This window comes from Oncorhynchus gorbuscha, linkage group LG04, assembly GCF_021184085.1.
Source record: "Oncorhynchus gorbuscha isolate QuinsamMale2020 ecotype Even-year linkage group LG04, OgorEven_v1.0, whole genome shotgun sequence".
NCBI lineage: Eukaryota > Metazoa > Chordata > Actinopteri > Salmoniformes > Salmonidae > Oncorhynchus > Oncorhynchus gorbuscha.
The window spans coordinates 17362089-17483984 of NC_060176.1; the positions used below are offsets into that span (position 1 = coordinate 17362089).

A 121896-nucleotide genomic window follows, 5' to 3' on the forward strand; every position below is an offset into this window, starting at 1 on the left:
CAATTTCCTTGAGTGGCCCAGTCAGAGCCCAGACTTGAACGTGATCGAACATTTCTGGAGACACCTGAAAATAGCTGTGCAGTGACGCTCCCCATCCATCCTGACAGAGCTGGACAGGATCTGCAGAGAAGGAATTTGAGAAACTCCTCAAATACAGGTGGGTCAAGCTTTTAGCGTCCCCAAGAAGACTATGTGGAAGACTATGTGGAAAATGATGTGGATATATTGAAGCAACATCTCAAGACATCAGTCAGGAAGTTAAAACTCGGTTGCAAATGTGTCTTCCAAGTGGACAATGACCCCAAGTGTACTTCCAAAGTTGTGGCAGAATGGCTTAAGGACAACAAAGTCAAGGTATTGGAGTGGCCATCACAAAGCCCTGACCTCAATCCTATAGAATATTTGTGGGTAAAACTGAAAAGCGTGTGCGAGCAACGAGGCCTACAAACCTGACTCAGTTGCACCAGCTCTGTCAGGAGGAATCGGCATATCTATTTATTATTGCCATCGAAATGTTAGCTGTTAAAATTAGATCCAACAATAATATTAAGAGATTGGCTTAAAAACAAAGGTGTCATTGTACGCTGATGATTCATGTTTTCTTTTAAAACCACAATTAGAATCCCTCCATGGCCTCATAGAGGATCTAGATACTTTTGCTAACCTCTCTGGATTAAAACCAAATTAAAACCAAATGTACTATATTACGTATTGGATCACAAAAAAATGCCAATTTTACATTAGTTTACCAATAAAATGGTCTGACGGGGATGTGAACAAAAATATATATGATCTTGCTACCATGGAAAGGAAAATACCTGTCAATTTGGGGAAAAATCATCCTGATTAACTCTTTAGTCATATCACGGTTTACCTATTTGGTTATGGTTTTGCCTACACCTGGTGACCTGATTTTTAAATTATATGAACAAAAAATATTCAATTTATTTGGAATGGCAAGCCATACAAAATTAAATGAGCCTATTTATATAAATGGGCTATTTATATTTATATAAAATTTATATGAATTTGGAGGGCAGAAATGATTAAATATTAAAGCATTAGACCTCTCACTAAAGGCATCAGTCATACAAAAGTTATACTTAAATCCAAACTGGTTCTCTAGTAAATTGGAATGTCTAATGTGGAATGTCTCACCCCATGTTCAAGATGAGCTTTTTTCCCTTTATTCAGATTACAACTGCTCACTTTTGGTTTTTTGAAAAGGAAATCATCTCCATATTATCGTTCTTTTTAAACAAGCCTTAGAAAGTTGGTTACAATTTCAGTTTAATCCCCCTAAAAAGACAGAACAAATAATACAACAAATATTGTGGTTAAACTAACGCTGCAGATAGGATTACTAGGTGATTTGAAAAGCCATAGTCAATCAATCAATAATATAATAATTATTTTAGCAAACATTTTTATCTTTAATTTACTATCTGTAGAAACTATGAGAATAGAAAGGTTCAACACTTTTGTGCATTATCACAGCACAGTTGAAAAATATATGACAAATAGAAATCCAAAATGGATGCTGTTAAGAGATAGATGGAAGGGGTTGAATGGAGCTGAAGGGTGGGACTAATAACAACATAACTAATGTACAACATACGGGGTCTGTAAAATGTATACAGGCTCAGAAATGTTGTGAAATAGCACAGTTACAAATTGAAATCTAACATCAGAAATAGAAGGACTAAAACCCAACAAAATATAACTATTATAAAATAGATTGTGTCTGTAAAATGTCTATAATATGTATAAACTGAAGGTAGAAGCCTCAGTGTTATTGTTTATTAGTTTAATCAATTGGAGGAGGGGAGGTAGGGTTTGCTGGGAATAATAAAGGTGTATTCTAAAAAAGTATGAAAATGTATGTATATATGTATGTATGTTTATGTATGCATATGTATATATATGTGTATGTACGTGTATGTACAGTGGGGCAAAAAAGTATTTAGTCAGCCGCCAATTGTGCAAGTTCTCCCACTTAAAAAGATGAGAGAGGCCTGTAATTTTCATCATAGGTACACTTAAACTATGACAGACAAAATGAGAGAAAAAAATCCAGAAAATCACATTGTAGGATTTTTAATGAATTTATTTGCAAATTATGGTGGAAAATAAGTATTTGGTCACCTACAAACAAGCAAGATTTCTGGCTCTCACAGACCTGTAACTTCTTCTTAAAGAGGCTCTTCTGTCCTCCACTCATTACCTTTATTAATGGCACCTGTTTGAACTTGTTATCAGTATAAAAGACACCTGTCCACAACCTCAAACAGTCACACTCCAAACTCCATTATGGCCAAGACCAAAGAGCTGTCAAAGGACACCAGAAACAAAATTGTAGACCTGCACCAGACTAGGAAGACTGAATCTGCAATAGGTAAGCAGCTTGGTTTGAAGAAATCAACTGTGGGAGCAATTATTAGGAAATGGAAGACATACAAGACCACTGATAATCTCCCTCGATCTGGGGCTCCACGCAAGATCTCACCCCGTGGGATTAAAATGATCACAAGAACGGTGAGCAAAAATCTCAGAACCACACGGGGGACCTAGTGAATGACCTGCAGAGAGCAGGACTCAAATCCTGCAGTGCCAGACATGTCCCCCTGCTTAAGCCAGTACATGTCCAGGCCCGTCTGAAGTTTGCTAGAGAGCATTTGGATGATCCAGAAGAAGATTGGGAGAATGTCATATGGTCAGATGAAACCAAAATATAACTTTTGGTAAAAACTCAACTCGTCGTGTTTGGAGGACAAAGAATGCTGACTTGCATCCAAAGAACACCATACCTACTGTGAAGTTTGGAGATTTGAAACATCATGCTTTGGGGCTGTTTTTCTTCAAAGGGACCAGGACGACTGATCCGTGTAAAGGAAAGAATGAATGGGGCCATGTATCGTGACATTTTGAGTGAAAACTTCCTTCCATCAGCAAGGGCATTGAAGATGAAATGTGGCTGGGTCTTTCAGCATGACAATGATCCCAAACACACCGCCCGGGCAACGAAGGAGTGGCTTCGTAAAAAGCATTTCAAGGTCCTGGAGTGGCCTAGCCAGTCTCCAGATCTCAACCCCATAGAAAATCTTTGGAGGGAGTTGAAAGTCTGTGTTGCCCAGCAACAGCCCCAAAACATCACTGCTCTAGAGGCGATCTGCATGGAGGAATGGGACAAAATACCAGCAACAGTGTGTGAAAACCTTGTGAAGACTTACAGAAAACATTTGATCTCTGTCATTGCCAACAAAGGGTATATAACAAAGTATTGAGACAAACTTTTGTTATTGACCAAATACTTATTTTCCACCATAATTTGCAAATAAATTCATTAAAAAATCATACAATGTGATTTTCTGGATTTTTTCCCCTAATTTTGTCTGTCATAGTTGAAGTGTACCTATGATGAAAATTACATGCCTCTCTCATCTTTTTAAGTGGGAGAACTTGCACAATTGGTGGCTGACTAAATACTTACTTTTTTGCCCCACTGTATATGCACTCCCCTTTCTCTAATCACCATTACTATTTTTTTTACTGTTATTGTTGTCATTATCTCACTTCGCTATAGCAACAGTGGCCTTGTCATTCATGCTTATAAAGCTTCTCGGAATCTGAGAGAGAGCGAGAGAACAGGAGAGACAGACAAAGAGAGAGGAAACAAGGACCATTGATGAATCTCTGAACGTCATTGGACTCTATGAACACTCTTGCTCTGCCTTACAAACTGCTCTGAATGACATGTCTAATGGAAGCTGTTGTAATGTTCAGCAGACAAAATGTCCCTACTAGAACTGTGAGGGTAATTACTCAGCTCTTGCTCAGCAAGATAGGAAGCACTGCCATTGCCTAGCCCCTTCAATATAGATGGGATTTTGTATACCAAACATATTTATCACTGTTTCTCCCTGCAATGCTTGATGGCAGTATGCAACAAAATACATTTTGGGTTAATGGCTGCTCATTTGGTTTCTGTCACAAGCCGGGGTTCCATGACATGGAAACTACATCATAGAATCAGTCTCTGGCACAGTAAGCCTAACAGATTGCCTATGAAAAATACAATTTCCTGCTTACGGATTTCACGTCCACATTTCACATAAATCTATAGTGGCCACTTATCATTCATGAAAGAGAAGGTTTGAACATGAGATTAAATGTGTTATCTGAACCCCAAACAACACAAAAGAAAAAGTGTGGTCAACAAAACCAATATGTTTGACTTTTTGCAGGTATCCACTTTCTGTAGATGTATGAAACATTTACGTATGTCTCAGTCAATGGAGGGGTGTTTAAGCTGTAGAAGCTACTGACCTGTCCATCAGTGGATGAGATCGTGTGTTTCAGTCATTGACTGAAGCAGTAGAGGTAATATCAACTTCCAACGTGCAGAGCCTGGCTCTTGTCCTTTCTATTTTCTGAAGGAGAGTATTTCCATGGGAAAGATAAGTACACTGAACAAAAATAGAAACACAACTTAAATTGTTGGTCCAATGTTTCATGAGCTGAAATAAAAGATCCCAGAAATGTTCCATACCCACAAAAAAATGTATTTCTCTAAAATGTTGTGCACAAATTTGTTTTGGAATATCAACAAGATGATTAAACAGCATGATCAATACACAGGTGCACCTTGTGCTGGAGACAATGAAAGTCCACTCTAAAATCTGCACTTTTGTCACACAACACAATGTCACAGATGTCTCATGTTTTGGGGGGGTGTGCAATGGGTATGCTGACTGCAGGGATGTCCACCAGAGCTGTTGTTAGATCATTTAATATTAATTTCTCTACCATAGGCCGCCTCCAATGTCATTTTAGAGAGTTTGGTAGTACGTCCAACTGGCCTCACAACCGCAGACCGAGAGTAACCACACCAGCCCAAGACCTCCACATCTCCATATACTTGTAGGATCATCTGAGACCAACCACCTGGACAGCTGATGAAACTGTGGATTTGCACAACTAAATAATTTCTGCACAAACTGTCAGAACCAGTCTCGGGGAAGCTCATCTGCATGCTCGTTGTCCTCACCAGGGTCTTGACATGACAGCAATATGGCCTTGTAACCGTCATCAGTGGGCAAATGCTCACCTTCCATGTCCACTGGCACGCTGGAGAAGTGTGCACTTCACGGATGTCAACGTTGTGAACAGAGCGCCCCATGGTGGTGGTGGGGTTATGGTATGGGCAGGCAAAAGCTATGGAAAGTGAACCAATTGCATTTTATTGATGGTAATTTGAATGCACAGAGATACCGTGATGAGATCCTGAGCCCATTGTCGTGCCATTCATCAGCCGCCATCACCTCATGTTTCAGCATGATAATGCAAGGTCCCATGTTGCAAGGATCTGTGCACAATTCCTGGATGCTGAAATTGTCCAAGTTCCATGGCCTGTATACTCACCAGACATGTCACCCACTGAGTATGTTTGGGATTCTTTGGATCGACGTGAACAACAGCATGTTCCAGTTCCCGCCAATATCCAGCAACTTCGTACAGCCATTGAAGAGGAGTGGGACAACATTCCACAGGCCACAATCAACAGCCTCATCAACTGATGTTTCGAGCTGCATGAGGCAAATGGTGGGCACACCAGATATTGACTGGTTTCCTGATCCACACCCCTAGTTATTTGTTTTCAGATATCTGTGACCAACAGATGCATGACTTTACTCCCAGTCATGTGTGAAGTCCATAGATTAGGGCCAAATGTATTTATTTCAATTGACTGATTTCCTTTTATGAAGTGTAACTCAGTAAAATCTTTGAAATTGTTGCATGTTGCGCTTATATGATATTTCAGTGTAGATTCTCAGCAATTGCAGTTGAAGTCGGAAGATTAGATACACCTTAGCCAAATACATTTAAACTCAGTTTTTCACAATTCATGACATTTAATCCTAGTAAAAAGATCAGTTAGGATCACCACTTTACTTTAAGAATGTGAAATGTCAGAATAATAGTAGTGAGAATGATTTATTTCAACTTTTCTTTCTTTCATCACATTCCCAGTGGGTCAGAAGTTTACATACACTCAATTAGTATTTGGTAGCATTGCCTTTAAATTGTTTGGATCAAGCATTTTGGGTAGCCTTCCACAAGCTTCCCACAATAAGTTGGGTGAATTTTGGCCCACTCCTCCTGACAGAGCTGGTGTAACTGAGCCAGGTTTGTAGGCCTTCTTGCTCGCACACACTTTTTCAGTACTGCCCACAAATACTCTATAGGATTGAGGTCAGGGCTTTGTGATGGCCACTCCAATACCTTGACTTTGCTGTCCTTAAGCCATTTTGCCACAACTTTGGAAGTATGCTTGGTGTCATTGTCCATTTGGAAGACCCATTTGCAACCAAGCTTTAACTTCCTGACTGATGTCTTGAGATGTTACTTCAATATATCCACATGATTTTCCTCCATCATGATGCCATCTATTTTGTGAAGTGCACTAGTCCCTCCTGCAGCAAACCACCCCCGTGCTTCATATTTGGAATGGTGTTCTTCGGCTTGTAAGCCTCCCCCTTTTTCCTCCAAACATAACAATGGTCATTATGGCCAAACAGTTCTATTTTTGTTTCATCAGACCAGAGCACATTTCTCCAAAAAGTACAATCTTTGACCCTTTTACTTTTGTACCTGTTTCTACCAGCATCTTCAAGGTCCTTTGCTGTTGTTCTCGGATTGATTTGCACTTTCGCACCAAAGTACGTTCATCTCTACGAGACAGAACGCGTCTCCTTTCTAAGCGGTATGACAGCTGCATGGTCCCATGGTGTATATACTTGCGTGCTATTGATTGTACAGATGAATGTGGTACCTTCAGGCATTTGGAAATTGCTTCCAACGATGAACCAGACTTGTGGAGGTCTACAATTTTTTTCTGAGGTCTTGGATGATGTCTTTAGATTTTCCCATAATGTCAAGCAAAGAGGCACTGAGTTTGAAGGTATGCCTTGAAATACATCCACGGGTACACCTCCAATTGACTGAAATTACGTCAATTAGCCTATCAGAAGCTTCTAAAGCTGATGCCCGGGTGGGCACTCACCTGGGCCACGGTGGTGTGGGAGCAACATTCCGCCGTCTGCCTCAGTTTGGAGGTGTTCGTGGAGGAAGTTTGGAAGGTGTTTTATCCTCATTTGTCCAGCCGAGTGGCCGCTCGCAAGCTGCTCCAGCTACGCCAAGACTCCCGTAGTGTGGTAGACTACGCGGTGGATTTCTGCACTTCAGCAGCTGAGAGTGCTTGGAACCTGGAGGCGCTGTATGACACGTTCCTACACGGAGTATCAGAGGAAGTTAAAGACAAGCTTGCAGCCCAGGAACTACCGATGGATTTCAACTCGCTCATCGCCTTGACCACTCAGATCGATGGACGACTACGGGAAGGAAGAAAGGAGAGGAGAGTTGATTCCACTACCCCCCGGGGTATCCCGGAAGTTCCTGATGGCTCCATGGTGAGAGAACACGAGGCTACCCGAGTTCTCAGGAGAGCCTCTGAAGACTGACGAGGCACCTCTTCCGGAGCCCATGCAACCAGGCAGAGCTAGACTGTCTCCTCTGAACGGCTATACAGGCTTCACACTAAGAGTTTCCTGTATTGCTGGACTACTGGTCATTTGGTCTCTACCTGTCCATCAAAAGACCAGGGTCACCAGTAGGAGCGAGTAGTCTGTTGGGCCATACGGATAACTTTTCCTCTCCCCTTACTCACATTCCATGTTGCTGTGGGGGAACCAGTCAAAATCTCTCCAGGTATTCGTCGACTCTGGGGCTGATGAGAGCTTTATGGACGCTACCCTGGCTTCTGATCTGGATATCCCCACTCAGCCCCTCTCCATTCCCATGGATGTTAGAGCACTGGACGGGCACTCTATTGGCCGGGTCACCCACAATACCATCCCCATCAACCTACTTGTGTCAGGGAACCCCAGTGAGATGATCCAGTTCCTGCTCATTAAGTCTCCTCAGGTTCCCGTGTTTCTCCTGGCTCCAGTGACACAATCGCCTCATTGACTGGTCTGCCAGTGCCATCATGGGCTGGAGCCTGTTATGCCACGCCCACTGCCCGAAGTCAGCGCAGCCTGTTCCAGGACGTCGCAGCAAAGAAAAGTTTAAGATGGGCAAATGGACACAGACACTGGACAGAGGAAGATTGGAAAAAAGTGTTATGGACAGACAAATCTAAGTTTGAGGTGTTCAGATCACAAAGAAGAACATTTGTGAGACACAGAAAAAAGTGAAAAGATGCTGGAGGAATGTTTGAAGCCATCTGTCAAGCATGGTGGAGGCATTATGATGGTCTGGGGGTGCTTTGGTGGTGGTAAAGTGGGAGATTTGTACAAGGTAAAATGGATGTTAAAGAAGGAAGGCTGTTACTCCATTTTGCAACACCGTGCCATACCCTGTGGACGGCCCTTAATTGGAGACAATGTCTTCCTACAACAGGACAACGACCCAAAGCACAGCTCCAAACTATGCAATTACTATTTAGGGAAGAAGAAGTCAGCTGGTATTCTGCCTATAATGGAGTGGCCAGCACAGTCACCGGATCTCAACCCTATTGGGCTGTTGTGGGAGCAGCTTGACCTTATGGTACATTAAAAGTGCCCATCAAGCCAATCCAACTTGTGGGAGGTTCTTCAGGAAGAATGGGTAGAAATTGCTTCAGATTACCTAAACAAATTGACAACTAGAATGCCAAAGGTCTGCAAGGCTGTAATTGCTGCAAATGGAGGATTCTTTGACGAAAGCTAAGTTTAAAGGACACAATTATTATTTCAATTAAAAATAATTATTTATAACCTTGTCAACATCTTGACTATATTTCCTTTTCATTTTGCAACTCATTTCATACATGTTTCTTGGAAAACAAGGACATTTCTAAGTGACCCCAAACTTTTGAACTGTTGTGTACATCCGTCCTTCTGCCTCTCTCGCCTGCGCAGGGTCATCTTTGTGGAGAAGAAGGACAAATCTGGACCTACGGAACACCTGCCACATGGTGCTGATACAGGAGGGGACGAGTGGCAGACAGCCTTCAACATGGCCAGCGGCCACTATGAGTACCTGGTCATGCCCTTTGTCCTTACCAACACCCCTGGTGTGTTCCAGGCTCTAGTTAATGATGTTCTCCGTGACATGTTCAACCGGTTTGTCTTCGTCTACCTCGATGACATCCTTATCTTCTCCCGCTCCACCCAAGAACACATACTCTACATCCGACAGATTGATCCTGGAAGTGTGAAGGTGGGGAGCGTACAGATGGATCCTGGGAAGGTGGGAGAGGTGGTGGATTGGCCCCAGCCCACGTCCAGAATCCAGCTGCAGCGGTTCCTGGGCTTTGCCAACTTTTATCGCCGCTTTATTCTGAGCTACAGCACCCTGGCTCCCCCCTGTCTGCACTCACCTCTCCCACCTTCCGTTCACATGGTCTCCAGCTGCTGATCAGTCGTTCCGGGATCTCAAACACCGCTTCACCACAGCTCCCATCTTGATTCATCCTGACCCGTCCCGCCAGTTTGTGGTGGAGGCCAATGCTTCTGATGTTGGAGTGGGGACTGTCCTGTCCCAGCGGTCTGCCCTGGACCTCAAGTCGCATGACTGCTCCTTCTCCCATCGCCTCAACGCCACAGAGAGGAACTACGATGTGGGGAACCGTGAGATGCTCGCGGTGAAGATGGTGTTGGAGGATTGGAGGCACTGGCTGGGGGGGGTGGAACATCCATTCGTCGCATGGAGTGATCACAAGAACTTGGAATATCTCTGTACCGTCAAGTGCCTCAATTCCAGGCAGGTCAGATGGGCCTTACCGTCCTACCAGCCAGGATCCAAGAACATCAAGCCAGATGCACTGTCACACTGCTATAGCCCCACGACAACCTCCCCAGAACCTGAGACCATTCTTCCCACCTCATGCCTGGCGACGACACTCAGCTAGAGAGTGGAGAAGCAGGTTTGAGAGGCACAGCGTTTCCAGCCGAACCTTGGGGGGTTCAGATAACCGGATGTCCATGCCTGGCGTGGTCCGCTCCGCTGTCCTGGAGTAGGCTCACTCCTTCAGACTTGCCTGTCTCCCAGGCTCCCGTCAGACCCTGGATTTTGTGTGAAAATGCTTTTGGTGGCCTACCATGGTCCCTGACGTCTCCCCATTCATCGCCATTTGCACAGTTTGTGCAACTCCAGCTGGTCTCCTCCAACCTCTCCGACCATACCTGGTCTCACATTTCCCTGGACTTTATCACGGGACTTCCCCCAGTCTGATGGCAACACCGCCATCCTGACTGTGGTGGATCGCTTTTCCAAAGCCGCCCACTTCATTCCTCTCCCCAAGCTACCCACTGCCAAGGAGACGGCCAGGCTCATGGTGCAGCACGTCTTCCAGATCCATGGACTGCCCGTGGACATGGTCTCCAACCGGGGTCCTCAGTTCTCAAAGGCGATCTGCACCCTCATTGGGTCATCAGCCAGCCTTTCCTCCAGGTTCCACCCCCAGTCCAACGGCCAGTCAGAGTGAGTCAACCAGGACCTCGAGACTACTCTGCGCTGCCTGGTCTCCACCAACCCCACCACCTGAAGCCAGCAGCTTGTGTGGGTGGAATACGCCCGCAACACCCTTCCCTGCTCTGCCACGGCATGTCGCCATTTGAGTGTTCCCTGGGGTATCAGCCCTTGCTCTTCCTCGAGCAGAAAGAAGAGGTCGGCATACCTTCTGCCCAGATACCCGTTTGACCGCTGCCGTTGTCGTCCCTGGAGGTATCGATGACAAGCAGATCATCAGTGGACCCCAGCTCCCCGGTATTGTCTCAGGCAAAAGGCATGGCTATCCACCCAGGATCTGCCCCTCCGAGTGGAATCCCGCAAACTCTTCCCCTGGTTTATCGGTCTGTTTCCCATCTCCTAAATTATTAGCCCCTCTGCTGGTCGTCTTCTGTTGCCCTGTACCTTTCGTATACATCCCACCTTTCATGTGTCCAGAGTCAAACCCATGTCTCACAGCCCTTTGTCTCCTGTTTCCACACTGATCTGTTTCACCTGTCTTTGTGATTGTCTCCACCCCACTCCAGGTGTCATCCTTCTTCCCCATTATCCCCTGTGTATTTATACCTGTGTTCTTCGTGTGTCTGTTGCCAGTTCCTTTTGTTTGTATAACCTACCAACGTTTGTTTCCCTGCTCCTGTCTGTTTTCCTGTTTTCTAGTCTTTCCCGGTTTTGACTGTTCTGCCAGCCCTGACTCTGAGCCTGCCTGCCTTTTTTGTACCTTACCCCACCTAAACTGGATTATTGACCCCTGCCTGTCCTTACCCTGAGACTGCCTGCCGTTCTGTTCTCTTTATGCCCTCACCTGCCTTGACCTGTTGTTTGCCTGTCCCTGTTGTTAGGAATAAACTTTTGTTTCTTCAACTCTGTCTGTATCTGGGTCATACCTCAAATGTGATAGAGCCATTTACTTTCCAACCTGTGTTTTCCCATGATTGTATTTGAAATATTGCGAAAGTGTAAGGATTGACGGTGGAGATGAGAACCAGGTACAGGGAGTGAACATTTAATAAACAATGGACATGAAACAGAACAGGAACAGCCTGGACAGGGGAAAAATAACAACATCAATGCTGACAGAGGGAACACACTGAGGAGCAAGCCTGACGGGCCGGCCAAGGCATGGGTGCTGGACAAGCTGGCTGAGGTGTAAAAGCCCAATGAGCCGGCTGAGGCTTGAAAACCTGATGATCCCGCTGAGGCGTGCGAGCCTGACGAACAAGCTGAGGCGTGGGAGCCTGATGGGCCGGTTGAAGCATGACGCGGGGTGGGTGCCTGCTGAGCTTATCGAGGCAAGAAGACCTCTCGAGCCAGCTAAGGTGTGGAAGCCCAATGAACTAGCTGAGGCACCCGCTGTTCCATCGGCGACAGCACCCGGACCTGATGTCACCAACCAAAACAAAACACCAAAACTCCCTGATGCTTCCTTTAGTGGTTGTCAGCATTCCGTGAGGTTTGACACTGGAGACGAGAAGCAAGTACACATTTAATCAACAACGGACATGAAACAGAACAGGAACAGCGTCTGGACAGGGGAAAATAATGATATCATTGCTGACACAGGGAACAAACTGAGGAGCAGACAAATAGAGGGGGTAATGGAGTCCAAAGTAATGGAGTCCAGGTGAGTCCAATATTGCTCAGCTGCGCGTAATGATGGTGGCAGGTGTGCGTAATGAAGGGCAGCCTGCCATCCTCGAGCTTCAGAGAGGAGAGCGGGAGCAGGTGTGACAGAAAGGCCTGTTTAGGCTGCATGCTGTTCACTGACAGATTGCCACGCGTTCCCGACTGTAGGCTGTACCTTGTGATTAGGCTACAATTTTTTTTTAAATATAAACTATTGATCCTCTGGAGCTAAATTATAGGCCTACTCGATGGTGTAGCATTCTGAATGATGTACTGTAATTTCAGTGAATCTCACTCTAGTTATGTGAAAGATTCAGGTGCTCTTTTCTCTCTCACCACCGCAATTGCCACACATTGGTCTCTAGGCTACAATGTTGTGCAAATTATAAACCCGGGCCGGCCCAACACAAATAATTTCTTACAATATTGGGCACATTTTCACATTATGTTTTTTAGGGGGCAGGAGGTTTACAGAGGAGGCAACTCAAATGAACATTGATCGCTTTTATTGGCATTTTTACATTGCAAACAGTGAACATTTTGCTTCATGCAAGGAGATTAATCAGATCTGGGAAAATAGGTTCCAGAACAAAACAGTCCTAAACTGAGAGGTTCTGGATCCTGTTCCAGCACTGGTGTTCCAGCTGAGTTCTGTGTGTCATGTAATAGATTTGGTCTGATTACAGGCCTGTAATTCCCAATCTCCCCATCAGCCCTGGGCACTCTGTATTGTTTACTTTACTGTTTGTTTCCGTTTCACTTGAGACTGTGATTCAATATCTCTGTCATCCACGCATCTGCCTGTCTACACTGCTCATCGCTAAGTCCCCCTGGCCATTTGATTTACTAACATTTTCAACTTATGCTTGTTTTACAAATAGGAAATGATGCCCTTGATTTTATGAGGAAAATGTCATTTTAATGACAGTTTTAACCTCACTAATGGAGCGAGAACGCAATATGCTGTGCGCTGGATAACAATACTACTTTCTCATTACCTCTTTGTGATGGAGTGTGCAATGAATCTTGATTTATAATTATTATCGTTGTGCTGTTGCCACAAGGGGTGTGTCAGTCTGGTCAGGAGGGAACACACAAACGCACAAACACAAACACGCTCATTTGCGCACACGCACGCACAAACACAAACGCGTGTACACACAAACACACACACACACATTGTCTGAGCTGACAATAGGACCTGTGAGAGCATCTGTTTTTTTTGACCACAGTGAAAACTATAAACTCCAGACCAAAAACTGCCCATATAGTCAGAGACAGCAGTATTGCATAGGCCTACTCAGAGAGAGTACTGAATGGGCCAGGGAGGTAGTCCATAGGGATAGCTAAGAGACTGGGGAACCAGGGGAGACAGATTTGACCAGGCGGGGATTGTTGGCAGGGAAAGGAGAACTAGTCTAATCTGTGTACAAACACCTGGTGTACAAACACCTGGCAGATGTTGATAGGGGTTCTGCCATCCAAACTGTTTTAATCAAAATCCTATGAGCACATTATAGCCAGCAGTCTTCCAGCTACTCTCACTTAAGCCTACTTCCCCTATGGTCTGTTCCAAATGTTTCTTAATCTTTCACACTCTCACATGTTTTAAACAGGAAATAATTAGCCGCACACTGAATTAAATACAGGATGGTTTGAATTATTACTTGTCAATGTGGTGTTGCTGCGGACTGTTGCATCTGCAGCACATTACTCACGTTGACTAATATATATGACAACTGCTGTCTATCAGGGTTGGGGTGTAACGGATTACGTGTAATGTAAGGGATTACAAAAAACGGTCACTGTAATCAGTTACATTACCAGCAAAAATATTGTGATCAGATTACAGATACTTTTGATAAACTAGATGATTACTGACTTTTAAATTCAGAAAGGATGTTTGTGAGAGAAAAAATTGTGGACACTTTTCACAATGCCATTCAAATCAGCATTGAAAAGGGCGCAAATTTAAGTTTGTTCCACCTGAGCGAGTCTGACCAAAAGTCAGAGACAACTATGATGACACACCAAATGGGTTTGATGGATCACGGGATAAGAGCAGGAATAGGCCTTTGTAGGCTGCAGTCCAAGCTATTTCTTCCAATGGTGCGGAAGGCACACCTGTTAATTGAAATGCATTCCAGGTGGCTAACTCATGAAGCTGGTTGAGAGAATGCCAAGAGTGTGCAAAGCTGTCATCAAGGCAAAGGGTGGCTACTTTAAAGAATGTAAAATATATTTTTATTTGTTTAACACTTTTTTCGTTACTACATGATTCCATATGTGTTATTTCATAGTTTTGATGACTTCACTATTATTCTACAATGTAGAAAACAATAAATATATAGAAAAACTATTGAATGAGTATGTGTCCAAACTTTTGACTGGTACTGTATATCCATTGATTCTTGAAGAATATAACTTATAAATGCCTCATGAGATAAATGCCTCACACTCCATGAGAACCTAAAATATAAGCTTGTTATTCCCCAATGTTTGTAAATGTAAACACACACTGTATAGCCTCATAACATTTACATTTTTTTTACATTTAAGTCATTTAGCAGACGCTCTTATCCAGAGCGACTTACAAATTGGTGCATTCACCTTATGACATCCAGTGGGACAGTCACTTAACAATAGTGCATCTAAAACTTAGGGGGGGTGGGGTGAGAGGGATTACTTAACCTATCCTAGGTATTCCTCATAACATGGTTAAAATAATCATTTGGATATCATGGATGGTAAGTCCTTGCATCCATAGCTCTGTCTATTAATCTGAGAGTGGTTATATTTCTCCAGGCCCATCCCTCAGCTTTTTACCGAAACAAAGGCTGGGCGGCCGTTTTGTTATTGTTTCATCTGTGGATTTAACCCTTTAAACAGCTACATATTGTCAAGATATCAAAGTGTCACCAACAAAAAGATAAACAATAGGCCGATAGCAAATGCAGCATATGGCATTCATTTTTTACATGTAAATAGCACTTTTCAGTAGTGATCAAAGCAAGCCATTCCATGAGCGCAGCATTTATTTTTCAAATCAATGAGCCCAATCAGTCCTCCAGTCCTCCATGCCACAGTGTTCAATTCTCGGGCCGACTCTTTTCTCTGTATATATCAATGATGTTGCTCTTGCTGCGGGCGATTCCCTGATCCACCTCTACGCAGATGACACCATTCTGTATACTTCTGGCCCTTCCTTGGACACTGTGCTATCTAACCTCCAAACAAGCTTCAATGCCATACAACACTCCTTCCGTGGCCTCCAACTGCTCTTAAACGCTAGTAAAACCAAATGCATGCTTTTCAACCGTTCGCTGCCTGCACCCGCACGCCCGATTGCATCACCACCCTGGATGGTTCCGACCTAGAATATGTGGACACCTATAAGTACCTAGGTGTCTGGCTAGACTGTAAACCCTCCTTCCAGATTCATATCAAACATCTCCAATCTAAAATCAAATCTCGAGTCGGCTTTCTATTCCACAACAAAGCCTCCTTCACTCACGCTGCCAAACTTACCCTAGTAAAACTGACTATCCTACCGATCCTCGACTTCGGCGATGTCATCTACAAAATAGCTTCCAATACTCTACTCAGCAAACTGGATGCAGTTTATCACAGTGCCGTCCGTTTTGTTACTAAAGCACCTTATACCACCCACCACTGCGACCTGTATGCTCTAGTCGGCTGGCCCTCGCTACATATTCATCGTCAGACCCACTGGCTCCAGGTCATCTACAAGTCCATGCTAGGTAAAGCTCCGCTTTATCTCAGTTCACTGGTCACGATGGCAACACCCATCCGTAGCACGCGCTCCAGCAGGTGTATCTCACTGATCATCCCTAAAGCCAACACCTCATTTGGCCGCCTTTCGTTCCAGTTCTCTGCTGCCTGTGACTGGAACGAATTGCAAAAATCGCTGAAGTTGGAGACTTTTATCTCCCTCACCAACTTCAAACATCTGCTATCTCAGCAGCTAACCGATCACTGCAGCTGTACATAGTCTATCGGTAAATAGCCCACCCAATTTACCTACCTCATCCCCATACTGTTTATATTTATTTACTTTTCTGCTCTTTTGCACACCAGTATCTCTACCTGTACATGACCATCTGATCATTTATCACTCCAGTGTTAATCTGCAAAATTGTAATTATTCGCCTACCTCCTCATGTCTTTTGCACACAATGTATATAGACTCTTTTTTTTCTACTGTGTTATTGACTTGTTAATTGTTTACTCCATGTGTAACTCGATGTTGTTGTCTGTTCACACTGCTATGCTTTATCTTGGCCAGGTCGCAGTTGTAAATGAGAACTTGTTCTCAACTAGCCTACCTGGTTAAATACAGGTGAAATAAAAAATACATTAAAAAATGACAACAAAATCATAAACAACTGAGCAGGTCTGGCGAATGGGGTTATGCTCATGTTAAACAAGTTGGCTAATCTATACTTCCATATTTCCAAGTCCTATTCTTCAAGATCAACGGGTATAACATTTATTGGAATGACTGGAATACTGATAGACTTTGGTTTTTAATGTAAAGCTGGGGCGGCAGGTAGCCTAGTGGTTAGAGCGCTGGGCCAGTTTCTGAAAATGTGCTGGATCGAATCCCTGAGCTGACAAGGATCAAGTCTGTCGTTTTGCCCTTGATTAAGTCAGTTAGCCCACTTGTCCCCGGGCACCGAAGATATGGATGTCGACTATGGCAGACCGCCGCACCTCTCTGATTCAGAGGGGTTGGGTTACATGCGGAAAACAAATTTCCGTTGAATGCATTCAGTTGTACAACTGACTAGGTATCCCCCTTTCCCTTTCCCCAAAGATATAATTTAATCGTATTATTATATGTAGTAGAAAGTGATGGGTTAGAAGTAGCCTACATAACCAACCCATAGAGTAAAATTTAACATCCATATATGGCCAGCTATGTAAACTTTAACATTGATTTATCCTGCAATAGATGTCGTTCAATTGGTAACATACATTTTTGTCTTCTAATGCTTCTTAAGGGGAAAGTAATCTAAATGTAATCTGTAATCAGATTAGGTTACTGAGTTTGAGTAATCCAAAAGTTACATTACTGTTTACAATTTTGGACAGGTAACTAGTAACTGAAATGGATTACATTTATAAAGTAACCCACCCAACCCTGCTGTCTGAATATCAAATGAGGGAATTAAAGTTGGGTGAGAGTATTACCGCTGACACTGCAGCTCTAGTGTAATGCAACCTCAGCTCATGGACCAGGGCCATATGCTGTCATGGGAGGGAAGCTTTCACATAAACTATACAGAGGAGTCTTACTCCAGGGAAGCTTAAGAAGCGAACAAACATAAATAAGAACAAGTGTTCCTGTCATTTTATAGATCTTCTGGTGGAACTGCAGTGGGACGGAGGTTGACTCGGATGCAGATCTTCAGACTGTAGTAATCTGAGGTCTCAGTTAGTAATCATTACTTTCTGATTTTGGCCGGAGGACAGAGAAATACGTCACGACAGGCTGTCTACACCATTGAGATACGTATGTCTACACCTTGTGTGACTAGTCTGATACAGTCTGATACAGAATCTTAAGATATTTTCGGTTATGGTATTAACATCGATAAACTCCATAACCCTGCAAAGGTACCACCCATCACAGTGAACACTAAGGACAGCCCACTACTGGAAATGAAGAGCCATGTTGAGCCGAAGTGGCATGCCGATGATGTTTTTTAATGTCCTTGAAAAAAACGAACAAAAACTGTCATTATAGCTACTGAAGAGTAAAATACCTCAGTTTCTTGCCATTCCATTAATTGGATGATGCTCCATTGTTGACGCCCATCCAGAATCTATTGTCTATACTACAATGTAGGCTGTAATTAATAACCTATCAGGACCCAGTTACGAACCCGGGTCTCCAGAGTGAGAAACAGTCACTTAACCAACTGAGCCACGAATAGTCGGCAGAACCCAGAAGATGAGGCAGACACAGCAGTACTTGAGACAGTGTATTTAATGAAGTAAAAAAGTGAAGTCCTTCAGGAAAACATGTAACTCCACAACCTCAAAAGGAATTCCACAAGAACAAAGGTAATCCTCCAAGACAAAAAGGTAAATCCACAAGGTGGAAGGTAAAGCATAAAAAGCCTCAAAAGATACTCAAAAATAAATATACAAGAACAAAAAACAGAATTCCACAAGAGAGTCCATCGGGATCAACAAGAGTACACAGAATACTAGGGCTGGGTGCTAACATACAAACACAGAGCAAATAACTGAGGAAAACTAAGGGTTTAAATACAATCAGGGGAAACGAGGCACAGGTGCAAATAATAATGGGGATCAAGGGAAAACAAAAGGTCAAAAAGCACAATGGGGGCATCTAGTGACCAAAAACCGGAACAACCCTGGCCAAATCCTGACATAACCATTGATTCTCTACAGGTCCACTGTGGTGTGGAGGAGATCAGATGTGGACCCGGCTCTAACGCCTCTTCCTGCGTCATCACTGGTGTCCCTATCGGCCTGCTACATAGACCACAGGCCTGCAGATTGTTTCAAGGTTAGTGGACAAACAGCCTTGAAATTCCTGGCTCCTGTGAAAGTGAGGCAAAACCACAGCCAAATGGAGTTGTCTGGTAAGATATTGTACCATACATTCAGTCAGCTTTGTAATATTGTTCAAACATGCAAACATGTCAACATTAGTCTGAAACACAAAATCACAGAATGGGGAGGGGAGCAATTGTCAATGAGCAACACTTGGGAAGCAAAGCATTTACCTTTATTTTAGACACACACAAACACGTCCGTGCGCACATACCCACACGTGCATACATAGATACACAGGCAGAAAATTAGAGCGAATTATGGCTTTCATCATTGGTCATTGGATGGCTTTTCTACACTGTCAGTCTCTAAGTACCTTCTGGGCTGCTGGGGGAATATTCAGCGCAGGGGTAAAGCCAATGATTGTGACTCCAGTGGACCGGCCTGCAGGTCATACAGCTTCACCACGGTAACAAGACAAAACAAGTGATTTGGAGCAGGAGCATTGTGATTGCTCTGGCAGGAGAACATGATTTCTATGCCAGTGCTTATGTAGCCCAGTTACCTCCACGGTCTCAGTGAGTCAATTGCCTCCCTCCACAGCTCACTGCCTGGGGTCATTTTTGAAAACAAGGGCCAGCTTGGGAGTACGTTCTACACATAGCTTGGGCTTGAAGCCACTTCGTCACGCAGAACACAACATAATAGCAGTGTTAATTGTTTTGCAGGGTCAAATTGACTCCTGAATAGTCTGCTTGTGTCCCAGTACCCGAGGGTATGTCTGCCGTTTGACAGCAACCACTTGAGGACAATGTAATGATGCGTTAAAGGTGAATCCTGAATCTGACCTGTGTGTATAAGTGTCTGGGGTGAGTCATGAATACTGAACACAAGATAAAGGACAACTGTGTCATCAAAAACAACAATGTAGAACAGTGGCAGAAATACAGCATTTGAATAAACAACTAAAGAAATAAAACATTTATGCAATCAGTACTGTAAGTAACTCTGGATAAGAGCGTCTGCTTAATGACAACCAGAAAAGAAACAAACCTGACCCAAGCATTAGAACGTAGTTCTGTTTAGTAGGCAAAGTGGTTAAAACAAGACAGGAAAAAGAGGAGTGGTTCAGGGGTAACAGGAGAAGACAGTGTCATAACAGGAAAATAAGTCTTATTTGGGACATGAAGCCAGCAGGACCTATTATCTTGTATGCTCGATTGTATACCTCTGTGCAGTTTGTGTTCTGACAGGTAGCCTGTCTGGAGGTCAAGGAAGGGGTCATGTCAGGTGTGACATGGAGGCAGCCAGCTGGGGACTGTTGGGCGATTGTCAAGATATCACAAAACGCTCACACTGTTGTTACCTCTCTCTGTGAATAATAAGGCTTTTCACTTTGGGAAGTTTCTCAAAGACTTTCTTTTTAGACAAAGAGATTTAAAGATCTTTAGAACTGTTTTAAATGACATAAGAAAGTAAATAGATGTAATATTACTTGATGTAATATTATTCATAACTCCTGTCAGGTGACAATTGAAAGACATATTGAACACGTCAAGTGTACAGTAGGCACACAAAAGGTGTCCTTGCCTACTGCATGTTGCTATTTATTTGAATCGCTCTACTACTCATAAAAATCAATAAAGGCCATGCAGAATGATACCACACATCATTTGAATGTAAACCATCATCAGCAGTACAGACGGTAATGGGATTTGTGGAGAATGAATATAACACTTGAAAATGGTCTCAATATCAAACAATACAGGAATTGTAACTCCTACAGCATATCCCTCTGAAATGCTAAGGAATAATAACCCCCTCGTTTCTGAGTGACGTTCTTGCCGTTTACTAAATTCTAATTGTACCTCTCTCCAGTCCACTCGGTCTCCTTTTATGAGAAGCCAGGCCAAGCCTGAGTGTTAAAAGGCAGTTTGATGTCCCTCACAGTAGTGAGAATGGCAGCCCCTCAGGCTTACCGCAGCAAGGCTGCCTCCCTCTGGTTCCAACAGACCTCCACCCACGCGTCTCGTGATGTGCCTGACATTTTGGGATATTCGCCTGACGCTTTATCACTACCACAGGATCTGTTTGCTGTAATAACCATGACTATTCCCCACTTCTTCCCTTTGCCACAAAACACATTTGACCATGAGAAAAATATCACATTGAATGCTGTCATGTGGACACAATGGATTCTGGGACTACCTACATTTGCTCAATACTCTCATCAGTTGATTATGATAAGATTGAGGATTATTCAACAAAAAATATGTAATACCTCTTCCCAACTAAGCATAGTGAAACTGTGGCTTTTTCTGGGATGCATTACTACACATACTGCAGCATATAGTAACCAACCAGAAATGCTAATTTAATGTGAGTGCAGTACCTTCATTTAAAATTCTGTCACAGATCAGGATTGGCCTTCATTTAGGTCACAGTAAGAGCTGATGTAGGGGGATGAGGCTAGTCTAAGGGCAGAGGTGAGACTATAATTGGTTATATGGTCATTGATTAATGTTGTCTCTTCAGGGAAGGATCTACTACTGGTCAGGGCTTTTCTGCAATCCAAGGGAGATGCACACTGACAATACTGGTCTACACATCACATGTAGCCTTCCACAGCATACTGTAAATGAACCAATTCCAGTAGGACTATAACCATGCGCTGTATACTCAGCAGATAGAATGCATAATCATTGTTAATCATTTAAATGTATGTAGTTCTGTCCTTGAGCTGTTCTTGTCAATTGATTTCTTTATTATGCCATATTTCATGTTTTGTGTGGACCCCAGGCAGAGTAGCTGCTGTACTGCAGCGCCAGCTGTGCCACCAGAGACTCTGGGTTCCCGCCCAGGCTCTGTCGTAACCGGCAGCGACCGGGAGGTCCGTGGGGCGACGCACAATTGGCCTAGTGTTGTCCGGGTTAGGGAGGGCTTGGTCGGTAGGGATGTCCTTGTCTCATCGCGCACCAGCGACTCCTGTGGCGGGCCGGGCGCAGTGCGTGCTAGCCAAGGTTGCCAGGTGCACGGTGTTTCCTCCGACACATTGGTGCAGCTGGCTTCCGGGTTGGATGTGCGCTGTGTTAAGAAGCAGTGCGGCTTGGTTGGGTTGTGTATCGGAGAACGCATGACTTTCAACCTTCATCTCTCCCGAGCCCGTACGGGAGTTGTAGCGATGAGACAAGCTAGTAGCTACTAAACAATTGGATACCACGAAATTGGGGAGAAAACGGGGTAAAATTCAACAACAAAAAAACACACACAAAAAAAGACAAGGTGAACATCCATGTATTGAAAACAGGGAGCATTGTGCTGCAGTTGCAAATCAATGAATATCAGAGGCATGTTGTGAGTCAACTGAGAGAAAGATGTATCCTATATGTCCATCACACAAGTCAAGGCCCAATTACTATAGTTCTAAAAATCAGATCAGTCCAATCATACATACAACAAGCCTACATGCATACTCTACATACAGTTACTGTAGACTATAAATCCTATGTAACAAACCTACAGCAGCAGCAACCTTGAATTACATTCATTTATTTGATTGAAAGGTGAGTTTTTCTCCTACTATTTACAACACTATGACAACTATCTGTGCTGAGGGACCAACAAGAAGCTCAGAACATTGGTTCTCAAGTTACCTATGGGAATACTATTGTTTATTGTTGATTACAACAAATCATTTCTCCAATGCCTGCCCACGTTATGCACCCAGTAGTGTTAGTCATCTGGTGAGAGAATAGGACCAGGACAGACAAAATTAAACCCATTTATAAGCAACAGAGACAGAAAACCATTGGAGGTGAATCTCATTTGGTACCTCAATTAGAATATTTATTCACAAAAAGACAGAATGGTTGCGTTACAACACATTAGTACTTTCTTGTGACCGGTTCATCTCTCTCCCTTATGCACTGTCTGCTGTGGGAAAAGTATTACCCTCCATTTTTCTTCTCAATATCCACTATTTACAGCCACACGAATGCAATAGCTGTAATGACTAGCCCAAAAAGTCCCTCTGTCTAACCCACGACCAGCCCTCAATCCCACCTAACTGCAGAACACAGAAAGGTCTATATTTGCTTCTGAACAAATATACTGAACAAACATATAAATCCAACGTGCAACAATTTCAACCATTTCTACTGAGTTACAGTTCATATAAAGAAATAATTCAATTAAAATAAATAAATGAGGCCCTAATCTATGGATTTTACATGACTGGGCAGAGGTGCAGCCATGAGTGGGCCTGGGAGGGCATAGGCCCACTCATTAGGGAGCCAGACCCACCCGCTGGGGAGCCAGGCCCAGCCAATCAGAATGAGTTTTTCCCCACTAAAGGGCTTTATTACAGACAGAAATACTCCTCAGTTTCATCAGCTGTCTAGGTGGCTGGTCTCAGACGGTCCCATAGGGGAAGAAGCTGGATGTGGAGATTCTGGGCTGGCATAGTTACACGTGGTCTGCAGTTGTGAGTTGGACGTACTTCCAAATTCTCTAAAACAACACTGGAGGCGGTTTATGGTAGAGAAATGAACATTCAATTATCTGGCAACAGCTCTGGTGGACAGTCCTGCAGTCAGCATGCCAATTGCATGCTTTTTCAAAACTTGAGACATCTGTGGCATTGTGCTTTGTGACAAAACTTCACATTTTAGAGTGACCTTGTATTGTCTCCAGCACAAGGTCCACCTGTGTAATGATCATTCTGTTTAATCATCTTCTTGATATGCCACATCTGTCAGGTAGATGGATTATCTTGGCAAAGGAGAAATGCTCACTAACAGGGATGTAAACAAATTGTGCATTAAATGAAACATTTCAGAGATATTTTATTCAGCTCATGAAACATGGGACCAGCACTTTACATGTTGCGTTTATATTTCTGTTCAGTACATAATGATTGCCAGTATTGAGCTGCCAACAGGAAAGAGATCGATGGAAAGAGTTCAGACAAGTGTACTGTATTTACAACATTATGAATTCAGGTTGTGCTTTACTTATTGGAATAGAGCCAGTCTTTCTCTCTTTGAACACTGCTATCTAGTGATGGTCTAATAACCAACCTCCACGGCACTGTAGTAATTTCTATTGAAGCCATAGCTGGTTGGCTTGGTTAATAGAGCTAATTATATGTCCCGGGATTCAGCCCCCTGATTAAGAAATGAATACCCTGAACTTTTAAGATGGGAAAGAAAATGAACCTTTCAAAGCGCTTATCTAAGACCCCACACTAATATGTCTTTCTATCTTGTCCATGGCTGATTGCTGCTCTGGCATTTGAAAGGGAAGGTTAAGTCAGTTCAGAAGATGAAGCAACAAAGATGCGCCACCATTTTATTTTTTTATGGTCAAATACACCTGCTCCTGAAATGTCAAATGAGGTTTGTCTTTCAAATATGAATTTAAATTGGTTTTAATATTGGGAGTTTATCAGACCTTATCAGATTTTTTTTGTAAAACATCCCCAATGACGCAATAGCCAACAGAATACCATTTTGTGAAAAGACAACCCACATTAGTGAAACATGATCCATATGTGAATAATTCTCCAACACATCAGAGATTACAGGAGGGGAATGAGTACACCCTCTTGAGGGGCCCCCTTGTTGGGCAGCATGGAGGATGTGTTGTTGCCTACCCTCAACGCCTGGGCGGCCCGTCAGGAAGTCTAGGATCCAGAGGGAGGTGTTCAGTCCCAGGGTCTATGCTGTTGGATGCTGAGCTATAGTCAATGAACAGTGTTCTTACATACAGAGCATTTGAAAGTTTTCAGACTGCTTGACTTTTTCCACATTTTGTTACGTTACAGCCTTACTCTAAAATGAATTGAATAGGTTTTTCCCTCATCAATTTACACACAATAACCCATAATGAACTAATCAAAAACAGTTTTTTATAAATATATATACATTATCACAAGAGTACACCCCTCACATTTTTGTAAATATTTGAGTACATATTTTATAATATATAATAATATATGCCATTTAGCAGACGCTTTTATCCAAAGCGACTTTCAGTCATGTGTGCATACATTCTACGTATGGGTGGTCCCGGGGATCGAACCCACTACCCTGGCGTTACAAGCGCCATGCTCTACCAACTGAGCTACACAGGACAACACTAAAGAAATGTAAAGTAGTGAGTGTATAGTTTGTATAGTTTGTATAACAGTGTAAATTTGCTGTCCCCTCAAAATAGCTCAACACACAGCCATAAATGTCTAAACCGCTGGCAACAAAAGTGAGTAAACCCCTAAATGAAAATGTCCAATTTGGGCCCAAAGTGTCAATATTTAGTGTGGCCACCATAATTTTCCAGCACTGCCTTAACCCTCTTGGGCATGGAGTTCACCAGAGCTTCACAGGTTGCCACTGGAGTCCTCTTCCACTCCTCCATGACGACATCACGGAGCTGGTGGATGTTAGAGACCTTGCACTCCTCCACCTTCCGTTTGAGGATGCCCCACAGATGCTCAATAGGGTTTAGGTCTGGAGACATGCTTGGCCAGTCCATCACCTTTATCCTCAGCTTCTTAACCAAGGCAGTGGTCGTCTTGGAGGTGAGTTTGAGGTCGTTATCATGTTGGAATACTGCCCTGCGGCCCAGTCTCCGAAGGGAGGGGATCATGCTCTGCTTCAGTATGTCACAGTACATGTTGGTATTCATGGTTCCCTCAATGAACTGTCGCTCCCCAGTGCCGGCAGCACTCATGCAGCCCCAGACCATGACACTCCCACCACCATGCTTGACTGTAGGCAAGACACACTTGTCTTTGTACTCCTCACCTGGTTGCCGCCACACACGCTTGACACCATCTGAACCAAATAAGTTTATCTTGGTCTCATCAGACCACAGGACATGGTTCCAGTAATCCATGTCCTAAGTCTGCTTGTCTTCAGCAAACTGTTTGCAGGCTTTCTTGTGCATCATCTTCAGAAGAGGCTTCCTTCTGGGACGACAGCCATGCAGACCAATTTGATGCAGTGTACGGCATATGGTCTAAGCACTGACAGGCTGACCCCCCAACCCTTCAACCTCTGCAGCAATGCTGGCAGCACTCATACGTCTATTTTCCAAAGACAACCTCTGGATATGACGCTGAGCACGTGCACTCAACTTCTTCGGTTGACCATGGCGAGGCCTGTTCTGAGTGGAACCTGTCCAGTTAAACCGCTGTATGGTCTTGGCCACCGTGCTGCAGCTCAGTTTCAGGGTCTTGGTCTTCTTATAGCCCAGGCCATCCTTATGTAGCAGGTCCTGCCGTGTAGTTCTGGGCTGATCCCTCACCTTCCTCATGATCATTGATGCCCCACGAGGTGAGATCTTGCATGGAGCCCAAGACCGAGGGTGATTGACCGTCATCTTGAACTTCTTCCATTTTCAAATAATTGCACCAACAGTTGTTGCCTTCTCACCAAGCTGCTTGCCTATTGTCCTGTAGCCCATCCCAGCCTTGTGCAGATCTACAATTTTATCCCCGATGTCCTTACACAGCTCTCTGGTCTTGGCCATTGTGGAGAGGTTGGAGTCTGTTTGATTGAGTGTGTGGACAGGGGTCTTTTATACAGGTAACGAGTTCAAACAGGTGCAGTTAATACAGGTAATGAGTGGAGAACAAAGAAAATCTAACAGGTCTGTGAGAGCTGGAATTCTTACTGATTGGGAGGTGATCAAATACTTATGTCATTCAATAAAATGAAAATGAATTACTTAAAAATCATACAATTTTTTCTGGATTTTTGTTTTAGATTCCATCTTTCACAGTTGAAGTGTACCTATGATAAAAATTACAGACCTCTACATGCTTTGTAAGTAGGAAAACCTGCAAAATCGGCAAAATCGGCAGTGTATCAAATACTTGTTCTCCCCACTGTGTGTATATATATATATATATATATATAAACAATGGAAATATTACATGTACATAAGTATTCAGACCCTTTACTCAGTACTTTGTTGAAGCACCTTTGGCAGCGATTACAACCTCAAGTGTTCTTGGGTATGATGCTACAAGCTTGGCACTCCCATATTTGGGGAGTTTCTCTCATTCTTCTCTGCAGATCCTCTGAAGCTCTGTCAGGTTGGATGAGGAGTGTTGCTGCACAGCTATTTTCAGGTCTCTCCAGAGATGTTTAATCAGGTTCAAGTGCAGGCTCTGGCTGAGCCATTCAAGGACATTCAGAGACTTGTCCCAAAGCCACTTCTGCGTTGTCTTGGCTGTGTGCTTAGGGTTGTTTTCCTGTTGGAAGGTGAACCTTCGTATCAGTCTGAGGTTCTGAGCGCTCTGGAGCAGATTTTCATCAATGATCTCTTGGTCACCTCCCAAGGCCCTTCTCCCCCGATTGCTCAGCTTGTCTGAGCGGCCAGCTATAGGAAGAGTCTTGGTGGTTCCAAACTTCTTCCATTTAAGAATGATGGAGGCCAATGTGTTCTTGGTGACCTTCAATGCTACAGAAATGTTTTGGTACCCTTCCCTAGATCTGAGCCTCAACACTATCCTGTCTCTGAGCTCTACGCACAATTCCTTTGACCTCATGACTGTTTTTGCTCTGACATGCACTGTCAACTGTGGGACCTTATATAGACAGGTGTGTGCCTTTCCAAATCACATCCAATAAATTGAATTTTAAGCTATAAAAATAAAGAGAGTCGCACACTCCATATATAAACTCCCAGTAATTTACTGGGTAAACGTTTAGGCATCCTTCTGCCTCCTTCAGGGTAGCATCACAGGTGGATTCCAATCAAGTTGTAGAAATGGAAACAGGACGCACCTGAGCTCAATTTCGAGTCTCATAGCAAAGGGTCTGAATACTTATGTAAATAAGGTATTTCTGTTTTTGATTTTAATAAATTAGCAAACAGTTCTAAAACCCTGTTTACGCTTAGTCATTATGGGGTATTGTGTGTAGATTGCTGAGGAAAATGTTCTATTTTATCAATTTTAGAATAAGCCTGAAACGTAACAAAATGTGGAAAAAGTCAAGGGGTCTTACTTTCAGAAGGCACTGAGGTATTCCTTTTGTCCAGATGGTTGAGGGAGGTGTCTAGTGCAATAGAGATTGCATCATCTGTAGATCTGGTATTCTAATTGGAGTGGGTCCAGAATGATATAATATTTGCCGTTATGCAGACACTTTTATACAAAGCGACTTACGTCATGCGTCCGAACATTTTACTTATTGGTGCTCCCAGGAATCAAACACACTATCCTGGCGTTACAAGCGCCACGCTCTACCAACTGAGCTGCAAATGATATGAGCCATGACCAGCCTTTCAAAGCCTTTTATGGCTATAGATGTGAGTGCATCAGGGCCATAGTCATTTTGGCAGGTTTCCTTGGAAATCTTGGGCACGGGTCGTGGACTATGGTGTTCTGCTTGAAAATAGAGTGAGTGAGAGAGGGAGATAGGGAGAGGATTCAGACAGTATACAGTGCCTTGCGAAAGTATTCGGCCCCCTTGAACTTTGCAACCTTTTGCCACATTTCAGGCTTCAAACATAAAGATATAAAACTGTATTTTTTTGTGAAGAATCAACAACAAGTGGGACACAATCATGAAGTGGAACGACATTTATTGGATATTTCAAACTTTTTTAACAAATCAAAAACTGAAAAATTGGGCGTGCAAAATTATTCAGCCCCCTTAAGTTAATACTTTGTAGCGCCACCTTTTGCTGTGATTACAGCTGTAAGTCGCTTGGGGTATGTCTCTATCAGTTTTGCACATCGAGAGAATGCATTTTTTTCCCATTCCTCCTTGCAAAACAGCTCGAGCTCAGTGAGGTTGGATGGAGAGCATTTGTGAACAGCAGTTTTCAGTTCTTTACACAGATTCTCAATTGGATTCAGGTCTGGACTTTGACTTGGCCATTCTAACACCTGGATATGTTTATTTTTGAACCATTCCATTGTAGATTTTGCTTTATGTTTTGGATCATTGTCTTGTTGGAAGACAAATCTTCATCCCAGTCTCAGGTCTTTTGCAGACTCCATCAGGTTTTCTTCCAGAATGGTCCTGTATTTGGCTCCATCCATCTTCCCATCAATTTGAACCATCTTCCCTGTCCCTGCTGAAGAAAAGCAGGCCCAAACCATGATGCTGCCACCACCATGTTTGACAGTGGGGATGGTGTGTTCAGGGTGATGCGCTGTGTTGCTTTTACGCCAAACATAACATTTTGCATTGTTGACAAAAAGTTCAATTTTGGTTTCATCTGACCAGAGCACCTTCTTCCACATGTTTGGTGTGTCTCCCAGGTGGCTTGTGGCAAACTTTAAACAACACTTTTTATGGATATCTTTAAGAAATGGCTTTCTTCTTGCCACTCTTCCATAAAGGCCAGATTTGCGCAATATACGACTGATTGTTGTCCTATGGACAGTGTCCCACCTCAGCTGTAGATCTCTGCAGTTCATCCAGAGTGATCATGGGCCTCTTGGCTGCATCTCTGATTAGTCTTCTCCTTGTATGAGCTGAAAGTTTAGAGGGACAGCCAGGTCTTGGTAGATTTCTAGTGGTCTGATACTCCTTCCATTTCAATATTATCGCTTGCACAGTGCTCCTTGGGATGTTTAAAGCTTGGGAAATCTTTTTGTATCCAAATCCGGCTTTGAACTTCTTCACAACAGTATCTCGGACCTGCCTGGTGTGTTCCTTGTTCTTCATGATGCTCTCTGCGCTTTTAACGGACCTCTGAGACTATCACAGTGCAGGTGCATTTATACGGAGACTTGATTACACACAGGTGGATTGTATTTATCATCATTAGTCATTTAGGTCAACATTGGATCATTCAGAGATCCTCACTGAACTTCTGGAGAGGGTTTGCTGCACTGAAAGTAAAGGGGCTGAATAATTTTGCACGCCCAATTTTTCAGTTTTTGATTTGTTAAAAAAGTTTGAAATATCCAATAAATGTCGTTCCACTCCATGATTGTGTCCCACTTGTTGATGATTCTTCACAAAAAAATACAGTTTTATATCTTTATGTTTGAAGCCTGAAATGTGTCAAAAGGTCGCAAATTTCAAGGGGGCCGAATACTTTCGCAAAGCACTGTATGTTGATAATGCTTTATATTCCTGTGGGTTTATTTGCCTCAAGTAAAAATAAAGATTTCAGACAGTCTATGTTGATTTACATTTACATTTAAGTCATTTAGCAGACGCTCTTATCCAGAGCGACTTACAAATTGGTGCATTCACCTTATGACATCCAGTGGAACAGCCACTTTACAATAGTGCATCTAAATATTTTAAGGGGGGGGTGAGAAGGATTACTTTATCCTATCCTAGGTATTCCTTAAAGAGGTGGGGTTTCAGGTGTCTCCGGAAGGTGGTGATTGACTCCGCTGTCCTGGCGTCGTGAGGGAGTTTGTTCCACCATTGGGGAGCCAGAGCAGCGAACAGTTTTGACTGGGCTGAGCGGGAACTGTACTTCCTCAGTGGTAGGGAGGCGAGCAGGCCAGAGGTGGATGAACGCAGTGCCCTTATTTGGGTGTAGGGCCTGATCAGAGCCTGGAGGTACTGAGGTGCCGTTCCCCTCACAGCTCCGTAGGCAAGCACCATGGTCTTGTAGCGGATGCGAGCTTCAACTGGAAGCCAGTGGAGAGAGCGGAGGAGCGGGGTGACGTGAGAGAACTTGGGAAGGTTGAACACTAGACGGGCTGCGGCGTTCTGGATGAGTTGTAGGGGTTTAATGGCACAGGCAGGGAGCCCAGCCAACAGAGAGTTGCAGTAATCCAGACGGGAGATGACAAGTGCCTGGATTAGGACCTGCGCCGCTTCCTGTGTGAGGCAGGGTCGTACTCTGCGGATGTTGTAGAGCATGAACCTACAGGAACGGGCCACCGCCTTGATGTTAGTTGAGAACGACAGGGTGTTGTCCAGGATCACGCCAAGGTTCTTAGCGCTCTGGGAGGAGGACACAATGGAGTTGTCAACCGTGATGGCGAGATCATGGAACGGGCAGTCCTTCCCCGGGAGGAAGAGCAGCTCCGTCTTGCCGAAGTTCAGCTTGAGGTGGTGATCCGTCATCCACACTGATATGTCTGCCAGACATGCAGAGATGCGATTCGCCACCTGGTCATCAGAAGGGGGGAAAGGAGAAGATTAATTGTGTTTGATAATTGATAATTGATAATGCTTTATATTCCTGTGGGTCTATTTGCCTCAAGTAAAAAGAAAAATTTCAGACAGTATATGTTGATAATGCTTTATATTCCTGTGGGTCTATTTGCCTCAATTAAAAATAAAGATTTCAGAGAGTATATGTTGATAATGCTTTATATTCCTGTGGGTCTATTTGCCTCAAGTAAAAATAAAGATTTCAGACAGTATATGTTGATAATGCTTTATATTCCTGTGGGTCTATTTGCCTCAAGTAAAAAGAAAGATTTCAGACAGTATATGTTGATCATGCTTTATATTCCTGTAGGTCTATTTGCCTCAAGTAAAAATAAACATTTCAGACAGTATATGTTGATAATGCTTTATATTCCTGTGGGTTTATTTGCCTCAACTAAAAGTCTATGCGCCACATAGCCATCCGTTAGATAGGAGACAAACTGATGTCTCCTGTCATCAAGGTTGTTCCCGCGGAGCTGTCTTCGCTCTGTAAACTACAGGGTTGTTCCTGTGGAGCTGTCTTCACTCTGTAAACTACAGGGTTGTTCCCACGGAGCTGTCTTCGCTCTGTAAACTACAGGGTTGTTCCCGCGGAGCTGTCTTCGCTCTGTAAACTACAGGGTTGTTCCCACAGAGCTGTCTTCACTCTGTAAACTACAGGGTTGTTCCTGCGGAGCTGTGTTCGCTCTGTAAACTACAGGGTTGTTCCCACGGAGCTGTCTTCGATCTGTAAACTACAGGGTTGTTCCCACGGAGCTGTCTTCACTCTGTAAACTACAGGGTTGTTCCCGCGGAGCTCTCTTCACTCTGTAAACTACAGGGTTGTTCCCGTGGAGCTGTCTTCACTCTGTAAACTACAGGGTTGTTCCCGTGGAGCTGTCTTCATTCTGTAAACTACAGGGTTGTTCCTGTGGAGCTGTCTTCACTCTGTAAACTACAGGGTTGTTCCTGTGGAGCTGTCTTCGCTCTGTAAACTACAGGGTTGTTCCCACGGAGCTGTCTTCACTCTGTAAACTACAGGGTTGTTCCCACGGAGCTGTATTCACTCTGTAAACTACAGGGTTGTTCCTGCGGAGCTGTGTTCACTCTGTAAACTACAGGGTTGTTCCCACGGAGCTGTCTTCACTCTGTAAACTACAGGGTTGTTCCCGCGGAGCTGTCTTCACTCTGTAAACTACAGGGTTGTTCCCACGGAGCTGTCTTCGCTCTGTAAACTACAGGGTTGTTCCCGCGGAGCTGTCTTCACTCTGTAAACTACAGGGTTGTTCCCGTGGAGTTGTCTTCACTCTGTAAACTACAGGGTTGTTCCCGCGGAGCTGTCTTCACTCTGTAAACTACAGGGTTGTTCCCACGGAGCTGTCTTCACTCTGTAAACTACAGGGTTGTTCCCGTGGAGCTGTCTTCACTCTGTAAACTACAGGGTTGTTCCCATGGAGCTGTCTTCGCTCTGTAAACTACAGGGTTGTTCCCACGGAGCTGTCTTCACTCTGTAAACTACAGGGTTGTTCCCGCAGAGCTGTCTTCACTCTGTAAACTACAGGGTTGTTCCCACGGAGCTGTCTTCACTCTGTAAACTACAGGGTTGTTCCCGCGGAGCTATCTTCACCCTGTAAACTACAGGGTTGTTCCTGTGGAGCTGTCTTCACTCTGTAAACTACAGGGTTGTTGAGCTGTCTTCGCTCTGTAAACTACAGGGTTGTTCCCGCGGAGCTGTCTTCACTCTGTAAACTACAGGGTTGTTCCTGTGGAGCTGTCTTCACTCTGTAAACTACAGGGTTGTTCCCGCGGAGCTGTCTTCGCTCTGTAAACTACAGGGTTGTTCCCACGGAGCTGTGTTCGCTCTGTAAACTATACTCTCTCATCACTCTACTTTGATGACTGCCAACTGACTCTAACAGAAATTGTCTGCCAAAGACTGGTGGCAGTCAAAGTTATATAGCATGCAATTGCTGCTCCTTTCAGATCACGGATAACGTTTTGGAATACTGCCAGGACCATTTGTCACTAGAATATAAAATAACTACAGTATGCATTGGAATGAGAAAATAAAACATAGGGCCTACATTATAGAGATTCTGTATATCTTCACTCCCATCATATTCAAACTACTATATATTTGAGTTGCAATCTCAGCAAGTCTTGATAGCCAAGGGATGCGAGTGGAGGTGTGTGTGTGTGCGTGCGTCTGTGTGTAAGAGATAGGGAGAGAGTGATGTTATAAGTTCTCTGTACGTACAGTGAGCTCCAAAAGTATTGGGACAGTGAAAATGTTGTTGTTTTGACTCTGTACTCTAGCCCTTTAGATTTAAATGATATAATGAGTATAAGGTTAAAGTGCAGACTCTCAGCTTGTCAACTTTAATCTATATCGGCTGGACCATTAATAAATTACTGCACTTTTTGTGCATACTGTAGTCCCCACATTTTAGGGGACCAAAGGTATTGGTACAAATTAATTGATATGTGTATTAAAGTAATCAAAAGTTTAGTATGATTACATCAAGTTTGTGACTCTGCAAACTTGTTGGATGCATTTGCTGTTTGTTTCGGTTGTGAAACAAAATTTTGTGAGTGTTTTTGGTGACAAGCCAAATTTCTTCAGCTTCCTGAGGTTGAAGAGATGCTGCTGCGCCTTGCACAGGGCGGGGTCGAGACCCAAGGTCTCGAGCTAAGTGACGAGTTTGGAGGGTACTATGGTGTTAAATGCTGAGCCGGCAGCCTTACGAGGGTTAACATGTTTAAATGTTTTACTCACATTGGCTGCAGTGAAGGAGAGCCCGAAGGTTTTGGTAGCGGGCCGTGTCAGTGGCACTGTATTGTCCTCAAAGTGAGCAAAGAAGTTGTTTAGTTTGTCTGGGAGCAAGACATCGTGGTCCGCGACGGGGCTGGTTTTCCTTTTGTAGTCCGTGATTTGACTGTAGACCCTGCCACATTCCTCTCGTGTCTGAACCGTTGTATTGCGTCTCTACTTTGCCTCTATACTGACGCTTAGCTTGTTTGATTGCTTTGTGGAGGGAATAGCTACACTGTTTGTATTGGGTCATGTTCTGGTCACCTTGCTTTGATTAAAAGCAGTGGTTCACGCTTTCAGTTTTGCGTGAATGCTGCCATCAATCCACAGATTCTGGTTGGGGAATGTTTTAATAGACGCTGTGGGTAAAACATCACCGATGCACTTGCTAATAAACTCGTTCACCGAATCAGCGTATTAATCAAGGTTATTGTCCAACGCTATAAGGAAAATATCCCAGTCATGTAAACGCAGCAATCTTGAAGTGTGGAATCCGATTGGTCGGACCAGCGTTGAACAGACCTGAGCATGGGCGCTTCCTGTTTTAGTTTCTGTCTATAGGCTGAGAGCAACAAAAGAGTCGTGGTCAGATTTTCATGCGTCGTGGAAGTTAGAATAACAATGATCCAGGGTTTTGCCAGCCCGGGTCACGCATTCGATATGCTGATAAAATTTAGGGAGCCTTGTTTTCAGATTAGCCTTGTTAAAATCCCCAGTTACAATAAATGCAGCCTCAGGATATGTGGTTTCCAGTTTACATAGAGTCAAATTAAGTTCTTTCAGGGCCGTCGATGGGTTTGCTTGGAGGGGGATTTACACGACTGTGATTATGATTGAAGAGAATTCTCTTGGTAGTTAATGCAGTCGGCATTTGATTGTAAGGAATTCTAGGTCAGGTGAACAAAAGGAGTTGAGTTCCTGTATGAGTTCCTGTATGTTGTTTAATCACATCATGTCTCGTTAATCATAATCCATTCACCCTCGTCCGTCTTCTTACCAGAGAGATGTTAGTTTCTGTCGGTGCGATGCGTGAAGAAGCTAGGTGGCTGTAACGAGTCTGATGACATATCCCGAGTGAGCCATGTTTCCGTGAAACAAAGAATGTTACAATCTCTGATGTCTCTTTGGAAGGCAACCCTTGCTCAGATTTCGTCTACCTTGATATTAAGAGACTGGACATTGGCGAGTAGTATGCTCAGCGGTGCGTGATGTGCCCGTCTATGAAGCCTGACCAGAAGACCGCTCCGTCTGCCCCTTCTGCGGTGCCATTGTTTTGGGTCGCCGGCTGGGATCCGATCTATTGTCCTGGGTGGTGGACCAAACAGGGGATCCGCTTCGGGAAAGTCATATTTCTGGTCGTAATGTTGGTGGGTTGACGTTGCTCTTATATCCAATAAAACCAAATATTTCCTGGGTAACAATGTAAGAAATAACACATAAAAAATATAAAAAAATACTGCATAGTTTCCTAGGAACACGAAGCGCAGCGGCCATCTCTGTCGGCGCCGGAATTTCTGATTTCTGAGTGAACTTATCCTCTGCAGCAGAGGTAACTCTGGGTTTTCCTTTCCTGTGGCGGTCCTCATGAGAGAAAGTTTCTTCAATTTGACTTGAAGAAACTTAAAATGTTCTTGACTTTGTTTAAAGTAATGATGGAATGTCATTTCTTTTTGATTATTTGAGCTGTTCTTGCCATAATATGGACTTGATATTTTATCTTCAGTAAACCTACCTTTTCACAACACAACTGATTGGATCGAACACATTAGAAGGAAATAAATTCCTCAAATTAACAAGGCACACCTGTTAATTTAAATGCATTCCAGGTGACTACCTCATGAAGCTGGTTGAGAGAATGCCAAGAGTGTGCAAAGCTGTCATCAAGGCAAAGCCTCAGGGCTCAAAGGGTCTGCAGAGAGAAGAGAGTGTTTCCCCATTACAGAGGAATGGGTCCATTCAGTTTCATTATCCATGCTAATATAGACAGGAGAACAGTAAGAGAGAGTGGGGTAAAGTTGAGCCAAAGGGGTAAGTTCAGCCACCGTTGTTTCTAGGAAGCCATACACAAAATGTATAATTTGACCAGATATTTAGGAAGAGCTCATCATTTCATGGAGTCCGAGACGGTAGAAACCACATGGAAAAAGTGGTAATCAAGTTAGGTATATATATATATATATATAAATTGAAAAAGATTTTAACCAATTCAAATGAATTTATTGTGTTAGAGGTATCATGATGCTTGTATCTAAACCAAATATATAATTTTAAGATTGTTCTATACATAAGGTTGAGTCTTCATAAGCTTCAATATGAGGTCCTAAACTTAGCATGAAAGTATATCCTAGTAGCTGTCTGAGCTAATATAGTCAAATTGTTTGCCTTGGTGTAAGTTGAGCCAATGGCAAGTTGAGCAAATGTAAGTGTTTTCTTACAGCTGTAATGCAAGGCAGTATCGCTGATATATGAGGTAATGTTAAAAGTGTAAAAAAAAGAACAAAGTGTTTGTTAGGTAGGCGGCTCATCTTACCCCATACACTCAGTAACTTTCAATGTGGCACTGTCATAGGATGCCACCTTTCCAACAAGTCAGTTTGTCAAATATCTGCCCTGCTAGAGCTGCCCTGGTCAATTGGAAGTGTTTGGTTTTTGTGTGTAGATTGATGAGGGAAAAAAAGCTTGTAACGTAACAAAATGTGGAAAATATCAAGGGGTCTGAATACTTGCCGAATGCACTGTATTACTTTCTGTATAGGAACACAGGATCCTGAAATATATGTATATATCTTTGTGGGAAAGAATGTTATATTTCCCTTGACGGAGTGATGCAGAATATAAAATATTGCTCAACTTACCCCACTCTTCCCTACAGCCATGCTTGCTGGAGGAATCCAATACCTCTCAAATGGTGGGCAGAGCAGCATCAGGATTGTGGGATATTCGTTTTCCAGGATATCACTTCAACCCCAACATTATGTTTTATCAATGTTACCACTGCTTTGCCCGGCAGTTATGAGGTTTAAAAATAAACTTCTTTACAACCATGTGATGGAAGGAGCAGGGTTTTTACAGTAAGACTTTAAGAAGCATCTTTAGCCAGCAAACCCTTAGCCTCGAGCATAGAGCTCAGCTGGGGTGGCTTGTGGATTCTATCTGGCCTTGTGAGGGCACTGAACAACAGTCAGTCAAGGCTTCTGTTTTAAAAAATAAAAGTCTTTAAAGGAAAACTTCACTCTATTCCGGATCGAGCAGTCGACCCCCCCCCCCCCCTGTCCCTGGTCTTCTCCAAACATAGGTATTCTCACAAATCCCTGTCACCATGGAAACAGCCGCTATGCAGCGCTCTTGCACAATAGCCGTTGAATGAAAGGAACTGTCTGAAGGAGCAGTCTTCACCCCCATTACATGTACTGATGCTATACAGCCTCATCATCGCTGACCCGGCCACGGTGAGCGTGTGCATGGAGTATCCCGTCCAAAGCTTCCGCCCCACCGGGGAAATCATACGAGAGCAGAGATTGCGTCTCTCAAAAGACTGCCGCATTCCTCTCTCAATTGTATTCCTCTTTCCCATTTAAATTGAACCACAAGGCAAAAAAACATGTTATAGGTCACAGAAAATGAACAGGGGATGTCACTCCATCTCTCTGGTGGTTTAAAGGCATCGGTAAGTGCTTTGAGTCAGATGTGGGACTCACAAGGGCCGATGTAATGGAAATCTGTGATAAATTCCTATTGTAGCAACATATTATCCGATATTGTCTTACCACCCCCAAATGGTACGCTGTAATTTCACACAACCTGATAACCTGAATCGAATGAAAGAATAACAATCAAATCAAATGGCAATAAATACTAAAGCTTTATTTTAGTTTTTCCACTTCAAAAACATGGAAGAAGAATAGGGGCGAATATTTCCACTTTTTTTTCACAAGGATGCGACATCACAGACACTATCATGCAGTTGACTGGATTTATTGGCCTAAATGCAAGATAAAGAGAGCATCCACAACATGAACAGAGGTTTGTGCAAATGCAGGCTTGCCTATCAGCATAACGTACTCCAAAGGAATGCACAACACATCTTAACAACAGAGGTAAGCATGCAATGAATTCTCTTTTTAGAAATAAAATATATCTATGACCTCAAAATCATCCAGTGGTTTAGGGAATACACAGCAGGGCAATAGACTAGCCTGTATTACCTTCCACCCATTGTACCGTAGTGTTCAGAGCCCATGTTTGTCAGTGGTGAATGTAAAATAAATACCTCAGATTATGCACTCTTCACAGTGCTCATTTAAAACCAGTCATTCTCCCTGCATAATTACTTTAAAGGAGACATCCACCATTGAAATCAATACCGCTAGATACAGTATGCATCAGGGTTAGCAATACCTGCAACTGACTGTGCATTTGGTCTAAAGGGTTTATTCTGAAAATGAACTAAGCAAAGGATGATTTGAGTTGATGGAGAGTGCTTTGGCTTGTGCCTGAGGACAACATTAAATCATGAGCCATGTTGTCCAGGGCCATGTTGTCCAGGGCCATGTTGTCCAGGGCCATGTTCTCCAGGGCCATGTTGTCCAGGGCCATGTTGTCCAGGGCCATGTTCTCCAGGGCCATGCTGTCCAGGGCCATGTTGTCCAGGGCCATGTTGTCCAGGGCCATGTTGTCCAGGGCCATGCTGTCCAGGGCCATGTTGTCCAGGGCCATGTTGTCCAGGGCCATGCTGTCCAGGGCCATGTTGTCCAGGGCCATGTTGTCCAGGGTGGGAACAAAAGTACAGCACAGGAAAGAAACAACAGGAAGGTGCTGATACTTGTGACTTGAGCATATGGTATTCAAATCCCGTTCCCCCTCAGGAACAGGAATACTGATTCATATCAGCATGATATCACTTGCTGTTGCTCGGAGTGTGTAATGTATGTATGGTCTTAGTGTGAGCATATGTTGGGCTGCACACAAGCCAATTCTATGAAAATGCACACTGTTTTAGCTTGTGCAATAAAGATAAGGACCAAGGGGCTGGAACGGTAACAGTGTACCCCATCATCTTGCCAACGATTCATACATTTCTCAATATAGATCTGATAGATAAGGTTTCCTGCCATTGCACAACAGTAATCCTAAAAATGAGATATCCATTCATGTGATTAATAAATCCATGGCATTATCCCATCTTGAGAAATGGTGTCATCATATTCAAACAAACACATAGTAGATATCCAAACAAAAACAAACAAAAACATGAATTTAATAAATATAAAGTACTTCAATATATTACCATTGATGTCAGAACTCAGTCCAACAGAACATTGGCAAATGTTCTACATCCATTTCCCCATCCTACACGTCCCACTGCAGAGCCCCAGTGTGGAGATGAAAGTCCATCCAGGGTTATTTACATTCAGCTGACCAAGGAGGACTCCAGATCTGGGAGTCCTGAATCAATAGGCCGAAGCTTGTGGTCCTTAGTGACAGATACACACTCACTATTCTTCAAAGGAGCTCAGACCACAGCACACAGGAGCACTGTACCGGGGGAGTTTAGCCACAGTTATGTACATAAGAGCACATGGGCCACCTGGGAGAGATGCAAGCATTGAGGGAGAAGCCAAAGTGAACTTGTTAATTACAAAGTCGCATCAACAAAGGAGACAGAGGCAATGGCACGGACTGGCATCAAAATCTAAAAACCCATATTATGCTAATTGACCATCTATGGCGGGTTCAACTGAATTCCAGCCTACATGTGGTTGTCACTGTCCAGAGAAAGGTATTGATACGAATTAGAGCCAGTTTTACAATATCCCAGACAACTGTGATGTAATCTTCCTCGTATTTATCCATTATGAGCAAACATTTGCAATCTTTATACTGAATGCAACCTGTTTTTAGGTGTTGATCTTAGTGTATGTAAAAATATGGGCAGACAAAATAATACGATTTCAGTGATTCAGGTTACCTCTGTTTGCATCATATCTGACGTAGATCCCTGATGCACCTAAACTTACGTCAGTAGAATTTGTAGCAGAAGATGTTTATGGAACTACGTGCAAGACTTCTTACCCATGAGTTATACAATCAACAAGTCAACGTGTCAACAGAGAGAACAAAATAGTTCCTAGAGGGGAAAATAATGGTCACGGGACATATTCATCATGGAGGGATGTGCATGTAAAGCTGCTTACCATAAGTCAGCAGCATCTCATCCAAACAAGTTCATGTGAATACAAGGCCATGATCCCACTCTCTGGTTTGTCATTACTGTCAGTGTACTCCTGTGACATTTGCACTCGTCAAACAATAGAAATCATATCAATTCCACCGTATTTAGATGCCTTACTAGACAGTGCAGTGAGGTCTTTCACATGAGTGATGTGATGCAGGGTTATCGCATTGGAATAAGATTTTCGGTTTTGAAAGACCTACAATATCGTGACACAAACACCACGAAGAGCCCCATTTGAAATGTTCCTCGTTAATTCAGTTAAGAAAAGTAACTGGCTAAGGCCCCAGATAGGTCAGGTTGAGATAAAGATATATCCCAAAGGTATGCTTCATATGGAGGTAACGGGCATAACAGTTGATAAAGATCTGATTTATCTTCATGTCGAACTGTATCATTCATTTACACTGTACATGTATTTCTTTGTATTTGTTGACTTATTTATCATGTATACACTTCTGTAACATTTCATTTGAATGCTCTGCCATCATGCCTGCATAAGGGCACTATAAACCTGAGATTGACATAACATGTATGTACGTCACATTGCTTCATCTGTAATAAATCACTAAGCTTTAAAAACGTTGTACTGTAAAGTAATATTAGTGTGAGTCATGTTACAAAATGTCAAGTTGGCTTGTACAATACCGGTCAAAACTTTGGACACACCTACTCATTCAAGTGTTTTTCATCAAAACGATGAAATAACACATATGGAATCATGTAGTAACCCAAAAAGTATTTAACAAATCAAAATAGATTTGAGATTTTTCAAAGTAGCCACCCTTTGCCTTGATGACAGCTTTGCTGTCATGAGGAATGATTTTGAAGGAGTTTCCACACATGCGGAGCACTTGTTGGCTGCTTTTGCCTTGACTCTGCAGTCCAACTCATCCCAGACCATCTTAATTAGGTTGAGGTCGGGTGATTGTGGATGCCAGGTCATCTGATGCAGCACTCCATCACTCTCCTTTGTCAAATAGCCCTTACACAACCTGGAGGTGTGTTTTGGGTCATTCTCCGGTTGAAAAACAAATGATAGTCCCCCTAAGCGTAACACAGATAGGATGGCGTATCGCTGCAGAATGCTGTGGTCGCCATGCTGTGGTCGCCACACTGCCAGTGTCAACAGCAAAGCACCCCCACACCGTCACACCTCCTCCTCCATGCTTCATGGTGGGAACCACACATGCAGAGATCATCGGTTCACCTACTCTGCTTCTCACAAATACAGAGCGGTTGGAACCAAAAATCTCAAATGCCAGATTCTGATGTCCATAGCTAGTGTTTCTTGGCCCAAGCAAGTCTCTTCTTCTTATTGGTGTCCTGTTGTAGTGGTTTCTTTACAGCAATTCGACCATGGAAGGCCTGATTTACACCGTCTCCTCTGAACAGTGGTTTTTGAGATGTCTGTTACTTGAACTCAGTGAAGCATTTATTTGGGCTACAATCTGAAGTGCAGTTAACTCTTGATGGTTTTTGCGACTGCAATTTTACCAGATTGACTGACCTTCATGTCTTAAAGTAATGATGGAATGTCATTTCTATTTGATTATTTGAGTTGTTCTTGTAATAATATGCACTTGGTCTTTTACCAAATAGGGCTATCTCCTGTATACCCCCCTACCTTGTCACAACACAACTTATTGACTCAAACGCATTAAGAAGGAAAGAAATTCCACAAATTAACAAGGCACACCTGTTAATTGAAATGCATTCCAGGTGACTACCTCATGAAGCTGGTTGAGATAATGCCAAGAGTGTGCTAAGCTATCATCAAGGCAAAGGGTGGCTACTTTGAACAATATAACATATTAAATATATTTTGATTTGATTTGTTTAACACTTTTTTGGTTATTTCATGATTCCATGTGTTATTTCATAGTTTTGATGTCTTCGCTATTATTCTACAATGTAGAAAATAGTAAAAATAAAGAAAAACCCTTGAATGAGCAGGTGTGTCCAAACTTTTGACCCGTACTGTATATGACTACCGTTTCTGTGCAGGCATCATTTAGGAAAAGTAAAATAAAGTGTTACCTAAATCTCTTTCCTCATAATTGAAAGACTCATGTGGTTTGATATGTTTAGATTCCCCCTCCCCCAATCCTTCAGTTGACAGGCTCTTCAGACAATACCAGTGATGGGCAGTAAGACAGAGAGACACAGCAGAGCAAAATGGACACAGAAGAGAAGCAGACTGAAGCCTTGGAGAGCCTTGAAAGTCATTAAAAAAAATCAGCTGAGGGCCAAGATGCCAGTATCAGGGCAGAAGAGGACAGAGAGCCTGTGACCATAGTTGATCAACTTTGGGAGGGATTCACCTGCATGCATCCTCCAGCATCAGGCTGAACAGGCAGATGGATGCACAGCCAGGCAGAGGGACATGATCCGCACGGAGAGAGAAAACAATCCAAAGGTTTCAGTTTCTAGTCTGTGTGTGAACGCTGTACGAATGAAAAAGAATGATAACAACACTAATATTAATGACCATGGTTCTTGGTCCAGAGCAGCGATCTGCACCTTCTCTCTCTCTGGACTGAGATGTGGTCAGGCCGTGGTCCCCACTGCTGGCAGTGATTCTGTAGGGGTGTTGGCAAGGGAGGTGGGAGAGTCACATGATGGGACGGGCGGCATGGGGCAGATGGCCTTGTGACTGTAGTACTCCACCACCTGGTTGGGCACCTCCGCAAGGACACATTTGGCCAAGGCAGCAGGCGAGGCCTGTGAAAAATAGAACACAGCTTTAGTCTGGACAGTTCTGGCACAAGACCCCAAAGGGTTAAAGCAATCATTTTCAGTGACACCTAAATCCAATGAAACTCTGGGCAAATTGTTTTTTAACCTAACAAAGGAAGAAAGGAAAGAGTGATTTGTGTTTTCCGTTGTTTGGGCAGCGGTCAAAAGGAAAGAGGGCTTTGTGTTTTCCGTTGTTTGTGCAGCGGTCAAAAGGAAAGAGGGCTTTGTGTTTTCCGTTGTTTGGCCAGCGGTCAAAAGGAAAGAGGGCTTTGTGTTTTCCGTTGTTTGTGCAGCGGTCAAAAGGAAAGAGGGCTTTGTGTTTTCCGTTGTTTGGGCAGCGGTCAAAAGGAAAGAGGGCTTTGTGTTTTCCGTTGTTTGGGCAGCGGTCAAAAGGAAAGAGGGCTTTGTGTTTTCCGTTGTTTGTGCAGCGGTCAAAAGGAAAGAGGGCTTTGTGTTTTCCGTTGTTTGGGCAGCGGTCAAAAGGAAAGAGGGCTTTGTGTTTTCCGTTGTTTGTGCAGCGGTCAAAAGGAAAGAGGGCTTTGTGTTTTCCGTTGTTTGGGCAGCGGTCAAAAGGAAAGAGGGCTTTGTGTTTTCCGTTGTTTGGGCAGCGGTCAAAAGGAAAGAGGGCTTTGTGTTTTCCGTTGTTTGGGCCGTTGTTTGGGCAAAAAGGAAAGAGGGCTTTGTGTTTTCGTTGTTTGGGCAGCGGTCAAAAGGAAAGAGGGCTTTGTGTTTTCCGTTGTTTGGCCAGCGGTCAAAAGGAAAGAGGGCTTTGTGTTTTCCGTTGTTTGGGCAGCGGTCAAAAGGAAAGAGGGCTTTGTGTTTTCCGTTGTTTGGGCAGCGGTCAAAAGGAAAGAGGGCTTTGTGTTTTCCGTTGTTTGGGCAGCGGTCAAAAGGAAAGAGGGATTTGTGTTTTCCGTTGTTTGGGCAGCGGTCAAAAGGAAAGAGGGCTTTGTGTTTTCCGTTGTTTGGGCAGCGGTCAAAAGGAAAGAGGGCTTTGTGTTTTCTGTTGTTTGTGCAGCGGTCAAAAGGAAAGAGGGCTTTGTGTTTTCCGTTGTTTGGGCAGCGGTCAAAAGGAAAGAGGGCTTTGTGTTTTCCGTTGTTTGTGCAGCGGTCAAAAGGAAAGAGGGCTTTGTGTTTTCCGTTGTTTGGGCAGCGGTTAAAAGGAAAGAGGGCTTTGTGTTTTCCGTTGTTTGGGCAGCGGTCAAAAGGAAAGAGGGCTTTGTGTTTTCCGTTGTTTGGGCAGCGGTCAAAAGGAAAGAGGGCTTTGTGTTTTCCGTTGTTTGGGCAGCGGTCAAAAGGAAAGAGGGCTTTGTGTTTTCCGTTGTTTGGGCAGCGGTCAAAAGGAAAGAGGGCTTTGTGTTTTCCGTTGTTTGGGCAGCGGTCAAAAGGAAAGAGGGCTTTGTGTTTTCCGTTGTTTGGGCAGCGGTCAAAAGGAAAGAGGGCTTTGTGTTTTCCGTTGTTTGGGCAGCGGTCAAAAGGAAAGAGGGCTTTGTGTTTTCCGGAAAGAGGGCTTTGTGTTTTCCGTTGTTTGGCCAGCGGTCAAAAGGAAAGAGGGCTTTGTGTTTTCCATGTTTGGACAGCGGTCAAAAGGAAAGAGGGCTTTGTGTTTTCCGTTGTTTGGGCAGCGGTCAAAAGGAAAGAGGGCTTTGTGTTTTCCGTTGTTTGGGCAGCGGTCAAAAGGAAAGAGGGCTTTGTGTTTTCCGTTGTTTGTGCAGCGGTCAAAAGGAAAGAGGGCTTTGTGTTTTCCGTTGTTTGGGCAGGGGTCAAAAGGAAAGAGGGCTTTGTGTTTTCTGTTGTTTGGGCAGCGGTCAAAAGGAAAGAGGGCTTTGTGTTTTCCGTTGTTTGGGCAGCGGTCAAAAGGAAAGAGGGCTTTGTGTTTTCCGGTGTTTGGGCAGCGGTCAAAAGGAAAGAGGGCTTTGTGTTTTCCATGTTTGGACAGCGGTCAAAAGGAAAGAGGGATTTGTGTTTTCCATGTTTGGGCAGCGGTCAAAAGGAAAGAGGGCTTTGTGTTTTCCATGTTTGGACAGCGGTCAAAAGGAAAGAGGGCTTTGTGTTTTCCGGTGTTTGGGCAGCGGTCAAAAGGAAAGAGGGCTTTGTGTTTTCCATGTTTGGACAGCGGTCAAAAGGAAAGAGGGATTTGTGTTTTCCATGTTTGGGCAGCGGTCAAAAGGAAAGAGGGCTTTGTGTTTTCCATGTTTGGACAGCGGTCAAAAGGAAAGAGGGCTTTGTGTTTTCCGGTGTTTGGGCAGCGGTCAAAAGGAAAGAGGGCTTTGTGTTTTCCATGTTTGGACAGCGGTCAAAAGGAAAGAGGGATTTGTGTTTTCCGTTGTTTGGGCAGCGGTCAAAAGGAAAGAGGGCTTTGTGTTTTCCATGTTTGGACAGCGGTCAAAAGGAAAGAGGGATTTGTGTTTTCCGTTGTTTGTGCAGCGGTCAAAAGGAAAGAGGGCTTTGTGTTTTCCATGTTTGGACAGCGGTCAAAAGGAAAGAGTGATTTGTGTTTTCCGTTGTTTGGGCAGCGGTCAAAAGGAAAGAGTGATTTGTGTTTTCCTATGTTTGTGCAGCGGTCAAAAGGAAAGAGGGCTTTGTGTTTTCTGTTGTTTGGGCAGCGGTCAAAAGGAAAGAGAGCTTTGTGTTTTCCGTTGTTTGGCCAGCGGTCAAAAGGAAAGAGGGCTTTGTGTTTTCCGTAGGAGGTTTTTCTGAAGCTCCTCCATCTGTAGCACTGGCAAGGCCAGCAGAGGAGAGGCTGCCTGGCTGTTAGCATGTCTTCAAAGCCCCATTGGAGGGTAATGCTATTACTGAAGGGGCTTTGGAGGTCACACTGTGAGACTTAATGGCCGCCAGCATCGCTATTATAAAAAGTACTGCAGTTTCTGAGAACTTGGAGACCCACACCTCTCTGTTCTTATGGCTTGGTTGGAATATGACTGTGGCATAGCAGAGTAGAGGGAGGTAGGGAAGGTGGAGGGATGGAGGTATAGAATGAGGAAGGGAAGGAAGGCAATACTGACCGTTTTGAAGTCTCTGAAGGGCACAAACTGCACAATGTCCCTGAGGACGGGCTCTCCTTTGGGTGAGCGCAGCACCCCGTCATCCCCGTCCAGGATCTGCATGTCTGTGAAGTCTGCATTGCCCACGCCAACGATGATGATGGACAGGGGCTGGTAGGAGGCGCGCACGATGGCCTCGCGTGTGTCTGCCATGTCTGTCACCACGCCATCCGTGAGGATCAGCAGGATGTGGTAACGCTGGAGGAGAGAGGAAAGAGGAGAGGGTTGCGGTTGCGTGTTGACCTTTTGCCTCCACACACTTCAGTGCTCTTGGTTTGTCTGTGTGTAACACGTCATCCTCTGAAATCTGACTGCTCCCACTGAGAAAAGTAATAATGCGTTCATCTCTAGTCCCATCAACACCTCTCTCTCTCCCTGCAGGATATCAATATGAATGAGAAAATCCTCAACATCTACAGATATCCTACATTTGTCTAAGAATTTTACATATGAGGTCTATAAGTGTATTTTTTATTGATTTGTATTTTTTATTTCACCTTTATTTAACCAGGTAGGTCAGTTGAGAACATGTTCTCATTTACAACTGTGACCTGGCCAAGATAAAGCAAAGCAGTGTGACAAAAACAACAACACAGAGTTACAAACAAACGTACAGTCAATAACACAATAGAAAAAAATATTAAAAATCTATGTACAGTGTGTGAAAATGTAGAAGAGTAGGGAGTTAGGCAATAAATAGGTCATAGAGGTGAAATAATTACAATTTAGCATTAATACTGGAGTGATAGATGTGCAGATGATGATGTGCAAGTAGAGATACTGGGGTGCAAAAGAGCAAGAGGGTAAGTAGTAATATGGGGATGAGAAAGTTGGGTGTGCTTTTTACAGATTGGCTGTGTACAGGTACAGTGATTGGTAAGCTGCACTGACAGCTGATACTTAAAGTTAGAGAGGGAGATATAAGACTCCACCTTCAGTGACTTTTGCAATTCGTTCCGGTCACTGGTAGCAGAGAACTGGAAGGAAAGGTGGCCAAAGTAAGTGTTGCCTTTGGGGATGACCAGTGAAATATACCTGCTGGAGCGCGTGCTACGGGTGGGTGTTGCTATGGTGACCAGTGAGCTGAGATAAGGCGGGGCTTCACCTAGCAAAGACTTATAGATGACCTGGAGCCAGTGGGTTTGGCGATAAATATGTAGTGCGGGCCAGCCAACGAGAGCATACAGGTCGAAGTGGTGGGTAGTATATGGGGCTTTGGTGACAAAACGGATGGCACTGTGATAGACTGCAACCAGTTTGCTGAGTAGAGTGTTGGGGGCTATTTTGTAAATTACATTGCCGAAGTCAAGGATCGGTAGGATAGTCAGTTTTACGAGGGTGTGTTTGACAGCATGAGTGAAGGAGGCTTTGTTGCAAAATAGGAAGCCGATTCTAGATTTTATTTTGGATTGTAGATGCTTAATGTGAGTCTGGAAGGAGAGTTTACAGTCTAACCAGACACCTAAGTATTTGTAATTGTCCACATATTCTAAGTCAGAACCGTACAGAGTAGTGATGCTAGTCGGGCGGGCGGTTGCGGGCAGCAATCGGTTGAAGAGCATGCACTTAGTTTTACTAGCATTTAAAAGCAGTTGGAGGCCAAGGAAGGAGTGTTGTATGGCATTGAAGCTCTTTTGAAGGTTTGTTAGCACAGTGTCCAAAGAAGGGCCAGATGTACTCAGAATGGTGTCGTCTGCATAGAGGTGGATCAGAGAATCACCAGCAGGAAGAGCGACATCATTGATATATACAGAGATAAGAGTCAGCCCGAGAATTGAACCCTGTGGCACCCCAATAGAGACAGACAACATGCCATCCGATTTGACACACTGAACTCTGAGAAGTAGTTGGTGAACCAGGTGAGGCAGTCATTTGAGAAGCCAAGGCTATTGAGTCTGCCGATAAAAATGCGGAGTCGAAGGCCTTGGCCAGGTCGATGAAGACGACTGCACAGTACTGTCTTTCATCGATGTCGGTTATGATATCGTTTAGGACCATGAGCGTGTCTGAGGTGCACCTCTGACCAGCTTGGAAACCAGATTGGATAGTGGAGAAGGTACGATGGGATTCTAAATGTTCAGTGATCTGTTTGTTAACTTGGCTTTCGGAGATTTTAGAAAGGCAGGGCAGGATGGATATAGGTCTGTAACAGTTCGGGTCCAGAGTGTCTCCCCTTTGAAGAGGGGGATGACCGTGGCAGCTTTCCAATCTTTGGGGATCTCAGATGATACAAAAGAGAGGTTGAACAGGCTGATAACAGGGGTTGCAGATTGTCTATCTCAGCTGATTTGTAGGGATCCAGATTTTGCAGCAGAAAAATGCTTATTGACATAGTCGATTATCGTAGATTTATCGGTGGTGACAGTGTTTCCTATCCTCAGTGCAGTGGGCAGCTGGGAGGAGGTGCTCCTATTCTCTATGGACTTTACAGTGTCCCAAAACTATCATCATATTCCTATGTATTTATGTATTCTCCTCTCAGATGCCCCATGAGTCCTTAGGCATTAAAGTGCCCCGGCTGCAGTTTTAACTCATGTCCTGAATTATTTTTGCATTGATCCTTTGTTGATCCTTTGTTCTCATTTACTGATCAGAAGAAGAAGGGATGATTGAATAATAAATGAAGATCAGTACAAGGACGAAGGAGAAGAAACGGACAGAATGATTAAAAAGTGTTTCAAATGTAATGGGAATAGCCAGAGGGCAAACTAATGTAGGAACACATTGATATTAAAGGCCTTGGGCATTCTTGTTAACTCAATCCTTACCACGTTTCATTGAGAGATTTTAAAGGTGCTTTTGCAGAACCTCAATAAATTATAACAGATTTATACAATGGGTTGGTCTAATCCTGGATGCTGATTGGTTAAAATCGAGTTCCTGCCGGTGTCCATTTCACAAGTTACCACCGGCTAAAGCTATGAAATGCCTATTTACTGTTCCATCTCACTGCGCAATCCACTGTCTCATCAGCCCAGCCAGACCATTTATAAACTTAATCTCCACTGTAAAAAGCATCTAGACATTATCTCCCATTTCTTTTAGACTAGTATTTGGTTTTCAACAGCAGATATTTGTATAAACCTTGCTGTCTGTGGTCACCAGGGTGCTCGTTATGGAGCACACCTGTCACCAGCATTATGCGCATCTGCGCATAATGACACTCACCTGGACTCCATCACCTCCCTGCTTACCTGCCCTACATATGTCACTCCCTTCACTTTCTTCCCCAGTTGTCATTGATCCTGTTCCATGTCGGTGCGCTGTACTGTCATTTATTAAATGTATTCACTCCCTGAACTTGCTTCCTGACTCTCAGCGTACATCGTTTACATTTCTCTTTCCAGCTTCAGTTTGAAGTAATTGTGCTAGCTGTGTCATTGGCTAGCTCCTCCAAACAGTGTACTGGTGAGAGAGCAAATGTTCTATGCCAGGCCAAATCGCTCATTGGTATGGCTGTATCCAAATGTCACTAGAAAACAGTTTAAATAAACAAATGCAGCTACTTTTGTCATTCTGGCTGCACTGTTTGTGACCGTTAGCCCAAGTTGGCTAGCTAGCAATCAGGGGATAAGAACGTTGCCAGTCAGCATGACAACAGAACATTTAGAACAAATGTCTATAGAATAAAGACTGGGTCGTGTCTCCAGCAACTGAGCCAGCCGGCTTGGGTAGCAATCCTAGATTTGTGTCAGGACTATCTTGTGTAAGGACGAAATAGTATGAATAAATTAACATGTTTAATGGAAATATGTCTCATTATTTGAAATTGCTGGTATCCCATTGCATAAAAGTGATAATTCCCTCAAACACAGTGTTTGGGGGATATATTGGCACCGTTTGCAGGCCCGAGACTAACAGCCGTGCCAATATCCTCCACACACGGCTCCTCGGGCATTGTCACTTAATTAGACAAAAACATTTAATAGTGAATGACATCACTATCATGTTTTTCATTTCCACACAATCATACACCTACATGGTCTGTATTGGCTGACTGGTATTAATTGTGTAAGAGCTGAGCTGAGCCTGGGACAGCTCATCCAAGGAGGCTCAATGGGTGGGATATCAGTTATGGACACTTTTACTTTTCTCCATATCATGCAAGCCTGTAATGTACAGTAGTCCATTACCGCAGTAAAGGGACACTTACAGAGGCATCTTTGATGGTCTCCTCTCCTGCTGACAGCTTGGCTATCCTGCTGATGATGGGAGAGACGTTGGTGGGGCCATACAGCTGGATCTTAGGCAGGCAGTTCTGGTAGGCCTCCACCACCCCCTGAATCTCTGATCACACACACAAACACAGGCGTTCTACTGTGGGTACACGCCTTAAAGTGGCACATTGAGGAAGGAAAGGAGGGAGAGCTGGATAACTAAGGGTGGGCTGGAGCACAATAACTAAGGGACAAAGTATTACTGGAAATGTACATTTGTAGGGCTCTGTGTCCATTAAAGGTGGATTCTGAGAGCGAGGAAAGCACTCTCAAGCTCCACATGCTATCCAGTATGCACATTTTTCATTGTAAAATGTCAGCGGATTTAGATTGATGGAGAGTCGGGCAGAGCTGCTGAGATGTTCAGAAGTATAAAGTACCCAGAGGAGGCTTCATCTCTGTTACCTTCACATTCATCGTCCTCTGGGTTGAAATTGATGGCAAAGTCATGGGACACCTGTTTGTTGGGAAATAAAACAAGGTCAGACACTGTTGTACTGGAAATGAGTGTAGACAAAATCCCTATGTCTCATTCGAAATACAACTGGAGTCTTCAAGGATGTAAGTTGCTCTGGATAAGAGCGTCTGCTAAATGACTTAAATGTAAATGTACTAATTTATTTCAGTCCACATTTTACGATCATTTGAATGTCTGGAGTAGTGGTGGAATAAATGAAAATATAGGACCATAAGTCCACATAAAGATGACTTTGAGTATGAGAATGACCCTGTTCCTGATACAAAGTGGTCCAGTTATCTTATTGAACAAAGCCACAGCCACACAGCCTTTTGAGAACTTTTACTATTTTGGGTAAATACAACAGCTTTGGGCTCTTGGACTATTCTAAGTGACAGCAACAATACAGAATTTACAGAATTGGTTTTATAGCATGTTTGCAGCCTGGGGTTCAGAAAGTGTTCAGACGTGGCATTTTTCTATCCAATCAAAACAACCGTCTTTTTGGTCCAGTGTATGTGCCTTTGACAAGACAGATGTCATTAAGCCATAATGACAGAACTTACAGTAGATAAGACTATTTATAAGCCAATGCACAGCACAGAACAGAAGCAGAGTCTGATAGCCTTATTTGATCTTTTCTCTGTTGACCTGCCAGTACTTCAGTGTGCCTGTGATTCTCCATCTCTGGAAGCAGTCTGTGTGTGTGTGTGTGTGTGTGTGTGTGTGTGTGTGTGTGTGTGTGTGTGTGTGTGTGTGTGTGTGTGTGTGTGTGTGTGTGTGTGTGTGTGTGTGTGTGTGTGTGTGTGTGTGTGTGTGTGTGTGTGTGTGTGTGTGTGTGTGTGTGTGTGTGTGTGTGTGTGTGTGTGTGTGTGTGTGTGTGTGTGTGTGTGTGTGTGTGCATGCGGCACTTCAAACCCTCTCCCCAGGGTGCTAGTTAAAACAACAGCCAGATCTCTGTTCTCCATGCCAAATCTGCTAAAACAACGCCCCTGTCTCGCTCCTGAAACCTTCTGACAAGTGGCCATCAACACCAAGGAGCCATGCTTGCCATTATTCTAATTCCTCAGAACATGTTATTTTCTCGGGGACAGGTTGGTATTTCCAGAGAAGGGGCTTATGAATAAAAATAAACTCAATTATGAATTTGAAATGTGAGATTTTGACAGAGTGACAAATGGTGTCAGGATATAGGGCAATCAGCCCGTTCAATATATAGACTCAGGGCAAATACCAAGAGGAGAGAGGATGGAGGGAAAATAAACAGTGTGGGGAAATATTATAACAACTAAACACGATAATACTCACCTCATAATTGGGTGGAATTCTGGCACCAAATCCCAAGGCGGAAAATCTTTTGTCACTAAAATGTAAAGTAAATCAATCATACAATAATAGTGTTCTCGCTGTTACAGTAGAGTTACACGGTCACTGATCAAATGGAAGATACTTGTTGAGAACATTACTGCAATTTATCTCTTTCACACAGAAAAAACTACACTGCAAATCCCTCATTTTAAGACTTGTTTACAATTTAACCAGTTAGGACACTCAAATGGCAATTTAAGATTTGCTTCTTTGTTCCAGCTGTCAGTTTGCACCTATGGGGTGAGATTATGTTACTCTCCGCCAACAAGTGGTAATTGTGCGGTCACAATGGCTGTATTCCCCACATCATTATCGGTATCATTCTAATATGCTGAGCTGATGTAGTAGAATATGCTCTGCCATATTGAATGCATTACTCTTTGTCAGGAGGGCAGGAGAGCACTGCACTAGAGGAATGAAGGCAGGAACTGTGAGGGAGAATGAGAGTGTAAGACACAGTAGGACAGAAGCAATGCCTGCTGGGAAATACCACTAGACATAGAGTAGATCTGATCACACGGTGAGCTGTGGGGCTCACTGAGCAGTATGCGAGCCGAGACAAGAAACAAAACAGGAGTCCTCCTAGTGCAACGGCAAAAAGAGGGTTGAAGAAAGGATTCAAATATGAGATGGAATGATTAGTGAGTTACAGCTCTCTCTCTCTGACAGGGAATGTGTGTGTCTATCACTCTCCAATCCATGGCACTGTGAACATGTGTGCTGGGCTGTGCTAGCTTCTTTTCCATCACATTAGTAATACTGCCTAAATACATGATTTTATCTCTGCTATCGGGACATTGCTTTCATGCAGAAAAAAAGTGGAGTCTCGAGCACCGTGGCAATCTGAATGAACATCTCCATAATAACATCTTGGTTTCAATCATCAGCATTTGAAAGGAGCTGTTTTAATTTATTTACTGCAGCAGGAAGGGGCGAGAGTGATGACATGGGCTGGGAACACTAAAGCAGGAAGTAATAAGCATTCAATTGAAGATTTGCCTGTAAGCCTTCATTAGAGACAACTAAAGGACTGTACACTTTAATATCCCATCTCTGGCTGATTGATACGTTTTCCAGCACATTACAAAATAATGGAAAAACAGACGATAAAACCCTTCTGGTCTCATCATCCACCCTTGGGAATTAAGAATGATCATCTCTGTGCTAAACATAGTAATCTTCAATTGGGCTTCCTCTGTCTCAGGAGATGGTATACTCTCTCAGGATGCCGCTCTCTCATGAGAAAGAGGGAAGCTGTCCGAACAACCAAGGCCACTACAAAGGCAACTGGTTTCCAAATGTGCAAAGGTTGCTGCCATCCCCGATATTCACAGTTTGCTTACAGCTGCTCATTATTTTCTCTCTAAAGACTGACAGGGGAGCATCTAACAAGCAAGCCAATCAAAAATATAAAAATTGGGCTTGGTGGATGTACAGTACAACACATGTGGAACGTCATCCCCAAAACCATGGTCCTTTGCTCTAGCAGGCCTAGTAATACATGAGGGCACACACAGACACAGGCACAGACACAGGCACAGACAGACAGACACAGACAGACACACACACACAGACACAGACACAGACACACACACAGACACAGACACAGACACAGACACACAGGTACAGGCACAGACACAGACAGACAGACAGACACACACACACGCAGACACAGACACACAGACTCCGTTCTGTCCATTAGAGGAAGATGCTCAGACTGCCCTCTAAGCACAGAAACTCAAGGCCCCATCTCTCTGATTCAGAGGGGTTGGTTTAAATGCAGAAGACACATTTCAGTTGAATGAATTCAATTGTACAACTGACTAGGTATCCCCTTCCCTTTCTATCAACCCAGGGAAAAGAAAGCTGGTAAAACATCTTGGATCAATGAAGGAAAGCAGGAGACATGATTTCTCTCTCTCTGCCCCCAGTCGAGTTATAGAAATGCTCTTTTTGTTCCCTCCATCAACACTTTGGTCCTTAATCTCCTTAATCCTCAACTCCTTAATCCTCAGATGAAGAAAGAGGGGAAAGTGGACCTCCGCTCTCCCTCCACCCTCCGTGGGGAGATTTACGCAGATTCTGTAAATGGCTAATCCTGCGTTTAATGAATCCCACAGGACAGCGCTATCCAGGAGAAAGGACAGGAATAACCTGCAGGAGCAATGGAGGTGTACAAGAACAAAATTGGCTGCAACACAACGTGCCGAAGACACATTTTCTCTGACAGCAAATCATGACAAATTAGTGACTTAACTGCATGCAGGGTCAGGTTGGGTGGGAGGTTTTGTTAATTATTGTCTGTAATGCAAAGGAGATCCATCACAATGGGTGAATGAGAAATGGGCCGACAACATACTCTCTGCTCGGCGGTGGCAAAGCCAGTTTCAAGTTCTATAATACAATTCAAACTACTCAACCACTGATGTCTGATATCGCTGCCTTGAATAGCCATCTGTTGTTGTTTGTCTTGTATCTTTCTATTCTATCTAGTCCGCGGTGTTTTGTCCAAACAGAAAGCTCATTACAATACATCAGACTTGTCATTTTAACATAACGGCGAGATCGACCTGAAACAACTTCTCAAAGTTTCCTCAGCGATTTATCTGACTTTTCTCCTCTGACGCAAATGCAGTCAATATGTTCCAAAGCTCCTGTAGTATCAAGAGAAGACGCTGTACAAATACTTCCACTGGAGCTACTGCTACTTAGTTCTGATGCTTGGTGCTTCCCTGTTCTATCAGTCAGTTTAATACTTTGTGGGAATAGAACCTGGTGTTTGAGAAGATGTAGAGATGCCACAGGTTCCCGAGAGTGAAAGAAACTGGCTTTCAAGTCTGACTATGGTTCCCCCAGATAAAGTAGACATTCTCTGGGAAGTAGCCTTTCTGTGTAGTGGTATACATATTCTCTTTGATTGTGCTCAACGTTTTAGGATTCTTATGCCTTTTTCCAATTGAGCCTGGATTAAACATCACAACCTACAGGTTAGTTCAGTGTGTGTGGAGTAGTAGTCCACCTCTGTGTCTTTTCTTAAGCAGCACATGGCTGTACAAAGTGATAAGTCCCAAGTAGAGAACTAATTATGTCTCACAGACTGCTATGCCGTGGAGGACTACCACCCCGGTACACAGCCATATTTCAACGTGACACCAATAAGAAGAGTGGGAGAGCCAAATGTGAGGCTGTTCACAAGCCTGTTAATGAGGATGGCACCAATGTGTGGGCTCCATGTTGGCACCTCTTTTTCACTTCCACGTGACATGGTGTGAGAGCGGATCTTGCAGGCGGGTGTCTTCACTGAGCCCCGTTCCCCTCTCAGTAGGAGAACCAGCCACTTCCCACTCAGAGCAAAAGGTGCCCGGCTCCTAATCCAGCTCCTACTGTGTAAAAGTGATCAAACATCACCTGATGTTCACCACAAGAGGCCTGCATGCCCACGTTGTGCACCTGAATAACAGCCTGGCGTGGGAGGAGATAACCCACAATATGTAATGTAGGCGCAACACCTAAAGGCATGTTTGTGACACCCAACACCAAACTGAGTTAGGTACCTACACATCTCTTTTCCAGGTAGCTAGAGTCTGTGTCTCTCCAACAGGTCTTCTGCTGTTCTACAGTCATCTCTTGCATTCTTTAATTAGGCAGCCAACGTTCTCCACACATTCAAGAGGAGGAGCCAACACTGGCATGACTCACAGTGTAAATCCTCATTTGGCTCTATGCCGACAGACAAGAGGATCTTTCCTCTAAAATAGACCCCATTTGAAATAATTTGTTTCTAATTAACCAGTGTCTGACAAGACTGTCTCCGATAGCCCTGGTGTATATTGAATAAATATTGAATCTCTCCACTTCTACCTATGGCTCTGCTGTTGCCTCTCCTCTGCCCTCTGCCCTCTGTCCCTCTCTACCCCTGTCTCTGCCCATCATGCTACTGTCCCTCCCTGTCTCTGCCCATCCTGCTACTGTCCCTCCCTGTCTCTGCCCATCCTGCTACTGTCCCTCCCTGGCTCTGCCCATCCTGCTACTGTCCCTCCCTGGCTCTGCCCATCCTGCTACTGTCCCTCCCTGTCTCTGCCCATCCTGCTACTGTCCCTCCCTGTCTCTGCCCAACCTGCTACTGTCCCTCCCTGTCTCTGCCCATCCTGCTACTGTCCCTCCCTGTCTCTGCCCATCTTACTACTGTCCCTCCCTGGCTCTGCCCATCCTGCTACTGTCCTTCCCTGTCTCTGCCCATCCTGCTACTGTCCCTCCCTGTCTCTGCCCATCCTGCTACTGTCCCTCCCTGTCTCTGCCCATCCTGCTACTGTCCCTCCCTGTCTCTGCCCATCCTGCTACTGTCCCTCCCTGGCTCTGCCCATCCTGCTACTGTCCCTCCCTGGCTCTGCCCATCCTGCTACTGTCCCTCCCTGGCTCTGCCCATCCTGCTACTGTCCCTCCCTGGCTCTGCCCATCCTGCTACTGTCCCTCCCTGGCTCTGCCCATCCTGCTACTGTCCCTCCCTGTCTCTGCCCATCCTGCTACTGTCCCTCCCTGGCTCTGCCCATCCTGCTACTGTCCCTCCCTGTCTCTGCCCATCCTGCTACTGTCCCTCCCTGTCTCTGCCCATCCCGCTACTGTCCCTCCCTGTCTCTGCCCATCCTGCTACTGTCCCTCCCTGTCTCTGCCCATCCTGCTACTGTCCCTCCCTGTCTCTGCCCATCCTGCTACTGTCCCTCCCTGGCTCTGCCCATCCTGCTACTGTCCCTCCCTGTCTCTGCCCATCCTGCTACTGTTCCTCCCTGTCTCTGCCCATCCTGCTACTGTCCCTCCCTGTCTCTGCCCATCCTGCTACTGTCCCTCCCTGTCTCTGCCCATCCTGCTACTGTCCCTCCCTGTCTCTGCCCATCCTGCTACTGTCCCTCCCTGGCTCTGCCCATCCTGCTACTGTCCCTCCCTGGCTCTGCCCATCCTGCTACTGTCCCTCCCTGGCTCTGCCCATCCTGCTACTGTCCCTCCCTGGCTCTGCCCATCCTGCTACTGTCCCTCCCTGGCTCTGCCCATCCTGCTACTGTCCCTCCCTGTCTCTGCCCATCCTGCTACTGTCCCTCCCTGGCTCTGCCCATCCTGCTACTGTCCCTCCCTGTCTCTGCCCATCCTGCTACTGTCCCTCCCTGTCTCTGCCCATCCCGCTACTGTCCCTCCCTGTCTCTGCCCATCCTGCTACTGTCCCTCCCTGTCTCTGCCCATCCTGCTACTGTCCCTCCCTGTCTCTGCCCATCCTGCTACTGTCCCTCCCTGGCTCTGCCCATCCTGCTACTGTCCCTCCCTGTCTCTGCCCATCCTGCTACTGTTCCTCCCTGTCTCTGCCCATCCTGCTACTGTCCCTCCCTGTCTCTGCCCATCCTGCTACTGTCCCTCCCTGTCTCTGCCCATCCTGCTACTGTCCCTCCCTGCCTCTGCTAATCCTGCTGTGCCACTGCGCCAGGCTGGGTGTCCTCTCCTCTGGATCGGGGTAATGATCCCTTGCCAGCCATGGAGGGGGATTTGGCCGCTCCGCCAGGCACAGACAGTCTTTGCCAGGCTGAGACAGAATAGGATATCACAGGGTGCAGTGAGCACCACAGGACAGAGGAAATGCTGCATCCGCCACCACGGATGGAACAAGACCTGCTGTCTACAGCAGAGGCAGCAGTAAATCTAAGCAGACTAGCCTCATCTCAAACACTGATTCTGCCTCCAAGCAACTTCATCTGAGATTTCCCCAGAGCCTCTTCATGCATTTGTAATGTCTGTGTAAAGGCAATTTGTTTGCTCTAATTTCCTCCTAGTAAGGTGGAGCTATAGGGATTTAATGAAAGTGTCGGCAGTGGGCATGAGAATTGCAGGTGGACCTTAATTTAATTAATGCATGAAAATTACTGTTTTCTTTGTTTTGGTGGTGTCAAATCCACAAGCGGCTCCTTGCGTTACCTTATCTCGGACACTGCCATTGGATGCAGCAAAACCACACCCACCTTTCTTTGGGACAAATCCCATGCAGCCGTTTTAGAAGTTCATGCAGTCACATTACAAGTTCAGACACTCGAATGTGTGATGTTATATTGTCTACACCTCGATTAGACTGATAGCCTATCCCCATCCAAATTAACATGAAAACATGCACACTTTCTATTGCAGTTTTGAACTTTAATGCGGTAGGGATAATAGGAAGGGAGTGATTTGTAACACACAAGAACAGCCACTCGCCGATTTGCGGGCTCATACCGCTGTTACACCTTCAACACCGGCAAAACAACGTGAGTTATCACTCGATCTGATTGAATCGAGGCCTTATCATTGTAATAATTGTTCAACTCTGTCATTCATTTTCCAACTCATGCTTCAGTGAGTAGTAGAAAGGATCCTCTGAATTCTATTCTATTTCAACATTCCACGAATCCCATTACCTCCTCATAGCTGGGAATTAGATGGAGTAGAACCACTGTCTCGGTTAACGTTACATTTCCCATTGATAGACATACAGAGAGCAGCCCCACAGATAGAGATCAAGATAAGGCTGGGCAGAGAGGCGTGGTGCTGACTGACCTGTCATAATCCTGACAGATCTCCCCCACTGCTATCAAAGCCTTCAGATACTCGTTGGGCTGGTACGGGTTGATGTAGTGTAGGGAGCAGCTGTTCCGTGGGTCTCCGTTGGAGGCTGTGAAGTCAATGGCCACCTAGAGCAATGACAGATTCATAGAAGACTGTAAACAAACCCAACACCATGAACACTAGACCTAGGGTCTACCTGTCCATGCAGATTGTATTGAAGCAGGCTACGCTGAACAGTGCTCTGTTACACTGGTGTTTCTATAGAGGAAGATTATGACAAATCAATTGACTTCCATCGTGTAAGTGTCTGGAGCCTGCGCCATTGAGTGACATTCCAACCTGGGAGCGCCCTCACAAGGTCTTAAATACTGTGATATCATCGCAATCATGTCCTCAAGCATAATTGCATAACTGCTTACGCAAGTGAATCTGTATAATATATGGTGAAAACATAAATATCTAAGATACGTAAATGAACATTGCTGAAGCCGTCTGTTAAATTTCGATTTTTATGTCCAGTCATTGCGCAGATGTTCTCAGAGGAATTTATACGACCAACACATGTGCAGGATGCGTTGAGGGCATGTCAAAAAGGAGTGACAAAGGACAGAGATGTTTCACTGCTTTGACGTCAGCAGTGCTAAAGATACGGGCACAGGGAGAACTGCAGCTTCTCCACAAGGGAAATCATTTTTTAAATCATTAGTGCATTATCAAAGGACTTCTATAGTGTTCTTAATCTGTGGAAGGTGATACCTAAGGCTGTCTATGCTACAATGAAGCAGTGCTCCTAACATAGCCGTTCCCCTAAATGAATATTCTTTATTGCCTCAGCTATCCTTCTAAGGAGCTAGCCTTCAGTGAGAGAATCATCCGGAAACAACGGAAAATGCCAGTCAGCAGGTTAAGGTTTAATTAGTTAAAAAATGCAGAATGTAATGTTTCACACTTAGAGAACGTAGCATTTAATCAAAACACTGGCCTTGATGACAGCACTTAACCTGGAAATGGAACACTGGTTTACATTTCAAAGGCAGGTTAAAATACTACGTCTATTGTCTATTCCAACACCTTAACGAAGGTAAGCAACCATTAACATGTATAGAATGCGCAGGCAGTCAGTGGATCGTACACGTTTTGAAGGTTAGCATAGCGTTGTACCATGCTGCTAAGTGATGATGACCTGCTAATGCACGCATCGGCTACTCAACTTACTGTAAAGTGGATTTGGCATCCTCCCATGATGTAGTCCAGGAAGGAATACACTCTGTGAAGCTGCAGAACAGAGAGGAAGCTTTTAAACTAAACCCCAGAGGTTGGGGGCTCAGACTCGGTAGAGTACTCATCAATGTTTTTAGATGAGTTCCAGTTTTAACCAATGGCTGTTCCATTTACAAAAGAACGAGTATGTATTTTAAAACTATTATTAAACCACTACTCAGTAGCAATCAGTGTTTAGGAAACAAGTATTATGTAGTAAGCATGAACATGGAGAACGGTGATGATTTCATTTAGTCTGAAGGCAGCAGCTCTGTGATGTGCAGTGTGTTCTCTCCGTGCCAGTTAGAGATCACACACCCAGTGGGGGCGGCAGAGGATTCAAACTGAGACACAGCAGCAATCACATGAGCTGAGGCGCAGTAAACTAATTCATCCAAATGAAATCATCCAACTGATAGGCTGCCAAAACAACTATACCCATTTAAAAACGTTTCATTTTTAAAAGATCTGCGAACTAAAAACATAGAGGGGAAAAGCACAGTGACAGCCACCCACAGATGTAGTCATTTACAGATTTGGTTTGTGGGGGTGGACAGTAAACTGAGGATGATCGCATTTCTGAAACGAGCAGTACTAATTCATCAGCACTATGTGTACATGGTCTGAGAGAGTAGAACCGTATAGCAAAGAGACAGGGATGATTCTCTATGTATTCAATAGTGGAGAGTTGCTGAGCAGGAGCTGTAAATGTTGGCTCTAACCTTGAGATCACTGAGGATGACCACCCCAGAGTTCTTGTAGTTCTTTTTCTTTAGTTTGTACTTTGGATTCATGCAATCCCATGTGACCTTCAACACAGGAGGTAGACAACACATACAGAGACACAGTTACGAGTCGTGACGTCTGGTGCAGACCTGCGGTACGACTTGCAGAACATAGAAGAGCAGCGCGACGTTCCTTTCACCTGTTTCTGTCTTTGTCGGAGATAAGTGACACATCCGTGACACACATCAAACATTCAACAGTGACTGACAGCAATCTCTCTCCGTTCGACTGACCTTGCTTCCACCGCCAATTTTCTGCATTTCTCTGAAGGTGGCATAAAACTCTCCGATGAAGTCGTGTTTTCCCCTGGAGTCAGAATCCCAGACTAGGCACTGTGACACAACCAGACAGTGAAAAACAGAACCCTCTGATATTGACTGTTCATTCACCAGTAAGTTACTTCATTCACCAGTTCCGTTCATTCATTCATCAACACCACAGCAGCAACGTTAAACCATCACACTGTGACTTCCTGTGTTTCTTACCTTGAGCTTCCTGTCCTCATCACAGCTACACAGAGAGATGAGAGACACTTTAAAGGGCTCCCACACGGGGTTCAGGTTGTTTTTGATTACCTACAAGAGCACATTAGACATGAGTAACTTTCACCGCACAAGGAGAAGGAGAGGTAGATACAGAAAGAAGGAATGAATGTGTCTATTACCTCAGTTCTGTGAACGAGCTGTTCCGTCCCATCATCGTTGATTCGATATATTTCCAAAAAGGGGTCTGACTTACTGAAGAGATCCTGACAAATATACAAACCAATCAAACATAAAACACTAATTCTAGTTGAGCCATTAATGTACAGTCATTTATCTCAGACAATCAAATAACAAACAGGTTGTTGTAATCACACACACACACACAGATGTCATCATGTTAGCTTGGTCATCCTGGTGCTACATTTGACACAGCTTGTCCCCCTGCCTGTCCATGTGGTGTATTGTTCACTGCTGTAACGAATCAAATCAGGAAAAGGGTGTGAAAGAGTCATTTAACATTGAGTCTCAAGGTAAGGCTGAGAGCAACTACAGCTTGTTTGGGTCAATTGATTGTTCAGGGCTCAGCAGACAGTATTTCTGTACATCATGTAGTGTATGTGTGTGAGAGTGTTAGAGAAAGGAATGGAGGGAGAAAGAACGAGTGTGTGAGAGAGTGAGAGGGGGGCACAAAACAAGATATTTAATGTCCCCATTTCTCGCTGCATTAGCCTGATACAGCTCCACAGGGACAGCCAGGGAGGAAAGAGAGGGAGGTAGCCCCCAATATCGTTGCCACGGCAACCCATTGCTAGTGGCGTCACTGTGGACATGCATTCAACATTTAATCCCTGTCCAGCAATAACTGCTCTCACCACTTATATAATCAGCACCATTAATTAAGTTACCTTTGACCAGCACGGTCTACTGAGTTCCATAATGTTACAAGTTCCATAATGTCCTCCAGCAGTTTGTTCAGTACCTTGGATAGCGTTTCAGGCAGCATTACAGTATTAGAAATAAATGGGGAATATTTCATTGCCTGATCTATGTCGCTCATACTGTGGTTGTCACAGCAACTCTTTCCATCTATAAGTATATATATTTTCTACGTATCTCACTTCTCGAGTACTTTGAAAACAAAAGGTTAAACATTCAAGAAGTTTAAATGCAAACCTTTGAAAGGGTACTTTGTCCGAGCCATCAACCATTGTGCTGGTAAATCAACTACAATACTAAAGTGCCTCATCATCATCTGATCACCACAGGCAGTATTTATAGCTTGAGTGGTATAGATCATGTGCATAGTCTATTGGAGTAATATTTCTCAGTGTAATGGGATCCTCAAAGTCATTGGAACGGACAGATTCCATACAAAGATAGTAGCCTGGCAATTAATCTGCCTGAGCATGTGGCCACCCCCCCCCCCCTCCCTCTCCCACTTTCCATCTCCAGCCTACTGACTATTTTTCTCCCGCCCTAAAAGGGTTATTCGGCTTTCCCCATAGGAGAACCCTTTGAATAACCCTTTTTGGTTCCAGTTAGAATAATTTTTGTTACAAATAGAACTGTTTGGGTTTTCATGTAGAACCCTTTACACAGAGGGTTCTACATAAATACCAAAAATGGTTCCAACAGGAACCAAAAAGTGCTTTTACCTGAAACCTAAAAAGGGTTCTCCTATGGGGACAGCCAAATAGCCTTTTTGGAAGTTAAATCAGTTTGCTGACAGGGTTGGGCAACTGAAATGTAATTATGTCAATAAGAAAAGGAAAGAGAACGTTTTAAAGCACACCATACCACCATTGATACGTTTCCCTGCCTCCAATGTACACTGAAGATTTCATTAGCCTTTATTGTTTGTCTCTAAATCACAAACAGTGCAATTGGAAATCTGTTTTTATTTCCACATGAAATTGCTCATCATGACCCTATTTCCACTGGGTTATAGGTCCAAACAGCCAATCAAAAAGACTGTAACTTGCTAACTCTAATAAATGCCTTACAAAGGAGCTTGGGCTCTGCTCTGATGAATACCCACTAAGCAAAACTTTACCTCCACTCCCTGTTAACTTTCTCCAACACTGCTTAGAGTCAGAGGCCAATTGCACCCTTTGCTTGGTAGCATTCTGAGAGCATAGAGAGGCAGGAAGAAGATTTCTGCTATAATCATTGATGTCAGAGAGTTATTCCAGTCTTGTTGACTGAGATATGAACCTTCTGCCTTGAGCCTTGTGTGGGTGTGCCAGCTCTACTGTAGGTGCCTCAGTGCTCCAGCTCCCAAAATCTGCTGCCAAATATCTTTCGTAGCCCTCCTAAATGCTCTACCGACAACAAACTCCCTCTTACTGAGCTCACCATGCATTTTACATAGCTTTCCTCCATCAAGCCATTTGTTGAAAAACTACTGCTGTCTGTGCTGTCTTTGCACAGAGAGCCCCATGTTGGATTGATTTCCTCATCTTGTGTTAGGGCGCAGGAATTTAGAGTTGAAAAGGACAGGTCGATCATGTCCTTTGGATATTGCAAGGTAGCCTTTCAGAGCCAGGATACTTGAAATGTATAAATTCCTAAATTACAGACAAAAATGGAATGGTAGGAAAAAAGGGGGGGAAACAGTATTTTGCAGATAATCACTAAGAGTATGTTTTAGCCTGAGGCAGAGAAAGTGAGGGAGGAAGACCCTGAGAGATATGCAGAGAAAAGGAGGAATAGAAGGAGAAAGGCGGAGATATTAGTTGAGAGACAAGGAGAGAGAGAGAGGGTAAGTGTGGAGGTGTTCGGGTATGGCTTATTGCTACTATAGGAAAAACAGACACCTGCAGAGCTTCAGGGACAGTGGTCCATTGTGGGATGCTTTGTGTGGAGGAGCTGTTTGCAAACAGAGAACCACACTGTAACATTGCTTTAGCGCTCGCGCACGTGCACAGAGAACCACGCGCGCACAGATCTCACCCTCATCTTCCTCTGGCTATCTGTCAAAGGTCCATGACACACCATTCTCACAATGCTTGTCTCAACGGGGAACCAGCATTTACAGAAAGCCAAGTTCAATTCAGACTTAATAGAACAAACGCTGAAATGTACAGTGGTGAGAACAAGTATTTGATACACTGCCGATTTTGCAGGGTTTCCTACTTACAAAGCATGTAGAGGTCTGTAATTTTTATCATAGGTACACTTCAACTGTGAGAGACGGAATCTAAAACAAAAGTCCAGAAAATCACATTGTATGATTTGTAAGTTATTATTTTGCATTTTATTGCATGACATAAGTATTTGATCACCTACCAAACAGTAAGAATTCCGGCTCTCACAGACCTGTTAGTTTTTCTTTAAGAAGCCCTCCTGTTCTCCATTCATTACCTGTATTAACTGCACCTGTTTGAACTCATTACCTGTATAAAAGACACCTGTCCACACACTCAATCAAACAGACTCCAACCTCTCCACAATGGCCAAGACCAAAGAGCTGTGTAAGGACATCAGGGGATAAATTGTAGACCTGCACAAGGCTGGGATGGGCTACAGGACAATAGGCAAGCAGCTTGATGCGAGGTCAACAACTGTTGGCGCAATTATTAGAAAATGGAAAAAGTTCAAGATGACGGTCAATCACCCTCGGACTGGGGCTCCATGCAAGATCTCACCCTGTGGGGCATCAATGATTATGAGGAAGGTGAGGGATCAGCCCAGAACTACACGGCAGGACCTGGTCAATGACCTTAAGAGAGCTGGGACCACAGTCTCAAAGAAAACCATTAGTAACACACAACGCCGTCATGGATTAAAATCCTGCAACGCATGCAAGGTCCCCCTGCTCAAGCCAGCGCATGTTCAGGCCCGTCGGAAGTTTGCCAATGACCATCTGGATGATCCAGAGGAGAAATTGGAGAAGGATAAAAATGAGACAAAAATAGAGCTTTTTGGTCTAAACTCCACCTGCCGTGTTTGGAGGAAGAAGAAGGATGAGTACAACCCCAAGAACACCATCCCAACTGTGAAGCTTGGAGGTGGAAACATCATTATTTGGGGATGTTTTCCTGCAAAGTGGACAGGACGACTGCACCGTATTGAGGGGAGGATGGATGGGGCCATGTATCGCGAGATCTTGGCCAACAACCTGCTTCTCTCAGTAAGAGCATTGAAGATGGGTCGTGGCTGGGTGTTCCAGCATGACAACGACCCGAAACACACAGCCAGGGCAACTAAGGAGTGGCTCCATAAGAAGCATCTCAAGGTCCTGGGGTGGCCTAGCCAGTCTCCAGACCTGAACCCAATAGAAAATCTTTGGAGGGAGCTGAAAGTCCGTATTGCCCAGTGACAGCCACGAAACCTGAAGGATCTGGAGAAGGTCTATATGGAGGAGTGGGCCAAAATCCCTGCTGCAGTTTGTGCAAACCTGGTCAAGAACTACAGGAAACGTATGATCTCTGTAATTGCAAACAAAGGTTTCTGTACCAAATATTAAGTTCTGCTTTTCTGATGTATCAAATACTTATAACATGCAATAAAATGCAAATGAATTAGTTAAAAATCATACAATGTGATTTTCTTGATTTTTGTTTTAGATTCCGTCTCTCACAGTTTAAGTGTACCTATGATAAAATGTACAGACCTCTACATGCTGTGAGACGTAGGAAAACCTGCAAAATCAAATACTTGTTCTCCCCACTGTATGCTGGATGCCTGTATGTCGTATCCTCCAGTAAATACAGTGTAAAGCATATGGATCTAAATAAATGTTACATTTATAAGTGTAGAAAATCCATATCAGCATTGTATATCTTTCTTGTCTTGTTAATGACTGATTATGTCAAAAAGAGAATCCAATCTTGAAATCACAATTACAGGAGAGAGGTTCAACAGCCAGCAATAAGCACAAATTCACCCATGAACAATATTGACATTTCCATCAGGAGAAGGCCCCTAATCCCTTACCTTATCATCCAGTTTCTTGGCACAGAAGAACAGTTCAACATATCCATTGTTGCCAGATATTTCTTCAGCGTGTACCTGAAAAAAAATATTTTTAGTCAAATTTAAGTCAAATTTTTGCCAATGAGAATATTTTAAACATAAACATGTGGACACGACCATGAGTGTTATTAATTTAAAACTTCAACAGAAAGTTCACTCAAGCCCAGAAACGGATGTGGTTCCATTACTGTAATGCAGAGCTGGCCAAACGACTGCATGGGAGCTGGGTCCAAAGTTAGTCCACAAGACTGTTTGGTTGGCCCCCAAAAGTAATGGGGAAGGAATGCCTTCCGAATATTGAGTTGCACTCCGTTTTACCTTCAGAACAGTCTAAATTCATCGGGGCATGGAATCTACAAGGTGTCGAAAGCGTTCCACAGGGATGCTGGCCCATGTTGACTCCAATGCTTCCCACAGTTGTGTCAAGTTGGCTGAACCATTCTTGATACACAGAGGAAACTGTTGAGCATGACAACCCCATCAGTGTTGTAGTTCTTGACTACACTCAAACCGGTGCGCCTGGCACTTACTACCATATCCCTTTCAAAGTCACTTAAATATTTTGTCTTTCCCATTTACCCTATATATGGCACACATACACAGTCAATGTCTTAATTGTCTCAAGGCTTCAAAATCCTTCTTTAACCTCTCTCCTGCCCTTCATCTACACTGATTGGAGAGGACTTAACAAGTGACATCAATAAGTGATCATACCTTTCACCTGGTCAGTCTCTATCCAGGAAATGTTTTGTACAATCAGTGTACAATATATCAATGAATTGGCGAGGGCAGTGGAACAGTCTGCAGCATCCGGCCACACCCTTCTGGACTCAATCAAATGTCTACTGTTTGCAGATGATCTGGTGCTTCTGTCCCCAACCAAGCAGGGCCCACAGCAGCACCTAGATCTTCTGCACAGATTATGTGAAACTTGGGCCCCCATGAATCTCAGTAAAGAGAAAAATAATGGTGTTCCAAAAAAGCTTCTGTTACCAGGACAACAAATACAAATGAAATCTAGACACCGTTGCCCTAGAGCACACAAAGAACTATACCTACCTCGGCCTAAACATCAACACAACAGTTACCTTCCACAAGGCAGGAAGGGCCTTCTACGCCATCAAAATGAATATACAACCAGTCATCCCAATTACGATCTGGCAAAAAATACTTCAATCAGTTCTAGAAGCCATTACTCTCTATGGTTGTGAGGTCTGGGGTCGACTCACCAAACAAGAATTCACAATACGGGACAAACACCCACTTGAGACTCTACATACAGAATTCTGCCCAAAAATATTATTTGTGTACAACGCAGAGCCCCAAACAATACATGCAGAGCTGTTAAATTCTATAACCACCTAAAAGGAAGTGATGACCACACATTCCACCACAAAGCCTTCACCTACAGAGAGATGAATCTAGAGAAGTGTTCCCTCATCCAGCTGGTTCTGGGGTTCTGTTCATGAACACAAACAGACCCCACAGAGCCCCAGGACAGCAACACAATCAGAACCAAACAAATTATGAGAAAACACAATCCTTGACAATGTAAAGACTCAGTGAGCATAGCCTTGCTATTGAGAAAGGCCACCATAGGCAGACCTGGCTCTCGAGAGAAGACAGGCTATGTTCCCATTACTCACAAAATGAAGTGGAAACTGAGCTGCACTTCCCAACATTCTGCCAAACATGCGACATTAGAAATACATATCTCCCACATATCACACAGACCCACAAATAATTTGAAAACAAATCACACATTGATAAACTCCCATATCTGTTAGGTGAAATACTGCAGTGTGCAGTCACATCAGCAAGATTTGTGGCCCGTTGCCATGAAAACAGGGCAACCAGTAAAGCACAAACAACATGGTAAATACCACCAATATTTATCTGTTTATTCATCTTCCCCTATTATTCATGCTACAACTATTTGCACATTGCTAAAACACTGTACATAACACTTTAAATGTCTATCTCTTTTAAACCTTTTTAAGTTCAATATTTTCATTTAAATTCTAATCGTTTTTGGTTAATGTTGTTATGTGTCTTCTCACTTTTGTTTATTGTTTATTTCACTTGCTTTGGCAATGTAAACAAGTTTCCCATGCCAATGAAGCCCCGAATCGAATAGAGGTAGAGTGGAGAAATGAGAGATGAGAGGGGAGAGGGGAGAGGGGAGAAAGGAGAGATGAGAGATGAGAGGGGAGAGGGGAGAAAGGAGAGATGAGAGGGGAGAGGGGAGAAAGGGGATGAGGGGGAGAAAAAGGAGAGATGAGAGGGGAGATGGGAGAGGGGAGAAAGGAGAGATGAGAGGGAGAGAGGGAGAAAGGAGAGATGAGAGGGGAGAGGGGAGAAAGGGGAGAGATGAGAGGGATGAGAGGGGAGAAAGGAGAGATGAGAGGGGAGATGGGAGAGGGGAGGGAGAGGGAAAAAGAGAGATGAGAGGGGAGGGGAAAGGAGAAAGGAGAGATGAGGAGAGATGAGAGAGAGAGAGGGGAGAAAGGAGAGATGAGAGGGGAGAGGGGAGAGGGGAGAGGGGAGAGGGGAGAGGGGGGAGAGGGGAGAAAGGGGAGAGGGGAGAGGGGAGGAGAGAGGGGAGAAAGGAGAGATGAGAGGGGAGAGAGAAAGGAGGATGAGAGGGGGAGAAAGGAGAGATGAGAGGGGAGAGGGGAGAGGGGGAGGGAGAGGGGAGAAAGGAGAGATGAGAGGGGAGAGGGGAGAAAGGGAGAGATGAGAGGGAGAGAGAGGGGAGAGGGGAGAAAGGAGAGATGAGAGGGGAGAGGGGAGAAAGGAGAGATGAGAGGGGAGAGGGGAGAAGAGAGGGAGGAGAGAGGGAGAAAGGAGAGATGAGAGGGAGAGGGAGAGGGGAGAAAGGAGAGATGAGGGGGGAGAGGAGAGATGAGAGGGGAGAAAGGAGAGGAGAGGGGAGAGGGAGAGAGGAGAGGGGAGAGGGGAGAGGGGAGAGGGGAGAAAGGAGAGATGAGGGGAGAGGGGAGAAAGGAGAGATGAGAGGGGAGAGGGGAGAAAGGAGAGATGAGAGGGGAGAGGGGAGGGGAGAAAGGGAGAGAGGGGAGAGGGAGAAAGGAGAGATGAGAGGGAGAGGGGAGAAAGGAGAGATGAGAGGGAGAGGGAGTGGGGAAGAAAGGAGAGATGAGAGGGGAGAGGGATGAGAAGAGGGGAGAGATGAGAGGGGAGGGAGAGGGGAGAGGGGAGAGAAAGGAGAGATGAGAGGGGAGAGGGGAGAAAGGAGAGAAAGGAGAGATGAGAGGGGAGAAAGGAGAGATGAGAGGGGAGAGGGGAGTGGGGAGAGGGGAGAAAGGAGAGATGAGAGGGGAGAGGGGAGAAAGGAGAGATGAGAGGGGAGAGGAACTTAGGGAGAAGGGAGCACTCTAAAAGGAGACACTAAAAGGAGACACAGTGAGTGCTGCTCACCTTCAGAACCACTCCTGACAAACAATTAGAAGGTTACAAGTCATCTCAACACATTAGGACAAATTGTATTGGCCCTTTACTGCCCCTCACTTTCTAAATACGTGTCATTATACGCCGGTAAGCCAGTGAATAAAGTGCTAACATGTGCTAACATGACTTTATCTGTGTTAAAATGCACGACTACTACAATAATGAACAACATCTGTTGACTCAAAACAACAAGAACATTTCTACAGTAAAGTGTATGGTTTCTGTCATTCAGACAGAAGTGTGGCAATGGTCCAGTAACAAACTCTATGGGTCTCTCAGCTTATCAATAATACAACACAGCAAAGCTATAACACTTGGTGTATGTGTCGTATCAGCAGCTGGTCAAGCGTTCTGTACGTACAGTATGCATCTTGAGTTTGAGTTTATTTTTTATTTTTACAGGGACAGTGCACATTAATCAACGTTTCAACGTTTCAGTAAAAGTGCCGGTTTTAGCCAGCCAGCTAATTTTCAACCGCAGTCCCTGGGCAGGTTATTAAAAACAATTACAATATAGACAATAGCAACATAGAACAAGCAAAACATAGCAACATAGGACAAGCAAGACATAGCATACAGACAGAGCAACATAGGACAAGCAAGACGTAGCATACAGACAGAGCAACATAGGACAAGCAAGACATAGCATACAGACAGAGCAACATAGGACAAGCAAGACATAGCATACAGACAGAGCAACATAGAACAAAAAGCAGCAAGACAAAATTCATAAAAGCAACAATGTGTTTCCACACCTCACAAGATACAGACAACAGACAACATGGAAAGCGGCAACATACAGCTAGGGACCATGTTCACAAATCTGATTGACCTTTAGCGATGTCTTCAAGCATTTTGTGAAAGTGTGATATGTGGTGCAGTTATGTATGTCTGATGGCAGTGTATTCCAGACATGGGAAGCTCTCACAGAGAATGCAGATTTACTAAAGGTGCTTTTCCTTAGGGGAACTATACAGTCACCTCTCATGGCAGACCTTGTGGATCTGCTGCCATATGTCTGGGTTTTCTGTTTAACAAAAATATTGAGTGGAGGGGGAGCCAGGCCATTAAGGATCTTGAATACAAGACATGCGTCGGTGTATTGCACAAGATTTTCCCAACTCAAGAGCTCATGCTTTCTAAGGATGTGACAATGATGATGGCTATTGGGCTTCCTATCAAGCACTTTGAGAGCCTGTTTGTAGACAGACTGAATAGGTTTTAATGTTGTACAGCAAGCTTGGGCCCAACTAGTCAAGCAGTATGTTAAGTGGGGGAGTATCATAGAGTTGAAGTACAGTTTTGCTACCTCTGTAGTCAAACAATTTCGTATATAAATCGGAAATTAGCTAGGTTGAATTTAGTTATTTTAATTACCTTTTTCACATGCTTTTTAAAAGAGAGGTTGGAATCAAGTATGATGCCAAGGTACTTAAAATCGGATACCACCTGGAGCTTCTCCCCTGACACATAGACATCTGGCTCAGTAGCATCTGTTGCCCTCTTTGTTAAGAACATGCAAACAGTTTTTTTCACATTGAGATGCAAACACGAGTCACTGAGCCACTTTGTAACCTGGACCATTACAGTAGTGAGTTCTTGTGCAGCTTGTTGTTTGCTCTTTGCATGCACATATATCACTGTATCATCTGCATACATTTGAACTTCAGACCCAGTACAGACAGAAGGCAGATCATTAATGTACAGGCTGAACAGGAGGGGCCCCAGTATTGACCCTTGGGGTACGCCCACATCATTGTTACGAGTGGGCGACAGCTCATTGCTCACTCTGACACACTGAGTTCTGCCTTCAAGGTATGATTTCATCCATCTCAAGGCATCAGGGGAAAAGTTGAACTTGGACAATTTTGTGATGAGAATCTCATGGTTAACAGTATCAAAAGCCTTCCTTAGGTCCAGAAACACAGCCCCAACAGCACCCCCTTTGTCCATCTTGGACTTCACATTTTCCAGAAGAAAGCAGTTGGCCGTTTCTGTGGAGTGTTTCGCTCTGAAGCCAAACTGCATGGAGTGTAATGTGAAGGGGCTGTTGTTGAGGTGGGCAATCAGTTGTTCTGCTACACACTTTTCAACAACCTTTGACACCACAGGTAGTATACTTATGGGCCTGTAGTTACTCACGTCAGCAGGGTCGCCTGATTTAAAGATGGCCGTTATTATGGCCGACTTCCATACCCTTGGAAACACACCGAGACCAATAGATGTGTTGGTGACCTTAGTAATGGGGCCAATGAGTGACTCTTTGTAGTTTTTAAGAAAGGTAGAGTCCATCCCAAACATGGATGAATATGATTTATTGTATCTCATATCATGGTGCCATTGTCCTGGTGAGTGTTGTGTAGGCATAATGTGTATTGTGTGTGGGATTATGGCCCGGCAATGAACGTTCCAGTCAGAAGACCATTGTAATGTGATGCTTGCCAGTGGGAGCCACGGTAACGGCATACAACGGTACCTTAATCCCTACCATTTTATCAACTGTTCTCCACATCCCATGCCCCCATATGCATATCTGAGAGATGTGTTACAAAGACTGGGGAGGGATTTTTCACACAAAATAAAAACAGTTGTCTGTTGTTCTGCCACCTTCCAGATTAGCCTGCAGGCACATTACAGGCAGACGCCATGTCATTGGGATCCATCTCACGGACAGACCTAACAAAGCCCAGGCCCATTATCATATCAGGAAAAGCCATTTTCAGAAACACCATGACACAGGTTAGCACTAATTCACTAGAATGCATTAAGCCCACACTGCTACAGAACTGTGCTTAAACAAACCCATTATATCCCCCATAACCACCTCACAGCAAGCTGCCGTCATGTGATCGCACCCAATCAATGGCCATAATGGCAACACTACCCCAAAGGGAAAGATCTTCAAATTCCATCTGTACTTTGTCCATTTCCATCACAAGCAAGTCATTCTCAGCCCTTCTCTCCAAGGGCAATTTATGCATAGTTTGTTAGGGTAAAATCAATAAAGAAAGGTCTCAATAAAGCAAAAGGTCTGTTGTTGACATCGGATTCACTCCTTGGTTAAAACTCCTTCTCTTTTCTCCTCTCATCTCTGCAGTATAAGAAGGCACAGAGATCACAGACTCTACACCTCTGACTTAACAGGAGCAGTGAGGAACGCTGACTCTTCCTCCCACTCCACTAAAGGTCAAATCTGCAGGCTTGTTAAACACAGTTTCTCTGTGTTGTTCCCTTTTGTATGGCAATGTAATGTTGGCCTGGCAGATGGTGTTGAGACCATCCAACTGAAACAACACTCTGTGCTTTAACGTCCCCCTCTCTTTGTCATGACAGATATTGTATATGAGTCATGATTCTTTGTACAGAGAAGCATCCTTACATCACAGGATTCACATCATCTATTTGCTTGAATTGATTTAACAAGTCATTGCATTTGATTTTGCTTGCCACTGTTACTGCAACAGTGAGCCAATGGTGAGCGAGATCAATAGGGTGATGCATAGGGGGAACCTACCGTGATGGCGGATTTCCCAGCATACTTCGCATACTTTAGGAATAAAGGCTTCACCATCTTCTTCTGGGCTACAATCTGTGGAACACAGGAAAACTATGAATGACTGGTGACTAATGAAGCAGTGAGAAGTATTACCGGACAATTAGTACGAAAGCAGTTTGAGAGCAGTGTGACGAGGACTGGTGACCTCTAACCTTTCCCCTCTGACCTCTGTTGTTGGTGAGCAGCAACTCGGCACACTGTTCCATTCAGTTTATGTGTGGTGAGTGATTTGATTAGACATAAGAAATGGCACATTGGATAACTGAGTGGAAGGGTCAGACATTCAGTACAGGACCTGGCCGAGCGTACACTCCACTCCACCCAGGAAGTCGTCGTCGCGGGCGCCAATACTGTGGGTGCCATGGATGTCGTAGACCTCGAACCGCAGCTTCTGCACTTCCTCAAAGTAGTAGTCCAGGGTGAAGACCTTGGCAAAGACCGGGTGCAGGTTGCTCTTGATCACCTCTGTCCTGTCAAGCTGAAGAGACAAGAGGGGAGAAAAAGGCACAGCGTTAGAATGTGGACACGTTGTTGGATATTACTGGAGAAACCTCCAACTCAACTCTCTAATGAGAGCTTCCTACCAATTAAACATGAAAAGTGCAGTTTTATATGCAATGTACATTGTATCAGTTCATTTGCAATGCTAATTAATGTATGGGACATGGTGATGCATTCATGGGCACATGGGAATGCAGGAACTAGAGCCAAATACCCATCTGCACCTGGATCACCGCTACAGCCACTGTTGGCGTTCTTGTTTGTTTTTCTGTTGATTAGACCAAAATGTAAATCTTGTGAAGCTCTTGTTCAGACAGTGACAGCAGAGAGGATTTTAGTGGGCTGAGAGCTCAGCAAACACACAACTCATCCATTGCCATGCTTGGACATACACCTGTTTATCTAATACACCTGGTTCATGCCTGAACTCTCCACATTGCCACCTGCTTTCAGTGGAGCACAGAGGCTGCGTTTACGCAGGCAGCCCGATGCTGATCTTTGACCAATCAGATCAGCTCTTTTGCCAATAATTGGGTAAAATATCAGAAATTGGCTGCCTATGTAAACCCAGCCAGAGTGTACCCATCTAGCATCCAGACAAATTATGTCCCATCCAGTAGCATCCAGCATCCAATTATGTCCAGTACCAGATAAATGATTGGTCATTTTTCTCCAAACTAGGTATTCTGAGTGGAGTCAACTCATCATCAAAAGCATATGTGCCCCCTAAAGATGCTATCAGTAAATTAAAGTGACCTAAAAAGCTGTGTTTGAACCACGGTTTAAGTGAATCAATGGATTTCAAACTGGAGTTATTGAAAAGGCATATTGAAAAATAATTCAAGCCTGAGGCATTTGGTAGAAACTTAAAAGGCCATAAATGTTTTACTCATTTTCCATTTCTTTTCATTTGAGAAAAAAGTTGTGATGGTAAAACAGACGATAAAGTCGTCAAACACAGATAGTTAAATATGAAAAGGCAAATTGACATAATCTCCATAGTTTGATCTAAAAAATAAATAGTCTAGAGATTGCCATCAATCTCAATACAGGCCTAGCCATCAATCTCGCTAACAACCTTACAATAGCCGAGCCAAATCCCACCTGTCTATAGAGCGCAAATCAAGAATGAAGCTCCCTGATCAGCAGCTTTGTCAAAGCTCTCTAAAGTCCGAGTCAACATGGGCCCCACACACCAAACTCCATGAACATACATGACACACTATAGTACACACATGCACATGCACGTCCACTTTAACATTCAGATATTCAGGAGTTAATCCTACTGCTTTGCCTCATGCTGTTGGCCTTGAGCTGACAAGAACACACACAGACACACACACACGCACATACACACACACTCACAATGGTTGATGAGAAGCAACAGAGAAAGCATGCACCTTTTCTCACTGACAATCACTGTGGAATAAAAGTGTCTAGTCTGCCAGTCCTAATTAACGACACCTCAAGAGTGTTAAAGACAATGTTATTATGTATACTGATACAGGTGACCTGAGGAATGGGGGTGGGTTGTCTTGTTATTCATTACAGACCCTGCAAACAGTACGAGTGGTTAATTTCTCAGGAGATAACAGCTGAGACATGTTTTAATTAGACTCTCTAGGCCTCCTCCTCTCACTGTTTCTCTCATTCTCTCTCTCCATCTCTCTCAGTCTTTCTCTCTCTCCATCTCTTCCTGTGCTATCTGGTTGGACATATTTGTGAACACGGACAAGTTCGTTTCCGTGTGTGAAGAAAGCTACCCAGAGCCACAGAGGAAGGGCTGTGTCTGTGTGATGTCTACCCCTGTGATGCCCATTCATCTGGGGGGGTAAGGAAAGTCTACAGAGATGTGACTGTCCAATGTATGGAGGGATCTCTGAGGTCCCAGGGAGTCAGCTCCCTCTCTCCTCACTCTCTCCTGCTTGCCAGCAGAGTCGGTCCTGAATGGGAGACCAGATGCTGCTGGAAGTGAGGTTGGAGGGCCAGTAGGGGGCACTGTGGCCAAAGGAGCTCCCAATAGAGTACCACAGTATGAGTCGTAAGCCTAGCGGACCAACAAGAAAATGGTTCCAATTGTTTTTCCCATAGGTGATTTTAGAAATACTTCAAATAAGGGCTGTGTCTGGTGTAGGATTACCCTGGCGAGACGTTTTGATAACCGCGTGACTTTTATCAATATATTTGCCTGTATTTACCTCCACAAAATGAAATGCTATTTAGCTGCTAATGTGGCTATCATAAAATACTACAAATGCAATGATGATCTGGACGAGACTGCCTAATCGAGGTAAATGTAAGAATCATTTGGGGTGGTGCAGCAGTCTCAGGCACTGCATCGCAGTGCTAGAGGTGTCACTAACAGACCCGGGTTCGATCCCGGGCTGTATCACAACCGGCCGTAAGGTGGCTCACAATTGGCCCAGTGTCGTGAGGGTTTGGCAGGGGTAGGTCGTCATTGTAAATAAGAATTTGTTCTTAACTGACTTGCCTGGTTAAATCAGAAACACATATCTAATGTTAGCTAAATTTAGGAATTAATAACTTGCCAAAATGTTTTTAAATTGACAATTCTGTGAATTGTCTTGGGCAAGTTTTAAATTGACACAATACCTGTTAGCAAAGGTGTCAGCTAGAGATGACGTGCAGGAGCTTGGATTTGTAGCCTTGCCTACTTTCATGCTAATTAGGATTTTTGAATCTGAGAGTAAATAGAGACTATTATTATAATATTATTATAAGTCACCTTGTCTGAGAAAGATTTACATGGTTATCAAAAAGTCCCGCCAGGGTAAGCCTATACGAAACAAAGCCCTTATTCTAAAATTCACTATGGGAAAAATGTATGGTGGAAAAATGATTGGAACCATTTCCCTGTTTGACCGCTAGATTTTATGGGTATTATGACACCCTCACTGTAGGGATCTATGCCCCAGGGCAGTGAAGGGGATATTGCACTGAGTAGGGTCTTTCAGATGGGATTTTAAAATGGGTGTCTTGTCTCTCTGTGGGCATAAAAAAAATCCATGGCACTTATCGTAAGAGTAGGGGTGTAATGCCGTGTTCAAAACAACTGTGAACAACTGGGATAAATCTTTTTGAACGGTCATCCAACTCGGAATTCCAAGTCGGAAACTCGCATCTTTCTAGAGCTACGACTTCCCGACCTGAAGATAACTGATGTCATGATTTGACCATGTTCTTTTACCCAACAGAGAACAGAGGACTCTCATTAACTCATGTTCATACAGGGAAGGTGGAATCAGTGACAAACACTAGAATGCAAAACCGCTACAGGTGGAGGGGGATTCAGAGAGGAAAAATGTGAGTCGCTTTCTTGATACCTAACTTTTATAAAATAAGTATAAGCACATCTTCAACTAAAAATGTATGAGTTTTTTTTGTTCCCTTGTGTCCATGGAAGCATCGCTGCAGACGCCTTCCTTTGCCGGCAAGTCTTTCGTCTGCACACCCGCCACATGTGCGTGATTGGCTGGGGAACGACGGCTGGATGGTGGTAGAATATTGTATATACATTCATTCATATGGGCAGAATATTGAATCAAATGTATAAATAATGTGCTGCATTCGTTCGGCAGGAGAGAGAGAAGCGAGATCTGTGTGGATTTAGCTACTCGCTCTCTCTCAGCCTTCGGCAGGATGAGCAAATGATTTGCATGACAATGTTGCTTCGCTGTTCAGACGGATGAGAGCAAAGGAGTGGGCCACCAAAGACTCAAATACAGAGTAGTACAAGACATCATATCCCAAGGGAGTGTTCATTCAAAGGCCTCTTCCCCAGCCCAACTCTCTCGACACAGCTCTCTGTTTTGCTGAATTCTATCTGTAGTAAAACCATGAAGTGGCTTCAGCCACTGTATATCAACAGCACTGATATGGTTAAGATCAGTGGCATGTATTGATGGATGCCAAGGGAAGCCAGGCTTTCCCAAATCATTTACCAAGAAAAGAACATAAAATAATGCATCTTTCGTCTCTATGTGTCTTCATAATTGACCTTCAATTCGCAAGAGGCTGACTGTATCTCACTGGAGAAAGCATCAGAGCGAGAGAAACAGCGCCCCTCTGTCTCTGTATGTGTAGGCCATCTATTTGATGAGGTCTGGTCATAAAGAGTACGATATTGCTGCCACCCATAGCATTGAACGCAAGGGAAACCAGCAAGCGTTTGGTCTAAAAGTATAAAGTATAAAATAATAGCCAATCAGAATTGAGCTCAACTGTGAATGGTCCTTGCGTACCAAAATAAAGTGTCAAGGGAAGCCAGTCTGGATTTGGCTTCAGTCCTATCATAGAGAAATACGGCATCTATAGAAACAACTTGAATTGTTGCATCTCGTTTTGTTGTTGTCTTCCGGTGGCTAGCTAGCTAGCTAAAATTGCCCCTTTCCTAAATTAGATGGAGATAGGGATTTGGACTTGTGGTTTTACTTAGTTCTCTGTACTGGCCAATGATTATAAAGGCAATTCTGAACCAACCATAAACTACAATGTGCCCCTGGACTGAAAGGATGGAAGTTCAATATGTAGCTAAATGTAGAAGGCTAACATTGCCCATGAAAGGAAGTTGGGCTAGCGACAATTATTTTAGCCAGGTAGACTAGGACAACAAAAAAATAAGAGTATACTGTATGACAGTCATAGACAACTTAGTCAACATTAAATACTTTCACACACACACACAAACAAATCAGAACAATGGACAGCCACGTCATATGTACCTTACATAGATTGGACTAAATAGTTTTTGCTATCTTTTAGTTGCCACTGTATTAGACTATGCATAGGTGATTTGATGATGTTGAAATGCTGAAGTTGCAATGGTGCTGGAATAGTGGCGGCAGCTCCTGTTTTCTTTGCGACTTGCAGTAGTGGTTCTAAATTGTAGTTGTTTAGTAGTCTGAAAATGTCAGAAACATGAACTTTCTTGACCATGCTGTAGGTCATGTAACTTTTGTTGCATGCAATTTGCTTTGTGGACTTCACCGGACAGATGTTGCTCTCTGGTTTTGTGGTGAAACAAAGGTGTGGTTGAATTTGTCCTGCCACTGTGTCTTCTTATTGTCTCTGCCTTAGGCCTATATATCACAGTTGCAAGGCATATGAACTAACAGGTTATAGAGCAAACGAACCAATTATCACAGCACAGGTTGTAATAAGGATTTTATCTGCCTTGGCTTCCCCAGTGATTTTACCCACGCACCGCTTCTGGTTAAGATACTTTTAGTCATGCAGTGTATGTGGACACCTGCTCGTCAAACATCTCATTCCAAAATCATTGGCATAATATGGAGTTGGTCCCCCCACTACTGCTATAACAGCCTCCACTCTTCTGGGAAGGCTTTCCACTAGATGTTGGAACATTGTGTTGGGGACTTGCTAGTGAGGTCAGGCACTGATGTTGAGCGATCAGGCCTGGCTCGCAGTGGGCATTCCAATTCATCCCAAAGGTCTTCAATGGGGTTGAGGTCAGGGCTCTATGCAGGCAAGTCAAGTTCTTCCCCACCGATCTTGAGAAACCATTTCTGTATGGACCTTGCTTTGTGCATGGGGGTATTGTCATGCTGAAACAGGAAAGGTCCTTCCCCAAACTGTTGCCACAAAGTTGGAAGCATAGAATCGTCTAGAATATAATTGTATGCTGAAGCATTACGTTTTCCCTTCACTGGACTAAAGATCCTAGCCTGAACCATGAAAAACAGACCATTATTACTCCTCCACCAAACTTTACAGTTGACACTATGCATTCAGTCAGGTAGCTTTCTCCTGGCATCTGCCAAATCCAGATTTGTCCATCGGACTGCCAGATGGTGAAGCGTGATTCATCACTCCAGGGAACGTGTTTCCACTGCTCTAGTGTCCAATGGTGACGAGCTTTACACCATTCCAGCCTACGCTGGCATTGCACATGGTGATCTTACGCTTGTGTGCGGCTGCTCAGCTATGGAAACCCATTTCTTGACGCTCCCAGAGAACAGTTATTGTACTGACGTTACTTCCAGAGGCAGTTTGAAACTTGGTAGTGAGTGTGTCAACCGAGGACAGACAATCTTTACACGCTTCAGCACCCCCGTTCTGTGAGCTTGTATGGCCTACCAAATCGTGGCTGAGCCGTTGTTGCTCCTAGAAGTTTCCACTTCACAATAACAACACTTACATTTGCCCGGGACAGCTCTAGCAGGGCAGAAATTTGACAAACTGACTGTTGGAAAGGTGGCATCCTATGACTGTGCCACGTTGAATGTCACTGAGCTCTTCAGTAAGGCCATTGTATTGCCAATGTTTGTCTATGGAGATTGCATGGCTGTGTGCATGATTTTATACCTCTGAAATTCACTCATTTGAAGTCCGCCATATATGACTGATATTCTGCATATCTATAAGGCAGTTTGAATTATAGATGGTTCCCAAAGAAATCCATCTTTGTTCCTTCAGCCCACCTTCAGCCCATTGCGTTCCCATTTGAGATGCATTCTCCACTGACATGGATGATATGGTTATTCGGAGCATTAGGTTGTATCAATTATATCACCTCCTAATGCTCAAGCTGAATTTAGGGGAGTTATGTACTCTACTCAAATGCTCAGCTTGCAGAGAACCCAGGTTAATTTCCTCATGAAATGTTGTTTTATTGCATTACCACAGGGACAAATTGATTAGTGTGTACTCAACACTATCAGCCAAGCGTCATTATTGCCAAAGCCTCGGAAACACATTTCTCATTCATAAACATTAACTGGGCCTCAATAAATGCTTCCCATCTCAATACACTACGATTTGGCATTGTCACTGTTAATCATTATCTGGCAATGCCTGGAGGAGAGGCGAAAACATTGGGGCTTAATTGCAACATACACTGAGTGTACAAAAAGATGAGGAACATTAAGAATACCTTGCTGATATTGAGTTGCACCCCCTTCTGCCCTCAGAACAGCCTCAATTCGTCAGGGCATGGACTCTACAGGGTTTCTCAGGGATGGTTTACTCTTGAAATGTCTTTGGTCTCTACTGACTTAGCTAAATCAGCTTTTAGTTTTCTTGCACCTTATTTGTGGAACGATCTTCAAAATGTTGTTAAATGTGATGTTTTGGTGCCTCTAGGGCGATTCAGAAAGCTGATTGAGGACCGTATTACTGATGAATGTGATGTTTTGGTGCCTCTAGGGCGATTCAGAAAGCTGATTGAGGACTGTATTACTGATGAATGTGATGTTTTGGTGCCTCTAGGGCGATTCAGAAAGCTGATTGAGGACCGTATTACTGATGAATGTGATGTTTTGGTGCCTCTAGGGCGATTCAGAAAGCTGATTGAGGACCGTATTACTGATGAATGTGATGTTTTGGTGCCTCTAGGGCGATTCAGAAAGCTGATTGAGGACCGTATTACTGATGAATGTGATGTTTTGGTGCCTCTAGGGCGATTCAGAAAGCTGATTGAGGACCGTATTACTGATGAATGTGATGTTTTGGTGCCTCTAGGGCGATTCAGAAAGCTGATTGAGGACCGTATTACTGATGAATGTGATGTTTTGGTGCCTCTAGGGCGATTCAGAAAGCTGATTGAGGACCGTATTACTGATGAATGTGATGTTTTGGTGCCTCTAGGGCGATTCAGAAAGCTGATTGAGGACCGTATTACTGATGAATGTGATGTTTTGGTGCCTCTAGGGCGATTCAGAAAGCTGATTGAGGACCGTATTACTGATGAATGTGATGTTTTGGTGCCTCTAGGGCGATTCAGAAAGCTGATTGAGGACCGTATTACTGATGAATGTGATGTTTTGGTGCCTCTAGGGCGATTCAGAAAGCTGATTGAGGACCGTATTACTGATGAATGTGATGTTTTGGTGCCTCTAGGGCGATTCAGAAAGCTGATTGAGGACCGTATTACTGATGAATGTGATGTTTTGGTGCCTCTAGGGCGATTCAGAAAGCTGATTGAGGACTGTATTACTGATGAATGTGTTTGTTTTTTATCACCGGGTTTTGCTTTTTGCATTTTGTCTTTATATTCATGTCTATTTTCTTTAATTTATGTCATCTTTAAAAGAGACCTTGGTTAAATAAGGATAAATAAATAAAATTCACAGGGATGTTGACCCATGTTGACTCCAATGCTTCCCAAAGTTGTGTTAAGTTGGCTGGATGTCCTTTGGGGTGGTGGCCCATTCTTTTTAAAAATTTTACCCCCTTTTTCTCCCCAATTTCGTGGTATCCAATTGTTAGCAGCTACTATCTTGTCTCATTGCTACAACTCCCATACAGGCTTGGGAGAGATGAAGGTTGAAAGTCATGCGTCCTCCGATACACAACCCAACCAGCCGTACTGCTTCTTAACACAGCACCATCCAACCCGGAAGCCAGCCGCACCAATGTGTCGGAGGAAACACCGTGCACCTGGCAACCTTGGTTAGCGCGCACTGCGCCCGTCCCGCCACAGGAGTCGCTGGTGCGCGATGAGACAAGGACATCCCCACCGACCAAGCCCTCCCTAACCCGGACGACGCTAGGCCAATTGTGCGTCGCCCCACGGACCTCCCGGTCGCGGCCGGTTACGACACAGCTGGCGCTGCAGTACAGCGCCCTTAACCACTGCACCACCCGGGAGGCCAGTGGACCATTCTTGATACACACGGGCAACTGTTGAGCGTAAAAAACCCAGCAGCATTGCAGTTCCATACCCCATTCAAAGGCACTTAAATATTTTGTCTTGCCCATTCACCCTCTGAATGGCACACAATCCATGTCTCAATTGTCTTTAACCCGTCTCCTCCCCTTCATCTACACTGATTGAAGTGGATTTAACATTACATTACATTTAAGTCATTTAGCAGACGCTCTTATCCAGAGCGACTTAACGAGTGACATCAATAAGGGATCATTGCTTTCACCTGGATTCACCTGGTCAGTCAATGTTATGGAAGAGCAGGGCTTCCCTCTTAAGGATCGGACCCTTTTTAAACATTTTTTTAGCCTAAAATGACACACCCAAATCTAACTGCCTGTAGCTCAGGACCTGAAGCAAGGATATGCATATTCTTGATACCATTTGAAAGGAAACACTTTGAAATTTGTGGAAATGTGAAATTAATGTAGGAGAATATAACACATTAGAGCTAGTCAAATATAATACTAAGAAAAAACATGTTTTTTTATTTAAAATTTTTCAATCTTTGGAATGAAAGAGAAAGGCCAATATATGACTTAGGAATCTAGGCACAGTTTAGATTCTGGCAGCAGTGTATGACTGAGTTGTAGACTGAGATGGCATGTTTTAGACTGATCCAATTAACCATTGCATTTCTGTTCAAAATAGTACCAGGCTGGAATCCCATCTCAAATCATCCATTCACAAATCATCCCATCTCAAATGGGAAAGCAATGGGCTGAAGGAACAAAGATGGATGGATTTCTTTGGCAACCACCTTTATTCGAACTGCCTTATAGATATACAGAATATCAGTCATATATAGTGGAGCACTGCATCATGGGAAATATGCTATTCATAACTCACACACCCCCAGCTCATATTACAGATAGAGTACCAGTGTAATTCCAAGGCAGACAAGAAACTATGACCCGCAACTTAGAATGAGATAGTGAGAAAGAGATACGGAGAGTAGAGGAAGAAGCATAAAAAGGAAAATAAGATTTCCTGTCCCCGTCCCTCCTCCTATGAACAATGTTCTCGGTGATCTGTTTGAGAATTTCAATTCAGTTTCATGTAGCTACTCTATAAATCAGAATCAGTTTCAAAAGAAAAGAAGATGGCAACAATACCACCAAGCCAGCACCAGATATGTCACTTCTCCCTGGCTCTACTTTGTTCTCTGTGATCTGGTGCACTACCCAGCTGTTGGAATAATGGGAGCAAGATTAAGATTTCATCCTCAGTCTGACACGTTCACACAAACAGCTCACTCCTTAAATCTCACTCCTGTCTTCAAGCTGCCGTTCCAGATAATACTTTTTTTCTCTAAATATGGCTCAGCTTTGATATGGAGAAATGGAGGGTGGGGAGAGAGGCTGCCCCTCCCACTGTGCCGGCTATATCCTGCAAGGTGACAATGCCTTCCATTCAGTAGAACCAAGCACTCACTCTGGTTCACCTCATGCTATCCAACTCTGTCAGACACGGAATCATTGTTATTTTAATAAACTGGGGTCATACTACCCAATGTTACATGTCAACATCATAGAGATACTTATGCAGCTCATTACTGGCATTTGTGCTTCACAGGCTTAGTTGTTTTAGCATCAACATCTATTGCTTATTGTTCATACAATCAGTACATTATGGACCAGTACTTAACGAACCGTGTTAGTTAAGACTTTACCAGGCCAGTAGGTTGGGGACATACAGGGGATGGGGGTTACTCACCTCTGTCCACTGTCCCTGGTTCTGCACCATGAGTATGACACATGGGTCAGACTTGTTCAGGGTGTCTCGGTCCAGCAGGGCCTTGCAGGCGACGCGCAGCTCCACTTTGGAGACGCAGGCGACAGGGCCACCTAGAGCGGCCCCTGGAGAGGTAGCATCCTGGACGTCATTCATCCTGGCTCAGGACCCAAGGAGTCAACCAGTAAGGAGCAAGAGAGGGTGGGTGCTGCCGAGAGCTCAGAGTAATGGGAACTACTAGGGATGGCTAAGGGAATCAAATCGAGCGGGGCACTGAAATCTCACTGAGTTAGATACATAGAAGAGAAGAATGGATCCTTGGACTTGGTAGTGAATGTTACAAAAGGGAAAAGAGTTCTTGCAGAGGTCTGTATTTGAGATGAAGACAGGTGTCCTTTAATGTCTGCAGAGATAACAGACAGGGTGGGCCAAGCTGGATGGAGGTTGGGGAGTCGTGATTAGATGACCAGAAAGCTGTGGAGAGTCATTTACGATTCAGGACCAGCCAAAGTGTGTTTTCATGTGTTCTTCATGAAAAAGTTGTCCATGAGCATCACAACTGGGTTAAAAAAGTGTGTGCCCCCAATCATCCTTCTCTTCAAACTCCACACAGGTACTGTACCTATGTAAAGAAAACACAAATTAAAGGTCCAATGCAGCTGTTTTTATCTCATTATCAAATAATTTCTGACTCACAAAAAGTAATTGTTTTCAATTAAAATGGTCAAAAGTACTTTTTTAACAAAGAGCAATTTCTCAAGCAATAATTTTGCTAGGACTGTCTGGGAGTGGTCTGAATGGGGCAAACTGAAAACTAGATTATTATTGGCAAAGAGGTTTGGAACTGTCTTTCTTATTGGGCTAATTACCGCCTGGTGATGTAACAAGGCAGGCCAAAACTCAATCCCAACAAAACAGGTTGACATTTCAGGTGGTCTTGTCAATCAGCTCCTGAACTAAAATGGCATAATCATTTTCAAAATGTCACAGTATTATTCCAACATAGTGTGAATATGTATATAAAACACAGGGAAATCACGTTTTTGACTGCACTGGGCTTTTAAATATCTGCAAAATAGCATACATCCACAAACAACATGTGATTGAACCTTACCATCATCCTAATCTTAAATGGAGCAAATTACAGATACCCAAATAAATAGTAACAGAATCCAAGTTCAGACCAGAAGAAGTTTGCATATGAGGTAGGCTATGAAGGTGATTGAATAATAACAGGTGAATTACTACTCAGTAAAAAAGTATAATATTGACAAAGCCTGCCCAGGCGCAAGAGTCCACATTGCCCTATTTCAGCACCACCGCCAATGGACAGCGACCTTCAGTCATTCGGCTGCTGCTCTCCAGTGGGGTGAGGCTCGGTTGAAGCAATTATGTTACATTAGATCAGGCGCCCTTGGCAGCAATCATAAGTGTTTGACGAGGTAGTTAGATACAATAAGAACAAATGATAAGGGCTCATATGACTCATAAAATATAACACATATTGAGATTATTGGCTACTATAAAACAACCAATAACCGAGAGTTGTAATTAGTTCGAAATAATCTGCCCAACACCTGTAACGTTCAGTTGGTTCCATGTTCTTATAATAATTTTTGCAATATATTGCAATGACATATAATATGATGGTGGAACATAAATGCAAAAAATAAGAATGCTGATCTATAAATGTTACAGATAAAAATAAAATGTGGAGATGAGATTCTCATAACCTATTATTGAACAGCAATATGTCTCCAGCCTGTTGTCTGACCAATGAACCAACAACTGCATGGGCACACACCCTTCCCTGATCATGTTAAACCGGGCGTAGCACGTGAATTTCATATACACTGTGTCTATCTACTATATATGTGTCTTATATCTGGTAGAGAGTCAGTTATAGACAGCTAAGCTTGGTAAATGACTACTCAAGACTTGTCCAATTGTAATTGACATGACTTATATCCAACTAAGCAACTCATACAGATTTTGTTCTCAACTTTGGTCTCAACCCAAATGATTTCCTACGATAACTATAGCATGATTTGTTGAGGATGACAGAGAGAAGCGCGACTGCCTTATTCATTCAATTATCGTCACATAATATATATAAACTGATCTACATTACTGGCTTAACTGGTCGTTTATCAATGCAGCACAACAACCTCTAAATGAATCCAAGCATTTCACAATGAATGATATAACAATACAACATGAACGTATACTATTCCAAAAATACTCTGCAATAATATTATTTTGTTCGATTACCTCAATCATTCAGAAACTTGCATAACATGCTTCAAAATAATACATCCAAACACTTGCTGCTTGTTCCTACCTGACGTGGTCCCCTGAACTTACACTTGTTGTTACCTTTCCTTCAACACACTGCTTGATTTCCGAAACTCAGGAACAGTGGAGGGAAAGTGGTAGAAGCAAGGGGTGTGTGATAGCAGAGCGAGGGAGTGGATCTGCCAAACGACACCGATAACGCGTGCAATGTCACCAGAATCCGCTAGGGGGAGACGTAGAGGTGCGACAGCGGTTCACAATAGCGATACAAGAACACTCTCTTGGCGGCTGTTCCACACTAATCATCTCACCTTTCTGCTCATTTTCACATGAGCCTTAGCTAAAATTGACCACCAGAGCATTTATGCATTTGTTGATTAGCCTTTTGATTTAATCTGCTATTGATCAAATAAAATACAGTGACCAACAGACAATTAAAAGCATACACATTACAAATATACAACCACAAATGTTGTTTTCCTCAACACTAATGGGCTACATATTATACTGTCCACATACAATGTGAGGCTTTCCCCCCCACAAGAAATTCCAATGGCTTGCATTTGTATTACTGGCTTGTCGCTGCATATCAAACACTGCAAGATAGTACCTTGTTGCCAGATCATATCTGCTCAGCTCAAAGGCAAAATAAGTGTCTGCAATCCACCCAGAAATATTCACTCAATTACATCAAGTAAGAGATACATAGTTTCTCCCTCCAGTAATAGGCCTATTAGTATGACACAATGTAACTACATTACTCCCAGTGGCTAGATATGACTTTTAGTATCATTGAAAGGACTGCTGTCTTTAACGGAGCTCAATAATTACAACCCCAGGAAACACAGGAGGAGACACTTGACAGTCAAACAGCAGATATTGAATTAGACAGATCCTCAGGTGATGGCACAACATGTTGTGTGTGAACGCCCTGATGTGGCTGGCCAGACAGCTAAGGATCCTAAGTGACACTGAGCTCTAATGGAGAAACAATGGAGATTAATCGCAGTCAGTGCTACTCTTGTAAATAACAGGAAATACTCTCTCTCTCTCTCTCTCTCTCTCTCTCTCTCTCTCTCTCTCTCTCTCTCTCTCTCTCTCTCTCTCTCTCTCTCTCTCTCTCTCTCTCTCTCTCTCTCTCTCTCTCTCTCTCTCTCTCTCTCTCTCTCTCATCCATGCACTCTCTCTCTCACACACCTACATGTTTTAGACTATTTAATACCAATAGAAGGGCTATAGCTAATGCTATAATGATCTGAATATCAACAAGTGTTGGGCAGGTTTTAAAATAATTTGACACACACACATACACTCTGTTCTCTTCATATGAAGCCTTTTTCAGCCCACCCACAAGGCCCATATCGTTTTTGTGAACTCGCTAAAAATTATATAACATGATAGCTTTCCAGCTGACAATGAAGTGTGTTCAGAGGTGTACATTTCCCTCTCAAAGCACTTAACTGTAGCAATTATAAGTGGTGGGGGTCCCACCTACAGCACATATCCTTTCTGCCTTCCCACTTGGATGACAATAGGCTGGGTAAAATAATTAAAGTGCACTATATGCCTGCGTGAAACCTATTCTGGGATGCAGAGAAAATGTCTGACTTAGCAATTCCTCTCCAAATGTTCTCTAACGAGGATACAACATCAATGGTGGTAATACATCCTATGGCCTCTGTTGTTGATTTCACCTCCTTGACCGGTGGTCAGTCAAGGAGCACTCCACAGGTACACATTTGGGGTCTTGCTCCTTATAAAAACTAGGCCTCCGTAAAGACTATTGGCAGCGAATAGGGAGGCTAATCAGCATTGGGCAGAGAGCTACATATTCAAACAGCACTCGACTAAACGCTTGGCTCTATTTTAATTATTCGCTTTACTGGGCTGTTTGTCCCTCATCATGATCACATCAACAAACCCTGCAGCAGGAAACATCCTCCCTTCCAAGGCTTTCTGTCTCTATAAAACAGAGATAGTGCTGTTTCATTGACCTATGACCTTCTGATGGTGATCAACTGATTTCCTTCATGTTATAATTCTTATAAGTAAATGTGCATTAGCTCGCGAGTACAATAATTAATATGGCAACGACAGGGGGTTTGATGCCACGGTAGCAAGAGGGTTAACTGCAGTTGTAGCCTAAAGAATGGTTACCTTATCATCTTAGATTCTCACCTCCTGTGTCTCAAACTCGATGGGAATTCATTGCAAGTAGGACCCAGCAGTGCCCTGGGCCATACACCTGAGCTCCATTATGCTGTAGCTCTTAAGCAGAACCATCTGTTGCCGCTGTGCCAACACTAAAGCCTCTCCCTCTGGACTTCCTGTGTACTTAAGCATATATTTATCAAGAGTCCTCTTGCTATCTAGCTGTTTATACCACTCCAGCTCCCAGGCAGACATTATGATGTTGTGTAGTTCAAATGTTTTCCCGTAAAAATGGATTGCTTGCTTTCAACATAACAGAAAATAATTTTGATTACGAGAACTTACATACCAGCCAACTTTAATGATTCCAGCCATTCAGGTAACAAAAATAATGGAAAACATGAAATGGAATTTGTGCAGGCACTGGTGAGGAGTTGGTGTAACTTCATATGTAATCCTCCACCCAGCAGGTCCCCTGTGTTAAGATATTCTTAGACACATTGACTTACATGTAGGTTTTTGGGCAAAGTCCCAATACTTCATTGATTCTAGAGGCTCCCATACTGGCTATGGTTGCTCTAATTTCCACTTAATCTATTTGGTGTGCTTTTGTTTTAACGTGATCTAGTTGATCTAAATATGGCTCAGTGAATTGGAAACGAAGCCTATCCTCTTACCTCAACACTATTCATTGAGTGACCTAATATGAAAGCTGTCAGTCATAAACCTTTCAATTGATTCCTGTTGGATCCTAAGGCCATGATACAGGCCTAGGGGAGAACATTCAAGAAATAAACACTAATAAATTATGTTTTGGGAAAGACTAAGTCAAAGCTACATTGAACAGATTGTATCATCTTACAGTTTAAACACTCAAAAAGTCAGTCAGAACATGAATAAACAACCAGCAGCACAATCTGAAGTAAATAATCAGAACAGAAGACATTAAAGCACACCTGGTAGAGACAGAATCTTGTGCGGTTCTCACCTGATCTTTTATTCTGCTCAGGTCAGAGGTTGTCGTGGCTGACAGAGTGTGCAGGAGCAGAGGAAATGGGACGTTGCTTAATACTTCCACTGCCCTCCCCGCCTCCGCCCATGAACACTGCTGAGCAAATCAAGAGACATGACATCATACAAAGCCAGAATACATTCAATTTGATATCAAATCAAATGTATAGAGCAATTCTTCAGCTGATGTCACAAAGTGTTGTACAGAAACCCAGCCTAAAACCCCAAACAGCAAGCAATGCTGTAGAAGCACGATACTGCATTCATTTTTAAGGTAAAGCCCACACACCTCAAGGCTGCCTTCCTATACATTAGTCAAAAGCTACAGTGTATTGGTTGTATAATTGCTATTATAGCACATTGCTACAGTTGACATTCAAGTAACTTTGAGACATCATGCTGTGGCAGTCATTCTAGCAGAGGGGCATAGGAACAATGCTGTCAGACTTCATCGCCCCTGTCCTTATGTTGACACAGATTCTGCCTTTTCTGTGGTTCTCTCTTCCCCAGGATATTACTCACAGTGCAGGTATCAGGTGCATGAGAATACCATATTGGTGGTCAAATGTCAATGTACAGTGCCTTAGGAAAGTATTCAGACCACTTTACTTTTTCCACATTTTGTTAGGTTACAGCCTAATTCTAAAATTAATTCAATTATTTGTTCCCCTCAATCTACACACAGTACCCCATAATGACAAAGCAAAAACAGGTTTAGACATTTCCGCCAATTTATTAAAAATAAAAATCACATTTACATAAGTATTCAGACCCTTTACTCAGTACTTTGTTGAAGCACCTTGGCAGGGATTACAGCATCGAGTCTTTTTGTGTATGACGCTACAAGCTTGGCACACCTGTATTTGGGGAGTTTCTCCCATTCTCTACAGATCCTCTCAAGCTTTGTCAGGTTGGATGGGGAGTGTCGCTGCACAGCAATTTCAAGGACACTCAAGGACATTCAGAGACTTGTCCCGAATCCACGCCTGCATTGTCTTGACTGTGTGCTTAGGAAAGGTGAACCTTCGCCCCAGGTCCTGAGCACTCTGGAGCAGGTACTTAGCTCCGTTGACCTTTCCCTCATTCCTGACTAGTCTCCCAGTTCCTACTGCTGAGGAGTGGCTTCCGTCTGACCATTCTACCATAAAGGCCTAATTAGTGGAGTGCTGCAGAGATGGTTGTCTTTCTGGAAGGTTCTCCCATCTCCACAGAGGAACTCTAGAGCTTTGTCAAAGTGACCATTGGGTTCTTGGTCACCTCACCTGACCAATTGCTCAGCTTGGCCAGGCAGCCAGCTCTAAGAAGAGTCTTGGTGGTTCCAAACTTCTTCCATTTAAGAATGATAGAGGCCACTGTGCTCTTAGGGACCTTCAATGCTGCAGGCATTTTTGGTATACTTCCTCAGATCTGTGTCTCGGCGCTCTACAAGCAATTCCTTCGACCTCATGGCTTGGTTTTTGCTCTGACATACAATGTCAACTGTGGGATCTTATATAGACAGGTGTGTGTCTTTCCAAATCATGTCCAATCAATAGAATTTACAACAGGTGGACTTCAACCAAGTTGTAGAAACAGCTCAAGGATGATCAATGGAAACAGGATGCACCTGAGCTCAATTTTGAGACAGTCAAAATTGACAGTCTGAATACTTATGTAGATAAGGTTTTTCCGGGGGTTTTTGCAAACATTTTTAAAAACCTGTTTTTGCTTTGTCATTATGGGGTGTTGTGTGTATATTGCTGATTAATTATTTTTATTTAATCCATTTTAGAATAATGCTGTAACGTAAAAAAATGTGGAAAAAATCAATGGGGTCTGAATACATTCCGAAGGCACTTGTATACTGAAAAAAACAACATATGGATGTCAATTAAAGCAGCCCCCAGCACCTCTGATTCAGAGGGTGTGGGTTAAAAGCGGAAGACACATTTCAGTTGAATTCACTCAGTTGTACAACTGACTAGGTTTCCCCCTTTAAAGTGTTGGTACCATGTTTCATGAGCTGAAATATAAGATTCCAGAAATGTTCCATATGCACAAAAAGTTTATTTCTCTCAAATGTTGTGCAAAAATGTATTTACATCCCTTAGTGAACATTTCTCATTTTCCAAGATAAACCTTCCACCTGACAGGTGTGGCATATCAACAAACTGATTAAACAGCATCATTACACAGGTGCACCTTGTGCTGGGGACAATAAAAGGCCACTCTAAAATGTGCATTTTGTTACACAGCAATTGGCATGCTTACTGCAGGAATGTCCACCAGGGTTGTTGCCAGAGAGTAGAATGTTATTTTCTCTGCCATTTGCCACCTCTGTCATTTTAGAGAATTTGGTGGTACATCTAACTGGCCTCACAACCGCAGACCACTTGTAACCACGCCAGCCCAGAACCACCACATCCAGCTTCTTCACCTGCAGGATCGTCTGAGACCAGCCACCTGGACCGCTGATGAAACTGTGGGTTTGCACAACTGAAGAATTTCTGCACAACTTGTCAGAACCCGTCTCAGGGAAGTTCATCTGCATGCTCTTTGTCCTCACCAGGGTCTTGACCTGACTGCAGTTCGGCATCGTAGCCACTTCAATGGCCACTGGCATGCTGGACAAGTGTGCTCTTCATGGATGAATCCTGGTTTGAACTGTACTGGGCAATGGCAGACGATGTATGGCGTCATGTGGGCGAGCGGTTTGCTAATGTCAACGTTATGTACAGTGTCCCATAATGGTGGTGGTGGTATGGGCAAGCATAAACTATAAACATAATTACATTTTATCAATGGCAATTTGAATGCAGAGATCCTGAGCCCCATTGTTAAGCCATTGAGCCCCTGCCATGAACCACGTTTCAGCATAATGCACAGCCCCAATGCGCAAGGCTCTGTACACAATTCCTGGAAACTGAAAATGTCCCAGTTCTTCCACAGCCAGCAGTCACCAGATGTTACGCATGTTTGGGATGCTCTGGATCAACATGTATGACAGCGCGTTCCCTTTCCCGCCAATATCCAGCAACGTCGCAGTCATTGAAGAGTGGTACAACATACCACAATCGGCACCATGCAAAGGAGATGCCTTGTGCTGTGTGAGGCAAAAGGTGGTCACACAAGATCTGACTGATTTTCTGATCCATGCACCTGCCCTTCAGGGCTAGGTTGAGGATCTAGTAATTCCACACAAAACCCCCCCCAAAACCACATTTTAAATGAACTTTTAGAAGGCTGGAGCATTGCTCATAAGTCAATCACACAAGGTTCTGGTTGAGCTAGCAGTGAACTATTCTGAGCCAGTAGACGTGCCAAGGACACCACATTCTATTGAAGTTTTGTAGATGGTTTTTTTCACAATGCAGTCCATTTCATATTTAGGAATTCAAAGTACGGGAATCAAAAACGCTTTGAAAATTACCACCACTTTGGCTTTACATCCCCTAATCTTTTGAACGGGTTCATATGAAATTAATGAATGCAGTAATTTAAGATAAGAGTTTGTGGATGAATTTACTCCTGCCAGACGCCTTATGAATTTTTGGGGTTAAGGACTATTGTTCTCCATTTGACTCGTTGGAGACGATTCAAAAAGGCCACTTCCAAAGTGTATAGCACATATTCGGGAGACTGGTTTCCACATCAAATTTGAAAATGCCAGGGTGAGGGATTTACAACGTAGCACAACCACCACCTGCTGGTAGTGACTGGGCAAGATAAATTCCACCCATTGGTCTCTTGGGCAACAGTCAACATTCTATTTAATGTTCGCATCAAATGCCTGCATTTCTATAATCCATCAAATGTGATCACTGAAATACTAAAGCATGAAAATCTATCTTTCTGATGTCCCAAAGTTGTGTATCATCATTGATCAGTAATGTCCCCACAACTGCAATAAAAAATTAAGAGTACAAGATGGTAACAAACATGACCCTTCATATTGAAAAATGACCAGTAAAATTGTACACGTTCTTTTATTTTGGAAAGTTCCATAGAAACTAGCGGTTTATTTCTTCTTGTCAATACTCTCCGCCTCCGCCTCCTTTGCCCTCTTGGCACGGATGCCGAAGAGACGAGCATTGGCACGAGCCATACGCAGGCTGGCGAAAGCCTTGAAGTTCTTCTCATCCTCAGAAATCACCCTGGCTTTCTCCTTCTTGTGCACCTGCAGCAGAGGGAGAAGAGCCAATTAACAACAATGTTGATGTAAAGATATACTCATCAAGAGTAGAGGGGCATTTCAGTCAAAGAGAAAGTCATACAATGAATGGATTAGCAGAGTCCCATATCATTAACCAATGCCTTAATTATTTATGTGTCCACTTCTATAAGTTAAGGCCCAGCACACAATCTGGCAGTCATCAGATAATAGGTTCAAAGAGAATCATCAAGGTAATACAGAGATTCCGGAGAATTTGTCATCACTTGAATCCTGAAAGAGCTCTAACCAATACATATACTCAAGAAATATCCTAATATTTCAATTATGACCTGGCCTTCCCATTTACAGACAATAACCCTAATCAATGCTCAGTGAATTATAAAGAACATGAACTGAATTTTTTGGGCGGGGTAATCAAGGGATATGAATGTGTGATACGTACATTCTTGATAGGCATGACAGCACCAGAGAGCTGCGTGGCCATCTTGATTTCCTCCTCCTGGAGAAAGGGAAAGGTTTTAATACATTCAGGAAAAGTAACATCTACCATGTGCACATGCAAGACGGTACAGTCAATCTAAAACGCAACTGGGGTGAAGAGTCCTCAAACATTTAATTGCACACCAACTGAATCTAAATCGGAGCACATAAAGTAGTCACATAAGTTGTAGTCCAGATAACCATGCAGATCTGTTGTGTAAACAATATTTTAAATGACATTCCAACAGGTCTAAAACAATATTATCTATAGCACAAAAGTCTGGTTAATATCCTGCCACTGCAGATCAATGTAACTCTGCACAAAAAATAGTAAACACATTTCAAAACCTTCAGACCTGCTTGAAAACCAATTTCCACATCTTAACTCCAAACTGTTCCAACGGGTCGTTTCAGAAACTACAGAATGGGCACTGAACACAGGAACCCGGCAGTCATCAGATAATAGGTTCAAATGTAATCATCAAGGTAGTACAGAGATTCCGGAGAATTTGTCATCACTTGACTGCAGGCCCAGTGCTGCTCACGTTCCAGCTTTCATCACAATTGCAATCATTACCCCAGTTATGAGCTAATATTCTAGAATCACTTTTAACAGGGAATGTTATCCATGAATGCTAAAGTCTTCACACTGCAAATATTTATCATCTGACCTTCAAATTATGCAATCACTTAAACAATATGGTTATGCGTGCCCATGTTTATAAACACCCAACCCAATGTTCTATGACTGACACTTACAGTGCTGTCTCCCTTCTTGGGTGCGGAGGCCTTCCTGGGGAAGAGGATGAGCTTGGAGCGGTACTCTTTCAGGCGCTGTACATTGGCCTGCAGGGACTCCGATGATCTGTTGCGACGGCGGGAGTCAACCGAGATGCCAATGGTGCGGGCTGTCTTCTTGTGGATACCGGCAGCCTAGAATACAAAGCACATGCAAGAACCAAATATTTAAGAACTGTCGGGCATTTAGTTGCTAGCCATGCCTGGACTTTTAGGAGTGTGAAGGCTTGCACATAATTCAATACAAGTAGATTGCTACATTAAGACAAAAAGCTTGTCAAACAAATGAGTTAATAACTGTCTTGAGTCCAAAGTTATTACTCAATTGACAAGCTTTGAGTTTTTTTTATATGCACAGCACACATTAAAACAAGCAGACATCAGCAAATAGGTTCAAATTGAGACCTCGAGGTACAGAGATTCCAGAGATTTGTCATCACTTGATTGCTGTAAAAGGTTCTAGTAGTCTGCAAGCTAAAATATATTCAATAAAAACTCAAACCTGTCTTTCAGGCTGTTCAGTCTTACAATGAACTAACACTGCATAAACCTGGAGGTTATTATTCGAAAGGTAAATGTACTGTTAATTTCCCTCTTACCTTGAGCTCCTCCAGGGTGAAGCCACGTCCGGCGCGCACCTTGGTGTGATACCTGATGGTGGGACACCTGACTTGAGGCCTGAGAGGACCAGCCACAGGACGTGGGGCAATACGACGAGCCTTGATTTGACGGGCCTTTCGCCTGAAAAATGAGGAGTCTTTTCATAAACTCAGCAAAAAAGATGAAAACATCTTCACTGTCAAGTGTTTATTTTCTGCAAACTTAAAATATGTAAATATCTGTAGGAATATAAGATTCATACAAATTGAACAAGTTCCAGACACGTGACTAACAGAAATTGAATAATATGTTCCTGAACAAAGGGGTGGGGGGGCAAAATCAAGCAGCGGGTGGCTACACCAGATACTAAGTCCTGCAGTGCATCTCATGGCCTGCACCAGATTTGCCAGTTCTTGCTGAGAGATGCTACCCCAGTCTTCCACCTGCAAGTTCCCAGGGGGGTGGCCCTAGCACTCACCCTACGATCTAACAGGTCCCAGATGTACTCAATGGGATTGAGATCTGGCCATGGCAGAACACAGATCACACAGAATGAGCAGTATGGCTGCAGGAAGGGTACCACACGAGGGAGGATGTTTTCCCTGTAATGCACAGCATTGATTTTGCCTGCAATGACAAGCTCAGGTCGATGATGCAGTGACACCGCCCCAGACCAAGACGGACCTTCCACCTCGATCCCGCTCCAGAGTACAGGGCTCGGTGTAACGCTCATTCATTCGACAATAAACTCGAATCCAACCATCACCCATGGTGAGACAAAACCGTCACTCGTCAGTGAAGAGCACCGTTTGCCAGTCCTGTCTGGTCCAGCGACGGTTGGTTTGTGCCTATAGGTGATGTGGTTGCCGGTGATTTCTGGTGAGGACATGCCTTACAACAGGCATACAAGCCCTCAGTCCAGCCTCTCTCAGCCTATTGCGGACAGTCTGTACACTGATGGAGGGATTGTGCGTTCCTGGTGTAACTCGGGCAGTTGTTGCCATCCCGTACCTGTCCCGCAGGTGTGATATTCAGATGTACCGATCCTGTGCAGGTGTTGCTACACGTGGTCTGCCACTGCGAGGACAATCAGCTGTCCGTCCCGTCTCCCTGTAGCGCTGTCTTAGGCGTCTCACAGTACAGAGATTGCAATTTATTGCCCTGACCACATCTGCAGTCCTCATGCCTCCTTGCAGAATGCGTAAGGCACGTTCGCGCAGATGAGCAGGGACCCTGAGCATCTTTCTTGGTGTTTTCGGAGTCAGTAGAAAGGCCTGTTTGGTGACCTTAATGTCATAAAGACCGTTCCACAGATGCATGTTCATTAATTAGTTCATTGAACAAGCATGGGAAACGGTGTTTATACCCTTTACAATGAAGATCTGTGAAGTTATTTGGATTTTCACAAATTATCTTTAAAAGACAGGATTCTGAAAAAGGGATGTTTCTTTTTTGTTGTTGCCGAGTTTATATAGAAAGTTATATTTGAATGACCATCACCTACACAACAAAATTACACCATAGCATCATTCAATCCACACTGCTACTTAACCAACTCGATATGTCACATAACCATGCTAGTTAATAGCTGGTAGGTTTGCATACAGTAGACGTTTGAAACGTAACACAGTTCAACCAAAAGTTACCATTTATACAACCATTATACTTTACTTAACTAAAGTCACTAATCAAGGCCTACCTGCGAGTCTTCCTTGCGGGCTGGTTGAACCAGGTGCGCACCCTCGTCTGCCAGTCTTTGTGGAAGTGTGGGTTCAAAAGCATGCCATTCCGGCTGGGTGCCATGGTTGCCTACTTCCCTGAAACAGAAGTTGACATTAACACATGTAGGCGTAGAAGGTAATCACATTTAGCAATAAGATCAACCCATCAAGCAGAGTAAAAAAAATGGCTGACGAAGTGCTTAATAGGCTAAATGTTAGCCAATTAGATAGCCATCATGTCAAGGCAAGCTCGTGTGCAACAATGAATTCCAACACAAACAGACGTATATTTTACTGTGATAATGACTCACAATGAAACACTTGTAAAGTCACTGACAACATAAGACATACATGCGTCTACAACCCAGATAGGTTCAGTTGTCAACCTATCTGGGTCGCATTTATCTTGGCATTTAGCTCAACAAACTCGTCAATAGTCATATATTCTTAACGACAACGTCAGAAACTTTCGCAATAAATACATAAAAGTCACATCAACTTCGATATATTTGAGGATGATGAGCGATTTCGTCTGAAAAATAGTGAGCTTATTTCAACATACCGTCTGGGGCGGAAAATGGCCGAAAGGAAAAAGGAAGTCCTAAAATTGTGCATTGTGGGATATATAGATGGCAGCCAATGGTAGACGCAATGGAGTGTCAACCGGATGTACTAATATTCACGTGTGAAGAGTTTGAGTTCAAAAATATATCTTGTTCAGAATGCATTCAGATCGAATGAGCTTTTTGTACGTCTTTTTGATAGTAAACCAAATCTTATTGTGGCATAATGCTGAGTAATAACGTGCTTTGTTTATCCTATTCAAGTCCCAATACAACACATATTGAAACAACCAGTATGCATGCATGACAGATTATTTGTTCTTTATATAATGGTCGTCCAACCAAATCAAGATTTATATGTAGGTACACCACAAGGGGTCACTGCAGTCGCACAATAAAGTTACACATATTTCACTTTTACGGGCCTGTTTCAGATAGCCAATTTCTCTTGAGTATCACCCAATTTTCCATTCTCATTGTTGTAATGATCATTATGAATTACATGTTTTCATTATAGGAGTGTTGTCCAAATATTTAACCCTAATACGTTCATGCACAAACAGCAACACCATCACTTTGCTCATTGTGTCAAGAGAGGACCATCCTGGAAGGATATTTTCTGTCCGACAGCCAAATTGTATTCTCCTGTAAAAGTAGTAAAGCCCCATTCATAGTTAAAGGTTAAATAAAAATAAAACAAAGTCAAATATATGCTTAGTTTCTCTGCTGCACTGAGCCTGTGCCCATTAATCATTGATCAATCCCCCTTGCACCTCATCTCGATCTTAATCTAAGGGCAAAGGTCAAGGTCAATGTAGCAATGACAAGTGCTTCTCTATCTCTTGGGTTTTCACCAGTTAGGCATCAGAACAAAAGGTCTAGTTTCAAGCAGGGTAATTTCTAGGAATAGGTCCACACACACCCTTCACAGTATGTGAAATATCCCCTTTACAATGTAAACTACTGTTCCATTAACTGACTGGGCTTATTATGTGTTAATAAATCAATGATACTGTGCAGATATATTGTGTTAATATCACTTGTGTAACTTTCAGTTACCATTAACTTGAATCACTTGGGTTGGGAAATACAGCAGCAGCATATCAAATCAAATTTTATTGGTCACACACAGTTTAGCAGGTGCAGCAAAATGCTTGGGTTCCTAGCTCCTAACAATGCCAAACAAGTACACAAATAATCAAAAACAAGATATGTCAGAACAAATCCAGGTAACCCAAATAACACAACGAATAATCCAAATGCAATCTATGCATATATAGGCCTACACCAAAAACATATACTAAGAATGATATGTATAGCAGTAGATATTAGTGAGCCATGTCAATCATCACAGGCAGTGTGTACAAACAGCACAACAAATGCAATATTATCCACATATTCCTGATGTCAGATGTTACCTCAAAATGGGAAAATATCACAAATAGATTTGATTCTTGCTGTAGTCTTGTTCTAAAGAAGGTGATCTTGCTGAAAAATGTCAATCTGCAAGTGTGGGAGTCTTTGGAAGTGCCAGGCTACCAGCCAAGGTTTGGTTTTGACTAGTCTTGCATTGCCAGACATTAAATTAAGTTAAGTTTAGACTTAGATAATGACTTAAGGTAGTTTATGTAAAGCAAGTGAATAGTACTGTATTCCACCCTTCCCACCAGATGGAATAGAAAAGCCATAATGAAAAAACCATGGATTGTATTTATTGTATTTGACTTCTCATTTCCGATCACTTTCCAACCTGTTGCCACTTCTCTGCATTTTTGTCAGTTCAAACAAAGCACCTGAAGTGATCAACTCTTATTTATGTGCCAACAGGATTTATCATTGTACCAACAGGATTTATCATTGTGCCAACAGGATTTATCATTGTGCCAACAGGATTTATCATTGTGCCAACAGGATTTATCATTGTACCAACAGGATTTATCATTGTACCAACAGGATTTATCATTGTGCCAACAGGACACGGGAACAAACCCTTCAGGTTGTCTTCTGGTTTAATCAGCAAAAGCACCTAGGTGAGCATTTTTAATTATCATTTAGGTTATCTTGGTGATTAAACAATTACAGTCAAAATAAATATGGCTACTTTATATAATATTTTTAGCTGAGATTTTACAGCCAGTCCAGATAGGATTAGTGTGAAAGACCTGTAATCATCATTAAAAATAACATTTTAAAAAAGAACATGGAGAGTCAAGCAGTCTACTCATCAAGTGATTTGATAAATTTCTCATAGGAGCAATCGTCCATGAGGCCATCAAGTTCTGCAGGGTTGTCAATAGTCATCTTAATTAGCCAACCTGGAAGTCAAAGGAGAACAACCATCAGTAAAATTGTCAGGACGGGGGGGGTTAATAACTGTGTTGAATGAGTATTCACCAAAAAAATATATATATAATAATTCACATAAGGTGGCAAGTACCATAGTGGTTAAGAGCATTGGCCCAGTAATCGAATGGTCGCTGGTTGGAAAACCAAAGCGGAATAGGTGAAGATCTGTTGATGTGCCCTTGAGCAAAACAACCCTCATTTTCTCCTGTAAGTCACTCAGGATAAGAGGGTCTGCTAAATTATCAACTGATTTGACTTGTCACTTGTTCTTGCATAAGATACTCACCCACTTCGTAGCAGGATTTATTCACTAGTCCAGGGTTGACTGCCAGCTCTGTGTTGATTTCAGTTACCTCTCCAGTCAGCGGAGAGTACAGCTCACTAGCAGCCTTCACACTTTCCAAAGCACCAAACTCCTCTGAAACACAAGCAAAGGACATGCATGACGCTCCTTATTGGCAACAAAGCTCGTGGTCACAAGAGTCATTTACTTGTGGGAGGAAACTTAAACCTGGAAAAAAATCTCACCCATTTGTTCAAGTTTTTGCCCCACCTCAGGGAGTCCACAATATACCACATCACCTAATGCTTCCTACAATGGAGGGACACAAATTCTAAAATTTTAGCAGCTACACAGAATTTGCAACACAAAATATTCATATTTGAAGTACACATTGAGGAAATTCTGGGAAAGCATAAAATAAGGCCAATGTATGTTGTGGTAAACTTCAAGTTCTTGCACAAATATCAGATTGAGACTCAATTTTTAAGCCAGGCATAATACAAGTAATCAATTACCCTAAAAAAATAGTCATACATATGTAAAATTGTCATTCTGGTATATGTCTTTGTATTGCAGGACAAAGTACAAAGTTCTAAAATAAATCTCTCAAGACAATACAGGCATTATGTAGACCAATAAATGTCAGATAAGTCATTTAGAAACAGCAGCACACTAAATCATTGATAAAAAATATCAACCAAACTGCCTACCTGAGCAAAGTTGCTGATGCCAACTGTGCCAATTCCTCCCTCTACTCGTACCCACTCATGCTTGTCTGTGAATTTCAGGGCTGTAAAAATAGATATTCACACCAGATAATGGGATGCATGTGCATAGAAAAACAGCAGACTAATGTTCAAACTAATAATGTATTAGTACACTACACTGACTAGTTGACATGGCCATAATCTCCAAAACTTGACATTTTCGTTGTTCTGTGTTCTAGGAGTACACCACCATTAATTTAGGGTTTCCAAACTCTAGTGGGGGGCAACCTAACTAAGTACCCATCCCAAACATTGCACTTGTTATTAACTGTCCAAAGGACACTAATGTACTATGGACCAGAGCCAAAAAGTACTGTGCAAAACAGCAAACTTCATTTAAAATACTGGAAGGTGGCAGAAGATACCATTCATGCACTGCCCCACATTCAGCCCTGTAATGTCAAACAAGATGTGAATTGTATTACTATCACCATTGTGATGTCAATTGCTCATACAATGTACCAGCATTCTCTAGCTATTACTGTACATTGTAGTATAGTTGTATACAGTATGAGTGGTGGGAGGGAGCACAGACATTTAAACATCCTTCCTCTAATCTGCTATGTGGGCTGTTCATTATATTAAATTAACTAGTAATATTTTATATATTTTTTGTACAAATATGTAATCCACAGTTCAAGCAAGAAACATTAAAACGTGGTTTATGTCAACCACTGTCAATACGCTGGGGAGGAATTAAATGCATCAACAGTTTCCAATGCTAGCATCACATCATGCAGAAAAATACAGGTTTGAACCAGATTGTGAACTGTGAAAGATGCTGAGGCATGGCTGGTTTGTCTGAAAGACAAGAGAGCCTTACCTTAATGGAGATATTCAATAGAATTTCTAGACTAAACCACCACCCACAAATTACACCATGCATTTATTTGCAGACTTCAAATTTGGTAAATATGCTAAATATAGATGTATGCTCAAATGTGTTACTCCCGACCAGCATTTGACTTGCCTACGTCCAAACTCGTGCGTGATTTGCTCTATGTAATTATCCATTACATTGGGGCACGAGACAGTGGGTGTCTTGAGTGCTTAACAAGCCCTAATGTTTTTTTTAAGACCGCGTTTTACAGTGTCGTCTAAGAAAATGAAAACTTTAATCGACCTGGCTTCTTTTGGGGACATCCCAGATCGCAGTTTATGGAAAGCGACCATATAATAAAACATGTTACGGTTAAACCAACCTAACGCGGGACCGTTGTTCGACAGGCTGGTCAGTGAATCACAAAAGTCCATTGGAACTCCATAAAAACAAAATCCCTTGATTTCTGTCTGGGATTAACGAGAGAATAGTTTACTTTTAGACCACGTAACGGCCAACATTTGGCTACTTTTTATTTGACCCATCGCCCAAACTTTATCGTAGCAGGGAATGCGTCCTAAACGGTTTACAAACCTGGACATGCGGACCACAAAAATATAAAAATCGCGGTTCACACTCTCTCACTGACGTGTAAAAATGTACGGTGGGGGATTGACCAAAACAGTGTGCGATTATCCCCCCCTCTGTGACTGGAATGTGTAGCCACAGACCCGTACATCAATTGTGACGTTAATAAATGTAGCATGCAACATCGAGTGCGCCAATTTGGGCAACATTGTAACAAATTGTTACCTGTGGACAGTCGTGAGGCGGTGCTCAGTGACTGTGCAGGGTTGGCCTTCCATAAGAGCCGACTTGCGGATATCTGTACAGGTCGAGAACGCTGAATCAGTACTGGGGAAAAGTTTGCAGTAAGGCACCGGAACGCTACTCTCATCGCCATCTTCAGTGTCGGCCGAAATGATTACACATGCAATTGACTGAGTGGAACGCGCACCATCACCCTTTGCGCGCTCTCGACATGAAATAGAAGCGGCTTTTCAGTAGGACTTTGAAAGTTGGACCGTATTTGCCAATAAGGTTTTTCCTTATATGGATACTCCCAAGGCGTAACAGATGCACAACAGAATATGTAGGATACTAATGGCTTTTTTTCCGCATAGTTGGTAGTGTTAGATCTCCTTCAGTCTAAAGTCTACTCTGCATCTTTATGGCATTGTGGAACTAACCATAAGGTTTGGGCGCGTTCCTCTGCCCAGGCGTTACTGAAGCATGCCACATTTTACACCACCTGGATATGTATTTTAACTATCATCTCACCACATATGTTAGAACAATCAGTCAATCGATGACAGTCGACACACAACCGTTGGTTGATTCATGCAACGTCTGAACGGGACCATTCTCATTATGCTTGGTAGGTTGTAGAAACTGGGTTATGACTAACTAGTTTTTCCTTCATGAATATTACAGCCCCAACTCTCAATGTTTCTATTGTATCCGTTGTACTGTAGTACACAACTGAGATTGGGCAACAGTTCCTAGAACCTAGTGTTGCTTTCATTAAACAAATGGTTTTCTTGGTAGACTTAACACTAGGGTCCTACATGCAGCATGACTAGAAAGTAACGACTTCATTCACTGGAAATGAACTCACCTTGTGCTCTTCTTCCTCGGAACCAACGGTGTTGTACACAGGTCATCCCACAATCCTTTCTTAGGGGATCCATATAGGTGGGGTGCACATTGGTTGTCAAGAGTTCAGTCACCAGGGGTGTATTCATTATGTCTTGCAACAAACAGTTTACCGTTTAAGAAACACAGATGCAGAATGAAATGGATTGCTCTACCTGAATTTGTCCAATAGAAACTCTAGTTTGTTGCTAAATGTTTCCCGTTTGGAAAAATGAAAAGACAGACAAAACATTTTGTAACAGAATAGGTGGTCATTCTGCCAAACTGTCAATTGGACAAATTGCGGTGCGTCCCTACCCGTTTCGTTCGCTTCAGTTTTAAGAAATGTTTCGCACATATTCGGCTGAATGACTACACCCCTGGTTCATCCAAAAGCTTATGAAAAGGTACATAATAAACACCATGGCTAAAGAACACAGACCAGTAACTTAAGCCTACTACAACAGTATATCAGCTGCAGACACATACTTTCACATGTAACTCCATCATAGGAATACAGATTCACTTTTGTCATTTTATTATTGTGACAATGGCAGTTGTATGGGTGAACATAGAATTTGTAAAAATAAGTCGTTGACTGTATGGCATACAATAACACAACACTAACATGTCCAGAATCCCTCATTCACTGACATTACATTGGGCTTGGATGTCCACCACTCTAAAAGAGACAAAACCGCAAAGTAATACAAGGCAAAACAGCACACAATTGAATGTTTCAACTATGTAAAGGTGGAAAAATAATTTTAAAAAGTAACTTATTTCCCTTAATAATGCAGATTGTAACATTCAAACCATATGATAAAATGAATAACATTCAACACCACCGGAACACACAGTGAGACCAACAGACCAATCAGATTATTTACCCAGGCTTCATCAACATGCCAACCCCTGCAGAGATCTGACAGCAGGCGAGGTCACAATACTACACAGAGGTGCCCTCTGTGAGAGGGGCTGTCTTGTTGTCATCAGGCTTCATGGCAGGGAAGAACAGCACCTCCTGTGAAACAGAATTAACATCAGGTGGTTTCACACAGACACAGAGTCCTGCTGAAGCGCATTCAAGTTTGTGGTGCGTGTGTGTGTAAACAAGCATCAACACAATGTCCCCTCCCCTACAGCATAATAATAAACATGCATGCCTAAAGCCTTGTACACATTGGCAGTTTGAAGTGACTAAAAAGCTTCTTTCTATTTTTTTTTCCATATACAATTAAAATCTATTATAAACTCAAAAGCACATGGAATCAGATATTTCAAACAACCTTCGTAGGTGAATCTGATTCCTGGCCATGCAACTTGTGTCTGAAAGGTCAAATGTGATTTATTTGCTCGCAACTGTTTTTGACTTATTTGGCTTATCTTGTTTGCTAGCTACTCTGTTGACAGTTTGATAAGAACATGTGATGGCTAACTAGCTTTTTAATGGTTTACAAAAAAATGAATGAATGTGCTAGAAAGCTAAACTGCTACCTAGCTAGCGGACTGTTGTGGCTAGCCAAAAAGGACTCCTTTTGAAAGGTGGGTCATCTTATCGTTTGAGGCTTTATAAGTGTTCTTACACTATCACTTTTAACATTTAAATGAACAGGGAAACATTCATTGCAGACATTGTTCTCACCTTAGCTTGCTACATAACATGAGTGATAGGAAGCAGAAGCATCACCAATCAGCCTAAACCTCAGCGCACACACCAGTCATTACTATGACAACTAGCATAGCCATGTGTGCAAATGACTGCCGTCTGAACATACAAAAATCGGATTTGATCACTTGTAAATTCCTGTTTGGACAGTCAGTATTTCAAAACAAGCTTAAAAACGACATTAATTTGAGCATTAAGGTCTACAGTGTGAACAAGGCTTTAGAGATTGTAAAGGATCTACATTGGCCTCTGCCTGTATGTACTTTGACTGTACCTTAATGTTGTTGGAGTCTGTGAGGAACATGGTAAGACGGTCCAGGCCCATGCCCCAGCCAGCAGTTGGTGGCAGGCCATACTCTAGTGCCGTGCAGAAAGTCTCATCAACGGACATGCTCTCGTCATCACCCTCTGCCTTGGCCTAATAAAACACAAAAATACACACAGGAGCTAGATGAGAAACTAAAAATAAGTAGCTCATCAAGATTTACAGGGTGGTGACTCAAACGGGAAAATATCAGAAAGAAAATGAAGCACCAATGGTAACTAAGTTGACGTAAGGGAAGACTTTTTCAGAAAATGCTTCAGTTCAGTGGCCCCCTACTACTACAAACAGTTAAAGTCGGAAGTTTACATACACCGTAGCCAAATATATTTAAACTTGGTTTTTCACAATTCCTGAAATGTAATCCTAGTAAAAATTCCCTCTTAGGTCAGCTAGGATCACCACTTTATTTTAAGAATGTGAAATGTCAGAATAATAGTAGAGTGATTTATTTCAGCTTTTATTTATGTCATCACATTCCCAGTGGGTTGGAAGTTTACATACACTGAATTAGTATTTTGTAGCATTACCTTAAAATTGTTTAACTTGGGTCAAATGTTTTGGGTAGCCTTCCACAAGCTTCCCACAATACGTTGGGTGAATTTTGGCCCATTCCTCCTGATAGAGCTGCTGTAACTGAGTCCGGTTTATAGGCCTCCCTGCTCGCACACGCTTTTTCAGGTCTGCCCATACATTTTCTATAGGATTGAGGTCAGGGCTTTGTGATGGCCACCCCAATACCTTGACTTTGTTGACCTTAAGCCATTTTGCCACAACTTTGGAAGTATGCTTGGGGTCATTGTCCATTTGGAAGACTCATTTCCCCACAACATGATGCTGCCACCCCCGTGCTTCACGGTTGGGATGGTATTCTTCAGCTTGCAAGCCTCCCCTTTTTCCTCAAAACATAGCAATGGTCATCATGGCCAAACAGTTATATTTTTGTTTCATCAGACCAGAGGACATTTCTCCAAAAAGTATGATCTTTGTCCCCATGTGCAGTTGCAAACCGTAGTCTGGCTTTTTTAGGGCGGTTTTGGAGCAGTGGCTTTTTCCTTGCTGAGCGGCATTTCAGGTTGTTGATATAGGACTCATTTTACTGTGGATATACAGTCATGACCAAAAGTTTTGAGAATGACAAATATACATTTTCGCTGCTTGCCTCAGTTTGTATGATGCCAATTTGCAGTTACTCCAGAATGTTATGAAGAGTGATCAGATGAATTGCAAATAATTGCAAAGTCCCCTCTTTGTCATGCAAATGAACTGTATCCCCAAAAAACATTTCCACTGCATTTCAGCCCTGTCACAAAAGGATCAGCTGACACCATGTCAGTGATTCTCTCATTAACACAGGTGTGAATGTTGACGATGACAATGCTGGAGATCACTTTCTCATACTGATTGAGTTCAAATAACTGACTGGAAGCTTCAAAAGGAGGGTGGTGCTTAGAATCCTTGTTCTTCTTCTGTCAACCGAGGTTACCTGCAAGGGAACACGTTCCATCATCATTGCTTTGTACAAAAAGGACTTCACAGGCAAGGATATTGCTGCCAGTAAGATTGCACCTAAATCAACCATTTATCGGATCATCAAGAACTTCAAGGAGAGCGGTTCAATTGTTGTGAAGAAGGCTTCAGGGTGCCCAAGAAAGTCCAGCAAGCGCCAGGACCGTCTCCTAAAGTTGATTCAGATGCGGAATCGGGGCACCACCAGTAGAGCTTGCTCAGAAATGGCAGCAGTCAAGTGTGAGTGCATCTGCACGCACAGTGAGGCAAAGACTTTGAGGATGGCCTGGTGTCAAGAAGGGCAGCAAAGAAGCCACTTCTCTCCAGGAAAAACATCAGGGACAGACTGATATTCTGCAAAAGGTTCAGAGATTGGACTGGTGAGGACTGGGGTGAAGTCATTTTCTCTGATAAATCCCCTTTCCGATTGTTTGGGGCATCCGGAAATAGCTTGTCCGGAGAAGACACGGTGAGGGCTACCATCAGTCCTGTGTCATGCCAACAGTAAAGCATCCTGAGACCATTCATGTGTGGAGTTGCTTCTCAGCCAAGGGAGTGGGCTCACTCACAATTTTGCCTAAGAACACAGCCATGAATAAAGAATGGTACCAACACATCCTCCGAGAGCAACTTCTCCCAACCATCCAGGAACAGTTTGGTGATGAACAATGCCTTTTCCAGCATGATGAGCACCTTGGCATGAGGCAAAAGTGATAACGAAGTGGCTTGGGGAACAAAACATCGATATTTTGGGTCCATGGCCAAGAAACTCCCCAGACCTTAATCCCATTGAGAACTTGTGGTCAATCCTCAAGAGGCAGGTGGACAAGCAAAAACCCACAAGTTCTGACAAACTCCAAGCATTGATTATGCAAGAATGGACTGCGATCAGTCAGGATGTGGCCCAGAAGTTAATTGACAGCATGGCAGGGCGGATTGCAGAGGTCTTGAAAAAGAAGGGTCAACACAGCAAATATTGACTCTTTGCATCAACTTCATGTAATTGTCAATAAAAGCCTTTGACACTTAAATGCTTGTAATTATACTTCAGTATTCCATAGTAACATTGACAAAAATATCTAAAGACACTGAAGCAGCAAGCTTTGCGGAAATTACTATTTGTGTCATTCTCAAAACCTTTTAGTACCGGTTTCCACCAGCATCTTCACAAGGTCCTTTGCTGTTGTTCTGGGATTGATTTGCACTTTTTGCACCAAAGTACGTTCATCTCTAGGAGACAGAACATATTTCCTTCCTGAGCAGTATGACGGCTGCGTTGTCCCATGGTGTTTATACTTGCGTACTATTGTTTGTACAGATTCATGTAGTACTGTTGGAATCGGCTAAAATTTGAACATTGAGATACTAAATAAATGATAGAGAAGAAGCCTTGAATAGGAAGAGTGAAAGAGACTGGGTTGTGTGTCAGAAGTTAATGGTTCTCTGTGGGAAGACGGATTGCTTTGGAATGTGTTGGTGGAAAAGAGTAGAGCAACGGTTGAGATAGGGGAGACCGACGGACATCTATGGACTAGGGGAAGGATGGGTTGAGGTCAGGAGGTGAGGTCAGTTCCCCTTAAGGGAGTAATCAGGGTTTAGTATCTGGTTACCTTCTTCCTGTTGAACCATACGATGTAAGGATAGGAGAAAGAAGGAGGTGTGTCCTAAAGTGGGATGTATATAACTGTGATGGTGAGAAATGTTTTGCTCTCTGAATACAGCTATGTCGACCCTTTGGGAATAATTAAACTTGGTTAAGCTTCTCTAGTGTCTGTGAGTTATTTACTCTGAAAAATAAGAACCTAACAGTACCTTCAGGCATTTGGAAATTGCTCCCAAGGATGAATCAGACTTGTGAAGGTCTACAATTGTTTTTCCGAGGTCTTGGCTGATTTCTTTTGATTTTCCCATGATGTCAAGCAAAGAGGCACTGAGTTTGAAGGTAGGCCTTGAAATACATCCACAGGTACACCTCCAATTGACTCAAATGATGTCAATTAGCCTATCAGAAGCTTCTAAAGCCATGACATAATTTTGTGGAATTTTCCAAGCTATTTAAAGGCACAGTCATATGTAAACTTCTGACCCACTGGAATTGTGATACAGTTATACGTGAAATAATCTGTCTAAACAATTGTTGGAAAAATTACTTGTGCCATGCACAAAAGTAGATGTCCTAGCCGACTTGCCAAAACTATAGTTTGTTAACAAGAAATTTGCGGAATGGTTGAAAAACGAGTTTTAATGACCGAAGTGTATGTAAACTTCTGACTTCAACTGACCTTAGCCTGTTGCTCAAAGAGCTCCCTCTGTCTGATAGGGTCGTTCAACTCAGTGTAGGCATTACAGATCTCCTTCTTCAGTACAAACAGCTCAAAACGCTCCGTCAGGCCTTTCTCTGACCGGTGCCTGTATGGGGAGAGATCAAGGAGAGCATAGATAGATACATCAGCATTGACAAGCAGGGGGCACTGCAATACCTATGACTGAGTTTAAAATGGTCAACTGCAGTCCATTGGAATGTGAATAAGAGCACTGTTGCTTGTTTTTAAATGAGTGTAATATGGATAGGAAGAGCTCACCATTTGGCCAGGGGGCTCATGATCTGTGGGTGGTCACAGATGAACGTGGGGTTGATACACGTGACTTCCAGGAAATCTCCCACCAACTGCAGGGATAAACATCAACTTCAGTTTAGTCGTGATGTCAACAACACGGAAGAGGTATAGGAGGAGGGTTTCCTGATGTAGATTATAAAAGGCACCTTGTCAAGGAGACGGGCAGTAGTTCTAGGAGGAGGGCACTCCACTCCTTTCTGGGCACACAGTTCATCAAAGAATGTACGGGTCTCTGGGGAGGGTGGAAAGGGACAGGTCAGTAAGACAGCCTAGGAAATTCTATAAATATATAGAGGTATAGCTGTGGCACTGGATTGACCGCCATTCATTCTCCTACCGTCACTGTCGTAGGTGTCAGCAGCTGGGAACTTAACGCCCATCTCCTTCTCCAGGTCGTGCGTCATGCTGACCCTCCTGAAGGGAGGAGTGAAGTCGATCTCATAGGTCGGGCCCTCTGGACCCTCTGGATGATACTTCACTTTGTACTCTCCAGTTATGTGCTTGACCATCCCTGATGGGAAGAGATAGAGCAGACCAGTTAGTAAGGGAACCTACCATCGACACACCTACATATTAATGTAACACATATACATACACACATATACATATATATTCACATTCCAAAATGATGAAGTAGAAACACCCCCTTCATTCACCCGAGAGAAGCTTCTCTGTGATATCCATCAAGTCATAGTAATCTGCATAGGCCATATAGAATTCGCAGGTGGTGAACTCTGGATTGTGGGTGAGGTCAATGCCTTCGTTTCTGAACTGCCGTCCAATTTCATACACTCTGTCAAACCCCCCAACCACAAGCATCTGGGGAAAAAAGACACAGAAATATGAGCATGGAGTTGAAAGTGTTTTTTCATGTGTTATTGGTCCTTCCTCAGGGGACATGTTACCTTGTGGTAGAGCTCAGGAGCAATCCTCATGTAAAGGTTCATGTCTAGGTCATTATGGTAGGTCACAAAGGGTTTGGCCACAGCCCCACCAGGAATCAGGTTCATCATGGGCGTCTCAATCTGTAAGAAATGTGTGTTGTGGTTTTAAAGTCTCAGTTACCTATCTCCATCTATCACCAAAACCATGTTTGTGAAAAAGAAGCCTTTAAAATGACTTTCCACATCAAAGAGAAGACAGCTTTACCCCTCTTGAACTCTTAACCTGAACTCCTCCACACTCCAATGTAATTTCCCTGACACAAGTGCCCCCTAGTGGCCATTTCCCTCACCTCCAGGAATCCCAGCCCGTCCAGGAAGCTGCGGAGGTAAGTGATGATCTTGGCACGTGTTACAAACTTCTGCCTCACATAGTCATTGAGAATCAGATCCAGGTATCGCTGACGGAATCGTGTTTCCTGGAGGCAATTGGTTAGAGTTAGTGTGAGGATCCCTAAAAATGTAATTTCTTCTGCAGGTTACATGAATTAAAGGTGTCCTGTATCATCTCTCATTCATATGAAGACCTGACATGTTTTCTGTATGTCCACTACAGGATTGTGAAGGTGCTCACCTTGTCCTTGAGACCAAAGTGCAGGTGGGGCAGCATGTGCAAGCAAGGTGAAAGCAGGGTCATCTCTATGGGAATGATGCTCAGTTCGCCCTTTTTGGTCTTCCCTGGATTACCACGAACACCAATGATGTCACCACGCCGCAGCTTGTTGTTGATGCGCACAAACTCCTCCTCAGACTTGTAGCTCCTGACAGGGAAGATTGACAGAATGGGTTAGAAAAGATACATGTGGGAGTTATGAGCTCACATGAGTAGTGGAGTTCTGGGAAGGACCATGTTCTGTACCTGTTGGTTGCCATAACTTGCAGCTTGACGCCTTCCCCTCGCAAGTCATAGAAGATTAGCTTGGCCCCAGACTCTCTCTTGGCATGGACACGACCTGCCAACAACAGAGTTTCACACATGTCAAAAATACAGATTGACCATCAAAACACATTATTCCTACACACAATAGTTGAAAACAGTTGTCAGTACCTGATACATTGAGGACAATGTCTGTTAGCTGGTCTCCAGGCTGTAGGTGGTTGTATTTCTCAATGAACTCTGTGAGCGACAGATCTACATTGTACTTGTGAGGGTATGGGTCCTCTGCCGTGCCCTTCAGAGCCTGGATGGCTTGAGTGCGGATCTTAAAGTATTGCTATTGGGATAAACAATATAAAGTGAGGTTACTGCAAATGTACATGAGCTCAATTACTGCAGCCCTATTTTTGAGAAATACACTACCGGTCAAAAGGTTTAGAACACCGTCATGTTACAAAATGTCAGGTTTGCATGTACAGTTCCAGTCAAAGGTTTGTACACACCTACTCATTCAAGTTTTTTTTAAATAAATATATTCTACATTGTAGAATAATAGTGAAGACATCAACTATGAAATAACACATATGGATTCATGTAGTAAGCAAAAAAAGTGTTGTTACACAAATCAAAATATATTTTACAAGCCACCATTTGCCTTGATGACAGCTTGGCACATTCTCTCAACCAGCTTCACCTGGAATGCTTTTCCAACAGTCTTGAAGGAGTTCCCATATATGCTGAGCACTTGTTGGCTGCTTTTCTTTCACTCTGCGGTCCAACTCATCCCAAACCATCTCCAAGCCTTCCCCATTTCTCCTTCTCCCAAATCCGTTCAGCTGATGTTATGAAAGAGCTGCAAAATCTGGACCACTACAAATCAGCCGGGCTAGACAATCTGGACCCTTTCTTTCTAAAATTATCTGCCGAAATTGTTGCCACCTCTATTTACTAGCCTGTTCAACCTCTCTTTCGTGTCGTCTGAGATTCCCAAAGATTGGAAAGCAGCTGCGGTCATCCTCCTCTTCAAAGGAGGGGACACTCTTGACCCAAACTGCTACAGACCTATATCTATCCTACCATGCCTTTCTAAGGTCTTCGAAAGCCAAGTCAACAAACAGATTACCGACCATTTCGAATCTCACCATACCTTCTCTGCTATGCAATCTGGTTTCAGAGCTGGTCATGGGTGCACCTCAGCCACGCTCAAGGTCCTAAACAATATCTTAACCGCCATCGATAAGAAACATTACTGTGCAGCCGTATTCATTGATCTGGCCAAGGCTTTCGACTCTGTCAATCACCACATCCTCATCGGCAGACTCGACAGCCTTGGTTTCTCAAATGATTTCCTCGCCTGGTTCACCAATTACTTCTCTGATAGAGTTCAGTGTGTCAAATCGGAGGGTCTGCTGTCCGGACCTCTGGCAGTCTCTATGGGGGAGCCACAGGGTTCAATTCTTGGACCGACTCTCTTCTCTGTATACATCAATGAGGTCGCTCTTGCTGTTGGCGAGTCTCTGATCCACCTCTACGCAGACAACACCATTCTTTATACTTATGGCCCTTCTTTGGACACTGTGTTAACAACCCTCCAGGCAAGCTTCAATGCCATACAACTCTCCTTCAGTGGCCTCCAATTGCTCTTAAATACAAGTAAAACTTAATGCATGCTCTTCAACCGATCGCTACCTGCACCTACCCGCCTGTCCAACATCACTACTCTGGACGGCTCTGACTTAGAATACGTGGACAACTACAAATACTTAGGTGTCTGGTTAGACTGTAAACTCTCCTTCCAGACCCATATCAAACATCTCCAATCCAAAGTTAAATCTAGAATTGGCTTCCTATTTCGCAACAAAGCATCCTTCACTCATGCTGCCAAACATACCCTTGTAAAACTGACCATACTACCAATCCTCGACTTTGGCAATGTAATTTACAAAATAGCCTCCAATACCCTACTCAACAAATTGGATGCAGTCTATCACAGTGCAATCCGTTTTGTCACCAAAGCCCCATATACTACCCACCATTGCGACCTGTACGCTCTCGTTGGCTGGCCCTCGCTTCATACTCGTCGCCAAACCCACTGGCTCCATGTCATCTACAAGACCCTGCGAGGTAAAGTCCCCCCTTATCTCAGCTCGCTGGTCACCATAGCATCTCCCACCTGTAGCACACACTCCAGCAGGTATATCTCTCTAGTCACCCCCAAAACCAATTCTTTCTTTGGCCGCCTCTCCTTCCAGTTATCTGCTGCCAATGACTGGAACGAACTACAAAAATCTCTGAAACTGGAAACACTTATCTCCCTCACTAGCTTTAAGCACAACCGTCAGAGCAGCTCACAGAATACTGCACCTGTACATAGCCCACCTATAATGTAGCCCAATCAACTACCTCTTTCCCTACTGTATTTAATTCATTTATTTATTTTGCTCCTTTGCACCCTATTCTTTTTATTTCTACTTTGCACATTCTTCCATTGCAAAACTACCATTCCAGTGTTTTACTTGCTATATTGTATTTACTTTGCCACCATGGCCTTTTTTGCCTTTACCTCCCTTCTCACCTCATTTGCTCACATTGTATATAGACTTGTTTATACTGTATTATTGACTGTATGTTTGTTTTACTTCATGTGTAACTCTGTGTCGTTGTATCTGTCAAACTGCTTTGCTTTATCTTGGCCAGGTCGCAATTGTAAATGAGAACTTGTTCTCAACTTGCCTACCTGGTTAAATAAAGGTGAAATAAAAAATAACTAAATAAAAAATCTCAATTAGGTTGAGGTCAGGGGACTGTGAAGGCCAGGTCATCTGATGCAGCACTCCATCACTCTCCTTCTTGGTAAAATAGCCCGTACACAGCCGTAGAGGTGTGTTGGATCATTGTCTTGTTGAAAAAAAAGGTTGTCCCACTAAGCCCAAACCTGATGGGAAGGCGTATCGCAGCAGAATGCGGTGGTAGCCATGCTGGTTAAGTGTGCCTTGAATTCTAAATAAATCACAGATGGCATAACCAGCAAAGCACCCCCACACCATAACACCACCTCCTCCATGCTTCATGGTGGGAAATACACACGTGGAGCTCATCCGATCACCTACTCTGCGTCTCACAAAAACACGGTGGTTGGAACAAAAAAAAAATCTCCAATTTGGACTCCAGACAAAAGGACAAAATCTGAACAGAGATGTGTCTGTTACTTGAACTCTGAAGCATTTATTTGGGAAGCAATTTCTGAGGCTAACGAACTTCCTCTGCAGCAGATTGCAGACAGAGGTAACTCTGGGTCTTCCATTCCTGTGGCGATCCTCATGAGAGCCAGTTTCATCATAGCGCTTGATGGTTTTTGAGACTGCACTTGAAGAAACTTTCAAAGTCATTGAAATGTTCCGTATTGACTGACCTTCATGTCTTAAAGTAATGATGGAGTCTTTGCTTATTTGAGCTCTTCTGGCCATTATATGGATTTGGTATTTTATCAAATAGGGCTATCTTCTGTATATCCCCCTACCTTGTCACAACACAACTGATTGGATCAAACGCATTAAGAAGGAATGAAATTCCACAAATTAACAAAGCACACCTGTTAATTGAAATGCATTCCAGGTGACTACCTCATGAAGCTGGTGGAGAGAATGCCAAGAGTGAGCAAAGCTGTCATCAAGGCAAAGAGTGGATACTATTTTCCATATGTGTTTTTTCATAGTTTTGATGTCTTCACTATTATTCTACAATGATGAAAACGGTAAAAATAAGGAAAAACCCTTGACTTAGTAATATTCTACTAAGATCAGCAGTAAATGTTCTCAAGCAAATCACAAGAGGGAGGGAAGGATGAACATAAACATCCATATAGCTCACGTTAGGGTCCAGGGTCTCCTCATCTGCATTCTGATCTGCCTGGCCATTGGTCTCCTTCTGCTCAACCTGCACTTTGACTTTGGCTTCCTTCTCAGATGCCTTCTTCTCAGCTTTCATTCGCCTCTTCAGCTCACTGACAACAACAACACAGACACAGAGGGTAACATCAGGGTATCTAGTGGACTCTGCATCGGGGTTGAGGGGACTACTTAATAAAGCCATACAAGTAATGCCTAAAAAGGGAATCATTCATGACAAAAGGGTGGTTGTTTTTCTCACTGAATGGAAAAGCCACCAACCTTTTGTCACCTCGCCAGCGATTCCCCTGAATTAAAGCTGGGACTGACGATGCACTGGGGAGAGCGAACTTTACCCCCTGAGCCCTGACCCCAAAGGCTTGGCACACCTGGTGCCTGGCAGTTCTGACCACCAGAGTCAGCATGGTGAGGCAGGATGACCTACTGTGCTACACCAGTCAATGACCAGACCTGGAGAGACACACACACACAAAGCACAGCTGACTTATTTCTGTAAATTTGAAACATGGGACCAACACTTTACATGTTGTGTTTATATTTTTGTTCTGTGTTAACGGGTTTAGTAACAGTGGCGTAAAGTAGGTAGAAATACTTTGAAGTACTACTTAAGTAATTTTTTTTGGGGGGGGTGTCTTATACTTTACTATTTATATTTGGACAACTTTTACTCCACTACATTGGAGTAAAAGTTGCAGGACTTTGCAGTTCGAAAACTCTGCCATCATTTTCAAATGGCCCTGAGATATATCAGGGATGTCTCTCTATAAAGGTCCCTGGGCTCACAACAATATACGGATTTAAGAGTCAAACTGTCATTCAAAATGAACAACCAACCCTGGTCAGTGTTGATATCCTATTTTGGGTCGTAATTTGGTTAAGTTAAATAACCAAGCAACTGATATAGCTTCTTTTCCATTTCGGCAGCCTCCTAGAATGACTAAATGGCACCTGTATCTCTAGCTGTAGCCACCGAAAAACAATAAGAGGGGAAAAGGGTCAGTCACTCACTCACTTACCCAATGACATCCTCCTTAGCTAGCCAACGTTAGGCACCATGCTTTAACTTGCCCTTGCTAGGTTTATTGTATTGCAATCACCAGGATTAGTTACATTTCTTCATATCTGCTGAGTAGTTAAAGCGCCGTCAGTTCAACTTTAAATAGCGCACATAACCCAATTATTTCCCCCCGTTCTATTGATGTTAATGTGATATCAATATGAGTGATTAACAAACTAGTGTTGCGTTAACCTTTGCATGTTGGCAACCCAATTTCAACAAAGTGCAACAATCCAAAATGTAGCTGGCTATTTCTTACAAGTTGTCCTCTAACCAGTGATATGCACACTATTCCCAGATTCCATGTGCTTTTTCAGTAGGGTTCCTTTGAACAGGATTTGCAACCTGACCCCCCACCTTGTTCTATTGATGACAATGTGATATCGATATGAGTGATTGACAAATAAGTGTTGCATTTCCCTTTGTTTTGGTGACCCCCAAATGAAAACATGGACAGTTTCAGGAAGCTAGGCGAATGTTGCACGTCGCTAATACACAAGAGAATTAAATGTAAAACATTTTTGGGGATAAAAATAGAATGTGAACTTTCATGTGCCTTAATAACAAACTTGTATGCCATCTGTAAATATGAATCAAAATGTTAAATTATGAGACTAGTTGGTTTAGCTACAGAAAAAGACAGGAACCTTCCCGCTGGTCATGATTGGCTGAAATAATGGATTCGATGGACATGCCGAGAGATGAGTTTGGATTGGTCTGCAATGTAGCATGCTTCTGTTTATAACATGAGCTACTCAGTACGTCAATCCGTTTGTACTGTATGGGTTGGGATTATGGTTCACTGTTTAGCTAGCTAGCTACCTAAACAAGAGACTCCGCTTCGCCAGATGATTACACGACCCATCAAGTTAGCCAGATGTGTCTGGGGATGATTACAACCATCTATTGTATTTCATGAACACGTGTACATGTCTAGACAATAGTGACACATCCACTTAGGTAGATGTGGCTGGGGGGTGGTTATAGCATTTTTTCCCCACATAACCCATCAATTTAAACAAGTGTGTCTGGGTAAGCATCATCTAATAATTATAAAATATTTTTATGTAGACACTTAATATTGCTACTATGCAAATAACAATTTCACTGTGCCGTTTACACCTTCTGTATCCTGTGCCTGTGACAAATACATGTTGATATATAGTGTGTTTACCAAAGACGGTAATGTGAAGAACAATATGACCTGCACCGAAGTCAGATTAGGATATATGCCTTGGTAAAGTGTATTTTTACTACTACGTTCAACACATTTAGTCTTGAAATCTTTGGTTATTTACTACACAAGAGGCATGTGGCAGGGTCTACAGTCAATCACGGACTACAAGATGAAATCCAGCCCAGTCACAGACCAGGATGTCTTGCTCCCAGGCAGACTAAATAACTTTTTTGCCCGCTTTGAGGACAATACAGTGCCACTGACACGGCCTGCAACGGAAACATGCGGTCTCTCCTTCACTGCAGCCGAGGTGAGTAAGACGTTTAAACGTGTTAACCCTCGCAAGGCTGCAGGCCCAGACGGCATCCCCAGCCGCGCCCTCAGAGCATGCGCAGACCAGCTGGCCGGTGTGTTTACGGACATATTCAATCAATCCCTATACCAGTCTGCTGTTCCCACATGCTTCAAGAGGGCCACCATTGTTCCTGTTCCCAAGAAAGCTAAGGTAACTGAGCTAAACGACTACCGCCCCGTAGCACTCACTTCCGTCATCATGAAGTGCTTTGAGAGACTAGTCAAGGACCATATCACCTCCACCCTACCTGACACCCTAGACCCACTCCAATTTGCTTACCGCCCAAATAGGTCCACAGACGATGCAATCTCAACCACACTGCCCTAACCCACCTGGACAAGAGGAATACCTATGAGAATGCTGTTCATCGACTACAGCTCGGCATTCAACACCATAGTACCCTCCAAGCTCGTCATCAAGCTCGAGACCCTGGGTCTCGACCCCGCCCTGTGCAACTGGGTACTGGACTTCCTGACGGGCCGCCCCCAAGTGGTGAGGGTAGGCAACAACATCTCCTCCCCGCTGATCCTCAACACGGGGGCCCCACAAGGGTGCGTTCTGAGCCCTCTCCTGTACTCCCTGTTCACCCACGACTGCGTGGCCACGCACGCCTCCAACTCAATCATCAAGTTTGTGGACGACACAACAGTGGTAGGCTTGATTACCAACAACGACGAGACGGCCAACAGGGAGGAGGTGAGGGCCCTCGGAGTGTGGTGTCAGGAAAATAACCTCACACTCAACGTCAACAAAACTAAGGAGATGATTGTGGACTTCAGGAAACAGCAGAGGGAACACCCCCCTATCCACATCGATGGAACAGTAGTGGAGAGGGTAGCTAGTTTTAAGTTCCTCGGCATACACATCACAGACAAACTGAATTGGTCCACTCACACTGACAGCGTCGTGAAGAAGGCGCAGCAGCGCCTATTCAACCTCAGGAGGCTGAAGAAATTCGGCTTGTCACCAAAAGCACTCACAAACTATCACCGCCTGGTACGGCAACTGCTCCGCCCTCAACCGTAAGGCTCTCCAGAGGGTAGTGAGGACTGCACAACGCATCACCGGGGGCAAACTACCTGCCCTCCAGGACACCTACACCACCCGTTGTTACAGGAAGGCCATAAAGATCATCAAGGACATCAACCACCCGAACCACTGCCTGTTCACCCCGCTATCATCCAGAAGGCGAGGTCAGTACAGGTGCATCAAAGCTGGGACCGAGAGACTGAAAAACAGCTTCTATCTCAAGGCCATCAGACTGTTAAACAGCCACCACTAACATTTAGTGGCTGCTTCCAACACACTGTCATTGACACTGACCCAACTCCAGCCATTTTAATAATGGGAATTGATGGGAAATGATGTAAATATATCACTAGCCACTTTAAACAATGCTACCTTATATAATGTTACTTACCCTACATTATTCATCTCATATGCATATGTATATACTGTACTCTACATCATCGACTGCATCCTTATGTAACACATGTATCACTAGCCACTTTAACTATGCCACTTTGTTTACTTTGTCTACACACTCATCTCATATGTATATACTGTACTCGATACCATCTACTGTATGCTGCTCTGTACCATCACTCATTCATATATCCTTATGTACATGTTCCTTATCCTCTTACACTGTGTATAAGACAGTAGTTTTGGAATTGTTAGTTAGATTACTTGTTGGTTATCACTGCATTGTCGGAACTAGAAGCACAAGCATTTCGCTACACTCGCATTAACATCTGCTAACCATGTGTATGTGACAAATATTTTTTATTATTTTTATTTACTTTGTTTAGCACATGGCCTCACATGTGAATACTTAAAGAGATGGGTGGGGACAGGCTTAAGAAGGGTGTGAACTATGCTGAATGGGTGTAGACAATGCTCGCCAGTAGGTGTACCAAAACATTCAATCTCCATTTTCTCGAAAGTGGTGACATGTTTATTAACTTTCAAAGGATAATTACTTCCATTGTTCCTCAAGTGCAGTGTATGATACACCATTCTGTAGCTGATTTCAATTTGTTTTCGGAATAACAATGGAATTTAACATTAATTTCCAATAGTATTCTAATTAAAAATTTCTATAATTGATTTATTTTGATGATATACCGTAAAAATGGGTTTGTCCTGCCTGCCAAATTAAGCATTTTTACTCTTTCACTTGAGTCATTTTCTATTACAGTAACTTTACTTTTACTGAAGTATGAACATTTTCCACTGAGTAGGCAGAACATTTTCACTTTCATTCTGAGCTGATCAGACCACGTAACGTTTCACTTTCATTCTGAGCTGATCAGACCACGTAACCCAGAAGTAGCTAGCTAAATTCACTATCTTTCAAGCCATCACATTACGGAAGTGAAATAGGATATTTAGCTTGGATGCATAAAGCTGACTACTTCAATGTTTCCTCAAATATATAGCATATCTGTATGACCTGAAATGTTGGTGAAGTTGGCAAGCAACTCATTATGGTAAAGCCAAAAAGGCAAACACTTCTTCAGCTAAAACGTGGTTTTGTCAATAAACCTAGCTGAAAATAAGGAACTTCACGTCAGCAAATTACCTGGGTAATTTCTACGGTGCAATATGAATTTTGTAATCATCACCATTAACAGAATAGGATGAAGAGCATCCATGTCGCTTGACAGAAAAGACCATTGGAATTTGTATGCACATTCGCAATGGAGCACTCGTTTAACCATCGATCTGATGCAACTGTGTGCAACAATATCCTAAAAATTTGATCGATTAATAACACGGATGTGAAACACATCATCAACGTGTTGCACACATCTTCATATATTATTTCCAATAGAAGAGTGAATCGACATTGGCTTACTTTTTGCTGAGTTCATTTGCGTCCACCTCTGTAGCGTCAGCCATCTTCCTCTTGCAGCAAATGAGTGCTGCAAGCAAAATCAACGCCAACACACACACAACTGTACGCAATGACGTCTCAACGCGTTCGAGGGCATCAGTCTGACGCAAGACGCTGCGTAAAAGTAGGACAGCACTCAGACCAAAAGGGGATCGTATGAGTTTATTTTGTTGTTTCAAATAACTCCATGGGTGGCCTTCATTTTTATCTTCGTTGAAGAACACAGGTCCTTTACTAATCATACATGTCTAATGCGAATATTAAAATACATGTCAATATGTGATCGTATTCATCTGGTTTCTGAGCATCCTTCCCTCCCTTCATAATTTTAGGACATGTTTTGGATGGACAACTAGGGTATGGCCACTATGCATTTAATTGATGATAAGTTATGTCTTCAAACGTAATTAGATTGATGTGCTTGTGATTTTGACATTTCAAATCTTTCACAGTATGGGAAATACATGTGTCTCCTGAACAACAAAAGAAAAGTTGATCAATGCAAAAATTGAACCAAAACCAAACATCAGAGTGGGTAAATAAATTAGACAAAGGAAAACACATCATCTATTTTTATTAATATAGATACCAACAGGTTTACATAAATATAACTACTAGGGATGCACAATATATCGTTAAGCATTAAAAAATATATATTTCACCTTTATTAAACCAGGTAGGCAAGTTGAGAACAAGTTCTCATTTACAATTGCGACCTGGCCAAGATAAAGCAAAGCAGTTCGACACATACAACGACACAGAGTTACACATGGAGTAAAACAAACATACAGTCAATAATACAGTATAAACAAGTCTATATATGATGTGAGCAAATGAGGTGAGATAAGGGAGGTAAAGGCAGCAGGGTCTTGTAGATGACATGGAGCCAGTGGGTTTGGCGACGAGTATGAAGCGAGGGCCAGCCAACGAGAGCGTACAGGTCGCAATGGTGGGTAGTATATGGGGCTTTGGTGACAAAACGGATTGCACTGTGAAAGACTGCATCCAATTTGTTGAGTAGGGTATTGGAGGCTATTTGGTAAATGACATCGCCAAAGTCGAGGATTGGTAGGATGGTCAGTTTTACAAGGGTATGTTTGGCAGCATGAGTGAAGGATGCTTTGTT

The 121896-nt window shown here is 43.4% G+C and overlaps 4 protein-coding genes and 2 non-coding genes across 10 annotated transcripts; all 6 read right to left on the minus strand.

Annotated features, from left to right (window-relative positions):
• Positions 1-37506: 37506 nt before the first annotated feature.
• LOC124033765 (copine-7-like) lies at positions 37507-86160 on the minus strand. 2 transcript variants are annotated; one of them, XM_046346015.1, is made up of 18 exons: positions 86097-86160; positions 83738-84377; positions 73130-73312; positions 72793-72867; positions 65772-65846; positions 61013-61096; positions 60834-60923; positions 60582-60680; positions 60285-60371; positions 59518-59577; positions 58294-58427; positions 51664-51718; positions 50304-50355; positions 49835-49968; positions 45643-45879; positions 41936-42619; positions 38951-39250; positions 37507-38395 (listed from the first exon to the last, which is right to left on the minus strand). In XM_046346015.1, the coding sequence occupies exons 2-16, from the start codon at positions 83909-83911 to the stop codon at positions 42446-42448; spliced, it is 1713 nt and encodes a 570-aa protein (XP_046201971.1). In that variant the 5' UTR covers positions 83912-84377; positions 86097-86160; the 3' UTR covers positions 37507-38395; positions 38951-39250; positions 41936-42445. The 2 variants fall into 2 exon arrangements, with proteins under 2 accessions (XP_046201971.1, XP_046201970.1); XM_046346014.1 differs by having other exon boundaries at positions 37507-39250.
• Positions 86161-93158: 6998 nt separating this feature from the next.
• Positions 93159-97567, minus strand: LOC124033767 (60S ribosomal protein L13-like). Its single transcript, XM_046346016.1, has 6 exons — positions 97527-97567; positions 96943-97060; positions 95243-95384; positions 94605-94778; positions 93808-93864; positions 93159-93368 (listed from the first exon to the last, which is right to left on the minus strand). Exons 2-6 carry the CDS (start codon positions 97044-97046, stop codon positions 93210-93212), a joined length of 636 nt encoding a protein of 211 aa, XP_046201972.1. The 5' UTR covers positions 97047-97060; positions 97527-97567; the 3' UTR covers positions 93159-93209.
• LOC124034765 lies at positions 93546-93627 on the minus strand. The gene has a single exon (XR_006838650.1). It is a non-coding gene; the product is annotated as a small nucleolar RNA MBII-202 (small nucleolar RNA).
• On the minus strand, positions 94279-94363 carry LOC124034764. Its single transcript, XR_006838649.1, has one exon. It is a non-coding gene; the product is annotated as a small nucleolar RNA MBII-202 (small nucleolar RNA).
• A 1057-nt stretch (positions 97568-98624) lies between the features above and the next one.
• On the minus strand, positions 98625-102876 carry LOC124033768 (glycine cleavage system H protein, mitochondrial-like). Its single transcript, XM_046346017.1, has 5 exons — positions 102557-102876; positions 100867-100946; positions 100402-100465; positions 100160-100291; positions 98625-99842 (listed from the first exon to the last, which is right to left on the minus strand). Exons 1-5 carry the CDS (start codon positions 102705-102707, stop codon positions 99745-99747), a joined length of 525 nt encoding a protein of 174 aa, XP_046201973.1. The 5' UTR covers positions 102708-102876; the 3' UTR covers positions 98625-99744.
• Positions 102877-103959: 1083 nt separating this feature from the next.
• On the minus strand, positions 103960-120848 carry LOC124033769 (lysine--tRNA ligase-like). Of its 4 annotated transcripts, XR_006838450.1 has the most exons (16): positions 120732-120786; positions 115544-115732; positions 115245-115377; positions 111546-111711; positions 111357-111450; positions 111072-111258; positions 110791-110916; positions 110462-110581; positions 110213-110375; positions 109894-110067; positions 109703-109788; positions 109521-109606; positions 109221-109347; positions 105382-105525; positions 104329-104462; positions 103960-104120 (listed from the first exon to the last, which is right to left on the minus strand). XR_006838450.1 is itself a non-coding variant. In XM_046346019.1 (15 exons), exons 2-15 carry the CDS (start codon positions 115684-115686, stop codon positions 104388-104390), a joined length of 1824 nt encoding a protein of 607 aa, XP_046201975.1. In that variant the 5' UTR covers positions 115687-115732; positions 120732-120786; the 3' UTR covers positions 103960-104387. The 4 variants fall into 4 exon arrangements, 3 of the variants coding, with proteins under 3 accessions (XP_046201975.1, XP_046201977.1, XP_046201976.1); XM_046346019.1 differs by having other exon boundaries at positions 103960-104462; XM_046346021.1 differs by lacking the exon at positions 115544-115732 and adding an exon at positions 116182-116242 and having other exon boundaries at positions 103960-104462; positions 115245-115389; positions 120732-120777.
• Between the last annotated feature and the right edge of the window lie 1048 nt (positions 120849-121896).

Coding starts and splice junctions, on each gene's coding strand:
- LOC124033768 (XM_046346017.1), bottom strand. CDS start 102,707: ATGGCGATGAGAGTAGCGTTCCGGTGCCTTACTGCAAACTTTTCCCCA. Junction 100,947..102,556: donor CGCCTCACGACTGTCCACAG/GTAACAATTTGT, acceptor CTATTTTTACAG/CCCTGAAATTCACAGACAAG. Junction 100,466..100,866: donor GCATCAGCAACTTTGCTCAG/GTAGGCAGTTTG, acceptor CCTCCATTGTAG/GAAGCATTAGGTGATGTGGT.
- LOC124033767 (XM_046346016.1), bottom strand. CDS start 97,046: ATGGCACCCAGCCGGAATGGCATGCTTTTGAACCCACACTTCCACAAA. Junction 95,385..96,942: donor CCCGCAAGGAAGACTCGCAG/GTAGGCCTTGAT, acceptor CTCATTTTTCAG/GCGAAAGGCCCGTCAAATCA. Junction 93,369..93,807: donor CTGTCATGCCTATCAAGAAT/GTACGTATCACA, acceptor CCTCTGCTGCAG/GTGCACAAGAAGGAGAAAGC.
- LOC124033769 (XM_046346019.1), bottom strand. CDS start 115,686: ATGCTGACTCTGGTGGTCAGAACTGCCAGGCACCAGGTGTGCCAAGCC. Junction 110,376..110,461: donor CTCCTGAGCTCTACCACAAG/GTAACATGTCCC, acceptor TTTTTTCCCCAG/ATGCTTGTGGTTGGGGGGTT. Junction 105,526..109,220: donor TCTTTGAGCAACAGGCTAAG/GTCAGTTGAAGT, acceptor GTGTTTTATTAG/GCCAAGGCAGAGGGTGATGA.
- LOC124033765 (XM_046346015.1), bottom strand. CDS start 83,911: ATGAATGACGTCCAGGATGCTACCTCTCCAGGGGCCGCTCTAGGTGGC. Junction 73,313..83,737: donor ACCAGGGACAGTGGACAGAG/GTGAGTAACCCC, acceptor TTGTCTCTTCAG/CTTGACAGGACAGAGGTGAT. Junction 49,969..50,303: donor AGAGGACGATGAATGTGAAG/GTAACAGAGATG, acceptor GTGTGTGATCAG/AGATTCAGGGGGTGGTGGAG.